Genomic DNA, 118,201 nt, shown 5'->3' with positions numbered 1-118,201 from the left:
CTGCGTGCATCAACCTGGCTTAAAGGTCCTTTTCTCCACAGAGCCTGTTGGCTGTGTGCGACCGCTCTCTGGTAGATATTGCAGGAGACTCAGGAAAAGTAAAAAAACGCCAATCTGGGAAACATGTCCTTTCAACGAGAGCTCATTTAGGATTCCCCCCCCCCCCCCTGGGCACATGCATGGTGATTGGATCTTTTTGGGTGTGCGTGGAGTCCTGCACACAGATGACACATACATAAAAACACTAATAAAACACAATCCATTGTGCCCTTTATATTCAAATACTTTATATTTACATCAGGAGCGGGTCCTCTCTACGGAGGCCGCCATGTTTTTTGTTACAGCCCAGACTGGACAAACTAAACACCTTTTGAGTTTTTATGACAACTGAAGGCTTACACAGGTTCTTTCATGTTTAGAAGTTGAGGTTGAGGTGAGGGGTGTTCAGCTGCAACATGCAACTTCTCCACTAGATGTCACTAAATTCTACACACTGAACCTTTAAGACATCGGCAATCGGACAATAAGATCACACCCATCAGCGCTCATTGACTTGTGGGTAACTAAACTATTCATGTGAACTACAAATGAGCGTGTGGAGGTGTTGCGAATGCTGAGGCAAAGATGATGATGTCGGCAGGTGCAACACACAGGTCGGCTTTAGGCCCGGTTGAACTGCGTCAGCCGACGACCCTCCCATGACAACCAGCTGCTAAGGGTCACCGAGCTGATCTCCAAGACAACGGCGAGGATGTCACCACTCCAGGTTGCTCCACAAACCAGCACATTTCGATTCAAGGAAAATCTTAAAAAAATCTCTGTTCCGTTCTCGTCCGTCCAGTTTAGTGAATTGACCGTGACACTAAAATCTTAAATGAGTTGCAGAAACTCCTCATGATACAAACGCCTCAGATGAAAGGGTCCACTAGGTCGAGCGCGGCAGAAGAGACAAAGACCACAACCAGAAAAAGACGCTCACAGATTCTAGGCAGGCAAGCGTTCATTCAACGTACAAGCATGTTACAAGCACACACGTACAGAACACACGGTCCACACGCTCGCTCACGTTCGTTTCCCTAAGAGCAGAATTATCGCTGACATACATCTGTGACTAGTTTAATTACTCACAGTAATTATCCAGAGGCAGGAGCTCCTCTCAGTCTCACCTCTCTCCTTCTCTGTCTGGATCTTCCTCTGCTCGTCTCAAGAGAGTCGTACACCGAGCACTCCTACATTCTTATTCTACCACGAGTGATTTCAAACAGCTTGAGGAGTGTATTCCTGTGACCTTTTAAACCTTGAATTTAACATTTTTAATCTCTCCAAACCCCCAAAAGACGCAATTTCGTTGTTTTTCATACATCCTCACCCACACACTGTTTTGGGGGAATGTTGTCTTTTGAAAACCGCAGCTCACATCAGTGTGAGCAAACCCCCCCTCCGTCTCCTAATTGAATTTGCAGCTGACTTTTAATTAACAGCGGATCCGATTTGCATAAAGTCGGATCATTTGCATGTGGCTGGCAGCCCCTCCCCCCCCCCCATGTCTGAGAGCCTGGCACAGAGCCAAGTGCGTGGCTGCAAACTGACAGAGGAATGAGGAAGGAGGAGAGAATGGAGGAGGAGAAGGTGAGGTGTCCGCCAACAAAGGAGAGGAGGAACAGCAGATGTGTGGGGGGGGGGGGGGGGGGGGGGGGGGGGGGGGGGGGGGGGAACGGGACAAATGGGGTGCAAACAGCTCATGCCGAGAGATGGGGGAGTAGAAAAGGTAGAAACGTACACACAGAAACAATCGAGCGCACGATACCATCACCAGAACGCACCATCACCAGAACGCACAAGGCATCACACAAAGAGAGGCACTTACTAAATAAAGTGGAAAACAACACAATGCATAGGTTTTACTCATCTTACAACCAGGTGTTAATTGGAGGCACACGACGGCCTCGATAACGAGACGTAGCTACAAGGTGAAATGCATTCATCAACCAACACCTACAGGGATTCACGTGCACGTACAATAGTGTCAAATAGTTTACATTTTACAAACCTGAAAAAAAAAAACACATCTAGATAAATGTGACGATGAGGCTGGAACCACCTCTTGCATATTCATGCAGCAACACATGAACTCGGATGAGCATCCGTCAGAATGCTTCCTGTTGAGAGGGCTCGTTCTACCCCGATAGGTCCCATCCATCACTTAGTGCCAGGTCTGACCAATGAGCATGCCCGTACCTATTAATCCCACATCCCATAATGCCTCATTTGTCTGACCTCTACAAGCAAAACTTGTTAAGGTGTGTATGCGTGAGTTTGAATTCTCGCAGGCGGATCGACACAGACTAAAATTCCACACGGCCTGTAAACAAAAACTGTGCCGACCCAACACAGGTCCTTTCTCTGGCTTTGTTGCTCGACTTCATCAGTATCCAGAAAGAGCACAAGTCATTAATGTGTGTCATAAAGGCGGGCGGAGGAGCGGCGGAGCGGAGGAGCGCTGGGTGGCTGCCAACGGGACGGCGGCTGGGCGGGGTGCGGGGAGGGGACGAGCAACGGACAGACAGAGCAGAGATGCAGCTGCTTTCTCTCTCGGTCGTTTCCTGGAGGAGATGGAGGGAGCTGCGGAGGAAGGGTAAGAGAATGTGGGGGGTCTCAACTCTCCTGAGTAAAGGGTTTGCTCCAGGGTCAGGGCCATGGGTGACACATCTGAATCCTGGGGCGTGGGAGACGCCATTTTGAGGAGGCAGCGAGATGCCATTTTGAAGTGCTCTGCATGATAATGGGAAATTATTAAAAAAATAATAGGAAGAAGTCGCAAATTACGCAAATCTCTAAATTCAAAAGGTTGATGACTCAGATCATCAGCCACCAGACAATTAGCATTTGTTTCTTTCTTTTTGTTCATGTTGCTTTACTGATTTATTTAACACAACAAAATCACAAACAAATATGTGACATTTATCTGAAAACTAAAAAAGGCACTCGTACCTCCGCCAATGCTGATGAACCACTTCATCACCTTATCGTATTGGGATCAGATTGATGCCGAAAGAAATTGTCCAGATCCACACAAAATGTCACCTTTTTCCCAAGAATGCCAAATCAAAAAGGCAGGTCAAAGAAAATTCCTGGATCCAGCCCTTGACCGGAATCAATATTTAATTGAAGTAATATTTATTACAAGTTTCATAGTAATCTGTCTAGTATTTTTTTTGCACAATCTAACTAACATCAAACTAATTTCTGCATACAAAATATTAACCCCTTTAACTTCATACTTATGTAAGATCTGCCTTTTGATAAATGTGAAATTCAGACATGAAATAAAACTGCAGCCGCTTTCCCTTGACACCAGTTGGTTTGCTTTACATTCTGCTGATTCGGCACCGAGGCCTTGACTGGAGCTCCGGACTCGTCTCCTCCCATCTCACTCACTGAGGACGAAAACAGGCACTCAGGCATTCAGGTAATTAGTGCTAATCAGCCATCCACTGACCGTGCAGGCAGCCATATTGATTTCAGAAGGTAATCAAGGGAAAGCTTAATGGCACGACACTTAACGAGCTCCACCATGTGAATTACACCTGCGATTTTAATGTGATGGGATCCAGTGTAGTAGAAAAAGATCTAAAATATTATTCTGAGCATATGAACGGTGGTTTGTTCATCTTTACCTGCTCTGCAGATTGTGCAACGTGTTCAATGTGGAAAATACATATAAAGTAGCTTTAAAAGAAAAACGATCAGAATTACAGGAAACTGAAGAAAAATCTAAGAAAGTAAATATTTACAACTTTAATCTTTATTTCTTTAAAATAAGATAAAAGGACAATTTTTGTTAATAATACAAGTAAAAAATGTATCAGAACACAGAAGAATATACAGGACAAAGCATGACAGTGACAGCTTAGAGAATTACATATGCTTCAAACAGACAAAGATCCTTGGTATATTATGGAAAACAGAAGAAGTGGGTCGGTTTCCTGCTGCATAAACGAGGGAGAAGGACTGAAAAGTGTCGACTGTAAAAGACGTTAACTTGGCACCAACAAACCTGCTCTCTTTCCAGTTTCAGCCAACATGCGAGCAAACACCCTCCAATAAATAAGGCACTAGGATGGGCCCAAACGCAGGAAAAGTATGAGTCTGTGTGTGTTTGTTTGTTTGTGTGAAGTATCTGAATAAGTGGACCACAACTCATGGCATATGTTCACATTTCATCTCGTGCATAAATACTTATTCATCTTAAATCACTCTTAAGATATTTCCATTAATAAACAAAGACAAGTATCACCGGGAATTTTAAAAGACGTCCAGGACCTGACATCCATATTTAACATGGACACACGCGTATAACAAAAACAGATAAAGCAAAACATCTTGTGACAAAAAAAAAGAAAAGAAAATCAAACATATGATGTACTATTGGGTGAGAGGTGAATGAGAGAGAGTGTGTCTGTGTGTGTGTGTGTGTGTGTGTGTGTGTGTGTGTGTGTGTGTGTCACATGTCGGCAAAGTGCTGCACAGCCACTGGCCAACATGTCAATGACACACGATGTAGAGATCAAGTGCAACAATGAAAGTCAGAACGTCCCACACACGTTTATAGAGGTGTGTGAAGAAACGACAGAAAACTTCTGTTACGGCATCAATTCTTACAAACGCTGCTAAAAACAATCAAACCTGAAAACTGGGTGAAAGTGGACAAGGTTAACGTGTTACTGATTAAGGTGATGCCGTCTGAGACATTTTGCATCGTGTCAGTCCGTCCGGTTTGGCAGAGCCTGAAACTTTGGCACCACAAGTAAAAACCACCGAGGATAACTGAAATCTGGAAGCAGGTTTAAAAAAAGAAAGAAAAGAAAATCAAGCTGCAGCGCATCATGAAGAATCAAACTTCTCTTCACTCTCTGTCAGCAATCGTGAACGGGTAGTGTTTGCTAGAGAGGCAATAAACTGACGTCAACTGTCCATTAAGCCGCCAAAAACGTTGAAAATGAAGTCCCTCTGGCGAGCTTTTAAGTTTCTGTCCCACCGGTGAGAATGGGGGGCTGGCGTGGAGAGGGGGGCTGTCGATGAAGGTAAAAGTCTCATAGCAGGTGAGTTGCACACAGCTGAGGTCAACAGCGGCGCGGCAGCTGGGGTCTACATCTCATGGGCGGCGTGATGATGCTCTGGGATACCGTTGGCGTGAGCCGCCACGGAGTTGTTCTCATTGAGGCGCCTCACGCGGTACATTTCATAGTGGATGCTGCTGGTGATGTCCTTAATGTTCTGCATATGGGTCCTGAAAAACACACAGACACACGAGGAACCAGTAGATGAGACAGGGAAATCTCCGCTTTTTACAAGATGTAAAAAAAGCCTTTCACTTAAAAAATGTGTTTCCTCATTGTTACGTCACTTTAATATTTGAGCTTCAGTTCGCACAACGATGTTTACAACTTTTTAGAGCATTAATGACTGATATGGATTATTAGGGGCCGATGCCTATACTGATAATAGAGATAATGATTTATCTGATATTGAAATAAATGTCAATGATTCCTAAGATATCGTTATCAAACCCTCGTGCAAAATAAATGTCATCGAGGCTTGATATTTTACAGTTTAACCATAAACTTTATCATAAGTAACTATGAATAAAAAGACAACACTGACACAAAAGGCAGCTTTCAAAACACAAAGTTCACTCACCTGATGAGGAGATCCCTTAAATAGGCAAACTCACAGTGGGCTATGTTCTCAACTGAGAGAGAGAGAGAGAGAGACAGAGACAGAGACAGAGAGAGACAGAGACAGAGAGAGAGAGAGAGAGGTTATGAGTTATTAAATATTCATAATCGAGTTAAACAAACAACACGAGGCTCAACTGGTTTAAAAAGGGATCAAAACAACACAGTATGACAGCTGGTAATTTGAGTTTCCTGAACAGTCCACTAGGTGGAGTCAGTGAGTTGTCCCTTTATTCCTCTGTTGATAACTTCATCTACTCTGAGTCGTTCAGCAGAGATTAGACCAAACAACTCAGATATTCCTGCGGGACATGTGTTTGTGTGTCTGCACGCTGCAGGAAATGAAACCTCCTTTATGAGACACTTGATAGAGGGGTGGGGCCGTCTGTCTGGAGTGGATAACATAATTGAATATTGAATGACGACTCCTGCAGTAAAAACGGATGTTAAAGCACACAACTGGCCAAATGATGAACTGAGTAAATGGTCAAAGAATAAAAAAAGTAAAGCACACAAACAACTATTTATTTCCTATTGTTTTTTAACTAGACGGAGCAGAATAAAGTTTCCTCTCTACAACATATTTCACTTCTGATGTGAGCATCTTCCATCTCTTTGTGTGGATCGGGGGGGGAGGAAACAAACAAATCCGGCCTCTTCAGACAGACTGGGTCTGCTGGAGGCCTGAAGCAGCCACATGGCTCACACCAGTCTGGACCCTGAATGACTTATTGACTGACGAGCTCAGTGACTTCTTTATCCATCTTGTGTCTTCTTAACGAAACCACTTCCAGCTTAGTGATGTGCATACTGACACACTCTGCCCTCAAAAAGTCTCAGAATAGATTTCAGTGGAAGAATAAAAAGAATCGGAGGAGAGATGCGTACCCGACGTGTCCCAATCCTACTTTTTACCTCCGCCAAGGAGGTTATGTTTTCATCTGGGTTTGTTTGTTAGCAGGATTACGCAAAAACTTCTCAACCGATTGACATTTTTGGACTGGTCGGACAAGACCCAGAAGAACCAATAAAATGTCTTTACCACTGCAAGGATAGAGCATTTTTCAACAAATTCATGACTCTTGATGAAAATAATCAGGCATGTTTAGAAGACTGATATTTATAAGTGTGTGCAATTTGGTGTAGATCCCAAAAATAATGGTTTCCCAAGAGAACCGCTGGGCCTTGGCTGAGGTATGCACTGCAGTGTTAGTTTATACTGCAGTAACGCCATTTCATCAAGACATAACTGATATCATATGACGACAAATGATTAGTTAATGTAAATAAGCTGTAGATTTTGTCTCTGATTTTATTGTTTGTAAAAGTTAATGCTTTACTACACCTTGACACCATTATTTGGTGAACGGGTAAAAAACTGGGTAAACAGGCAGTGAAAGAAGAGGAAAGAAGGGGAGTGAGTAGCGAGTTGTACCTTCAATGGTTCCCCACTTGGTCTTCCTCCCCAGCAGCCTCCTGCCATTGACCTGGTACTCCTGGTCACTGCCCACCACAGCAAATGGGATCATCTCCTGCTCCAAGGTTAAAAGGTAAACAGACAACTGAGTGAGATATCATTCACGTTAAGTATATCAACAGTGGCAGTTGATGGATTTAGGTTGACGGGGATGTCTGAGCATCAATAAGGGGGACTGATCCTCACCCTGATCTTCTCGTTAATCATTCTGTCCTCTGCATCCTCGTCAAATTCCTTCTGAGGGTACACGTCAATCCCGTTGGCTCGTAGCTCTTCCCTGATCTGGTGAGTGATCAGAGAACAAACCTTTAACCAACAACAGTTCAGAAAGGACTCAGATTAAGGCATTTAATTGAAAGAATAATGAGGCAGACGTGATTAAAGCAGTCTTTAGAGAATTCAAACGAATGTACCTAAAACTGGCTGATGCACAGATTGAGGCGGTATTAACACTAATCTTCTGACTAATCCAGTCCAAAAGTTTGGGCTTAGTCATTAAATCGCTGTCTGTACACAAACAAAACAGAAAGCCTAACATAATGGGTGCCTCTGCATAAACCTGTGCGCGCACGCGCACGCACACGCACACGCACACACCTAATGAGACAAAGGGAAATCGTGATACGATGCCAATAAAAACATACAAATGAAAGGCTGCAGCTTTATTAACTGTGTAGAGGAAGAGCAGAAAGGAAAGGACAAGAGTGGAAGAGAGAGAGATTCTCTTGCTGTAACGTTTCCATGTTTTCCAACTGTCCAACCACAAACATGACAAATCCAAACTTGCAGTTCGAGAATAAAAAAGGGGATTTTTCTGGATTATATATGAAAACTGAGATTAAAATACAGAAATCTATTGAAATAAAGGAAAAACAAAAGACAGACAGATGTTACCTTCTTTTTGAAGAAGTCCCTCTCCTCCAGGGTGAGTGTATCTGCCTTGGCAATGACTGGGACAATGTTGACCACTTTACTGAGACGTCTCATGAATTCTACATCCAGAGGCCGCAGACTTGAGAGAAAGAGGGAAAGCAAACTTTAGATGTAGAGACATGAATATGAAATTGTGACACAAAACGCTTCCACCAGAGGGCAGATGTTCCTAACATCTCCCAGATGGAACTGTCACATACAGTATTTATAGTTCCAACTTTTCACCTTCAATTCATGACCCAATTACACTGTACACTGTTCTTGATCAGCTCCATGACGGGACTAAAAAAACATGTGGTCGGTTTGAGGAGCACAGGACTTTTTCCACAGTTTGACAAAAGCATGGGCCTGTAGCTGGAGCAGCTGAATAACATACAGTTCGACAAAGATAGGTCATTGTCAACAAGGAGCGCCTTGTGCACTCATGCAGGAGCCATTCAAAAAGGACAAAAGTGCAACAATTGATTGCACACACCAGACACCCACATAGACTCTGTGTCTCTCTTGTCCTTCCTGCCTCTGTCCCATTAGGCTTTTTAAGGCAAACCCTGAGCAGCTGCTGGCCAGGCCATGTGACATCTGCAATGTTGGATCAACATGAAACGTGGCTGATGGGGCACAGAGACAGGGGGCCATTTCACACCAGCCCCCTGCCAGAGCAAAGACAGACCATGACACAAAAATTAAATAGAGGTGCAGCACTTGAATGGTGATTAACTTTGCGTCTGTGTGTGTGTCCCAACGAGACTGAAAATCCACAGCTGCTTTCAACATTTTCCCAAGACCTGCCGCTGCACTCCCCTAAAGTTACACAAATGCAAAAGCTATAAAATGCTCGGTGAACCTATGAAACTAAGCACCCTCCCCCTAATTTCTCCTGCTAGTATTCCCCAGCCAACCCCCCCCCCCCAGCTCAGAACAGTGCGGGCCTGAACAAGCAGAGAGAGAGGACAGTTTATTCAGTTCAATCAAACACAGATGTGTGTGTCTGTAAGAGATTCAGGGAAAGAAACTTGGGACTCGGTGCTGCTTCAGGGCCTGGCGAGAGTGGCCCGTGTGTGTGTGTGTGTTGTGGTGCACTGGTGTGGAAATGTTCGGGGACATGCATGTGTTCAATATGAGGGATAACAAAGTTTTTCCAAGCTGCTTCACATTGGAAAGCTTCAGAATAAACAGGAAATCTGTATCATTGTAAATGACCTTTTAGCACATGAACAACACACAGTAACAACAGAAGTTTCTGGTTCATGCAATTCTATTGAATTAGCACCAAATTGACCACACTGATAAATATCAGTTCCCTAAACATGCCTGACTTTTTCCATCAAGATCCATGAATTAGTCAACTAAAATGTTGAAAATCTTGCCACCTATTTTAATGTCCTAATGTTAAAGTTAATAAAGAAAGTTCCTGGATTAACCCCCAGATCTGGATCCGCACCAAAATATAAAGGGTTCTTCCTTGGGTCACGCCCCACCCCTAATCAAAGTTTAATTGAAATGGGCTCAGACAGGGGTAAGAACATAACTTACTTGGTGGAGGTAATAAGGTCATTTCAACCGTCGTTACTTAATGACAGTCAAGTTTTGCAAAATACACTTTCTCTCTCTCTCACTTTCCTGTTGAGCATCAGCCATCACCAACACGTCTGAAAGCACAACACGAATCTACAGCCAGCAGCTAACTAACGTACATTAGCACAAACACTGGACTGACTCTCCTGTTTCTGTTTCCTAATCATGATCCTAAATCCTCTCATCTACAATAACTTTCAGCAAGAAAGTGAAGAAGTTCATTTCTCAAAATGTTGAACCCCCTTGTAAAGTGTCTGACATCTTATTTCTATATCTTTTAAAGGTGTTGTTGTGTTAAGGGGCAGACAAATAAGGTAGCATTAATATTCAGGCTGTCTTATCTGTGTGTTTTCCTTTTTGCACCATATTTAACCATGTGTGCTTGTGTCCTTACCAGTGTCCGGTCGGGGGGATGAAGTATATGCAGCAGTGAACTCTGGAGTCTGGGATCCTTTTCTTCCTGTTGATGTTGATCTCCTCCTGCAGGTATGCCTCATACTGGTCGTTAATGAACTTCATGATAGGCTGCCAGCTGGAGCACAGCAGGTATGGATGGAGGGAGGTAGAGGAAGAGAATGAGAGATAAAAGGAGGAAAAATGAGGAAGCAACATTGAGGTAGAAAGACGGGAGGAAAGAGGAGCTCACAGAATGAGACAGACAGAGGTAGGAGGAAGGATACAAGGATTTAAAACAACAGAAGAGGAAAAGGAAAAGTAAGATGACAGGAAGAGAAAGGGGAAAGGGTGGGACATGTGGTGAGACACATTTCAACTCACAGGGTTCATACAGTTAATGCAGTGATGACAGAGTAGTTAGGTACCAGTTCTCATTGTTGATCTGGTCGCCGAAGCCTGGAGTGTCAATGACCGTCAACTTCATTCTCACTCCCTTCTCCTCAATGTCTGCACTCAAACAAAAACACAAGGTCAGGGAGTAGTAGAACACTGTACACCTATGCTTACATGAACACCCTGTATACTACAACTACTGATCCTGGTTTCAGAGATAATGAGTAATGGATAATTCTATAACTGCACTAATTGTAACCTGAAATGCATCCAGAAACTTATCTTGATAGATTTGTTGAAAATTAATGCGACAGTGGGAAAACGCTGCCAGCTTTAAAACTGTTGATTTTGTAAGGTTAAGAATACATTCCAACATAGTTTGAGCCTAACTAGCGAGCTGTAATTTAAGACAATTGGATTTAAATAAAAAAGTAAATACAGAAGAGAAGGGAAGAAAAACAAAGTGAGAGATTGGTATATTTTTGTTGACAGACGTTCAGACAATCAGAAAAACAGACAAAAATAAAAACAGAGAGAAGAAATGAGGGGTTGAGGAGGGACGTACCGTGACTGATGGACTTAATTTCGATTGTTTTGGGGATCTTCTCCTGGGCAGTAGCCAGCACCGACTTACGGCTGACTTTAGACTTGAACAGCGTGTTCATCAGAGTAGACTTTCCCAGGCCACTCTGTCCTGTAAACAAAAAACAACAACAACACAGACACGAGAGACAGTGAGACACACAGAAAAAGATGATGCTTGTACTGCAGGTACATCAAAGTGCAGAGAAATATACAAAATAAAATAAAACAATGACAAGCTTACACAAATAAAACCAAACCAGGATAAAAACATGAAAATGAACAGACGTTCCTGAAGTAATATTACAAATCTGATCAAATTATTTTTTATTGGGCCATTTTCAGATACTTTTCAACCAGATGATCACTGGATAAGATTATATAGAGATATAGATAATAATGGAAACTTTATGGTAGAAGCAGTCTGTGTAAATATCTGTATGAATGCAACCATCTCCTCCCACTGCCACCACCACAGGTTAATGAGGAGGAGATTGCAGAGGCCCACTGGGCAGCGACTGCACAGTTCATCTTCAGGTTGTGTCAACATCAAGAAATTAATACTGGAGAAGCACATTCAAACACAGTCAAAGTTACAGGCAGTCAGCAGCGCGCTTACATGCAAACACTGCTCTACTCTGCAAATACTGAGAGACAACAGCTGCACATTTTATTGGACGAAAATCATTCACTTCAGTTTGAGGTTAAGAAGCGATCATCACTTCATGCCAAATGTTATGTACTGTAAAGCTTCTGCCCTCTCTGTCAGCGGCATTTCTCAGAGTGTCTCGGTCCAACATTCTTTCACTAACAACCATCACAACAGATGTGGCACCAAAATCCCATACTTGCTGCCTGTATGTGGCCATCGTCGAGTAGATTTTGTTGAAAACTAACTGACAAATATAAATTAATAGAAAATACAAAACTATATTGAAGATGAATAAGAAAAAACTAAATGAAAAGATTCAACCAAATTAGAGGTTTCTTGCTACAATCAAGTTCTTCCAAGGTTCAAGTTATCTTTTTTCATCCCTGTGGGGCAATTAGTTAAACAGCTGGCACTGACCACATACGAAACTCCACCTAATAACAATAAATGCTTCAACAAATACAACAACTTCACTAAAAGTCTGATGGCAGCAGGTAGAAATGACTTGCACTTGGACCAAATTTATCTACAGCCAGATGGAAGAAACTCAATATACAGTGGGTGGTGAGAATAATCCAGGATTGTTTGGGTCATCTTTAAAATCTTGAGCTTGTACAGGTGATGAAGGGTCTTAACACTTTCATATTAACCTGCAGCCAATTCTTTACTTTATAGATTTGATAAAGCAAGGATAAAACATTTTCATAAAAGTACTGTCAAGGTTAAAACTTCAGAGCTTACAATAAAAAGTGCCAGACTGCATTTTCCCTCTTCCGTCTTTAACACCTAATTCTTTTGAATAAAACATGACAAATGGACCTTACCTGCTCTGTAGGCTTCACCGTTTAGGATCATGCCACTACAATTTACTAATACAAATCCAATATGTAAAACACTCAACTCTTGAAAATATCTTTGTAAAACAACAACAACAACAACAACTTGCACTGTTCTCAGTTTTTAAGTTGTTGAAAATAATTTCAACTGAATAGAAAATTGGCTCCACAACCCTGAGGCTGTTTCTTAAACAAACTTTTTTTATTTGAGGATGAAACGCAGACCCACAGGCATAACGTCACCAAGTGGAGACATAAGGGAGGTGTTGGTTTTATAGTGGCCTGTCAACTACGGAGGCGTGAGTGTGTCTGTGTGTAATTAGCTCCTGTTTAAAAGGTGTCTGATCACAGTGATGAGGGCTCAACCACAAAGAGTTTAATTACTGTGTTTGGCCGCTTATTAAAACGGGTTTGAGGCTTCAGTTTTCTCACAAAACTTGATTAGAGAGAAACCAGCACATATACCTGAATGACAGTCGGCCTTGAGGTCTTTTCGAGACTAACACATTTAAAATGTCGGCTGCACTTGATGACAAGGCTGAGAGAATGAGGACATGAAATTCGTCTTTATAATAAAAAATAAAAATAAAAGTTAAGAACAAGTTGTTAATTCACGACTTGAGCAATCCTAAATATTTTGGAGCTGTAACCATCCAGCAACAAGGGGCCAACTCCAGCCCCAAGGACAGAGTTTCAGTCAAGAGCAATGACAGGAATATTTCTAACACCCAACATGCATGTCTTTGGGTTTGTGTGAGGGCTAACATTTAAACTCTGTGCGTTTAATTTAAACGTAACGCATATATGCAGCAGGTCAGTAATCAGATTTCTAAACCCTTTTGAAAACATGTCACTCATTTTAACTATACTAATGAATTGATAGGAAAAAAGATGACGCTACTTAATGTTTTCTGGTGTGTTTCAGAGCAGACAGACAGACAAAGGTCTTTGTGTTCCTCGTAAATTAAAACGACTTACCCACAACCATAATGTTGAGCTCAAAACCCTGCTTCATGGCCTTCCTCCTCATCTGTTCCAGAATGGCGTCGATCCCAACGTAACTGAAGTCCACCACAGGGCCACCGACCTTCTCCCCGTACAGGCCGCCCATCGGTGGGGACACCACAGCATCGGGCATCACCGCCTCAGACATGGTCATGCCACTGTAGCTGGATATCACCTCTGGCCCTGGTTTGACAGAGGAAGAGGAGAAAATGGAGGTTTAGAGGGATGTGGCTGAGGAATAGTCATTTTCAGACATGACATGATATGGTCCGGAATCTGCTTTTTACATATGAAGAATGCAACAAGAGACTGTGCCGGTCGGACACGTTCACAACAACAGAAAAATGTCCGAGCAAGGAGTGGCGCCTGAGGAGATGACGTATAAATGCCGCTGTGGAAATCACATGTTTTTGTGACAGCACACAGACATCACCAAAAGCTCTCGAATCTCATTGTCTTAGTTGACATCTTTGTCGATGTGTTTGGCACCTTTTTTTCATCTTGAGATAACTGTATTCTTGTTTTAGTTTTGCATCTGTCGCGTGTCGCCAATGCGTCAACTTACTCTCTGTGAATTCGATTAGCGAGGGTGAGAATGTGAAAAACAAGGACTGTGGGCGAGAGAGGAGCAGAGCTGAGAGCTATATCGAAAACACTCACAGTTCCTAAGACGTCATTTCTTTAACAGGGAACAAATTATTGCAAAACTGCTAAAAAAAAACGTATCAATTACATAACAATCACAACCCGCATAATAAAAACCTTGGGAAATCCCTGCTTTTCAATCATTTGGATGTACCTGCTGGAGAACTGGCACCAAAGTGGCAGATAAATATGTCTGGTTGTTTGTCTGCTTTATAATCACCACACACGGCATGTAAAAATCACCCCCTGACTTTTAAACACAGGAGACGGCTGGTCTCATGCCAACGCAGACTCTTGACTCAACAGAAAACTCAAATTCAAAATACACTCTGTAGTATTAAAGTATTTTTCACTTGGCAGGAGGTTATCCCTACAGTTTGTTTTGCTAATGATTAGCTCAATGTCCTCCTGTGGAATTCCCACGGATGTGTGTCCAATCATAAGCTAAATATTCAACTTTTAATATGGTCGCTGTTGATTTACTATGTTCACTGTTACAGTGTGTTAAGGGAGTGCAGGTGAAGAATTTACACTGTTTATGTCTACGTCTCTATGTCCAGTGGATGAAGTAGAGTATACCCCTCAGAGGGCCCCACTTTCCCTCGCTCGCACAGAGCAGTGTTACTGTCTTGTTAATGTCAAGGGTGGAAAACAGAGCCAGAGACGGCTGAGGCTGAAACCTGATCCACTCGCACACACACGCACATGCACACGCTCATACATTCACAGTGGTCGCCATGGCCTCGCACCCACTCAGCCTTTCCTCTTTTCGATCACATAGCCGACCCGTAGGTACAAAAAGCTTGGGCAAACATGAACACACACATAACCAGCAGCTTGGACCGACTGCCAAGTGTTTAATAGCTATTGGATTCCAGCTCAGGCACAAATCTCCCTCCACAACACTTGGCCTGTCACACAGAGAAGAAGTCCAAGCAACTAGATAGTTCACTTGTATCACCCGGGGAATTAAATCATCGAGGGGAAAGGCACCACTGCTGGTAGGAGCTCCTCACACGTCAAACTGACACAGCAGTGATTAATGGGAGAAAATCAGTTTAGAATAACACGGCTGTGGAAACTCAATATTTAGCATGGAGTGTTACTTTTATAATAATGAGCTCCATTGTGTATGTATGTGTGTCAGAGACCCACCTATGGAAGCAGCTCTCCTGGTCTCCCTCCTTCACCACTTCCCCATCCTGTTCCAACAGTTAGTCAGCAAACTGGTGCAAATCACTGCCCTCCACCTCTCCTCTGCACCTCCCACATTCCCATACCTCTGCTTGTGTCAGCCTCACCCTTTCCTCCCTCCACATACTGATTCTCTCCCATCACCAGTCCCCCCCCCCCTCTTCCCTTAGTCTTCCATTGTCTCTCCCATGCGACTTTCTTTGTAATCACTCCTTTATCTTCTTCCTCCTCTCTACTGCTCCTCTGACGTTTATCTTGAAGGTTACATTGGTTTCATCCTTTTTCCAAATTCCCTCCTCCTTTGTCTCACCTCACAAAACCCTTGTTCCTTTATCCTCTGCTTGCCACTGTGCACGTCAGCTGTTCTCGCTCTGCTTGACCTTCTCTTCTGTGACAGTTATGTGCAATAAACAGATGTTGACCAGAGGCTAGCACACCTCGACAGGCAAGGCTGCAACAACGGTGCTTCACTTTCTGGACTGAGCGTTTATGTCTATCTTTATATAGTTTTTCTGACAGCATTATGTGTACAAACAATTTTAATATCTGCAGTTGATTTCAGGTCTTGTCCTGAAATAGGTGCCTTATTTCCTTCTTTGAAAACAATGCTGCCCTCATCTATTGTATTATAGTAAACACACACTAAGCTCCTTGTGTGGGTGGAAAAATACAAAAGTCACCATAAGACAGGATGAATGGTTCACAGACAAATAGAGAAAGAGCTGTTTGTATCCTGCATTTTAACTCGCAGGTTTCCTGGTAAGACGCAACAAGACTCTTCAGGGGCATCGCTATCCGTCATTCAGGAATACACACTGCCTTTTTGCCCAAGTCAGAGTAGTGTCAAACACTGTAAACTACTTGGCAAACAAACACAAAGTCCTGGACCACTACTGTGGGAAACCCAGCCCTGCCAAACAATAAAAATAAATCACTTTCTCCTGAGGTAGTAAACCGTTTCAGTCCTGTGTCATGAATTTCAGTAAACTACAGAGCCCAGGTTGAAGAGGTGTTGATACAAGATTGTCAAGCTGCAAGTGAAGTGTATTGTGTAAACTCTGTTGTTTTGACAGTGAATAAAACCAGAGCGGAGAAAGCCTCAGAAGCAGCCAGTTGCAAACATCTGTATACACTGACCATTTATCAGACAAGGGGTTTTCAGTGCCCTCACTTCTTCCATGACGTCCTTCCAAACAGATGTTTACTGGCCGGTTGGAGCACGACCCTATAAAATGTTAAGACACAATGTCTGACCCTGGTGGTTCAGCAGCTGGTAGACATTTCCCCAACAAAGGGGCTTCACAGACCTCACTCAGACAGAACATCAGGTATCTGAATGTCTCATGGCAAATGTTATTCTGTGTAAAAACTTTGGGGAAAAGGTTAAGAGAGTTTCTCTGCATCATCTATTGAAGTGTTGACCATCCCTCAAATTTGTGCAAGGATTTCCTTTGTGTCAGATCTAGTTATGGGATGGTTTGGATAATGTGAGTCTGTAGATGAGCAAAATTAATTTTAGAAATTGGAAAGCATGGAGTGAGTCATTTGACTTGCTGGGATCCTGTTTTCAATTATAGGCACAAAAGAATGTTTTTTTTTCTTGCTTCCAGCAGTGTCCGATTACTTAGCTTTTTTGTCAAACATTTCCAGCAGCCTCCAAGACCACAAAACATTTTGGAGGCTAGAAAAAATGTGAAACAAAAGAAACAGGCATCAAGTGAATTTAAAAAGAAATGTGGTGAAGAAGAGGAGGAAGAAAGCAGGGAGATAAAGACTAGAAGCAGAAAGGAAGAGGACCACTGAGGAGTTGGGATAAAAAAAAAAAAAAAAAAGATAAGGTCAGGAAGAGGAGGACAGAGGAAGGAGTGTTGAATGGAGGAGGGGAGGAAAGAAAAAAACGTACATTTTGTGATTTATTCTACTTTTGGGCCTGGGGCATTCCTCACTAACTACACACAGGCCTCCAAACAGGGATGTAAATACAGTTGAAAACCAGCAAAACATGTCCACATTTGTTAGTCTTTTTAAAAAAGGCACCAAAACTGCCAAGAACTGTGAAAAACGCTACGACTGTAGAGACGTGGTCAGAACCACTGAGCCATGCCTCTACTGCCCAGGGTGCTGATTTTGACAGCGTGGCGTGCATACAGGTCAGAGGTCGTGTTCCCAGTTTAGGTTGGAAAGGAGCCGTGCTGAGGTTATGACAAACCAGTGGTTTGACCCCGTGTAAAAAACTGACTTGAATCAGAGAGGAATCAGGAGAAAGAAAGGATTGGAAACTTGGCTCAATGGAAGTGTGTTTGGTATCTAGGAGGGTGACTCACTCACTCACCGAATCCTAAAAACTTGGATCCTAAAAATGATTTCCTTTATTTAGACACTTTTAAGACTTTGTAATACTCATGGCATTTCAGTGCATGTCTGGAGCTCCATGTCAAACACACATTAGTGGACTAATCCACTAAATGGGCTGTTTGCCTCTTTGCTCTGGTCTAAAATGTTTTTATGGGCCCTCTTTAAAAGCATTGCCTCTTTTTGTTCTTTATTTACATTCCCGCACAGGACAAAGCTGGTTCACAGTTGAGTTCTTTAGAAGACTGTGAGCTGCTTGAGAGGCTTATTCTGTGTTAAAATTAAAAAGAACAAAAGTTTCTGGGAGGTCTGGTCAATGAGTCTCACACGGTTCATTTCTCATAAGATAAGGAGATGCTGCAACGACAACTGAGAAAGCTTGTGCAGAAAGAATAAAGTCCATGTGGCCATTAAATTACTTTGAACTGGGGTTCCAGCACAGCCCTCCAGCACAGAATCAATTAAATACCATGGGCCACTTGGGCTTGCAACAGACCCAGGGGAGGGACATGTATAAACACTTGTGCACACACAGACAAACACTTTTTTCCCACCCTTTGACAGTGAATCCCTTAATAAAAGGGGGAAATTGGAGTGGTGGCAGTGCAAACATGGTCTGTTGTGTTATTAAAGTCAGAGTGTTTGTGCAGCAAGGCCCAGTTCCCAGAGTCCCCATCATTCAGCTCTCTGGAGAAATGTGCCCTTTGACCCTTGCAGAACCAACTTGCTCATCATGTCACCTGGCATTGGACAACATGTGTGTATGTGTGTTGCATATCATAAGTATGCCTTTACAGTATTGTGTATTTGTTAAGGCGTGTAGGAAACCTTATCTCTCTGGAGCTACAAACAAGTGTTACTCAATCTCTTGCATTTTTACTCCAATCTTGGACATGTAGACTCCAACCATCAAGATGCATCCATGTCGGTGCAAGCAGCTTCAGAAGCTTGTGTTACTTTGCAGACAGATGAGAAATGTTGGTAAATTACAGTAATGACAGTAGAAGCCCACAGGTTTGTCTAGACTGCCAGAGGAATTTGTTCAGTCTCCACACTGTGGTGGTGTACAACAGAGCTGTTGTCTTTCCAAGCTCCTTTTAACTCGCAGCTCACAATGAACATTTTGCAAGGTTGAATGCTTATATTACGAAAGAAGAGCATTTATGGACGGGGTGATCCGTGGCTCATTTATTTGATTTCTTGCCGAGTATCTACATAGGACAGCAATTCCACCACAATACAACGTTCCTCACATAAGTGTGCAATTGATTACATTTTAAGCTTTTCACAACAATATCCTCACCCAAAGCAACTAGTAAACATTAACCCCTTAAAGTGTTCACACAAACACTAAATTAATCAAGAAGTTGCCAATTTTCTGAGGCTCTTTGCAAAAATAATTAAGCAAGCTATTATCTGCTAGCGGCTCCCTCACAGGAGCTGTTGGTCACTGTGGTGGCGAGCCAGTGCAGTTCTTTATCTTAGTGCGCAGGTCAAACTTTATCAGTGAATCGGTTGGCTGACAGCGGGTGTGGGTCCACAGGGCCAGAGGGCTCAGGAATCTGACCTCTGTCCACACGCATACCTCACCTCAGGGACAACAGCCAGAAGCTTTCAAACTCATAAAACAAGATTTTCTTCATTTGTCTACAACTGTCAGTGGGACTCATGGCAGGCTGTGTGGCTGTGAGTAAAACATATCCCCTGACTCTAGGTGAGGCGACAAGGCCCAATGTTCATACTTAAGTCAGTGTGTTGTTAATAGCAGATATGACATTATCCAGACTGCAAAAAAAAAAAAAAACGCTTGGTTGATTTTTACCTAACTAAAGGAGCATGCTGTCTAACCAGATCAGGATGTTAATTCATATGAGGGCGACGGTGTATCAGTGTTGGGAAGTGGGCTGGACTGAGGTCCCCAAGGCCACTCATAAAATGTTTCATTGCATGTGTGAAGGTGTACAAGTACATGTCCATCATTCCATCAGTAATATAACCAGCAGTCCTTACAGAGTCTTTGACATTCCCCACAGTGTGTGTGTGTGTGTGTGTGTGTGTGTGAGAGATAAAGCCTCTCACTCTGGTCCTCTCCAGGCTTCAGCAGCAGTATTTATGGACTGTGACTGACGCACATACAAAGCTCAACCATACGATAGTAGACACTACTTTAAGTAGAATTCACCACCGACTAAGTTCATTTATTAGGTCTCAATATCAGTTGGATATAATTGTGCGCACCATTTTCCACATTTAATTCAGGTAAAATTTCAGTCCGTTATAAAAAGCCTCCTCATCACCAACGTCAGCTTTGATACTTTGAAATCTTCGATGGTCCCCTTAGATTTAATAACGCTAAACCAAACTGCACACACTCATAGATATCAGTCCCATAAATATGCATGTTTTTCTTCCCATCAAGATACATGGAAATGGAAATTTGTGAAAATGTTGAAAAAGCCTTTAACTGAAAATATGGATCTGATTCAGATACACACCAAAATTTACTTGGTCCTTAAGTTTTGAGGTAATCTCTCCAGTAGTTTTTGTGTAATCCTGCTGACTAATTAAAAAACAAATGCAGATGAAAACATATCCTCCTTGGCAGGGGTAATACACATTGTCACTTCACACTGCAGCACGTTAGCAGCTTCATACAGTGTTGTAGTTCTTGGCATATTTTACACAAAAGGACTTTATATCCAAATTCCAATACGTAATTTGACACTGCATACATTACCATCTAAAATAAGTTAAATTCCTCACACAAAGTCGTTTTAGACTGTAGTTACTACATCAGAGTATGCCCTGGAATTCAAATTTTCGAATTTTATAAAAAAAAAAATGTAAGTTCTCATGCACACAGTAAAAAACTTGTAGGGCGTGTCAAGTTACACAGCTGAAACTTTATCAATTTTACTTTACGCAGCTGTAGCATGCATGAAATAGTTTGCATTTCAAGGTTGTGATTCTGAATTCCACAATAGATACATAATCTTACTGCTGCGCCAACTCTCAAAATGCACAGACACAAGATACAGAAGGTAACGATGACCTTTTCAGCGTCCCGTCAAACACTGGTGAAAGGCCACTGTCTGTTCTCGCTTGGCATTACACAGGGGCCACAACAGAGCTCCTTTCAGCAACTCTGTGTAAGAAAGTGTGTGTGTATGTGCACATGCTTCTGAGGCAAACCAGAGGCTTGTGACTCTCTGAGAAGGTGTAGGGTGGTTGCTGTTTTCCATCAGTTGGAGATTGTCAGAGCGCTGTGCCATGTACCCCCCCACCCCCTCGACAACAAAACCTGGATGACACAATGTTCCAGTTTCAGCCATAGGTTACCCAGAATCCACCACAACCACAAAATGACAGAGAGACTAATCAGAAAGGAGACTAAAGGGAAGCTGGACGGGGTCAACAAAACATTTCCAACAACAGCCTTTGATTTTGGTCAAATTTGATCCATAATGTTTTCCACTGGAAAGGAACAAGGACAACTTTCCACTAATTACCATCAGCTACGTTGATTCCTTTAGTGCATTTTCCAAAGCAGACACAGAACTAAAAGGTAGGTAGGTAGGTAGGTAGGCACACACACACACACACACACACACACACACACACACACAACACACACACACACACACACACACACACCACACACACACCACACACACAACACACACACACACACACACACACACACACACACACACACACCTTATCTGGTGATGGATCAATATCAGAAACAGCAGAACACACAAAGTGAACTTAAACAGAGTAGGAGCTGAAACATGATGGCAGATCCCTTTGTGTATATCGATTACAAAGCTTGCCACAGGGCAGAAACACACAACATTAAGGACACGGAAAACAGAGGGAATGTAAAACCTTAAGAAGGGTAATTACACACACACACACACACACACACACATATCACATATAAATGGAAAATATGCAAATAACACAGAACTGAAAAATTCCCTTTGATACCAGAACTCAAAACATCTCCTATGTATATTAAACAAAACTGTTAAAAAATAACAGGAGCACGTAAACACTTATTAACTTATGGACTCAGTCAGGTATGAGAGGCATGCAGAAGATATTTATAAAGTAAAGTATGTGAAAACCACAGATGATCAAAGCTCTTCTTCCATTGGAAGAACAGAGACATGCAAGCAAAAAAAAGACAATGAAAGAAAAAACATTTGCTTCCTCTTGTTTTGCTTCCTTGCAAAACACACACACACGCACACACTCACGCACGCACGTCCAGAATGCCAAACACTCACCGTGTGTAAAGTATGTGTCGTCCCCTGCCGAAGTTCAGCAAGTGTGTATGCACTCACTGTGAAAGAGGCCAAACTCTGCCGTGGCTCTGGAGGCTCCCTGCCTGTCCCTCCCACCCATGCCTGTCATGTGACAGCATGCAAGGGAACAAGACACGCCCACTTCCTTCCAATATCCCCACCACCCCCTGCCTCAAAGTTAAAAACCCCAAAATGCAGAATAAATTTAAGAGGAAAAGAGAGCACATGTATTTGTCTGAGGCAGAGTTTGAAGGGAACATTTAAAAAAAAGATTGTATGTGTGTATCTGCACTGAGGCTGACTTCTAGCTTCAGGCCGGCTGAATGTCCCTCTCCTAAACTCCCAGGATTATTTACAACCCTAATCTAATTACCTGGCCTGACCTCCTCATCTCCTCTCCAGGCTCTGCATTCATCACATCCCACTCATTCCTCGCACACAGACCTGAGACACGTCACATCAAACCCTTTGTCAGTATGCTCAGAATAATTTTTCAATTCTCATGATACTAACAAATACGTTGTTTATGGAAAAGCTCATGGTATTATGCAACATCTTCGATTTCAAAATCATGCTTTGAAGGAAAGGTTTCATGTTTCAGGTATTTTCATGCACTGCAGGGTGAGCATAGGATGTGTAAGAGATTTGTTCTTTCCCAAAAGAAGAGAATGTTAAAAAGCTGGGGGGTTGAGGTATTGCATAATTCCATCACAACCTGTTTTAAAATATTTCTGGCATGATGTAAATGTATATTTACTATCACTATAAAGCCATGATCAATTACAGAGCCAGCCCGGTAACATTTGATGAGGCAGCCACAAGTAAATAAAGTCACCAGGTTTTCCAGCATCCTAGATTAGATAGAACTGTATTCATCCACACATCGGGGAATACATATAAATCTATATAAAATGTCTTCAAGGGGGGCAGCCAAATATAAGAATAACAGTTTACTCTTCAACATAAACAACTAAAACAATTAAAACTTAAGTGTCTCGTCTGATGCAGATTTTTTAGCCTTCACTTATTTTTTAAGACCTGAGAGCCAACCAATTACTTTGGCTGATTACTGTTCTTGGAGTATGTATATTTGTGTGATTAAAGAGGAGAGGAAACAGCTGTCTCCAGCCTCACAGGAAGTGTAATTATACACCAGTACAAGGCTGAAGAGCGACCTAACAGCCACGTGAACAGACACACACACACACGCACGCGCACGCACACGGCAGCACCTGCATTCCTCGAGATGAAGGGTCATATTCCTAATAAAAAGAAAACAGGCACAACGGGCTGCAAAGATGGATTTGTCTCATTTCATCTACACATAGGATTAACCCTTCTCCCAGTACACACCCTATTCTGCACTATACCAGACAGTAAATATATATATACACACACTTGAGCTAATTTATAGATATGCAACATCTGCAAAAGTTTTGTAAACATAAGTTCATTTGGATTTTCTATTTCTTTTGAGCGCATGTCTCCTCTGTTTTACGTAATACCAGAGAATGATTGGTTAGGTGTCTGTAAATTCGGGGTGTTTTGTAATCCAAGGAGGGTATGTGCCAAATGCATTGGCATGACACACAAATATATGTATGTATACAAAACACACAGTAAATGGGCTGTATTTCCCCATTTTACCCAGATTCACTCATCCGTACATCGTTCATATAAGCTGCACTTGTTGTAACAGACACTGCTCACACAGCCATCAAGTTTTTGGGGTTCAGAGCTTTTATATACAGTCTATGGTTCAGAGGAGCCGCTGATCGAACCAATGACCACCTGGTTAGGTGACAGCCCACTCTACCTCCTGAGCCACTGCCGCAACACACAAGCAGGGGGCCTCGTCAGTGTGATCGAACCAGGTTCGACCTAATATGGAGTTCAAATTAAACCTTTGTTGCACTTAGTCTTACAAAGTGGTAAATTGTACATTTCCCCTAACTAAGCCCCCCCCCCCCTTAAAACCTTTCAGTCCAAGGCAAGCCTCCTGTTTTCATCTCCCTTCTCTCTGAAATTCCACTTTGTCGCCCCAGTAAAAGCCATGGTTTAAACCAAACGTACGTATGAAGTTATAGACTGGTGCTAAAATGTAGATAAAACACAGGAGGCATCAGTGGATTTAAAGGCTGACATGTTGAGTTTGCTGTTTTTTAAAATCACCTCAGCTCCAGTTCTGTGAACTTAACACCAGGTCCCCAGTGCAGTTATTGGAGCAGAGATCATTTTTTTGTCCCATTTATAATACGGACATGAGCATAGGAGAATACACTTACTGCTACTTCTCGTCTTTACAGTCCCAGAGATAAAACAATCCACAGTGTAATGGACTGAGACAAAGAAAGGAAACTTGCCGGTTTCATTCAAGGCAAAACAATTGAGACCCAGATTTAGTCATTTTAATGCAGTGTGTGATTTTGACGATGTGTCATGAAATAGTTTCTTTCTCATTCAAAATGAGAACAGCCTTGTGCAAATTAAATCTCCTGCCAACTCTGAGCTCGAAACACAATCTTTTCCTCATGACTGCCTCTGTGCAGCCTCTCTCTCTCTCCTAATGTTTCACTAAAAAACTTTGAGTTACCCTTTACTTTGAGCTACCCACAGTGTAAAACTCACCACTGACAGCCAACATACCCAGCTTACAGCAAGCTTGAACTTCGTCCGTGTCAACTTTCAAACTAAAAGACATTTTCAGACGTGAACTCCTAGAAATGTCCAAAGAAATAGTTTGTGGACATTTTAGGGAGTTGGATATGAAGAACGCAGCAGGATGAGACTCATTTACAACAAGAAAATGTCTGGAACTTTCAAGCAAGGGGTGGCGTCTGGGTAGAGCATGCAGGAGGCAGGACATAAGGTATAAATTCCACTGCAGAAAACACAAAACTCTTTGTTTCGACACCAATGTCTGCGCTTCTCACCAAAAGCTCTGAAATCCTGTTGTCTTTACAAGATGACATTCTTCGATGTCTTCTAACGTGTATCTTTTTCATCCTGAGATATTTCATAATTGAGAGCTTCTCCGTCCGTCACATATAAGAAACGTCATCAACATGCACATTTCATTTTCTGGACATTTTCCTGCTTCAGAGTTCAGTGCATGTCTGAAAGCAGCTCATGAAAGGTGACACACAACTTTACAGATGTTATAAATAAATTAAGATAAACCGTAAGATAAAAATGATTTCCATTCCCTCACCTTCGAAGCTTCTTCCTGAAGCTACTGACTCCTGATTGAACCCGGCAGTGTGAGCCAACCATCATTTGTTTGAGCCGACATAACTTGGCTTTGTTCCTTTGTAACAGAGTTGCTGCCCTGCTGGGGACATGGCCTTTTCGGATAAAAAAGATCTTCATTTTGAGGAGACAGGGGGATGTGGTGACAGAGAGCCAATGGCAGGGGCTGATGTTTCTGGAGCCAAAATGGTGTCATATATTGGCAGGCGGAGTATAGGGCTGCCTGGCTGACCCCTGACAGTGTTCCTAACAGCTGTCCAAGGTCTTTTATAACACAGAAACATGATGGATAGCATAGTAGCCTGAGTCACTGGGTGCATTGGATTTAATGCATCAGTGGCTAGTCTTTTTCCTCAACAGAAAACGCACAGTGAAGTGAATGCTATTTCACAAAAAATATCAGTGAATCTTTGGCTGCGCTGCCTGTTGAGGATATTTTGGAGTACAACAAGAAAAAAAAAAAAAATCAAACACAGCAATGAGAGCATTGTTACACAGCATCTTGTGTGTGGATGATCTTAAGCTGCATATACAAAATATGTGGGTGGTGACCGCAAACTAACTAAATGTTTCCTTTGTGTGTTCTGACTCCCTTTCTGTCCTGACCAACACAAAAGGCTCCATTACAGGATATCAAAAGAAACCTGTGTGTGTCACATGAATCCAGTTCTCTGGGAAAATCGGAAATACTTGGTTGGTTTGGAGGATACATAGTAAACAGCTAAATGAGACACTGTCGCTGCTCTGAAAACAGCTGCTGCAGCCTGTGTGTGTACAGACAAACAGCCTGACAGCTGATCTGCTCTTCCGCATGTCTCTGAACTATAATGAGCTTTAAACGCAGCACTGACATAAAGCTTTAACAAGCCTGAGGCCAAGTAACCTTCCAGGTGAGCAAGGGCAACTACCTGGGTGACAGCATCTCCTGCTGGTTGCTGGGAGAGTTGCAGGCTGAAACAACTATTCCATGTTCCACTGCAGATCATTAGAGCCATAGAATTCAACATGCTATTGAAATCTAGTGATCAGCTTTGAAGAACCGTATCAATATTACCATTTATATAAAGATTTATCCAATTGTGAAAGTAACACTTTGTAGGAGTGTCTTAGAAAAGTTGATGCCATTCACACTGAATCTTGACTGATTAAAAATGAGGAAAAATATAATATATATATAATTCAGAAGTGATTGATGAAGGGAGTTTTTCAAGAAATGTCAAGCAGAAGCACCACACTTTTAAATTTCCGTTCCATTCACTGAATAACAGAAAAGATTTTATCTACAATTAAACAGGAAGTAATGTCTCAACTTTCTCAAACCATGATTTCTGCAACAATCTAGCTAAAACAAAAAAAGATACAATCCCACAAATAACTGTCAATACAAACAATCAGCTTTTGTATTTTTACAAGTACATTACAGATAAACCCAAACTCCGTGTAACCACGAACAGAAGTTGCTATGCTGGTTTCACTTTCAAGGAAATAGCAACTTGAGGGAGTAGCGACTCTCACACTAACACAGATCATATACCTAGTGACCGCACACTAAGGCAGGTGAGTGCTCAAATTTTCTAATCACTACTTTTTGATTTAGTTTCACTCAAGATTTGATTGAGGCATTTAATCCCAGTCTTCTTTGTGAGGAGTTCTCTTATTTTGTCTCCTTTATTAAATAGTTTTTCTCTATTGAACAACATCATTTGTTCAGGACGGTGATGCTACACTTGGTCATTCTTCTATGAAATCTTTGTTGTGTCATAGGAATACAGTCATTTACACATTACCAAAAACATTATTTCCAAATTTCAGCAAAAACAAGATACACAATCCTTAATCCACTTTATAGCCTTGAAAACATTCACCTACTTTGTTCCATTTCCTGAACTGTGATAATTTCAAAATCATACAGATGCGATTTACCAAACAAATACTATATTGTCATTATTGCTTGTTATTTCTCAAGTGATACAACACACATTATTTTATAGTTTGATCAGAGGCATTAAAATAATGATGTTTTCACCTCTCCGTCAGGACAAGTCATCCTTTTTTCTATGATTTATAACAATAGACATCCTTATGAACACTGAAACAGGTTTTACTAGTAACCGTTCCTTATCAGAGATACATCCTTGATGCAGCGGCCATTTCAGAATGGACTCCACCCTTTGTTTAACTACTCCTCTCCCATTGGAATACTTTAGAAACAAAACATAGAAGCTCATTATAGTCAGAAAAACTTTAATAGATTTTCACGTAGAATAGAGATCCTCCTAATAAAACCTAAGCCCTTTCTGCATTAGTAAATACATAAATTATCTCCATCTAGTACTTCCAGACATATGTCTCTCTCCCTGTCTTTAAGTCTGTGCCTCACATCTCGAGAAGCATTCATCTTATTGCCTTCACACATGGAATGTATATTGTTAAGAGCCCTGGGAAGTGCAGTGTTGAATTTTACGATTTGCAAAATGCATTCAATATCAATAAACTGTGAATAAAGAGACGGTCAGTGCTCTGCAGCAGCAGCGGCTGGGACTCATAAATTTAGGTCAAGGTTGTTCGTACAGAGTCGAGCTTCACCGAACTTGGAAAAAAGCAGGTAAACAGCTCTTTGTGCAACAGCAGCTGGTCTTTACTTACCGCAGCTTAATTACTGCAGGTCAATTTCAGAATGAAAGCTGCAACCAGCATCACCACAGGCTAAACAAACAACACATTCCAACCAGGCAGGTTGAGAACGGGAACTGCACTAGTAAAAATAATCTTTAGATATATCCTAGTTACAAATACATGTATGGATTGATAATATGGGGCGATATGGGAAAAAAATTGGGCCAAGGTTCTCGATAATTATCATTAAATGTCACGTTATTAATTTTAAGTGTAAAGACTGATTTTTGCTCAGTGAAGTGAAGGTTGTGGTTTCAAACTCTTTTATGAGGAGAGAATGACAAACATTTGATAAACAGCAAATAATTATCTAAATCTGAGGTAGACTAATTATGAGTTATACCGCCTTACACAATGCATAACCATTATATCAATATATATTCAACCTTTTTTGCTATTGTTTTATTGCCCACCATGCCCAGCCTTCATTGATATATTTTTCTGTATCATTACAGGATGATGAGGATGTCAGGAAGAGTCACGAGTTGCTGTGCAGCTCTGTTCCTTGCACTGGCCTCTGTGTCAGCTGTACAAAGACTCAATTCAATTAATGATTTGAAGAAAATCAACTTTGGTCAATCTGTGCCCAAACACACTCTTCTACTTCTCCACTGGTTTGCCAACATAGTTGATATCGACAGCAACAACATCATACAGTTGACCTTTGACCCAAACAATGCCGATTTTGGATCGCATCATTATGGCAACTTTGAGGGGATGCTGGAGCAAACGCCTAATGGTTACAAGTACTACACTGTTGGCAATCTACTTCTAGACAGACGTGAACAACTTCCAGATTATGTCGTCCATCCCCAGGCAGAGTATGCGGGAAGAAACTGGGACCGGATCGTGTTCAGAGTCAGGCTGCAGAGCACAGGATGGCAAACTTTGCAACAGATAGATCGAGTGTACATCACACAGCATTATGGGATCCCTGGAAATACGACATATGATCCTGAACATACCTATGAGATCACGATTAACCTCCTGAGAACAATCCGAAAGTTTTCAGTGGGAGCAAACCAGTCACTGTCCAATCTCAGAAAGCGCTATGGAAGTAACACTAGTGATTTCCAGTTATCAGAAATCAGAAACATATGGGGGAACCTTGCTTGTCTTGGACTGCTGTTGTTTATTGTGATCGAGGAAAGGTACAACTTTGACCAACAAAGGGCCAGCCTTCAGAGTGGGTCAACAGGAGGAGGAAACGAGGTTGTGACACAAACTTATATTCCTCATAACAACTTCCAAGGCCCCAGACAAAATCAGGGGAATTGTAAAACATGGTCTGTCATTTTTTGTATAATTGTCGTTGTTGTTGTTGTTGTCTACCTTTACTTTAGTATGAGGTAGGGGAATTCGACAATAAATGAGAAAGATGTTGTCCAAACCAAACATTTTTCTGTTCATTACTTTTTTTAAATTTTAAAATTTTTATTATATTTAACTTCACAAAGAAAAAAAAAAAAAAAAAAGACGAAACATACAATACACAATATTACTTTTAAGATGATTGGGAATCAAGCAGTTAGGACTGATCAATGGACCTGGATAAGGGTTAATTGTAAAAGCTGGTGTATGCTTTGTTTTGCTTTCATGTTTATTTAAATCTTACTTGCCTGGGAAAATTACAGAACAAAAGATTAAGGACATATTTTACATTTATTAGACCAAGAAGTGTGGTCCAAGGGGTTCTACTTACAAAAAATAAACCACACCTAGTTAATTACAGCACAAACTCTTCTTTAAAATAACTTTTTGTACATAGTAAGGCACTATACTGGTCTTAACGCTTCAGGCCTAATTCATATTCAATGTCATGCTCCAGCACGTCTAATCCAGTAGTGGTGACTCACTGTTCTTTCATATGTGTTTCCTAGAGATGAAGAGAAAGTAAATAGCTCTGATACATAGATGAGACCCACAAGTGAAAGGATCGATGGCGTGCTAAGCATAGCTCACATTGATAATGTATTGGTATAAAAAAAATAGATGTATATTTTACATATGGTTTTGTATTCTTGCTATAATATTGTAAATGGGGTGTTCATTGAATACACACTGCTATTTGTTTGGTGTGTAAATAAAAAGATTAAAAGACAACACATTTGTCCATCTCTTCCTTCCACTTCCTCAATTAGCCAACGTGTGGGAGAACAGTGGTCTACAGAAAGACATTTTTGTTTCTGACACAATATGAGATCACTCAGATATAGAAGACCCCCTTGTTTATTCATTGTTGATGAATTCATTTACTTATTCAACATATGGGTTAAACTCCAATCTACATAAAAACTGTAAAAACATCACATCCTCTGTTCCTTTGGTTGTGCTTAAGCCAGTTTCAAATTTAATTCAGCTGAAGTAACTGGATCAGTTTGTGTTAAGGAAATTCACCATGAACCGTTTAACTTTTCTGTTTAAAAAGACAGTCATGGTACAAATAAGACGACAGTAAATGTTTAATAGTGGCCATCAGTGAAAATCACAATGACACTTAAACATGAGTTAAGAAAAAGTATGTAGACAAAGATCAACAATGAAACTTAGTAGAGAGCGTGCCCCCACCAAGGCCCACAAGTCCCCTTAAAGTCACATAACTAAACAGATTCTTTTCAAAAGGACATTTGACCCAAGCTGCAGTACCTTCTGCAACCACCAGCAACAGATTCGTTATTGGTTTCATTTCTAAGGAAACAGGAAGGGGAGTTATAAAAGCTCAAACACAGACAGACACAGACATGATTCCCTATCAGCAGCAAACTAACAAAGGTGAGTGCTCTTATGTTCTGATCACTATTTCCTTGATTTACGTCGGATTTCTCTCAATATGATTGATGAAGCAATTTTAAGTTCTCTACCTGCAGATTTCTACACTGAAAACTTACTCAGGTGAACCATATGTAAAGGGCAGCTGAAAGTTTCTTCTGTTGGATTGAATTTGGAGAGGTTTACAATGTGCTATGTTAGTATTCTTAAAATTTGTTGTGTTATTTGTTAGCGCTTTTTATTGTATATATTATCATATTTCCTTGTTTATATTATGTTATAAGTTTACTAAGTTTATTCTATCGACTCCCTTGGTTTCTGTAATATGGCAATTCCCCCCCCCCCCCAGTGGAACAAATAAAAGGATCATCTTATCCTCTTACACATAATATTTCCAAATTAAGCAACAACACACACATCCAATTTACAGCCTTTAAAGTCCCCCCAGTGGGAATCAAGTTTTTAAATGTGTTCCCCTTTTGTCCTTTATATGTTGAAATAAGTAGTCAGCATCAGGGCTGCCTGTACTTCCACTTTAACACTGCAGTGAACAAATGCCAATCTGAAAAAAAAAATGTTTTTGATTCAGACAGGTGAACAGCTCTTTGTGCAACAGCAGCTGATCTTTACTTACCGCAGCTTAATTACTGCAGGTCAATTTTACAGTTTCAGAATGAAAGCTGCAACCAGCATCACCACAGGCTAAACAAACAACCCATTCCAAACAGGCAGGTTGAGAACGGGAACTGCACTAGTAAAAATAATCTTTAGATATATCCCTAGTTACAAATACATGTATGGATTGATAATATGGGGCGATATGGCAAACAATTTGGGCCAAGGTTATCGATAATTATTATATTAAATGTCATTTTATTAATTTTAAGTGTAAAGACTGATTTTTGCTCCCGAGTGAAGGTTGTGGTTTCAAACTCTTTTATGAGGAGAGAATGACAAACATTTGATAAACAGCAAATAATTATCTAAATCTGAGGAAGACTACTTATACGTTATACCTCCTTACACAATGCATAACCATTATATCAATATAAATTCAACCTTTATAATATTGCTATTGCTTTATTGCCCACCATGCCCAGCCTTCATTGATATATTTTTCTGTATCATTACAGGATGATGAGGATGTCAGGAAGAGTCATGAGTTGCTGTGCAGCTCTGTTCCTTGCACTGGCCTCTGTGTCAGCTGTAGAAAGACTCAATTCAATTGATGATTTGAAGAAAATCAATTTTGACCAATCTGTGCACAAACACACTCTTCTACTTCTCCACTGGTTTGCCAATGTAGTTGATATCAACAATAACCATGTCATTTGCTTGACCTTCGACCCAAACAATGAAGATTATGGCTCGCATCATTATGGCAACTATGAGCAGCTGCTGGACCCACTGCCTTGGGGTTACCAATACTACACTGTTGGCAATCTTAATGTAGACAGTCAAGAACAACTCCCAGACTACGTCGTCGATCCCCTGGCAGAGTATGAAGGAAGAAACATGGACCGCATCATATTCAGAGTCAGGCAAGAGAACACAGGAAGATCTATGCAGACAGATCAAGTGTACATCACACAGCACTATGAGACCTCTGAACAACAGGGGACAAGGTATGACCCGGAACATACATACCAGGTCAGTACCAACCTTCTAAGGCAGATCAGAGAGTTTTCTGATGGAGAACACCAGGACTCACTGTGGGATCTCAGAAATCGCTATGGCAGTAGTGCTGACGATCGCGAGTTAGGGCACATCAGAAACACGTGGGGTAACCTGGCTTGTCTTGGCCTGCTGCTGTTTATTGTAATCAAGGAAAAGCACTCCTCTTACAAACAAAACAAAAGACCTCAGCCTCCAGCAAGAAGAAACACGGAACCTGATTATGTTGTCAACATCCCAGAAAACCCATCCCAGACATATCCCAGACAAAATCATATGGAGACTGATGGTTCGTGTAATTTGAGGGTGACGACCGGCAAGGATGGAGGAGCCAGGATTCTTTGGGAGAATGTTACTGAAAATCAACTAAACAATGGAGTGATGGTAGTGCTTTTCAATAACAATAGGGACCAGGAAGCAAGCAAGACTTTTATGTGCATTGTGGACAGTTCAGGCAGTTGGAACACCTCAGTGCTGCTAAATGACGGTCTTCAGGCTCGACTACATAAGGTGAGGAGACCGTGGTACTTCTGGCAAGTGGTGGGAGAGGAGATATGCAGAGGTCCTGAGTTTAAGAATCCCAGAGCAGACAGCGCAGTCAATATAAGCGGCTACGATGCACACCTCCAGCTCTTTGTAAAAGATGGCAAGGCGTGTGCTCGCTTATTTGTCATGAAGACCTTCAGTAATTGGAAGTCTGAATTTAACAATTCTTGGGTTGGTTTCTATGCCTCTGCAGATAAAGCCACAAATCAGTATGAATGGTGGCAGTGGCAATGGGCAACTAATTTCAGACGTAGCACTGATGTTCAGAACTACCTTTATGATGTATACGATTATCACTCAGGTATGTCCATTGCCCCTGGAGTCCAAGCACGATTCATAGGCCAGCCTGAGGAAGTTAAAGCATGCACTCCAAGCTGGGGGGGATGAAGATGACTGGATATGCATTGCAGACAATGTTTAAGTGGATGGAAAATCAACCCTGCTTTAAAGTTGATTTTATTTGTTACCTGCTTCTTGCACATATTGTTAATCTCTCTTTAAAATGCTGTCCTGTTGTATTATTTGTTTTTCCTTTGTACGTTTCATTTCATTGAGTCTTGAATTTGCCAATTTCGTGAATTTTTTTTAACTGTGACATATTTGTGATGAAACAACAAATGCACTGAATAACAGAACATCTCTAGTTTGCTTGGACTGAAAAGCCTCGGTCTGCTGTGAATAGCTTTTAAAGGGATCTCACCTGTCTGAATTTTATTACACCACAAAATATTAAAACAGCAGTTTCATCAGAACAAAAAGTGAAGTCTCATTGGTTGTATTTCACCAAAACCACATCTGGACATGATTGAGCTGATTGGTTGCACTTAAAAACCTGAAATGATTTAATAATACTGCAATACTGTAATGTTGAAAATTGGGGTTTTATAAATAACACTGTATGTATCAGACCCATGTCAGTGTTTTTATTGCAAGTTAAAGAAAGAGTGTTTTTGTTGAGTGCATGTGTGGCCCATGATGCAAAACACGTACACAGATGAGCGATTTATCAGAAAGATCATTTCCAACCCTTGTGAAATTCACAAGTCCTCGTTTCTAGCCAAGTCCTGAACAGACCTATGAAAAGGCCTTTATGTTTGTGTTGAAGAGATGAGTACCGTTTTAATGTGGTGAAACTCAGCAAGACCAAGCAGGTCATAAGATGAGTCATTACTAATAACTGTTGCAGATTGAGCTTTAAGAAAATACAAATCAAAGGTTCCTCTCTGGAGTGACAGAGTCCAGAGCCAAGGACAAAAAGACAAACAGACACTGCTGTTTGTTGACACATTCATTATCTCATAATACAAGTCCAATACACTGAGTCAAAGAATCGTGATCTACAGGAAACGTCTTACTCCTGCTACAAAATAATACCAAATATTTAGAATCTCCATTTGTGGCAGGGAAATATAACAACGATCAATGATCATTGCAATATAAATTTCATTGCAGCAATAAAACTTAGTGCAACATATACCGATATATTGCTCATGCATTGTGCAAGCAGGGTGAGGAAGTAAACATACAATTGATCTACCTCAGATATGCAAAATGTTTTGCCGTTTGTCACAAAGATGTTTAAAACCAAAGCCTTCACTCAGAAGCAAAAATCAGTCTAAACATTCATCGTGAAAATGATCGATACGAACTGGCCCTGCCCTACATACCAACTAGGCTAATTGATGTTCTAATGCAGTGGTGTTACATTTCTTCATCTCGATTAAAGCACTTTGACTTGTGGTATGTGTGATAAGTGCCATGCCCACCATGATTCTCTGTGTTCAACTGATAATAAGACTGGCCTTGTCTATGTTAACATACATGTTTTAATACTGGCAAAAGAAAGTAACTGAAAATACATTATCACGATTTAAAAAAATAAAAAACACTCGAATGCCACTCAGTGTTATGGACGTTTTCTGGAAGCTGGTGAAAGGAGAACTCGGGCAGCAGCTGATGTCTTATGCAGAAGATTTTAATGTGGACTTGATGCATCAAGGAGACCAGAAGGTGGAACAATATACAAACGCTAACAGAGCAACATGAGCAATTGTCACCCCCAGGTCTGAAGATGTCTCCCACAGTTTCCCCATGCATCTTCCTTTACTTGCGTCACCCATTCTAACAGCACATCCATGAATGGCTAGAATTGCTTTCACTCGCTATGTTACATGTAGGTGTTCACATCCTAAAGTATGCATTCCTAAATCACATTGTGTCCTTACGTCTTGCCACTGGTGAAATACGCAAAAGAGTTAAAGTTGGTGAGAGTTGGTTCCTCTGTCTTGCACATCTGAGTTGGATATGAAAGCCCATCAACATAGACACTACAATGTACCATTGGTTGGTCCTTTATCTATAACCTGACCTTGGGTACTGCTTAGACGGAGAAGGGAGTATCTGTGGAATTAGACAAGACCTATTCTCCTGTATAGATATAATGTAATATACAATATACATAATATATAGTGGCATATACAGTAATGTGTGAGGATGGTCAAAAATTCCTTAACACTCCGTAAAGCGCATACCTCCACCAAGACCCAACAGTACCTTTAAATCCAAGCTGCACCAAATTACACACATGATATCACTGCCTGTTGAGGATATTTTGGAGTACAACAAGAAGAAAAAAAAAAATCTAAACACACAGCAATGAGAGCATTGTTACACAGCATCTCGTGTGTGGATGATCTTAAGCTGCATTTACAAAAGATGTAGGTGGTGACTGCAAACTAACTAAATGTTTCCTTTGTGTGTTCTGACTCCCTTTCTGTCCTGACCAACACAAAAGGCTCCATTACAGGATATCAAAAGAAACCTGTGTGTGTGTCACATGAATCCAGTTCTCTGGGAAAATCGGAAATACTTGGTTGGTTTGGAGGATACATAGTAAACAGCTAAATGAGACACTGTCGCTGCTCTGAAAACAGCTGCTGCAGCCTGTGTGTGTACAGACAAACAGCCTGACAGCTGATCTGCTCTTCCGCATGTCTCTGAACTATAATGAGCTTTAAACGCAGCACTGACATAAAGCTTTAACAAGCCTGAGGCCAAGTAACCTTCCAGGTGAGCAAGGGCAACTACCTGGGTGACAGCATCTCCTGCTGGTTGCTGGGAGAGTTGCAGGCTGAAACAACTATTCCATGTTCCACTGCAGATCATTAGAGCCATAGAATTCAACATGCTATTGAAATCTAGTGATCAGCTTTGAAGAACCGTATCAATATTACCATTTATATAAAGATTTATCCAATTGTGAAAGTAACATTTTGTAGGAGTGTCTTAGAAAAGTTGATGCCATTCACACTGAATCTTGACTGATTAAAAATAAGGAAAAATATAATATATATATATAATAATAATATAATTCAGAAGTGATTGATGAAGGGAGTTCTTCAAAAAAGGTCCAGCAGAGGCACCACACTTTTAAATTTCCGTTCCATTCACTGAATAACAGAAAAGATTTTATCTACAATTAAACAGGAAGTAATGTCTCAACTTTCTCAAACCATGATTTCTGCAACAATCTAGCTAAAACAAAAAAGATACAATCCCACAAATAACTGTCAATACAAACAATCAGCTTTTGTATTTTTACAAGTACATTACAGATAAACCCAAACTCCGTGTAACCACAAACAGAAGTTGCTATGCTGGTTTCACTTTCAAGGAAATAGCAACTTGAGGGAGTAGCGACTCTCACACTAACACAGATCATATACCTAGTGACCGCACACTAAGGCAGGTGAGTGCTCAAATTTTCTAATCACTACTTTTTGATTTAGTTTTCACGCAAGATTTGATTGAGGCATTTAATCCCAGTCTTCTTTGTGAGGGGTTCTCTATTTGTTTCTCCTTTTATTAAATAGTTTTTCTCTATTGAACAACATCATTTGTTCAGACGGTGATGCTACACTTGGTCATTCTTCTATGAAATCTTTGTTGTGTCATAGGAATACAGTCATTTACACATTACCAAAAACATTATTTCCAAATTTCAGCAAAAACAGATACACAATCCTTAATCCACTTTATAGCCTTGAAACATTCACCTACTTTGTTCCATTTCCTGAACTGTGATAATTTAAAATCATACAGGCGATTTACCAAACAAATAATATATTGTCATTATTGTTTGTTATTTCTCAAGTGATACAACACACATTATTTTATAGTTTGATCAGAGGCATTAAAATAATGATGTTTTCACCTCTCCGTCAGGACAAGTCATCCTTTTTTCTATGATTTATAACAATAGACATCCTTATGAACACTGAAACAGGTTTTACTAGTAACTGTTCCTTATCAGAGATACATCCTTGATGCAGCGGCCATTTCAGTATGGACTCCACCCTTTGTTAAACTACTCCTCTCCCATTGGAATACTTTAGAAACAAAACATAGAAGCTCATATTATAGTCAGAAAAACTTTAATAGATTTTCATGTAGAATAAAGATCCTCCTAATAAAACCTAAGCCCTTTCTGCATTAGTAAATACATAAATTATCTCCATCTAGTACTTTCAGACATATGTCTCTCTCTCCCTGTCTTTAAGTCTGTGCCTCACATCTCGAGAAGCATTCATCTCATTGCCTTCACACATAGCATATATATTGTTAAGAGCCCTGGGAAGTGCAGTGTTGAATTTTACGATTTGCAAAATGCATTCAATATCAATAAACTGTGAATAAAGAGACGGTCAGTGCTCTGCAGCAGCAGCGGCGGCTGGGACTCATAAATTTAGGTCAAGGTTGTTCGTACAGAGTCGAGCTTCACCGAACTTGGAAAAAAGCAGGTGAACAGCTCTTTGTGCAACAGCGGCTGGTCTTTACTTACCGCAGCTTAATTACTCCAGGTCAATTTTTACAGTTTCAGAATGAAAGCTGCATCCAGCATCACCACAGGCTAAACAAACAACACATTCCAAACAGGCAGGTTGAGAACGGGAACTGCACTAGAAAAAATAATCTTTAGCTATATCCTAGTTACAAATACATGTATGGATTGATAATATGGGGCGATATGGCAAAACATTTGTGCAAAGGATATCAATAATTATCATTAAATGTCATGTTATTAATTTTAAGTGTAAAGACTGATTTTTGCTCCTGAGTGAAAGTTGTGGTTTCAAACTCTTTTATGAGGAGAGAATGACAAACATTTGATAAACAGCAAATAATTATCTAAATCTGAGGTAGACTAATTATGTGTTATACCTCCTTACACAATGCATAACCGTTATATCAATATATATTCAACCTTTATTGTACTGCTATTGCTTTATTGCCCACCATGCCCAGCCTTCATTGATATATTTTTCTGTATCATTACAGGATGATGAGGATGTCAGGAAGAGTCATGAGTTGCTGTGCAGCTCTGTTCCTTGCACTGGCCTCTGTGTCAGCTGTAGAAAGACTCAATTCAATTAATGATTTGAAGAAAATCAACTTTGGTCAATCTGTGCCCAAACACACTCTTCTACTTCTCCACTGGTTTGCCAACGTAGTCGATATTGACAGCAACAACATCGTACGGTTGACCTTTGACCCAAACGATGACGATTTTGGATCGCATCATTATGGCAACTTTGAGTGGATGCTGGAGCAAACGCCTTATGGTTACAAATACTACACTGTTGGCAATCTCCTTCTAGACGAACGTGAACAACTTCCAGATTATGTCGTCCATCCCCGGGCAGAGTATGCGGGAAGAAACTGGGACCGGATCATATTCAGAGTCAGGCTGCAGAACACAGGATGGCAAACTTTGCAACAGATAGATCGAGTGTACATCACACAGCATTATGGGATCCCTGGAAATACGACATATGATCCTGAACATACCTATGAGATCACGACAAACCTCTTGAGACAGATCCGAGAGTTTTCAGTGGGAGCAAACTCACTGATGATTCTCAGAAATCGCTATGGAAGTAACGCTAGTGATTTCCAGTTATCAGAAATCAGAAACATATGGGGGAACCTTGCTTGTCTTGGACTGCTGTTGTTTATTGTGATCCAGGAAAGGTACAACTTTATCCAACAATGTGCCATCCTTCAGAGTGGGTCAACAGGAGGAAACAAGGTTGTGACACAACCTCATATTCCTCATTGTAACGTCGAAGAACCCAGACAACATCAGGAGAACGGTGACACATGGTTTTTTCTCATGTTAGTGGTTGTATTTATATATGTCTTTGCCATTCTTCGCAGTGCTTTTTAGAGGTAGGGGAAGATGACAAGATATGAGAAAGATGTAGTCCAAACCAAACGTTTTTCTGTTTACTGTTTATTTATTTATTTAGTATTATATTTAACTTCACAAAAGGAAAAAAAAAGATGAAACATACAATACATTACTTTTAAGTTGATTGACCTGGATAAGGGCTAATTCTAAAAGCTGGTGTATGCTTTGTTTTGCTTTCATGTTTATTTAAATAGGTACTACATTATTTTCTTAACACTGTTCTGGTAAATATGGAGATAGAGGTTGTGTTCATGGACCAAATACTGAAAAATCACAGAGTCTTCAGGGTGTCACTGCAGGTCAGCACTAATTTAGGCTAAAGTATCTGATCAGTACATGATCTTCACAAAGTGTCGACATCAGTTACAGACAGTGATGTTATATTAGTTCAGATTAAAACATGCATATTAAAATTTAATTTGCAAGAATCTTACTTGCCTGGGAAAATTACAGAACAAAAGATTAAGGATATATTTTACATTTATTAGACCAAGAAGTGTGGTCCAAGGGGTTCTACTTACAAAAAATAAACCACACCTAGTTAATTACAGCACAAACTCTTCTTTAAAATAACTATTTTTATACATAGTAAGGCACTATACTAGTCTTAACGTTGAATAATTCATATTCAATGTCATGCTCCAGCACGTCTAATCCAGTAGTGGTGACTCACTGTTCTTTCATATGTGTTTCCTAGAGATGAAGAGAAAGTAAATAGCTCTGCTGCATAGATGAGACCCACAAGTGAAAGGATCGATGGCGTGCTAAGCATAGCTCACATTGATAATGTATTAGCATAAACAAAATAATAGATGTATATTTTACATATGGTTTTGTATTCTTGCTATAATATTGTAAATGGGGTGTTCATTGAATACACACTGCTGTTTGTTTGGTGTGTAAATAAAAAGTTTAAAAGACAACACATTTGTCCATCTCTTCCTTCCACTTCCTCAATTAGCCAACGTGTGGGAGAACAGTGGTCTACAGAAAGACATTTTTGTTTCTGACACAATATGAGATCACTCAGATATAGAAGACCCCCTTGTTTATTCAGTGTTGATGAATTAATTTACTTATTCAACATATGGGTTAAACTCCAATCTACATAAAAACTGTAAAAACATCACATCCTCTGTTCCTTTGGTTGTGCTTAAGCCAGATTCAAATTTAATTCAGCTGAAGTAACAGAATCAGTTTGTGTTAAGGAAATTCACCATGAACCGTTTAACTTTTCTGTTTAAAAAGACAGTCATGGTACAAATAAGACAGGAAATATTGAATAGTGGCCATCAGTGAAAATCACAATGACACTTAAACTTGAGTTAAAAAAGTATGGAGACAAAGATCTAGAATGAAACTTAGTAGAGAGCGTGCCCCCACCAAGGCCCATAAGTCCCCTTAAAGTCAAATGCATCAAATTACAGAAAACTCAGATATCAGTCCTCTTAATATGCCAGATTATTTCCTTCAAGATCCATGAATTATCTGGGAAATTGGCAAAAATATTTTTAAAAAATGCCCTATTTTGCGACAGCTAAGAAAGTAGTTAAAAAAATCTTGGAACTGGCTCTTAACAAAAAGTCTCATACTTCAACCAGTTTAGCAGGTTTTGTGTAATCCTGCTGACAAAAAAAAACAGACAGGCGAAAACATAATCTCCTCAATGGAGGTAAATAAGATAATACAACAAACAAGTACTGCCATAAGAAACTAATCTGTGATAATCATACTAGCTGATTATAAGCAAGGATTGATTAGAAAGCCTTTAGTCCAAAAGGACACAGTGTCAAATACCTGCACAGACCAGTTATCTTCATCAACACAAAATCTGAAATGACTTATGGAATAATTACACTTTACAGAATCATTCCTCTGATAATTAAAAGCACAAATAATCAGCTTTTGCATGTTGGGTTCAACAACCCCGACAAAACACTGACAGACTAAACAGATTCTTTTCAAAAGGACATTTGATCCAAGCTGCAGTACCTTCTGCAACCACCAGCAACAGATTCGTTATTGGTTTCATTTCTAAGGAAACAGGAAGGGGAGTTATAAAAGCTCACACACCTACAGACACGATTCCCTATCAGCAGCAAACTAACAAAGGTGAGTGCTCTTTTTTTCTGATCACTATTTCCTTGATTTACGTCGGTTTTCTCTCAATATGATTGATGAAGTAATTTTAAGTTCTCTACCTGCAGATTTCTACACTGAAAAATTACTCAGGTGAACGATATTTAAAGGGCAGTTGAAAGTTCGTTCTGTTAGATTGAATTTGGAGAGGTTTACAATGTGCTATGTCAGTATTCTTAAAATTTGTGGTGTTCTTTAATCGCTTTTTATTGTATATATTATCATATTTCCTTGTTTATATTATGTTCTAAGTTTATTCTATCGACTCCTTTGGTTTCTGTAATATGGCAAATTCCCCCCCCCCCCAGTGGGACTAATAAAAGGATCATCTTATCCTCTTACACATAATATTTCCAAATTAAGCAACAACACACACATCCAATTTACAGCCTTTAAAGTCCCCCCAGTGAAAATCAAGTTTTTAAATGTGTTCCCCTTGTGTCCGTTATATGTTGAAATAAGTAGTCAGCATCAGGGCTGCCTGTACTTCCACTTTAACACTGCAGTGAACAAATGCCAATCTGAAAAAAAAAAAATTTGATTCAGACAGGTGAACAGCTCTTTGTGCAACAGCAGCTGATCTTTACTTACCGCAGCTTAATTACTGCAGGTCAATTTTAAAGTTACAGAATGAAAGCTGCAACCAGCATCACCACAGGCTAAACAAACAACCCATTCCAAACAGGCAGGTTGAGAACGGGAACTGCACTAGTAAAAATAATCTTTACATATATCCCTAGTTACAAATACATGTATGGATTGATAATATCGGGCGATATGGCAAACAATTTGGTCCAAGGTTATCGATAATTATCATATTAAATGTCATGTTATCAATTTTAAGTGTAAAGACTGATTTTTGCTCCCGAGTGAAGGTTGTGGTTTCAAACTCTTTTATGAGGAGAGAATGACAAACATTTGACAAACAGAAAATAATTATCTAAATCTGAGGAAGACTAATTATGTGTTATACCTCCTTACACAATGCATATCCGTTATATCAATATATATTCAACCTTTATTGTATTGCTAATGTTTTATTGCCCACCATGCCCAGCCTTCATTAATATATTTTTCTGTATCATTACAGGATGATGAGGATGTCAGGAAGAGTCATGAGTTGCTGTGCAGCTCTGTTCCTTGCACTGGCCTCTGTGTCAGCTGAAAAAAAACTCAATTCAATTAATGATTTGAAGAAAATCTACAGTGGTCAATCTGTGCCCACACACACTCTTCTACTTCTCCACTGGTTTGCCAACGTAGTCGATATCGACAACAACATCGTACGGTTGACCTTTGACCCAAACAATGACGATTATGGATCGCATCATTATGGCAACTTTGAGGGGGTGCTGGAGCAAACGCCTTATGGTTACAAGTACTACACTGTTGGCAATCTCCTTCTAGACGAACGTGAACAACTTCCAGATTATGTTGCCCATCCCCGGGCAGAGTATGCGGGAAGAAACTGGGACCGGATCGTGTTCAGAGTCAGGCTGCAGAACACAGGATGGCAAACTTTGCAACAGATAGATCGAGTGTACATCACACAGCATTATGGGATCCCTGGAAATACGACATATGATCCTGAACATACCTATGAGATCACGATTAACCTCCTGAGACAGATCCGAGAGTTTTCTGTGAGAGCAAACCAGTCACTGAGGATTCTCAGAAATCGCTATGGAAGTAACACTAGTGATTTCCAGTTATCAGAAATCAGAAACATATGGGGGAACCTTGCTTGTCTTGGACTGCTGTTGTTTATTGTGATCCATGAAAGGTACAACTTTATCCAACAATGTGCCAGCCTTCAGAGTGGGTCAACAGGAGGAAACAAGGTTGTGACACAACCTCATATTCCTCATTACAACTTCCAAGGCCCCAGACAAAATCAAGGGAATGGTGACACATTCGCCCTGGTTCTTCTCATTTTCGTGGCTTTATGTATATTTGTCTTTGCCATTCGCAGTGGTTTTTAGAGGTAGGGGAAGATGACAAGAAATGAGAAAGATGTTGTCCAAACCAAACGTTTTTCAGTTTATTACTTATTTTACTCAATTATCTTTTTTAAATTATATTTAACTTCACAAAGAAAAAAAAACAACATACAATACGCAATATTACTTTTAAGATGATTGGGAATCAAGCAGTTAGGACTGATCAATGGACCTGGATAAGGGTTAATTCTAAAAGCTGGTGTATGCTTTGTTTTGCTTTCATGTTTATGTAAATGGTTACTACATTATTTTCTTAACACTGTTCTGGTAAATATTGAGATAGAGGTTGTGTTCATGGACCAAATACTGAAAAATCCCAGAGAGTCTTCAGGGTGTCACCTCAGGTCAGCACTAATTTATGCTATAGTACCAACGTAAAAACTATCTGATCAGTACATGATCTTCACAAAGTGTCGACATCAGTTAAAGACAGTGATGTTATATTAGTTCAGATTAAAACCTGCATATTCAAATTTAATTTGCAAGAATCTTACTTGCCTGGGAAAATTACAGAACAAAGGATTAAGGACATATTTTACATTTATTAGACCAAGAAGTGTGGTCCAAGGGGTTCTACTTACAAAAAATAAACCACACCTAGTTAATTACAGCACAAACTCTTCTTTAAAATAACTATTTTTATACATAGTAAGGCACTATACTGGTCTTAACGCTTCAGGCTTAATTCATATTCAATGTCATGCTCCAGCACGTCTAATCCAATAGTGGTGACTCACTGTTCTTTCATATGTGTTTCCTAGAGATGAAGAGAAAGTAAATAGCTCTGATGCATAGATGAGACCCACAAGTGAAAGGATCGATGGCGTGCTAAGCATAGCTCACATTGATAATGTATTAGCATAAACAAAATAATAGATGTATATTTTACATATGGTTTTGTATTCTTGCTATAATATTGTAAATGGGGTGTTCATTGAATACACACTGCTGTTTGTTTGGTGTGTAAATAAAAAGTTTAAAAGACAACACATTTGTCCATCTCTTCCTTCCACTTCCTCAATTAGCCAACGTGTGGGAGAACAGTGGTCTACAGAAAGACATGTTTGTTTCTGACACAATATGAGATCACTCAGATATAGAAGACCCCCTTGTTTATTCATTGTTGATGAATTAATTTACTTATTCAACATATGGGTTAAACTCCAATCTACATAAAAACTGTAAAAACATCACATCCTCTGTTCCTTTGGTTGTGCTTAAGCCAGTTTCAAATTTAATTCAGCTGAAGTAACTGGATCAGTTTGTGTTAAGGAAATTCACCATGAACCGTTTAACTTTTCTGTTTAAAAAGACAGTCATGGTACAAATAAGACGACAGTAAATGTTTAATAGTGGCCATCAGTGAAAATCACAATGACACTTAAACTTGAGTTAAGAAAAAGTATGTAGACAAAGATCAACAATGAAACTTAGTAGAGAGCGTGCCCCCACCAAGGCCCACAAGTCCCCTTAAAGTCACATGCATCAAATTACAGAAAACTCAGATATCAGTCCTCTTAATATGCCAGATATCAGTCCTCTTAATATGCCAGATTATTTCATCCAAGATCCATGAATTATCTGGGTAGTTGGCAAAAACAGCAAAAAATGCCCTATTTTGCAACGGTAAAGAAAGTGGTTAAAAAAATCCTGGAACTGGCTCTGAACAAAAAGTCTCATACTTCAACCAGTTTAGCAGTTTTTGTGTAATCCTGCTGACAACAAAAACAGACGGGCGAAAACATAATCTCCTCAGTGGAGGTAAATAAGATAATACAACAAACAAGTACTGCCATAAGAAACTAATCTGTGATAATCATACTAGGTAATAATAAGCAAGGATTTATTAGAAAGCCTTTAGTCCAAAAGGACACAGTGTCAAATACCTGCACAGACCAGTTATCTTCATCAACACAAAATCTGAAATGATTTATGGAATAATTACACTTTACAGAATCATTCCTCTGATAATTAAAAGCACAAATAATCAGCTTTAGCATGTTGGGTTCAACAACCCCGACAAAACACTGACAGATTCTTTTCAAAAGGACATTTGATCCAAGCTGCAGTACCTTCTGCAACCACCAGCAACAGATTCGTTATTGGTTTCATTTCTAAGGAAACAGGAAGGGGAGTTATAACGGCTCAAACACAGACAGACACAGACATGATTCCCTATCAGCAGCAAACTAACAAAGGTGAGTGCTCTTTTTTTCTGATCAATATTTCCTTGATTTACGTCGGTTTTCTCTCAATATGATTGATGAAGCAATTTTAAGTTCTCTACCTGCAGGTTTCTACACTGAAAACTTACTCGGGTGAACCATATGTAAAGGGCAGCTGAAAGTTTGTTCTGTTAGATTGAATTTGGAGAGGTTTACAATGTGCTATGTCAGTATTCTTAGAATTTGTTGTGTAATTTTTTATCGCTTTTTATTGTATATATTATCATATTTCCTTGTTTATATTATGTTATAAGTTTATTCTATTGACTCCTTTGGTTTCTGTAATATGGCAAATTTCCCTCCCAGTGGGACTAATAAAAGGATCATCTTATCCTCATACACATATTTCAAAATTAAGCAACAACACACACATCCAATTTACAGCCTTTAAAGTCCCCCCTCAGTGAAAATCAAGTTTTTAAATGTGTTCCCCTTTTGTCCTTTATATGTTGAAATAAGTAGTCAGCATCAGGGCTGCCTGTACTTCCACTTTAACACTGCAGTGAACAAATGCCAATCTGAAAAAAAAAATGTTTTTGATTCAGACAGGTGAACAGCTCTTTGTGCAACAGCAGCTGATCTTTACTTACCGCAGCTTAATTACTGCAGGTCAATTTTACAGTTTCAGAATGAAAGCTGCAACCAGCATCACCACAGGCTAAACAAACAACCCATTCCAAACAGGCAGGTTGAGAACGGGAACTGCACTAGTAAAAATAATCTTTAGATATATCCCTAGTTACAAATACATGTATGGATTGATAATATGGGGCGATATGGCAAAAAATTTGGGCCAAGGTTATCGATAATTATCATATTAAATGTCATGTTATTAATTTTAAGTGTAAAGACTGATTTTTGCTCCCGAGTGAAGGTTGTGGTTTCAAACTCTTTTATGAGGAGAGAATGACAAACATTTCATAAACAGCAAATAATTATCTAAATCTGAGGAAGACTAATTATGTGTTATACCTCCTTACACAATCCATAACTGTTATATCAATATATATTCAACCTTTATTGTATTGCTATTGTTTTATTGCCCACCATGCCCAGCCTTCATTGATATATTTTTCTGTATCATTACAGGATGATGAGGATGTCAGGAAGAGTCACGAGTTGCTGTGCAGCTCTGTTCCTTGCACTGGCCTCTGTGTCAGCTGTAGAAAGACTCAATTCAATTGATGATTTGAAGAAAATCTACAGTGGTCAATCTGTGCCCAAACACACTCTTCTACTTCTCCACTGGTTTGCCAACATAGTTGATATCGACAGCAACAACATCATACAGTTGACCTTTGACCCAAACAATGACGATTTTGGATGGCATTATTATAGCAACTATGAGCAGGTGCTGGACCCACTGCCTCGGGGTTACAAGTACTACACTGTTGGCAATCTCCTTCTAGACAAACGTGAACAACTTCCAGATTATGTTGCCCATCCCCGGGCAGAGTATGCGGGAAGAAACAGGGACCGGATCGTGTTCAGAGTCAGGCTGCGGAACACAGGACGGCAAACTTGGCAACAGATAGATCGAGTGTACATCACACAGCATTATGGGCACCATCGAAATATGACATATAATCCTGAACATACCTATGAGATCACGACTAACCTCCTGAGACAGATCCGAAAGTTTTCAGTGGGAGCAAACCAGTCACTGAGGACTCTCAGAAATCGCTATGGAAGTAACACTAGTGATTTCCAGTTATCAGAAATCAGAAACATATGGGGGAACCTTGCTTGTCTTGGACTGCTGTTGTTTATTGTGATCGAGGAAAGGTACAACTTTGACCAACAAAGTGCCAGCCTTCAGAGTGGGTCAACAGGAGGAAACAAGGTTGTGACACAACCTCATATTCCTCATTACAACATCCAAGGCCCCAGACAAAATGGGTGGAATTGTGAAACATGCATTCTCATTTTAGTGCTTATATGTATATTTGTCTTTGCCATTCTTTGTTCCCTCGGGCATTCCAGCGGTAGGGGAAGATGACAAGAAATGAGAAAGATGTTGTCCAAACCAAACGTTTTTCTGTTTATTACTTATTTTACTCAATTTTTTTTAAATTATATTTAACTTCACAAAGAAAAAAAAAAGAAAAAAAAACGAAACATACAATACGCAATATTACTTTTAAGATGATTGGGAATCAAGCAGTTAGGACTGATCAATGGACCTGGATAAGGGTTAATTCTAAAAGCTGGTGTATGCTTTGTTTTGCTTTCATGTTTATGTAAATGGTTACTACATTATTTTCTTAACACTGTTCTGGTAAATATTGAGATAGAGGTTGTGTTCATGGACCAAATACTGAAAAATCCCAGAGTCTTCAGGGTGTCACCTCAGGTCAGCACTAATTTAGGCTATAGTACCAACGTAAAAACTATCTGATCAGTACAGGATCTTCACAAAATGTCGACATCAGTTAAAGACAGTGATGTTATATTAGTTCAGATTAAAACCTGCATATTCAAATTTAATTTGCAAGAATCTTACTTGGCTGGGAAAATTACAGAACAAAAGATTAAGGACATATTTTACATTTATTAGACCAAGAAGTGTGGTCCAAGGGGTTCTACTTACAAAAAATAAACCACACCTAGTTAATTACAGCACAAACTCTTCTGTAAAATAACTATTTTTATACATAGTAAGGCACTATACTGGTCTTAACGCTTCAGGCTTAATTCATATTGAATGTCATGCTCCAGCACGTCTAATCCAGTAGTGGTGACTCACTGTTCTTTCATATGTGTTTCCTAGAGATGAAGAGAAAGTAAATAGCTCTGATGCATAGATGAGACCCACAAGTGAAAGGATCGATGGCGTGCTAAGCATAGCTCACATTGATAATGTATTAGCATAAACAAAATAACAGATGTATATTTTACATATGGTTTTGTATTCTTGCTATAATATTGTAAATGGGGTGTTCATTGAATACACACTGCTGTTTGTTTGGTGTGTAAATAAAAAGTTTAAAAGACAACACATTTGTCCATCTCTTCCTTCCACTTCCTCAATTAGCCAACGTGTGGGAGAACAGTGGTCTACAGAAAGACATTTTTGTTTCTGACACAATATGAGATCACTCAGATATAGAAGACCCCCTTGTTTATTCATTGTTGATGAATTCATTTACTTATTCAACATATGGGTTAAACTCCAATCTACATAAAAACTGTAAAAACATCACATCCTCTGTTCCTTTGGTTGTGCTTAAGCCAGTTTCAAATTTAATTCAGCTGAAGTAACTGGATCAGTTTGTGTTAAGGAAATTCACCATGAACCGTTTAACTTTTCTGTTTAAAAAGACAATCATGGTACAAATAAGACAGGAAATATTGAATAGTGGCCATCAGTGAAAATCACAATGACACTTAAACTTGAGTTCAAAAAGTATGGAGACAAAGATCTAGAATGAAACTTAGTAGAGAGCGTGCCCCCACCAAGGCCCACAAGTCCCCTTAAAGTCAAATGCATCAAATTACAGAAAACTCAGATATCAGTCCTCTTAATATGCCAGATTATTTCCTTCAAGATCCATGAATTATCTGGGAAATTGGCAAAAATATTTTTAAAAATGCCCTATTTTGCGACAGCTAAGAAAGTAGTTAAAAAAATCCTGGAACTGGCTCTTAACAAAAAGTCTCATACTTCAACCAGTTTAGCAGGTTTTGTGTAATCCTGCTGACAAAAAAAAACAGACGGGCGAAAACATAATCTCCTCAGTGGAGGTAAATAAGATAATACAACAAACAAGTACTGCCATAAGAAACTAATCTGTGATAATCATACTAGGTAATAATAAGCCAGGATTGATTAGAAAGCCTTTAGTCCAAAAGGACACAGTGTCAAATACCTGCACAGACCAGTTATCTTCATCAACACAAAATCTGAAATGACTTATGGAATAATTACACTTTACAGAATCATTCCTCTGATAATTAAAAACACAAATAATCAGCTTTAGCATGTTGGGTTCAACAACCCCGACAAAACACTGACAGACTAAACAGATTCTTTTCAAAAGGACATTTGATCCAAGCTGCAGTACCTTCTGTAACCACCAGCAACAGACTTGTTATTGGTTTCATTTCTAAGGAAACAGGAAGGGGAGTTATAAAAGCTCACACACAGACAGACACAGACACGATTCCCTAACAGCAGCAAACTAACAAAAGGTGAGTGCTCTTATTTTCTGATCACCATTTCCTTGATTTACCTCGGTTTTCTCTCAATATGATTGATGAAGCAATTTTAAGTTCTCTACCTGCAGGTTTCTACACTGAAAACTTACTCAGGTGAACCTTATGTAAAGGGCAGCTGAAAGTTTGTTCTGTTAGATTGAATCTGGAGAGGTTTACAATGTGCTATGTCAGTATTCTTAGAATTTGTTGTTGTGTTGTTATTTTACATCGCTTTTCATTGTATATATCATCATATTTCCTTGTTTATATTATGTAATGTTTACTCAGTCTGTTCTATTGACTCCTTTGGTTTCTGTAATATGGCAAATTTCCCCCCCCAATGGGACTAATAAAGGATTATCTTATCCTCTTACACATAATATTTCCAAATTAAGCAACAGCACACACAAACACATCAAATTTACAGCCTGGGTGTGACTCAGTAGCTGGAATAGAATTGCTGAAATAATTATTTATTTCCAAGCTAGAAAGTGAGTTATGCATTTGTTTATTATTTGTACTTGACTGCAAGCCAAGTTTCCCCATTGTTTAAATAATGTGTAATTGTTGTTATTAATCAAGACAAAATACAAAAACTTGCTATTGTTAGTTTGCTAATGTATATTAATTTAATGTATACCTCTGTAAACTAAATTAATCATCTAGTGATCAAAACAAAAAATGGATATTAGATATCAGAATTATCAATCATGGGGATAATCAAGCATTTGGATCCATCCTTTGTTGCAAATACAAGTATGGGTTGGGAATTCTCAGTATGAATGAACAATCCAGCTAATATTTTCTAAATATCATTACAGGATGATGAGGATATCAGGAAGAGTCATGAGTTGCTGTGCAGCTCTGTTCCTTACAGTGGCATCTGTGTCAGCTGTACAAAAGCTCCAGTCAATCAATGATTTGAAGAAAATCAACTTTGACCAATCTGTGCCGAAACACACTCTTCTGTTGCTCTACTGGTTTGCCAATGTAGTTGATATCAACAATAACCATGTCATTTCCTTGACCTTCGACCCAAACAATGAAGATTATGGCTCGCATCATTATGGCAACTATGAGCAGCTGCTGGACCCACTGCCTCGGGGTTACCGGTACTACACTGTTGGCAATCTTAATGTAGACAGTCATGAACAACTCCCAGACTACGTCGTCGATCCCCTGGCAGAGTATGAAGGAAGAAACATGGACCGCATCATATTCAGAGTCAGGCAACAGAACACAGGAAGATCTATGCAGACAGATCAAGTGTACATCACACAGCACTATGAGACCTCTGAACAACAGGGGACAAGGTATAACCCGGAACATACGTACCAGGTCAGTACCAACCTTCTAAGACAGATCAGAGAGTTTTCTGATGGAGAACACCAGGACTCACTGTGGGATCTCAGAAATCGCTATGGCAGTAGTGCTAACGATCGCGAATTAGTGCACATCAGAAACACGTGGGGTAACCTGGCTTGTCTTGGCCTGCTGCTGTTTATTGTAATCAAGGAAAAGCACTCCTCTTACAAACAAAACAAAAGACCTCAGCCTCCAGCGAGAAGAAACACGCAACCTGATTTTGTTGTCAACATCCCAGAAAACCCATCACAGACATATCCCAGACAAAATCATATGGGGACTGGTTCGTTGAATTTGAGGGATGAGACTCAACTTACGGTGACGACCAGCAAGGATGGAGAAGCCAGGATTCTTTGGGAGAATGTTACTGAAAATCGCCTAAACAATGGAGTGATGGTAGTGCTTTTCAATAACAATAGGGACCAGGAAGCAAGCAAGACTTTTAAGTGCATTGGGGACAGTTCAGGCAGTTGGGACACCTCAGTGCCGCTAAATGATGGTCTTCAGGCTCGACTACATAAGGTGAGGAGACAGTGGTGCTTCTTGAAAGTGGTGGGAGAGGAGATATGCAGAGGTCCTGAGTTTAAGAATCCCAGAGCAGACAGCGCAGTCAATATAAGCGGCTACGATGCACACCTCCAGCTCTTTGTAAAAGATGGCAAGGCGTGTGCTCGCTTATTTGTCAAGAAGACCTTCAGTAATTGGAAGTCTGAATTTAACAATTCTTGGGTTGGTTTCTATGCCTCTGCAGATAAAGCCACAAATCAGTATGAATGGTGGCAGTGGCAATGGGCAACTAAATTCAGACGTAGCACTGATGTTCAGGACTACCTTTATGATGTATACGATTATCACTCAGGTATGTCCATTGCCCCTGGAGTCCAAGCACGATTCATAGGCCAGCCTGAGGAAGTTAAAGCATGCACTCCAAGCTGGGGGGGATGAAGATGACTGGATATGCATTGCAGACAATGTTTAAGTGGATGGAAAATCAACCCTGCTTTAAAGTTGATTTTATTTGTTCACCTGCTTCTTGCACATATTGTTCATCTCTCTTCAAAATGCTGTCCTGTTGTACGATTTGTTTTTCCTTTGTACGTTTCATTTCATTGAGTCTTGTATTTGCCAATTTCGTGAATTTTTTTAACATTGAGAGATATTTGTGATGAAACAACAAATGCACTGAATAACAGAACATCTCTAGTTTGCTTGGACTGAAAAGCCTCAGCCTGCTGTGAATAGCTTTTAAAGGGATCTCACCTGTCTGAATTTTATTACATCACAAAATATTAAAACAACAGTTTCATCAGAACAAGAAGTGAAGTCTCATTGGTTGTATTTCACCAAAACCACATCTGGACATTATGAGCTGATTGGTTGTACCTAAAAACCTGAAATGATTTAATAATACTGTAAAGTCTTCTCTGAAATGTCTTTTTGTAAATCCTTATAATTGCTCTGGTATGGTCATAAAGTTCCAGGCTTTATTCATGCCACAATGTCATGCTCCAGCACGTCTAATCTAATAATAGAGACTCACTGTTGCTTCATCCTGTGTCTCGTACAGATGAAAAAAAAGTACATAGCTGTGATGGATAAATGAAAGAGTGAAAGAAACTATGATCTGCTCTGATAATGTATTAGCTTTTAGAAACTGGATTGTATTCCAAGTATGGTTTTGTATTCTTCCTGTAATGTTGAAAATTGGAGTTTTATAAATCACACTGTATGTATCAGACCCATGTCAGTGTTTTTATTGCAAGTTAAAGAAAGAGTGTTTTTGTTGAGTGCAGGTGTGGCCCATGATGCAAAACACGTACACAGATGAGCGATTTATCAGAAAGATAATTTCCAACCCTTGTGAAATTCACAAGTCCTCGTTTCTAGCCAAGTCCTGAACAGACCTATGAAAAGGCCTTTATGTTTGTGTTGAAGAGATGAGTACCGTTTTAATGTGGTGAAACTCAGCAAGACCAAGCAGGTCATAAAATGAGTCATTACTAATAACTGTTGCAGATTGAGCTTCAAGAAAATACAAATCAAAAAGGTTCCTCTCTGGAGTGACAGAGTCCAGAGCCAAGTGTTAAAGACAAACAGACACTGCTGTTTGTTGACACATTCATTATCTCATAATACAAGTCCAATACACGGAGTCAAAGAATCATGATCTACAGGAAACGTCTTACTCCTGCTACAAAATAATACCAAATATTTAGAATCTCCATTTGTGGCAGAGAAATATAACAATGATCAATGATCATTGCAATATACATTTCATCACAGCAGTAAAACTTAGTGCAACACATACCGATATATTGCTCATGCATTGTGCAAGCAGGGTGAGGAAGTAAACATACAATTGATCTACCTCAGATATGCAAAATGTTTTGCCGTTTGTCACAAAGATGTTTAAAACCAAAGCCTTCACGCAGAAGCAAAAACCTGTCCAAACATTCATCGTGAAAATGATCGATACGAACTGGCCCTGCCCTACATACCAACTAGGCTAATTGATGTTCTAATGCAGTGGTGTTACATTTCTTCATCTCTATTAAAGCACTTTGACTTGTGGTATGTGTGATAAGTGCCACACCCACCATGATTCTCTGTGTTCAACTCTGATAATAAGACTGGCCTTGTCTATGCTAACATACATGTTTTAATACTGGCAATAGAAAGTAACTGAAAATACAATATCTCGATTTAAAAAATAAATAAAGAAAACACTAGAATGACACAAGCTGGTGAAAGGACAAATCTGTGGAATTAGACAGGCACTATTCTCCTGTATAGATGTAATGTAATATACAATATACATAATATATAGTGGCATATACAGTAATGTGTGAGGATGGTAAAAAAATCCTTAACACTCAGTAGAGCGCATACCTCCACCAAGACCCAACAGTACCTGTAAATTCAACCAAGCTGCACCAAATTGCACACATGATATCAGTGCCTGATCTTTTCCCCATTCCCTGGGAAAAGAGGGAAAATGTCAACAAACGCAATGTTGAAGAAAGTGGATTATTCCTGGATCCGCCCCCTGAACCAGACCAACACCAAAATTGAATGGGTTCTTCCCTGACCCACCACATCCTTCCACAAAGTTTCTTGGGAATCTGTTCAGTTATTTTTCTGTAATCTTGCTGACATACAAACAAAAGGACAATGGTGAAAACATAATCTTGGTTGAGGAAAAAAAAAAAAAAAAAAAAATCAAACTATGCCGTCACTTTTACTGGTTTATCGATGACAGTCCGTCAGGGATTTAAACTCATAAACCCAGTGCCTCTTACCAGATATTAGACTGACTCTGTAATATGTCATCACAATGACAGCAGACAAAATAAATCAAGCTTTAAGGCATGGTCAGGAAACTACGATGAGCGGTGTACAGAATGAATGAATGAGTGTGTGAGTGTGAGTGTGTGTGAACATGAGATCACATCCTGTGGAAGCGCCACAAGACTGGACACAGCTGCTCTTCGTTACAGCCGACAAATCAACTGAAGCAGAGCATGTCATTACAGCACCTTGAGTTTTACGATACAAAAAAAAACCAAAAAACTACCAGCTTATCACTTATCAGCATGTTCATGCAGTCACTCTCCCCTTGGCGAGACATTCTGAACCTCATTATCTTTTTGAAGACACATGTACTCACAAATATCTGCGAGCACAGACACACAAACACAGGCAGATCATATCACATGGGCCCTCAAACATACAGAAGTACACAACAAAGAGTGAAACAGAAAAACATCACTTTCTAATACAGTGGTCACCAGCCTTTTCGAGCCCAAGATCACTTTTTAATTCCAAACTTAAGCCGAGATCTACCATCACATTACATTTAGGTGACGCTTTTATCCAAAGCGACTCACAATAAGCGCATCAACCATGAGGGAACAAACCCAGAACAACAAGAATCAAGAAAGTACAATTTCTTCAAGAAAGCCAAACTACAAAGTGCTATAAGTAAGTGACATCTAAGTGCTACTAAATTGTTAGTTTAAACTTTTATTCAAGGTATAGTCGGAAGAGGTGTGATTTGAGTTTGCGGCGGAAGATGTGTAGACTTTCTGTCCTGATGTCAATGTGGAGCTCATTCCACCATTTAGGAGCCAGGACAGCAAACAGTCGTGATTTTGTTGATATCTTCCAAAAAACCCACTTAGGAGGGTCATGCTTATTATTTTTTGCAATTTCTGTTAAAGGCTGAATGTACAAGAAATAAATATACACAAAGAAGGGCAGTTGTGCAACTTTTTCTATTCAATGCACAATATTCAAATTAATATCAATTCATATTTACAATGCAAAATATGTAGCTTCTCAGTTCCACATCATGTTCTGCAGAGGAGCTGCTACTGCAGCACAATGTTTTTACATATCGGCTTTGATTTGAATATGGCCACAAATATGATTATTGCCTTGTATGAAAGAAGTCCCTTGTACTCAAATAAATACCAGTACTACACAGTATGAAGCCGTGCATCTTCCGCTCCAGCAAATATTTCACAATAAAAAAACCTTTTTAAACAAGGGAGTGGATTCCATCAACAGAAACGCTCGAGTGCTTTTATTTTGAAAAGGCATACAGAAAGTGTCGCAACCATTTGTTTGTGACATAAATTCATCAGATAAACATTAAAACTGTTCTAATAGAAAATCTTTATGAAAAAGTATATTTTTTAAAGAAGTTGCCTGAATCCGTTCTGTGTGTACTCGTGGAGAAAATGGAAAGTAAATTGTAGTTTTAGGAGCGTCGTCAAAATGTGGTCTGTCGGTTTAGCTTTACTCCGAAATGCTTGGAGGTTATAGTGGGCTTTTCTCATTTTGTTTTCACCCCGTTGACGGACTTTACAGGAAAGCACACTCCTCCTCGCACGCTTTATCTCTCTCACCATTTTGTCTTCCTCTTCCCTTCTGCTCTCTCTCTCTGAGCCAAATGTGGCAGAAGTTTAGACTTAATCCTCTCACTTTTCCTAGCTTATTCCCCTCCTATTAACACAAGACCACATTTAAGTTATTTAGCACATATGCTTTCTGGTTCACCAAGGGTGGTACATGCCAAACAATAAAAAAAAAAAAAGAATTAAATAAAATCATGATCTGTTTGCAGAAGAAGTACAGTGGACAGAGAGGTAACACACAAATTAAAAAGTGGAGGGTTTCTATTTTTATGTAGAATGTTTTATGACCTCCAGATTTGGAATGCATCACCTCCCAGCCGCCTACGCCTTGATACTACTCCACCAGAGAGAGCAGCCCATGAGTACAGCTGTCTCCAGATAGCGCGCGACACACACACACACACACACACACACACACACACACACACACACACACACACACACACACACACACACACACACACACACACACACACACACACACACACACACACACACACACACACACACACACACACACACACACACACACACACACACACACACACACACACACACAGAGAGAGATTGAAGTCACTGCACACACCCAGGCACAATAACAAGAACCAGTCAAAAGTGCAACCTCTACTGAAGCCTACACACCACTGACACTGGAGCATATGTACTGTAAGCTTTATAAATCCCTGCAATTCAAAGCAATACAAAACAAAAATTTTTAAAAAAGACAGCCCACCTGCAGAGCCTCTAGTGGCTGCAATTCATTATGCCCAACTGAAGCAAAGGAAGAAATCAACATAGTCTAGGTATTCACAGAAATCCAGCTAAAATAAAAAGATTGTCCTCAGGGTGGTGCTAAAACAAAGGTCATGGGGTTACCATAAATATTAGGTTTCATCCACTGAGGATGAAGAATATCCACAATGCACTTCATGGAAATGGGACAGTTAATATTTGAGATTCCTTGTCATGCACTAAAGGTGTTTTCTGTGCAAACTGCATCTCAACGGGTGACAAAATATTAGGAATCAGACACTTGGAAATACAAAAACTCAAATTTAGACTCACAAATAATTTCAGCATGTTTTAAAATCTAAACCAACAAGCTGAATGGACGAGTTGTGGAATGAGTGATTTACTGAGTCTTTCTTCCTGGTCGTCCTGACAGATTCATCCAGTGAGACAATGACTCATTGGTGAGCACTACCTTACCACAGCTATGGAGCCGCCCTTGATATTTTGCCCCAGTAAAACCAATACTTATGGTCTCTATTTGAGTTTGGCATCATCTCTGCACCACACGTCTCATGTTAGTCAGTAGAGGAAGAGTATTAAAAGCCACCTCTGCTCTGTCTGGACAATGATAGATTTTGCATTCATTTATAGCTCTGTATGTCACACAAGTAGAGCAGTCAACTGAGAAAACACACTCAAAGCCAAAAACACTAGTAAACTTGCTGTGTCACTGGCATTTCTACATTAACCAATTACACTAACTAAAAATACACCCCCACATAAACTGCAGTTTCTTAATCTCACATAATCTGAATTTACAGTGATTTTACCCTGTCTGAGTCCAGTAGTTGATCTAAGTTCATGTGAGCTGAGCTTCTCGTTTGTTGGCCTGTATGAGATATTTTCCAGCTGCTGTCCTGGGAGTAGCCCTGCGATTCTCATCATCACCCTCACTGACCTACATTCACAGACAGTCTAGACTGACAAGCTCACAAAACTCCTGCTTGAACCGTCTTTGGCTGGTGCCGTCATTTCGTAGCTGCATTGTAATGTTACGTGGAACAAAAATAGTGGATATCCTGAATAAATACAAAGCCTAGTTTAAAAAAAAAAAAAAAAAAGTGTGTTAAGATGTGACAAGACAATGGCTTCAAGATAAGGTAAAATAAAACTGTCATGAACAGAAAAGGGAAAATGAGCAACAACACGGTAAAGCAATGATCAAATGATTTCATCATAGTGCGGCTGCTGCCAAACCGTTGCAAGTTATTAGATTGAGGAAGATAGGCCATGTTGAAACTGGTTACAACCACATCTCCAAGGACAAACACAGTCAACGTGCACCTTAATAAAAAACAGTTATAGAAAACATGCTGAAGCAGGTACTCACTGTCTGTTGGTCGGGACGTGGGTGTCTCTGTGATGGGCGACCGCACCCTCTCCACCCGGGGCTCTGCCAGGGAAGGCAGGGGAGCGCTTGGGGCAGGAGGCGGGTGGTTGTTGTTGTTCTCCATTGCGCTGCCTGGCACTAAACCATCCGGCTGTCTGAAGACAGGCATCTCTGGCTTCCGGGAGACTCCATCAGCTGGGCTGAGGATGGGGGACGGGGTCTCTGCTTTTCTCTGGGGGGGGTCAGGGATCCTAGAGACTGGGGCAGAGGACAGCTGGGCATCCATCCTCCTCGGAGGGGCGGGGGGTTCACTGGACCGTGTCATGGCGAGCTCTGCACGCCTGTTTGTGGAAGTGGAGATGGAGTTGGAGGAGCTGTCGAGAGGGGTGCTCCGACTGCCCAGGCTTACCTCAGGTCGTTTGAGGCCAAAGCGGGCGATGCCGGCGCTGGGCGAGTTGTCAATTTGCTTGGAGGAGACCTCGATGGAGATTTCTGTGCGGCGGGAAGAGGCTGTGTCGGGGTTACGACCCCCTGATAACTCAATGCGCCTCATGCTGGTATTTGGGGAACGTGGATTGGAGGACTCGGAGGGGGAAGATCTGGTGGAGGAGTAGTCAGAGTTGCGGGAGCTCAGGTCGTAGCTCCGCTGGCTGGATGTGGAGGTGGTTGATGAGCGGAGAGGGTTAGTGGTCCGACGAGACAGGGGCGAGGGGTGTGTGGATGAATCCGCCTCCTCCACCTCAAACGACCGTTTCAGTGCTGAAAAAATAAAAATAAAAGAACAGTAGGTCAAACCAGTGCCGTTACAACAGGGTAGGTCTGGGTTTGCGCATACACTTTGCTATTATTTATGTGTCTGCACAATATGCACTTTGTTTATAATCACAAGACGGAATGAAGCTTTTGAAAATGGGAATGATGCGGAATGATGCGGAATCATGCGTTTCTTTGTTGGGAGAGGAGGGTGACGTTCGGCTTGGTTCAATGTACGGCCTCCTAGGTCCCTCGGAAAACCAAGAATCTCAGATGCTGGAGCGGAGAGTGAACACAGCCTAATTCCGCATTTATTTATTATGAGTACATGAGTAAAACACAGTGAAGCAGCATTATGATGTATGGTGCATGATTTGGATTTCTACAATGCTTTTCTATTCTTGATGACCGTTCAAAAAGCTTCACCCATTTCACACAAGCATTCAGCACAACCGCCAGGAGCAATTTGGGGGTTCAGCATTTTGCCCAAGGACACTTCGGGGCTCAAACCGCCAACCTTCTGTTTGGTGGATGACCCACTCTACCCCCCCATTGTCTATATGACATATTAAAAGTCAATTCATGTCATCCAGTCCGGGTGGAGGAGGAAAGTTTGTGGATGAGTGAATTGATCACCACGTCAACAGAGCTATTTCATTTAAATATGATCATATACTGTGACCATTTCTTTTTACTTACTACTTTATTTATTTCATCTTAACCTTTATTTGACCAGGAAAATTCCCCATTGAGATTAAAATGACTGATATTACAGCACATTTGGCCATTACAGCAAATCTTTAAAAGCGTGTATATGGTGCAGCAGTGGGATATGTTCGAGTTGGAGTTGGTTTTGTTATCCGGAGCTGGAAACCCTGAACTCAACGAACAAAGCCAAACTTAACTTCCACGGAGATTAAAGGTGACATTAAACCCTGCTTCTTTCTAAATAATGATAATAACACTTAATAGATCAACGTGACAGGACCGGTTCGCACCCTGGCACCGACATGGACAGTTTATTAGTTTAACCACAGTGACGCTTCACACCCGTAAATGACTTTAATGACGGCGGCAATTCTTTCCAGAGAAAGCCGCGGTTAACGTCATTCCGCACGGAGCTGCAGTTCATGACGAACCGCGGTGGAACACGCTGGTCTTACCGGATTTGACGCGCTTCACGTAGTCTGAGAGCTTCATGGCGCCTGTGATGTGTTTCCTGGGTCGAGTTTAGTTATCGTGTCGGGGTGAGGACTCGCATCTATTTAATATAACTGCGTCACCATCTTTGTCTCCTCGCGCACCTGTTCACCTGATGACGACAACCACCTGACCCCCCGCCACGGGAGCGCGCACCCGGCCCGCGCGACCCCTCAATCAATCGATCTGGGTGATGAAACGATATCAATAAATAATAATAACTCTAATAATAATGATATTAATAATGACGAAATAATAATAATGATGCGGATGATAGTAATAATAATTATTATAAGACACTTTATCTATATAGTACTTTTTAAAAACTGAGTTTACAAAGTGCTTTGACAGCAAAGCAAGAAAGGTAGAATATAAGAGTATAAAGAGTCCGGGTTCAGGTGGTCAGAAACAAGGTAGTGTTCAAATGAAATGAAGAATTATGTCACGTGAATACTTGAACACATAAAAAGCAGTAATAAAACATTAAAAACACAACCTCACGTGAGAGCAAGTCTATAAAAATGGGTTTTAAGCAGTGATATATACAATAAGTCACTGACTAGCCTTATCACCTCAGGTAGGTTTAATTGCAAGGTAAATTTCATGTGACAGAAGTCCAATACATGGTAATATAATGCTCAGTATGCAAGTACAGTGAGGAGCATAAGATTGATTTGTAAAATAGTTTCAAAGGGTTTTTTATTTCGCCCATGGAGTTTAAAACATTCACTCAGGAGCAAAATCTCTTTATAGTTTTTATACTTAGAAGAAACGAGGGTTCTCCAGTGTAGAGCTTCCTGTTTGTACCTTGAATGAGAACACGACTGGCCGCCCACATTTCACCCTTGTATACCTGCCGCCACACTGAATCTCCCACTGAACTCCCAGCACCTTTGAGCCTCACGGGTTAACATGTTCCTGCTGTAATGTACTCAAATGATTTGGATGTGGTTTATCATGCCCTCAGTACATCCTCCTGAATACAGAATACCTGAAAAACTAATTCCTGTGTTTATTGTGTGTGGCAATTTTGGGTTTTCTGCGTTACCATTGAGAAAGAGAGAGAGGAAATTTTTAAAAAGTCTTCTGACTTAGATTTAGACTTGTTACCCATGTACTATACATCTCCACCATAACAGATCGGTTTCTGACAATCAACTCTTTGTTTCATTCAAATAAAACACAGTAAATACATGTGAAAGAACTGCCCCTGAAAGACAATGTTGTCAGTGTGCTCTGCTCTTCTAGAAGTGTCAGAAATAAGCGAGGGAACGACACTCATTACTCGCATTAAGGTTACGTGTAAAATCTCTCACTGAGGACAGGGAATGAAGCACGACAGCCTGATGCTCAGCTTTCGGTGTTTAAATCTTGAGCAGTGAAACCGAAGAGGCAAAGGCACAGTCAAAGTGCCAGAGACCACTTAAGACTCTGAGATTTCAATTTAATGACCCGTTTGCATAGAACTGAGCTAACTGTGTGGCGTGCCTGCTCTGTGGTGACAGAAAGGCCCGACACATTGAGGTCCACACAGACACGCTGGAGACAGAGGCGCTGTCAGTTGTGCTTCCATACTTCCCTGTGAGCGTGTGTGTGTGTTTAAACTCAGCTGTAGGGTAAAGCAAACACAGCCTGGTCTCTGCCTCTGTAAACGTCTCTGGACACATTAGGTGTGTGTGTGTGTGTGTGTTTATGAATGAAGCAGTGATCACAGACCTTCCAACCAAGCTAAGATAATACTAACGAGCACCAATGTGAACCGAATGTGAACCTTCCCTTTACCTCTCATTTGACCTGAAACTGAAACCGAATCTGCTTTGAAGATTTTTTTTGAACCGCAGTCATCTTGGACTCCGCTCTGAATGAGACACTGTAAACTCAAGTCAGCAGACCCAACCTGCCAAATAAGGAAGACATAGCAGCCGAGCATGATGTTTTTCAACTAACACTCTGTCAGACTTGCACTGAATCCATGTAGTGCACTGAAACATGGTTAAACTGCCAGGAAAACACATGATGTTGCTACTCTGCTCTCCAGTGTAGCATGTAGTGCATGAGCAGCACATGGACATTCCCTGTGCCTCTCTGTGCATGACGGCAGATGAAGTGAACGGGTCAACGAGATGAAGTGCTGACTTTTGTCTTTAGCTGTTAAGGGAAACACAGAATCACGACAGGATTAGCGGGAAGATTGTCAAACTGTTAAACTAGAATAGCCCTCAGAAGAGCGTCCACCTCCACCAAGGCCCAATGTACACACTCATAGAAATCAGTCCCCTTCAACGTGCCTGAATTTTCTTTATCAAGATCCATAAACTATTCCATGGGGAATTGGGGAAAATATCTAAAAACGCAGTCTTAAGTTTCGTGGTTATCCGTCCTGTAGTTTTTGTGTAAAACTGCTAACAAACAGATAAACCAATAAACAAACATAACCATTGGCGAGAGTAATTCAACTTTCAGATCATGATTGCTGTCACAATCTGCCATCAAAGCAAATGATTTAACCTAAAGGTCGCATGTGAAGCTTCTGACCTCTACTCGTAATATAGATCAGTTTTTAAATTAGCTGAACAGCATTTTTTGTTTCTTTTATTTGTCTCGTGTGCACAACAGGAAGCACTTGCACAACAATGGGGAAACGAGTGACGAAACAGCAATGCACCAGATGGTGTAAGCTGGTTAACATGAATGTGACAGATGTGACAAAATGTTTTTTTTTTATATTTACAGATTAAATTAATAAAATAAAAAAATATATTCAACTTTCATTTGAGAATATACTAAATGCATTGTGGTGATAAATACTAAATGTGAGAAGACACACAACAGTTCATGCCCCCAGAAAGTTTTCAATCACCTCCCAGGTTACGTTTGGGGCATAGACTCTTCTATAAGAAGTTTGTGGAAGCATCAAGTTTGTGATGTGAATGCTTTTGTATACTTTCTGAATAACACTGAATGTAAACGTATCTATTTTTTTGTCTGTCCATGAAATAACACAGCACATGCAGTGTTCTGGAATGTTTGTGCTTAAGGGAAACGTATAATCCTTAAACTTTCAATGAAACCATATCTCTATATAATTAAGCTCTCATTGTTACTGGAGGAGTTTGCCATTCCAGAGTTAAGATGATTGTGGTGAGATCGATATCAGAGCTCTTTTGAGTGTCTGTGAATGAAAACCAAAGATTTTTTCATCATTAAAAGCACTGAACTGACAAAACACTATAGGTGGCTTTTATTAAAATGCATTGAATATGTCACCGGGTTTAGCGCTCATACAGCTGATTGTGGCTCTACACATTCAACTCCTCAGCAGGGTAAACAACAAATGTTGGCTGCACTGTAAACTGATATACAAGTTTCTCGACGAGTGCTCGCTGTAACATTAAACCACTGCTACTACAACAACCACGGGATAAAACAAGCAGAACAGAAATCCTATGAATTAAAACTTTCCATTTCTAATTGAAAGCAAAAGCGGTTTCTGCTTGATGTTTCAAAGAAAATCTCTCATCACAGCCCAGTTGTTTTTAGCCACATCAATGAGCCTGCTGATAACTCTGGGATCTTGCCTGGGGTTGGCATCGGGGCAGGTTTCGCTCCACGTGTCCAACGAGGGAGAGAAACAGCGAGGAGTAACTTTAAAGCCCAACAAAGACCCACTGTGTTCGCTCTACCTCAGAATGACCCTTTGGTGCTTCTCAGCAGCACGAAAGCTATTGGCGTCATTAGCAGGAAACCTGTCCGACCTGGTGAGCATAGAGCCTGATAGTGCTGATAAGGATGCAGACGCCTGAGCCCGGTTATCATCAGCTTCTGTCAGAGGACGCTTCCTCCCTCTAGCTCTGTCAGCGAGGCTCCTCGTGGTGTTTTGTCACAAGACTCAGACTTAATGGTTGAAATCAATACAGCACATTGACTCCAATACTTCTGTTCTTTGACAACGAAAGGTTTCGGTGCAATCCAAAGCCACAGCTAGGTGGCAGTTGGCTTATAAAAGCAGATCCTACTGTGATTGTCACTATTAAGATTCGTGAGTTTCATCCAACAAAATTAATATTGTACGAAGCGCTCTGCCCAACGTTTAAAGAGCAGGAAGTATGGCAGCAACCTGCAATGACTAATTCTATATGTGATTCAGGGTGAAAAGTTCCACGTGGTCTTTTGATAAATTGGAGTGATTAAAAAGCACTTGTGGAAAATGAGTACAAACCAATAGAAGCTCTGCACTGCAGGGATCAGGAAGGTGCTCTAAGTTTTTTTTCTTTCCATTCCCGGTGATTAAATTTAACTTGATCTCATTTCCGACTGTAAACTTTTACAACAGTGATTGGTTGGCGAGTGCAGGTCATGCAGGACGGGCCCCATTCAGCTCTGTAAAAAAAAAAAAGAGGGCGGGCTGTGCTCGGTTCCACTCCTCCACTGCCTAACCCCGACATTTTCACCCACCACAGAAATCTGCTTCTGTGGAATTTCCTCTCACTGGTCCAGCAATTGCCCTTCACATGCAGAGAGAGAGGGGGAAAAGGAAGGAGATCAGCTGGGACAGAGGAGACTACTCGCACTCACAACTCGCTGGTTGGTACTCTTGTTTCAACAGGAATACAAGCTTCACCTCACCATGCATACTGTCTGCAGTCTGTCATTACACACAGAGGGTTGTTTGCAAGAGGAAAGAGAGAACAGATCTCTTTCAAGGAGCAGGACAAAATGAAGCTGTATGAAACTGTGTGGGTGTGTGTGTGTGTTCTGCTCAGCGGAAGGTCCAGTGTCTTCGGTCAATGATCTGTGTGTTTGCGAAGCTGAGGTCACAGCTGAGGTCATCGGCCTCAGGCAACAGAATCCTGTCTTCTGTGTCTCTCAGCTTCTCACCGGCGTCATCAGAGCAAAGCATGACACAGTGAATCACAGTGAATCAGTGTCCGGCAGTGGTGACATGGCAAATACACTCACTGCTACATGGAAAACTCTTCCTCTTCTCCCTTCCACTCACAAAGTCACTGTACAGACTACAGCGGCATGCTGCACAAATTAGTGTCACATTCAATACTAAAATGATGCATCATTCCCACTGTGCTTTTATTTCAGAGCTCTAATCATTTCACAAACTCAAGGTGTGACTATATTTGTTAATAACTTTCTATGTGTGAACCATGTGTATTTTCAGGGTGTTGATCAAGATACTGATAGTATGAAAGATCCATGGTCAAGTGTAAATGCCAATTATACAGCTTCATGTGTAACAGAGTCCAATATGCATCTGTGATAACAACAAGTAATCGGTGTCAATATGTATTACCTGACAAGTTTAGGCTTTCATTGTCAATGTGGAATGTTTGATAAAGTTTCTGTACCCGTTCCTCCAGTTTTATAAGGGTGTCTCCCGCTCCCCCATCTATTGTTGTACTGCATGGGACAGCTACGTAACATTTTGGTCATTGAAATATCCATTTGTTAGCCTCTCTCTCATTAATGTTTTCTCGCTGGTTTAAAGTTATAGTGTAATTTGCTGGCTCATTTGTGTGGTTTAACTTGTGTAAGGGCTCCACATATATGCACAAAATTGACTGGAGCTCATTTTGTCAGAATAAACAGAGACCTCCTCCGAAGACATTCACAGTCCGGCCCTTACCATTAAATAAATCACAACGCAGCCATTCAGCCGTAGAAAATAAGCCTTCTTCTGAGGTACAAAATAAACAAGTTTGAACTATTGAACACTATTGGTGTGGTCTTTCACATATGAAGTCGAAAGACTACAAAATCTTCCCAATTTAACCTGATTTAAATATTTGTCTAACTAGAATTAAAGCTAGGGTCGGTATGCCTGGAAAAGCTTTGCGAGAGCAGGCTACACTTGCAACCGATACATTTGCCAAAGCTCCACCCACGAAAATACACAAACGTGACTTTTCCCTGACTCACTCGCCAACTCCTGGTTATCGCCTCTGCCTCAGTGGTGTACAGGTCGTGCGCAGTGTGAGCACAGCAGGGCGCGTGCTGGCAGGCAGGCTGGTTAGTGACAGACAAGTAAAATGTTTGGTTGTGTTTATTGCAGTCCTGCGAGGGCCTAAGATTTTATCTATTTATAGCCACGACTTGCAATTAAGATCAAAAGTGTTTCAGAAACAACTTACCAACTCTACCTTTAAACCCAGACTGTACATTTTGCTGATTGGCAGCCACTGTGGTAACAATGGGGTTCCTGGTAAATGCTGAGACATAGTGTGACAGTATAGCTCCAGCAGAGAAGAGTCACTCAGCTCGGTGCCGTGACTCAGTATCATCCACTACAAAACAATGTCCATCTAAAGTTTGCTAACATAAGCCACCGGTCATACCAGACCAAGTAAGGCTGCAGCAGAGAAACCCCTGAGTGTACTGTGTTGGTTCTTTCTAGACATGTGTTCCTTTGTAAGAGGAAGAATTATTTATGCTTCATTTCAGAAAATTACAAGCGTTTTCATATTAACTGTCATGATCAACTAAAGGGTAAACATGAAGTAGGCCACAAACAGATGTTTTGGGATGTAACATTTACTCGGTTGTGATAAGGCCCATTGAAAAAACCCAGCGACGTACAAGGTGTTGTTCTTCTTTTCATTGAAAGAATGCTTCTTTTTGAAGCAAATTTGATCTGGAAGGCTTCATTCTCTTTAAATATCAAGAGGGGAATTCGTATTTGAAGTCAAACAAAAAGCTCACGGCAAACCAACTCAGCTACAGTAACATGAGTACGTGTAATTATTGACTTTCCAACCCTAAAATCCTGGCTCCTGTTGCCCGGGCTCTCACAGCACTGCTGCATCTCTGCCAGGCAGGGCCATAGATCACAGGGGGGCTGTCACAAAGGTATTACCACACACACTCAGCCCAACACATACCCCCTGACAATCACAACAGTCGCCCATTATGCTGGTGTTACACATGAGGAGGGACGGGCAGAGCGCACTTCTTCGCCCCCTTTTCTGTTGCCTCTCTTCTCTGAATGCCACTTATCTTTCTGCTCCGTTTCATTGCGTAAGCGGGCGGTTTAAAAACTGTAAGACAAGAGGAGAGAGGGAGGCAGAGAGGGGATTCACCACGCATACATACCACAGACAAACTGGTGTTGACGGAGGAGCAGCTCCGGACAAGTGTGGATGCGTTCCTAATGGCTATGTGTTTGTGAGAGGCAGGAGACAGCGAATCAGATGGACAGACAGGTTTGCGGGGAGAGGTGTCAGCCTGTCAACCTCCCCACCGCGCCCCACCCACCCTCCTCCTCCACCACCAGCAGGGAGGCCGAGGGAGGAGAGGCCGAGGATGGACGAGCTGCTGAGAGAGGAAAGGGGGAAGCACGGCCAGAGGACGAGGACTTGGGAGGAGGAGGAGGAAGAGGAGTGGGAGGAGAGGGATGACAGGGGGAATCTGTGGGCCAGGGGCAGAGAGATGAATAGGAAGAGGAGAAGAGGGAACGGAGGGGGGAGGTGGGAGGTGGGCCAGGTGTTCCCCTCACAGCTGTATTGCAGTCTCCTGAGTGCCCAGCACACAAACAAACTATGTGATGCAGGCTGCTGTGAGGAGAGGCCAAATCAGTTGCACATTTCCCTCTGAAAGCAGTTTTCCCTTTTTGGCACATGCAGCCAAAACTTAAACTCAAACTACATACATGACAACAATAACAGACACACACACCCATGCGTCGCCAACAAAAGTTAAAGAGCCATAAAAAGCAACACTTGGAGCGCCATTTCCCTTTCAAAACACCACAGCTCACCACAGACGTCAACGAAAACCTTCTCCCTCTCCGTTTTCTTTTTTTCCAGATCAACTCGGCTCCAATAAAACATGTGGAAACCATCTATAGTGTCCTCACGGCGGGGTTAAAGAGTGCCTCACACCACGGAGCGAGGAGAAGAAGAGGAAAAGCAGCACGAGAAACTGACCTTCAAAGTCTGATATGATCCCTTCCAAGTGAGCGTTGACAGTGGAATCAGACATTTTGGGGAGAAGGTGTGTGTGTGTGTGTGTGTGTAATGCAAGAGAAGAGGGAGCAGGGTTCCCTTTCCCCAGCAAGGAAAAGTCTTCCTCAGGCGCAGTCCCGCTTTTTAAACAAATCCCAAATTAGGAGACCCGTGAAAGAGAGAGGAGGGGAGGGAAGTAAAAAAGGATTGAGCAGCTCACTGATCCAAACCCTCTCCCTTTCTCTCCTGTCTCTGAACGCTGAAACTTATTTTTTCTCTTCTCCTCCTTCTCAACTTCCAGAGCTTGGAATGAGCCAGCGATGACAACCCCCCACCCGCCCTCCTCTTTCCTCCCTCTCTCCCTTCAGCTCACTGTCCCCCAACCCTCCCCCACTCCGCCCTTCCCTCCCTCCCTCCCTCCTCTTCTGTAGCCGTCCTCTCAGACTGGCTCCTTTCTATGAAAGCTCTCTCTTTTTTTGCCATGGGTCAGTCAAATTATACGCATGCTAACATTTGAACACACTTCCTGTAAGCTCAGTCACATGACTCACACACACACACTCACACACACACACACACTAAAGAAACACAGAAACTAATGAAACACAGATCGCCTATTACTAAGATGTTTCAGGCCTTACTTTGTTGAACAAGTCGACATCAGCATCCTATGAGCACATACATCAATGCACAGACTAGAAAACAAGGCATGTCGCCATATGGTCTTATCTTAAAGTAGATGGAGGGAACAGTTACAGCGAATAGCAAAATAAATCCGGAGTGGAAACAGAATCGTTCTATGGACTAATATGGTCAGGACAAGCTCATGCAGGCGTTTAGTAGATGGTCTGACATGCTCAGTCGCTCTGGAGGCAGACATCAATAAATAAGTAGCCTAATGACTTAATGACCATGTGAATGAGCCCCTGTGTGTGGGGGCGGAGGAACATGGCGATGGTCAGTGTGTGTGGTTTGTTTGTGTGTGGTGTGTGTGCTTGAGTGAAAAAAGTAAGAAGGATGTGGCAGCTGGGAAATATCTGTGAGTTTGTGACTCGTTGCTTCTTGAATCTTCTGACCAAAACACTCATGTGTGTGACCCGCGCTGTGAAGCCACTTTCATTCTCAATCTGTGCGAGAACTGGAATTACCCAATGAGAAGTTACCTTGAGGCAACGAAGCCATATTCAGACTTTATCAGCCACAGGCCAAAGGCAACAAGAAGAAGAAAAAAAACCTGCTGCTATTGGCCGCTGCACCAAAATGACCCATTTATCAGCAGCTCACAAGGCTCGTAACAGCGAAGATACGTGAGAAAACAACACATGAGGAAGAAAATTAGAAGACACATGAAATAAAATTATCTTTAATAGCTGTTGTCCAATGTGTCATTTATCTTGCATGTCTTGAGAGCTCACCGCCAATTTGATGCTTACATTGGAATCAGATCGTGTGTTTTCCGTTCATTTAGGTGTGCTCAGCGATCATAAACACAGATGTGCTGCAGAGTGCAAACACACACTCTACAACACACACTTTTCAAAGTAAATATGAGGTTTTACTGTACCAAGCCCTGGTCCAAAATATGTAACCCACGATATGTGTGAGCAAGCACTTTAATCATCGATAAATATTCTGTGTTTACATGAAGACTGGGCCTGTGCCTGGACATTTTAAACACCGGGGCAGGTGGCTATGAGGCCATAATTAAGTACATGTAACTTGTATAACTTATTTGTTTGTTGTTTATCTGAGGGCAAGGTGTTCTTTTTGTTGTCACCTATGTCAGAACATTACGTTGCAGGGCGACTGCGTAGTTCAGTGTTCATGACGACAGCAGATTGTTTATCCCTCACTCAAAAGACCAACCTGCATACAACCCACCATATCTGACACTGTGCCACTTCCTCCAGCAGAGGTCAGCATTGCACGTATAGATAAAACACGTCGCTACGGGCAACAGTGGGCTACAGTAATGTGATCTGGAAACAGATAAAGATGGAGACATGGGGAGAATCCTGCCCCAGACACACCCTGATCCCACACAGCGCGTCCTGCCCAACACATGTGTGTCAGATTCCTCCGCTCCCTGGCACATAGTCATTTTCAAACCAACACGCACACGCACACACGCACGCACACACACACACACACACACACACACACACACACACACACACACACACACACACACACACACACACACACACACACAAATTTGTACTTCTATCTTAGTGAGGACACTCATTGGCACAATGTATTCCCTGTATCCCCTTACCCTAACCTTAACCATCCAAACTAAATGCCTCAACCTAACCCTAACCTAAACCTAATTCTAACCCTATAACCATATAAGTCCTACAGCCCTTTGAAGAAGTGAGGACCGGCCAAAATGTCCTCACTTTCCAAAAATGTCCTCAATCTGTAGGGACTATGCTTAAAATGGTCCTGACAAAGGTATAAGTAGAGGAACACACACACACAGACAACAAGTATGTGTGCAGCAGATGCCTACACTGAGGCAAGCAACACATGCATTCAGGGCAGCACCCAACAATTTGAACCGAACATCACACACCCAGACACACACGTACACACACACACACACACACACACACACACACACACACGCACACACACAACACAAACACACAGAGCGAGAGAGAGGGAGAGAGAGAGGGAGAAGCTCACTTCCTTCCACTGCATATCCTCGCAAGCCCCAGCAAGCCCAGACAGTGCTAATCCAATCTACTGTAACAACTGTCACACTGGGAAAAGACTGCATGGGATATTTTTCTTTGCCCCGCTCTGTGAAGAATTTTATTCATATCATGGTGATCATGCACTGCACTCACATTCAGGACATTAGCACAACACAGGCCTTGGATATGATATGTAAAGGTTGAAATGTGTGACTGTTGCATATATTAGTATCTAAATGTTTAGCTTCTCGTTGTGTTTATTCCACTTCACCAGCTTTTCTTTTGAGTAAACTTTATTGCTGTGGCATTGTTATCTGCAATCTGGCAGAACGGGAGGAGGAATTCACTAATAATAAATCAAACTCTTCCCCTTTGTACGTATTTAAATATAAAGGGGCCATTCTATGATAAACAAAACAACAATTTGTACAATTTAGATGAGTCACACTAGTGAAAACATCATTGGGATTATTTTTTAGTTAATTTCTGCAAATAGATCCCTTTCACCAAAATCGTACACACTGGACCTTTAAGCGAGTTGTTTAAGTACTTCCTCCACCACTGTTCATCATAATTTAATTAATTATGAGGATATTTTAACATCATTCTAAATATTAGCTGACAAAATCGTCAATAACTGTTCTTGTGTCCAATCCAGATCATAAATCTGTTGGTGCCCCACATTTCCTGCGAGTGAGTGTATTGTAATGTATTTGAATAGGCAGCTGCTGGTGTTAGGTTGCACTGCAGTGTGCATGATGAGAGACAGAGACAGCCGCCTACTGCTTAAAGAAACCCAGACCACCACCACCACTCAAATGTGGGTGCTGCACTGCTGAGACCTAAAACATGAGAGGAGCAGTGTGCTACTTATATAAATGGATGCAAGGCCAGCGTAGCAGTTGCTAGGGCAGTGCCAGGGCAACAAGGGCCAGGGCGGCAAATGTCAGCAGTCGATCACCACGTGCACAAATATGTGCACACACACACACACACACACACACACACACACACACACACACACACAAAGTCATCCACATACGAAGGCGCCAGTTGGCCCCCTCCCATTTAGTCTGGCCTATGTGCCAGTGGACAAATATCCTGAAATGTCTGGAATATGAGATGCAGCTCCAAGAAAGGTTTCACCGGGCTATGAGATGCATGGATTCACCTGAACTCTTTTATTCACGATTACAGCACGTGATAATGAAAACTCCGCCATTAAGTAATGATGTTATAGTGAGGTAATCATGGTTGATTTTCCACTTAAAGCTGTTAGCCTGGAATGTCCCTGAAGATTTAATTCCGTTTTTAACACCAGATACGATGCAGATGGCCAAAATAAAGAAAATAATGAATAAAACCTATTGAGTTATATAATCTAAGCACCAGTTTATAAAAATAGGTTTTCAGAGGGTGATTATAAAAAATTGTAAAGAAGTTCAGCATCTTAGTGACATTTTATTGAACAGAATGTGGCAGATTTGTATCATGAATGATGACCAGTGTTTCATTTCATTGTTATTTAATGATGATCGGTCCCAGCAGCAGAGGAATCTCCAGCTTCCTGCTGGATTCATCCTTAAACAACAAAAGCTTTGTTGGCCGTGATGCAACTCACCCACGAGTCAGGCTGTATCAAAGAAGACATCTGGAAGAGGTCAAAATCCGTGTGCGTTTTGCTCTGGCAAGTATGTGCAACGCTTACGTCGATCGCGTGCGTTCATCTGTTCACGTGTATATATTTTGGATGTGACTGGCTGGTTACCGCAGCTCTGTTTACATGGCAACCCCCACAATAAGCTGCTTTACCTGACTCAGGAGACGGACAAGACAAGAAAAAGAGGGGAAAGACCAGGGGACGTGTGACAGCTCTCTGCAGGAAAGAGGAGAGAGTGAAAAAGAGAAAGAGAGAAAGAGAGAAAGTGACACTGAGCCCCTCGTGGAAACAAGGAAACTTTCTCCGTACTGTGCGGAGGAGAAAGAGACAGAGAGTGCAGCGTTAGCATGACTAATGGAGTCAGCAGCACTGGTAATGTAAACAGCACCTGAAAAGAGTCTGACTTTCACTACGGCACAGTACTTTACTTTTAGCTTAATGGGGGAATGAATGAAGTCTCTGACAGTCCAATATGTAATGAGATGTTTGACAAAAGAGAAGTGAACACTTGCACATGAAGGTGGCGAGGGTATGAGTTCACGTATATAACACGGCCCTAATGTAAGAGTGAATGTGAAAGAGTGTTAGAAAAGGTCAGACAGTTTCACAATATGACACACACACACACACACACACACACACACACACACACACACACACACACACACACACACACACACACACACACACACGAAATCCCCCTCATGTGGCCCCAGAGCGCACTTGGTGAAGTCGCTTCCTCTAAAGTATATGCACAGCTGTAGTGACAGCAGCTGCCCTCAACCACCAAACAGCGGCACTCAGCCAGGCTGTGCTAACTTTAATCAAATACAGCACCTGTCGGAAATATGGCTCCACTGAAGTGCACGCACACACACACACACACACACACACACACACACTGGCATACCCCCTCAATTACTTTTGCTTAGTTCTTTGCAGCGAGCGAGGTCTGTATGTGTGAGCAAGTATCTCGACCATCTGCACAACGTGTGTGTGTTTTCCCTCATGCATGTGGTTGAATGGCTGAGTCAATAGAGAGAGCAGCTGCCCTTCATCAGAGATGATTCTCATAAGGCCTCTCTCTCTCTCTCTCTCTCTCCATCCCCATCCCGCCTCCACTCCCTCTCTCCGCTGGGTCATAATCCCGTGTAGTGCGTCAACAAGCCAGCATTGTGATCGCCATCCTCGTCGTTCCCCCTTGCACATGCACATTGTTCTGCTCAGCACACTGCCATGGCAACTGACCCCACAACACCAATGGCGTTTCACCAGGAAGGAACATGGCCACCGTATCCTTCAATAAATTTCCTCTTTTTGAAATCCATACAGGTCGATATTCATGACAAGTAGGGTGTGACGAAGACAATAACAGGAGAAACAGCACAATAACACTTGCTGCCTTGACTGAGGTTTCTCAACTGTGAGAAAAGGGATTTACTCAACTCAGCAGCCCCACCTGCTGGGGGAAGTATATGCTACATATCAAACTTTTTTTGCACAAACTCAACACGACTTTCACTGAATTTATTAAAAGGTTGGTTTGAGGTAGTTTGTTGAGGCTACGCTACAAGTCATGAGCTTGACATTTCAACGGGGGCTGACTGTGGCTGTGTCTCACAGACCTTCATCAAACATCATCAGCTGACCTCCCTATGACTGGACAGAATGGGACACGTCAGCCCCTTTAGTCACAGTCTCTGTGTGGATGATGGACATAATTATTTCCATTGTCAGCATCGTCTCTGTTGATTCATGTGGGAAGGACGAGGAGAGTCTCGCAAATCAGCATCAACAAGAGGAACATCAGCGAGAAGTGAAGTGAATCGATTTGGACAACGAAGACGGGAGGTGCTCACGTCCAGATGACACGGAAATATTACGACATGTGAGTCAGTAGAAGCCAATAAATGCAACTGAGTAATGAGGAGGATTCCTTAGCTTGGCCTTCAGGGACAACACTCAAGCTTCATTACAGTAGGTAAACCTTGAAGTAAGTGCTTAGTTCTAAACCCTATTCAAAACGTGTGGGAGATCAGGGGGACACCTGCGAGCTCTCCTGGTCGAGCCGCCGTCCAGCATACGAAGGCTTGAGCTCTCCTGCTCTGACCCGGCCCTTTGCTATGTGTCTTCCCCCACTTTCTCTCCCCATGTCATGCTTACTGTCCTGTCAGTTCTTTTGAATTTTTTGATCTTATTTTTATTTATTCATCTATTTATTTTGTACTGTCCTTTCAATAAAAAATAATACATCAAAGGTGCAGAGTAAGTTCCCGTTAGTCATGTTAGAGTGATACATGTGTGAGGAGAAGAGGGGCTCCTGGAAGAGTTGAGTTGTTAAGAGATTGTTGACGATGGAAAAGGATGACCCTGCTGTCAGTCTGGCCTGTGATTAGCTGGTGTGCATGGATGCTACGGCAGACGGTGACTCCTGGACGAACCCGCTGGCCGAGAAGGACCATATGCACACAGAGACACGTTCAACACACTACACCACACACTACAACGTGCTAAGTACCCCAGTGAAAATTCGCACAAAACTGAAACATACACAAAGTATGTCCTGCTGAAGCGGTTACTGCTCCCTGGAGGAAGCACCTGGAGACAAGGGGCCACAATATGAACGCGCGCGCGAGAGAGAGTGGGTGAGACACACACACACACTAAAGAGTTCACATCCAGATCTCACGCAACATGTGGGTCCAACAACCTACAACCACATATACAGGTACACACATGCACAGACACACACATGCACATGCTGCTGCAGCCACTTCGCCATTTTCACGCCAACAAAGTTTTTTTTTTCATGCCAATGAGCTTTTTTACAAGTCACACTAACACCCATAAAAATACCACTAAGAAGCAGACTGCATCGCCTCACTGATGACTTTAGCATGATGTGCAACACACACACACACACACACAAACTCTTATCAGCTCTATATGCATGCAGTTGTGGTAAATTGTAAAAATGAAAAAAGGAAGGATATTATATTGAAAAGTTTGCTCAGCTTTGTTATAGGGGACTGAGGCAGGGCTCGGTCTGTCCTGTTGGCTAAAGGAGGGAGTGACTGATGGCCGAAGAGGGATCAGAGCCACAAGGGACAAGAGTAGTACTGTTCAAACAGAGCTCTTTCCTGTTTCCACACCACAGAAGAATGGGAGAATGCAGACTGAGAAAAGGGCAAGAGAGAAATGTCTCCGAAATAAGATCTGTTTCTCTCTCCAGAAAGCTTTTGTCTTCCTAAAACACACATTATGTTGCAGCGAATATTGAAATGCAAGTTGGGAGAGACAGGCAGACAGGCGGGGCGACTGATCAACCACCACGCATTTAACAGGAAAACGATGGGATGGAAGGGGTGGAGATGGTGGGCACAAACTGGAGAAACAGGAAAAAAGAACTGGCAAACACCACGGGCAGATAAACCAAAACAAGTCCGCTAAGCTGCCGTACAAGCCCCGCAGAGCTCCCAGCTCCAGAACCCCAAAGAAAACATGCAGTCAGCAAACAGGACAGAATGAGAGAGTGGAAAATACCATGGAGGGGAAAACAGAGGCAGGCTCTCATAGAAAAAGTCACTCGATCACAGTGAGGAACCTAGAAAACTACGCTGTTGTTTTCCATTCAGCAGAGAAGCTCGTCCTCATCTGGGCTGACAGTTGGTCTTACCTGAGAATTTGTCCCCCTCCATAACCAGAGCACTCCCTCCACAGCCACATGTAGTGTCTGCTCTTTGACTCTCTCTTTCTGTCTCTCTCTCTCTCTCTCTCTCTCTCTCTCTCTCTCTTTTTCTCTCTCTCCCTCTCTCTCTCTCTGTCTTTTTTTGGACTTCCCTTTCTCTCGTCCCTCTCTCCCTCTCCCTCTTTTCCTCTTCTTACTCTCTCTTTCCTCTCTGGCTCTCCTTCCCTCCCTCCCTCTTGATTCCTTCAGTGTGCCTTGCTAATGAATTCAGAATTACGACATCCCCCATGTGCCGATCATATGTTGCGTTTGCCGCTTCTCTCCCTCTTTCTTTATTTCTCCCTCTTTCTTCAGATGGGACCAAGAGACTGAAGCAGCATTGTATCTTGAAAATAGAAACCATTAGCTCCACCATGTGACATGCACGGACCAAAATAGCCCGCTGTACTTGCAAAACCTTCTGCCAGCTTACTCGCACTGGTGCTTGAGTGTGTGCGCTGCGGCCTTGATTCATTCGATACCCACCGATACTTGTCAAGCTGGTGCGAGAGACATTCCCAAAACTGTGGCCTTAGACGTCCTCACCGTACACAGCTCACAGACACAGCTCACAGACACAGCTCACAAACACAGCTCTGCCTTTGTACACGTGTGAAAGGATGATAGTCCTGACAATGCAAAAACCATGTGGGACGCAAGAAAGGGAGAACTTCTACTAACACACACTTCCCAGAAATGTCCTCACAGGCCAGTCACGAATAACTGGAAGACAAAAAGAGAAAGACAAAAGAAAACTGCTCTCGAAAGGTTAGTGAACCCCCCCCTCCCCGTCCTCGCTCTAAATCATGCTTGGTCTGGAGCAGTCTCTGAGTTCAGGAAATTCAGATGACCTCCAACGCCTGGCGCTTCCCTCGCGCCGCGCCAGGGCTCAGAGGTCGCGCGGCGAGCGTCTCAGCTACGATAGAGAGATCAAACACACTCGGACATGTCAAGTCTGCTCTCGTGTTCAACCCACCGCTGCTCCACTGACCTGTCGCACGTTGACCTGTATTTGTGTAGTCATCTAAGTGTTTAGTGTCTGTTTTAAATGTGCTTGTTTTCCATTTATATACAATGTTGTCTAAATGTTCACTGTAATAACCTCGGCTAAGGAGGTTATGTGTTTGTCTGCGTTTGTTTGTCTGTTAGCAGGATTTCTCAACCAATTTCCATGGAATCTTGTGGAGGGGCGGGATATGATCCATGGAAGAACCCATTGACGTTTGGTGCGGATCTGGATCAAGAAATGTTTCTTCACTTTCTTCAACATTGTGATATAGGGCATTTTGCAAGATTTTCATTGATTTCTGTACAATTTGGTGCAGGTTCCAATTAAAACCTGGATCTAGTGAATTTAAATATGGTTTCATGAGGGGACTGTTTGGCCTTGGTGGATGTATGTGCTCTCTGAGGGCCATTCTAGATATATCTCCATTAATGCTGTAATTAAAACCATCAGATGCACTGGGTGATGAAATCAGGGAAGTTCACACTTTGGCGGCCCCCTATGGCCGAAATATGTAAAACTGATGGTGAGATGATGAAGAGTGTGTGTGTGTGTGTGTATGTGTGTGTGTGTGTGTGTGTTTGTGACAGCAGGATCTGCTGACTCCCAGATAGGAATTAACCACACACAAATTAACAATAGACACAGTGTGGGTATCTGTGTGTGTTTGTGTGTGCATGAGTTGAGGTTACAGTAAAGCATCCTCCCAAACACCCGCCAGACTCGTAAATCTGCCCTGTTGGCAGATGTTTTGTATGGGCATCTCCCGCACGCACACACGCACACACACACACACACACACATGGACACACATGCCCTGTGGCGACTGAATCAATGTCAGGGAGGTCTGCTGACAAGCAGGGCCTCATCCTCAGCCCTAAGCACTTCCCCCAAGACCTGTGTGTCTGTGTGTGTGTGTGTGTGTGTGTGTGTGTGTGTGTGTGTGTGTGTGTGTGTGTGTGTGTGTGTGTGTGTGTGTGCAGTAATACATTTCTGTATCTATGTGTGTTTTCTGTCTGTTGGCATTCTTTTGTTTGCATGTGAATGTTTGTCTTCACAAAGCTTTTGCCTGTATCTCATTCCAGTTTAGAAGACATTCTACAGTTTTACACACAAACACACACATAAGTAGAAATGATATAAGAGGAAAATAATGTAGAGTCACAGTGATGACAAGTTTTTGAAAGCGTGCAGGGACAGATTTGTACGAACAACAAAAGAGCATTTCTGCTTCACTCGTCTTTCTCCAGATGCTTTGGTAGATTCAGAACATGTTTCACTTAGAATCAAATGAGTTTGCTTCACAAGTTTTAGTTTGAGCAAAAAGATAAACACCCAAAACTGAGAGGGCACATATGAAACTATTTTGCAAAGGAGGTCCTGTACTGACTACACTCGTGTTGCTGTCAGAATGTGTTTTCTGTCTCATGGGCTGTCAGCTCTCTGAGGGACAAATACAAGGACTAATGCCCAACTTTGCAAGGACTAATAATACATAAATGGAACCAGTATCCTGTTTCACAAGAGATTATCATCTCACAATCAGAGATACATTTGCTTATCTTCCTCGGATGCTCGTGCATTTTGGTTGAAGGTGTCAAAGTAAACACAAAAGGAAACAAGCTCATATTGCCAGTCACAGCTTTTAAATACTTCGAGAAATGGGCCACGGCACGACACAAAGACACACTCATTGTGTGTTTGTGCCCTCAACTATGCAAAGACTATTGTGTGTGCGTGTATGTGTTTCAGTGTGCATCCTCTCTCCCTCCCCTCTTTATGCTGATGCTGCAGACAGTGTTGGCTCTTCTCACTGCAAGATGCTTCAGTGGTGAACCTCAGCCACAGCTTCAGCCTATTTGCCAACACACACACACACACACACACACACACACACACACACACACACACACACACACACACACACACACACGCATGCACACACACATGCAAACACACGTTCAGATGTGCATTCGCAAAACACAGAACTGCACATGTTTCCAGCCACTTGTTTTTTTATGTATGTTGTGAAATTACAAATTAAACAAAACCTGATGGGATCAGGAAAATGTGATGATAGAAAAATTTGCAAATATTGCAAAAAAATGTCATTGTAGGACGGTCTCTGAAACTCGTTATCACTGCATCGCTTATCTGCTGTTTACCTGCCATCACTTATTATATGGACAGGAAACGGTGCCAGCTCTGCCTTCAGAGTAACCTCTTCTCTCTGCTGAAGGTCAATCTCTCTGATTTACATAACGCTTAACAGGGTTGGAGAGTGATAACATGGAAGCTGGACAAGGCAGTGTATGTATCCCTGAATTTAAAAGGCTGATGATGTGCTGTATGTGGGGAGGGAGGGATGAATGGATAGATGAAAATACCAGTGGACTCACTGGGACTGGTGATGCCAGATCCCTCTCTGTCTGTTCTTCTTGCTCGAGCGCTGGCGGATCTCACTGTAAATGGAGAAAAGAAGAACAAATGAGTAAAGTCTCCTCTAACGTCAAGAGAAACTGACATCAACAGATGTAGCACCACCCATTCAAAAGTCTTAAAGGTTCAGTGTGTAGAATTTAGTGACATCTAGTGGTGACGTTGCATGTTGCAGCCGAACACCCCTCACCTCACCCTCCCCTTCCAAAAACATGAAAGAGAACCTGTGGTAGCCTTCAGTTGTCAGAGAAACTCAAAAGGAGTTTAGTTTGTCCAGTTTGGGCTACTGTAAAAACACGAGGGCCTCTGTAGAGAGGACCCGCTCTTAATGTAAATACAAAGTATTTAAACATATAGGGGTTCGAGGGTAAAGAAAACCACAATTTGTACGATTTAGATGATTATGAACTAGTGAAAACATTATTTTATATAAAATTTCTTACACACTGGACCTTTAACTCACACAGTAATAATGCAGATCAGCATTAAGAAAGAAATATTGCATAGATCATTACAGTTCTGTGCCCTAGTGGCAGGTTTGCATTAGCCTGATAGCAAGAGTTACATGACGCACTGTTCCAAAATAGCTAATTGAGGATAACACATCCAAGTGCATTCAAATTGCCCTTGAGCAACTCCTGAGGTAAATTTTCCCTTTTGTAGAAGCACAAGCAACAGATGCTGTGGCATTGGGTGGAAAACGGTCACTTTACATTCTCCTCAAAGCCAAATAATCTACGGTTGTCATCTGGAAAAACAAGATCAATCTTATGAAAGATTGTTATTACTGCCGGCCACAGAGAAAATGACTGTGACAGAAACAAGACATCTTTTAGATCCCATTTGTGGTTTGTTTCTATTTTTGCGAGTGTATGAGGTGGAAAAAATGCTAGTCAAACGTTGTTGTAGCACACAACTCTCAAAGTAGCACAGCAATAAAACTGCAGGGCATGAGGCAACATTTTGATTATTATTTAAAAATGTTAAGTAATAACGATTTAGTCCAAGCTGAAAGCCAGAGAGTAAGTTACAAACACCAGCAGGTAAACTATATACAACAGCACAAAACTATACAAGCACACAAACACAGCGTTATGTTGAGCTCAGTTACCTGATACTTTTATAGTTACACAAGGTTTCTCATCCTCATTCAAGCTCATCTAACAGCTCCCAGTGTGACCAGCTGAGTCCTACATGATGCTAGCTGGTTTAGGAATCAGAGGAATGCCTCTTCCTCTCTGCTGATCGTCTACCCCGTGACACCGGAATGCTACAGATAATTCCCCACTGACTGGCACTGGTGAGTGTGTGTGTGTGTGTGTGTGTGTGTGTGTGTGTGTTATTTATGTTGCAGAGAACCTAAACACAGTCACATTATGAGGACTTATGGGGACAAAAGGCAAGTTGCCATGATGTATAACGTTAACTTTAACATGTTTAAGGTTGGAGTAAGGTCAGGTTTATGTTCAGGTTTAGGTTTAGGATAGGGTAAGGGTAAGGGTAAGGGTAAGGTTAGGTTAGAGTAAGGTTAGGTTAAGGTTAAGGTTAAGGTTAAGGTTAAGGTTGAGGTTAAGGTTAAGGTTAGGTTTAGGTTTAGGTTTAGGTTTAGGTTTAGGTTAATAATCAAACCCGCATTTATTTAAACATGTTTCATGTGGATGCAGAGTGAATAAAAACTATGCCCCTACTTTAGACTTCTAATTTAATGATACACAATGTATTTATGGTAAATGGTGCTTGCTGCTGTGATCAGACAGAGAAGAGTACAGCTCAGCATTTCCTGGCAGAGACGATGGCACCAAAACAACAAGCTACAGTTCTCTGAAATCATCTCTTCTCTTTCTTATCTCCCCTCCCCCCCCCGTCATCTGTTCTTCTCTCACATCCACACAGTGTATAGGTGCTGTTCAGACGAGATAAGTTCGTCCGGTGGCTGGTGAGTCAGTCGGCCCGTCCTGTTTTTAAGTTCTTAGAAATACTTTTCACCGCAAATCAGTGCACGAACCCTAACCCTAACCCTAACCCATTCATCTTCTGCCAATAATGCCTCAAACATAGTGGTTTTCCACCTGTGTTGTCACTGTGTTCAGCAAAAAGACAGCTAGTCTGAGGGAGAGGGGGTGACTGTGTTTGACTGAAGAGGATGTGAGTAAAGCGTTTGTCATCTGTTTTCAGTGGGGTGAATAGAAACAGGTTATAGAAACAGTAAACACTGATCCATAGTTGATGTGTGTGTCAGTGGACACAGAGGAAGTCCTGCCTCTTTAAATCCCCAGAGGCGTGTCAAGGCTGTCAAAGATGCAATAGTGAAAGAGTCAGACCCTTTTTCTTGCTTCAGGCGCAAACCATTAATCTGCCACGGGCCATGTGATGACGTCATCACACTATTATGTGAGTGTGTGCACAGCGACGTGTGTTCCAGAGCTTTCAGTGTGTGGAAAATGACAGAACAAATAGGAGCTAGCTCAGTCTCTGCAGGCCTCGCAGCCAAAATGCATGTCTGTGCCTATTTTCTCTTCTAGCAAGGAAGGTTAGCTGAACACACCCACACACACACACACACACACACACACACACACACACACACACACACACACACACACACACACACACACACACACACACACATATGCCCTTGCAACAGAAAGTGCTTCAATCAGACCAAGCAGTGTGTCCCATTATATAATTTGACACTGAGGGGAGTCGTGAAGTTTAAAGTGAGGACAAACGACTGATATGAAGCAAATATGTATCAACCAATCACAGTGGGCTGGAATACACAGTAAAGGAGGGACGACTGCAAAGTGAAACTGTATGTTGACACAAAAGTGTGTGTGTGTGTGTGTGTGTGTGTGTGCAAAGGTCGTGGCTGTGCTTACCTGCTCAGTCTTGTCCGGAGCCACATAAACACACTCACAAACACACGCACACACACATGATTTTGCATCAACACACAGTTTAACTTTCCTAACCTAACCATCCCTAACCTTAACCTGGACTTCAGAAATGACGTTTTGCCTCAATAGGACTGGGAAAGGTCAGTGTTTATAATGGAAAAGGTCCTAAAGAGGAAACAAAACACACATACACACACACACACAGACACACACAGACACTGCATCAACAGGTTTCATAAAAAATCTCCGACACTATGGTCCATGTCTTTTTTTCCACCTCGAGGGGATTGGTAATCTTCTGAGGACATATTTGCCTCATGACACTGTTATGTACAGCACAGATCATTACACACACATGACACATGACACATGACTGAATCCAGTGTTTATGGAAAGAAATCCTAGAGCTGGAAGTCATATGTGGAGCAGAGTGAATGAACGGCTGGCCATGTATTTGCTATAGGCCTCAACTGATTGATGTCAATTGCAGTGCTAGGCCAAGCTGTGTATTTGTGTGTGTGTGTGTGTGTGTGTGTATGTGTGTGTCATGACCGGTCAAGTGCACAGCTCTGCATGGACAAACATGTCACCTTATTAGTTAATGGTCTCGGACAACTGGAGAAGGTAAACAGAGGGGAGAGGCTGCAGCACTTTAACCCACTTGAGACCCAAGAGCAATTTCATGCACTCACACATAAACGAAGGCCTGCAAACAGATACGCATCCACCGGTTGAGTGATTTGCAAAACCTACACCATAGGGCATGCTCTGTCTCTTTCGAGCACACAACTAGCTGAGGTTTTTGTTTGCAAAAGGAGGTCACGCCGGTCGTATTTGAGCAGCAGGGCAGAGGAGGTGAAGGACCCCCCCCCTCCTCCCCCCTGTCTTCTTTTACTTCCGACCTCTCCTTTGTGGATAGGTGCTACTTTCATCAAAACATGAATCAGTTGAGTGGCAGGTATTGTTGAAGACCAACTACAACAGTGTGAATCAAGAGGGTTACAGCTGCTGATTAACACTTTTCCTGCTGGTTCTCACTTTTACATGGTTTTTAACTATTGCATTTTAAACCTTTCTATACTTGATATACTTTGTACCTACTTAAGATGCCTAACTGGATTAAATATCAACTCCTGCTCAACATAAAGCTCCAGTGTATGCATTATGCAGACATTACTACTTTTTATTTTTATTTATCTATTTACTTTTGATCCAACTCTGCTCTTACTGACTGTTTTGATAATTTTATAATGTTTTACTTTATTTTGTTTGTTTCACTCTTTTATCATCTCTAACATTTCTTATTCTTATATTTGTGCTACTATTGTTGTCTAATGCTGTCGAAGATTTTAACTGTATTGTTTGCCCTCAATTCTTCAGTTTTAATATGTAAAGCACATTGAAACTGTGTTTTGACAGGTGCTCTATCATAATATTGACAATAATAATCATAAAAATGATGATTATTATTTCTATTATGTCTGAGCCTGTCATAATTTAATTTGTCCCACCACATAATTAACTAAAACTCATAATAACATAAAAGTCACCCCCAAGGCTGCAATGGCCACTAATTCTGTGAAATTCTATGCTCTAGATTCAAATTCAAAAGTGAAGTGTTATAATAAAATGTAGTTTTAAATTACATTGAAAATAATAACAACAAAAAATAGTTCTCAGTATGTTTTCCTTTGTCTAATCTTTCATTGTTAATTTACCTCTTATAATATGTTCATTTTTATGTCGAAACAGATCTCTTGTACAATGCTGAAATATATGACATTATGTATATATCAATAAATATATATTATACTCAAAAGTCAAAATCAAGACGTGAGAACGGTTCACATCACTAACCCTCCCTCCTCTGTCTCACCTATCTGTCCCTTTGTGTTTGTATGTCCCTCATTACACATGTTAAGGAAATGCGTTTCACAACTCTGCCTGTGAAAGAGCAGAGATCCGATGGACTGGTGAAGAGAGTGAAAGAGAGACAGAGCTCCAGAAAGACTGAATGACAAGGGAGCCATTTATCAAGATTGTTTTTACAGACCGGATAAAGCTTTTTACCTCTTTACCTGGCTGCATTCTAAATGAGTCAGAACCACACTGAACACACACACACACGCACACGCACACACACACACACACACACACACACACACACACACACACACACACACACACACACACGTTCTCAAACCACCCCTACATCCTCTCCCTGCCCACTTCCACACTGTTTGCTGTGTTGATAGGGAGGGGCCGCCACATAAAGTGTAATCCTAAACCCGATCAGCTGGGAGTGGAAGTAGGTTATTAAACCGTCAAACAGCATCATATCCTTCTCTGGTCTACATAAAGGTCTGGTCTCCACTTCCTCCCACTATCCAGAAATGATGTCCAAAAAATCCCAATGTGAACGCTGCCATCTTGCACATTTGGAGCAAGAGTCTGCGCAGTAGTGATCGGGGGGGTGGAGCTGTGGTAGCGAGGTCCTACCGACACACACGCTCAACCAATCACAAGTCAGTCAGTCAGCAGTCCAACTGTGAAGTGTCACGCCATTGTTTACCGCATGAAATAAGAAATTAAAACAAACTTGCCAGTAGAAATAAACATAACAGCAAACATCAGTGTGACAGGAACAACCTAGAATGATAGAAACCATGTTTGAGGAAAAAAACATTTTGACGTTAACATGGACTTTTTAGATTGGCCCGTGTCCCATCTTCTAACATGGAGGAGGATTTATGATTTATACTACAGCCAGTCACCAGGTGGCAATCGAGACACTTTGCCTTCTCTTTTCAGGAGCCATCATGTCGTCCATCTTGATATTCAGTCTATTGTGAAAATATAAGTGTAAGAAATTAGATGTTAGATGCTTATAAAAGAGAAAATGCCACCAAAAAAGGTTTGGGGGTAATCATGGTTAAAAAACAGTTCCTTGTCTGCTGTATTTACACCCTACACCTTTAAGAAGGTTGCTCCATCTCCATGAGTGCAACGACAAACAGAGTGACACTGTGACAAAGTGGGGGTGGGGAGGGGGCTGTTTGAGGAAGGCCCATATAGTCGAGGAAAGACATTGACCATGACCCTGAACCGCACTGCGCCCAAATGAATAGCACTTGTTTCGGCGCCAAAAGGTATAAACCAGCTACGCCTTTTCCTACCTCTGTACTTTCAACATCTTTTCCTTACTCTTCCCAATGCAAACATACGCCCAAGTGATATCATATAAAAGTGCTTCAAAAGGACAGGTTTCGATATCGGCCTATAAAACAATACTGGTGTGGCAGATAAGACGCCGCCTCTCTTCTTGTGAGTGTGTTAAAACCCACAGGGTCAGTGAAATAGTCCATAGAGCTTCATGGGATGAAACCTCCCCCAGCAAACATGTTCTTACTGTAAGTCACAGGTGAGAACTCACGATTCTCGGCTCAGAGGCGTTCACAGCAGACGTGACGTTTTAATTCCGCTGCTGAGATCACGTGTTTTCGCTTACATCACATCAACACCGGCGTCTGTGCTTATCACCAAAAGCTCTCTTGACATCTTCGTCAGTGCCTACTTCGTGTGCCGCACCACTTTTTCATCCGGGTATCGCGTTATCGCGTGTTAGTAACGTCATCAACACACCCTCTCGCTCGCGGTTTGTCCTGCAGGGAATCTCCTGCTGTGTTCTCACATCGGCTCATTCGGACGTTATTCAGACTGTTTACTTGGAGGCTGGCAGGAGAAACTCCAGAGGAAGTCCGAAGCCTCTCACTCGAACATTTTCATTCTCACATACAACCCCTCTGGATAATTTCAGGAGATTATCCAAAGTTCAGTGCATGTCTGAGAGCAGCTTTATGTATGTTTATCTTCAGAAAGGGGGGAGCTGGAGCCAATCTGACTTTGGGTGACAGGTACACCCTGGGGTGGGGGTACACCCTGGACAGATCGCCAGCGTCTCACAGTTCAGACAAACAACCATTCACTCACACTCACACCTACAGTCCAGAGGACCTCCAATCAACCTAACCCCAATCTGTGGGAGGGGACCAGAGAAAACCCATGCAGACACGGGGGGAACATGCAAACTCCACACAGAAAGGCCCCGCCTCGAACCGGGATTCAAACCCTCTTGCTGTGAGCCGACAGTGCTAACCACTGTAACACTGTGCCGCCCTACACGAAAAATCATTATATAAATTGTTATAATACCATCTTTAAATTACTATGACTTAAGACTCTCATCAAAATGAAACTGAAACTGAAGCAGGCCCTTGACAGCTCAGTTCACCCTCTGCAGATAATGTTTATTTAACTCCATGGTGCTTATAATATTATAACGAGTGGTTGTCTTTAATACCTCTTTGCAATAAATGACACTATCGCGCTAATTCCAGAGCTCTATCGCTGCTCCACTAGGTTCTCGGAACAGATATGAATCACTGACACTAAAAGTGATTGCTTGTTGCAATAAAAATATTTATTCATGTCATGACAGGACAAGGTTGCTCCTGCCACACAGCGGAGTTGCTACCTCTTTTGTACGGGCTGTGTCTTACACACACAATCAAAACTTTCAAGTTTAGTGTTAAAATTCTTCGAATCAAGTCAAGAAATGAATCAGATGATGAGGAACTTGATTGTAATGTCCCTGATAAGCTTGGTGAGCTGCAAACAGTCCACCATTTGAAACGGTGATACAAACGTATGAGTCCATGCTCTTTATCTTTCCCATCTAGATGTCGGCGCACATGTTCTACCACACATCAGAACATCCCCGAGCCTGCTATTATCTTTTTACAGGCTCTCTCCTGGCCCCGGGCCGACAGTACAGGCAGCCTGCTGTATCAGTAGCAGCAGCAGCAGCATCACAGAGCTGCATTCTTGGCTGCAGATAATAAACACGGAGCAGAGTGGACACTTCAGAGCCGGCTCCACAAGGCTGAGGGGGGAGGATCACACACAGCAGAGTAAAGATAGACACGTTTCCCACAATCAGGGGAACTCCACATTGCTAAGTTTGCCCTAAAAAATATTGTTACCAAGCCGTTTACATGGCTAATCAAAATGCATATTCCACTAATATTTATGTAGCCATGAAGACACCAATCAACTGAAAATGCAAGCTGTTGATGTTTAGAAACTGTTTATTTTTTCCTCTTCCATTCAAAAAAGACCGCAAACGTCCACAGAACCCTGAAGCCTCGCCAGCGCTGCTGCACAGAGAGACATTCACCTGTTGATTCAAAATGGAATGAAGGTCGACTCAGTACAAAGAAACCAGGACTGGATGATTAGTTGTCGTTGCTGTTGTCATGAACACGCATGTTGTCTTGGACAGGCTGTTGTTGTGATTGATGATTTCCAGCTATTAATATTGAACGCATATAACGAGTCTAAATCGACACTGCACTTCCTTGGGCTCCTAACAATGCACATGCAAAGTGTGAAGCCGATAAGATGAACGTTTTTGGGGATCACTGGAATTACTATGTTTGAAAGTGTTTGCCATTTACTGACCATAAAGAACAATCTTTCACTCTGGAGCAAAAAAGAAATTAATAAATAATAATGTGACATTTATCGTGATAATAACTGATATTGACCAAAATGAAAAGTTCCCTGTTATCCAGCCAACAGATGTATCCTGCTTCCTTTACTCACTGGCCTCTGACGCTGCGTTTGAAGTTATGCCCTAAACTCAGACCTGTATCTCCAAGACACCGTTTGAGATCCTACCGCGCAGAGCACTGTACATGCATGTCCACATGAGCCGAGCACTTATTAGTATTATTATTCACAGGCTTCTAGGAAGCCAAATTGAGGGTTAGACCATCCTCGGCATGTTCTTCTAGATGACAGGGCAAATATGTCTCAACACAGTTTATAGCTCGACTTTCAAGTTACCATCTAACAATAGCTCCAGGCCCCGAATCAAAGCCTTGCTGACTCTCCAGTATAAACAAGCTAAAAGCCATAATGCAGCACAGAATGAGGCATTTGTCACACAGGTACAAGTAGTGGAATTGTGTGTGTGTGTGTGTGTGTGTGTGTGTGTGTGTTGAGGACATAAAGGCACATACCAGTAGGAGAGTACTTTGAAAATAATGACTCTGTATGTGTGTTGGAGAGGGCTGTTATTCATACAGGTTACTCATTGATTCAGACAACTGGAGGGAGTGGTGTGCAAGGCAGGGATCGGCTCCACGAGCAGGGTTCATGTGCGAGGGGCTGCATGAGTGAACGCAGGCTCACACACACCTATTCAAACACACAACCACCTGACAGATACACACATTTCTGTACGTGAGTGTTAAAACTGAAAGTTCAGATGTGCCAGGGAGCATAATCAGTCAGTGTGTGTGTGTGTGCGTGTGTGCGTGTGTGCGTGTGTGTGTGTGTGTGTGTGTGCGTGTGTGTGTGTGTGTGTGTGCGTGTGTGTTAAAAGGCTTTTGCGTACAAAACAGACACATACACATACATACACATACACAGAAACACTGCCCTTCCTCTCTCAAAGTCACCCCTCCACAGCTCTGATGCCTGTCTAAACACCCCTACGCACTGGAGAAGAGGGCCTTTGACAACACACACACACACACACACACACATGCTTTGTTATTAGACTATTCCCAGAGTGTAGCCCTGACAAAGAATGTGACAGCTCCACACACGTCGCACGGCGAAGGGGTAACATGAACACACGCAGGAGGAGGAGGAGAGGCAGCATGACCCAACATGCACTTGGCTCCGACAGAAAACCGCCCGACGCTCCATCGTACAAAGACTCAGAGGGAAGAGGAGCCGGGAAAGCCGGCATTCCGGGGGTTAGGGTTGTGTACACTGGACTGAGCCCGAGCTTAGAGGGGGAGAGAGGGAGAGAGAGATGGGGGGGGGGGGGGGGGGGGGGGGGGGGGGGGATGGAGAGTGATAGTAAGCAGCGCTGAAGAAAAGGACAAAGGAAGAGGGGAGAAGAGGGATGTGACGTGTTTCTATGAGGATGTACACAGAGTAATAAACTGTTTGTACGTGACGAGGTTCAAACCTCAAGGCAGCAAACACCTCTGGAGTGTCTTTGAGCAAGGCAGCAACAGAAGACTTTACCTGCACAAATCAGTCGCATCACCATTCAGGCCACAAGGCCCCCAGTGTGTCTCATGGGATGGTTAAACTTAAATCGGAAACCAGAAGACTTCTGGCCCCAAGCCTATACACATGCAGAATCTGTCTATTATCCCTGAATAAACGTACGCATTTGTAGATTTGATGTAGATACATGAATCAAGTCATGCTTCAGGGAATAAGTGAGGGAGGAGTGAAGGAGCTGGACCATAAAACTGTCAATCCAAGAAGATTAACGAGCAAACTGTCTTGTAAAGGGAATTAATATTGTTATATTTAAATTTTTGCCTCCTACAAATTTGAAATCCTGCAAAGCAAATGACCAAAGTGTCCAAAAAACAAACAGCCACAATTGGCCAAAAGTGACACATTAAACTTTCGTCTTTTGTATGTTCGTCCAAAATAAAGCTGCATTAGGCCCGGGAATCTCTGTCCTGATGCCCTGCGTGTGGCTACAGTCAGAGATCATCTGACCTTTGGAGTCCAAACCTGCAAGAAAAGCTCAATAACCACACCCACAGGTGCATGTGTGGAGCCCTTTGTAGAAACAAAACAGGAAATTAAAAAAAGGAGTTTGAAATGTTCCTCATCAGTGGGAGTGTAAACGAAAACAGGTTTCATATTCAGTGTTAATGCTATTAACCATTTGCCTGAAGTTATGACAGTCTCCCTCTCTGTTGTCACATCAAATACAACTTAAACCGTTTTCTATCACCAGGCTGCCACTAAGGTTTGATTTTCTAAGTTACCACAGGATCTGCACACACTCACCTGGATATAAACCTTTCTTCATGGTTGTCCTCTGTCTGTTCACTTGTATTTCAGCTCTTAAAAAATCTTCACAGCCGAAGTCCGGTTTCTCAGTGTTTTATCAGAGGAGGCACGTTTGCATCCGTAACGTTTCCAGGTTGTTTCTCCTCTTTTTTTGTGCGCTCCCCTCTTTCTCTCTCTCTCTCTCTCCTTCTCTTTCTGTCTCTCTCCTTCTCTTTCTGTCTCTCCTCAGCTGTCCAAACGCACCTGATGCGTGAGAGGTAAGAATTCAAAAAGTCAAAAACTCGCCTCTGGCTGAACTTCCTAAACTGATTCCCCGTCTTGAACTCGTTCCTTGAGGAGAGAGAGAGGCGGCGGACTGAGGGAGTCACACCTGCGCTCCTGACGCGCACGCGCTGCGCAGGAGCGGGAGTGGTTTACTGTCACTGTGGGACTTTCACGTGGTGCAGCTCGGGAAGTGGGAAGAAGGAGGATCTATATACATGTGTCTGTGTGAATGATGATCTGTCATGGGCTTGTGATTGATTCATGAACTGCACAGCTCAGCCCTCACAGAATGTAAAATATGACTTATATGGCCCGATATCAAGAGTATGTTATATGGTGATATATCATTTTTACATACATCCCTTTTAGATATATGACATAATACATATGTTAATAACAAATGTGAAATTCCCATGTATGTACATATAGAAAAATATATCTATTAAGTTAATTAAAACAACATAAATACGAAACTACAAGATGCTTATTTACGTTCATAATTTTTAACATACATGTCTATCTTATATATAGGCAAGTTTATTGAAAAAAACATATATACAAAAATTCTACATGTACAATATACAATATTACATGTCACATATATGTAAATATGTTCCGTGTATGTGTGTGTGTGTGTGTGTGTGTGTGTGTGTGTGTGTGTGTGAGTGCGTGTGCGTGTGCGTGTGCGTGTATGTGTGTGTGTGTGTGTGTGTGTGTGTGTGTGTGTGTGTGTGTGTGTGTGTGTGTATGTGTGTGTGTGGGAGACAGCCTGTTGATAGTATAACCCTTGTGGGTGGCTGGGGCCACATGTGGAGTTAGCCCACATCTAATCAAATATCTATTCACAGCCTTTGACCTCAGATTCCACATGTCTAACTTTGGCGATCATGTACTTATTTCATATCCTGGTTCAAAGCAGCTCTGAGCTGCAGAGACCTCTTGTGGCCGCCACCTGGTTTCAACCTCTATGCTCAACAGCTCAACAACACGCAGCAGATATCTACTGTATGTTATCTGGCATGTTGATGGGCCCTTGTCAAGCTCTGACTCAATATATATGTTTTCTGTAATTAATCATGTTGTGGTGCAAGTCAAAACATTTCTATCATTAGCCTCCATCCCCGGGGTCAAAGTACTAGATGTAGTAGTAGATGCTAGATGGTTGGATATGTATCAAAAGGGAACAATTTAATTTTCCTTTGTGTGGGATGCTTTAGATCATGTCATCAGAAGACATGACGCTGTGTGGGATCTGGATGATCCTGTGACTGCTGATTCAGAGGTTCCGCGGCTCTGAGCTGCACATGTATCACACAGGAGGACCTCAGGTTCCCAACTCAATGTTCATCTGAGGATTAATGAGTAAAATCTGAAGTATGCTGAAGGAAAGCGTTTTTTTATCCAATCCAATTGTCTCCAAATCTGTAATGAGTCAGTCTAACTGTGGCTTGACCATCTTAAGAGGAAATGAGTTCGAACAAATACTTTTTATCAGTTAAAAAACATTGTCAGTTAAAAAACATTGTCAGCCCTGTAAGTTGGATGTGCTCTCTACTGGTTTATCAATGAAAAATCTACTCGTTCCAAGTTCTGTGGCCAGATTCTTGACCAAAGCAGAAAAGGAGAATTAGTCGAAAATTGATTTCCTGCTGAAACTGCAGTGTGAGTAAAGATGATAATGTATGAAGTCTTTGCTGAATTTGTCGGAAAAATACTGAAGACAAATGAGTATGAGTTGAGTCAGTTGAATAGATTGAAAAGCCTTGTTGAAACGAAAAACCTGCGCAACAGGGGAAGAGTTGGAAGTTGTACTTATACTTAGCTTTGGAAACTTTTATGTGTATGTATGAGGATAGATAGATAGATAGATAGATAGATAGATAGGTAGATAGATAGATAGATAGATAGATAGATAGATAGATAGATAGATAGATAGATAGATAGATAGATAGATAGATAGATAGATAGATAGATAGATAGATAGATAGATAGATAGATAGATATACAATAGTGTTAACTGGTCACCCATGTTATGATTCTATTAGTGCAAAACGTACATGACCCAAGAGCCCTTCAACTTTTAAACATCACATTTTCTTTCTCTGTCAGATGGTTTCAGAGTTTGTAAGCAGACGCTTTGACTCCGAATCCCTTTTCACCCAACACCTACCTACACTTCGAAAAGCACCTTGAGAACGTCACTGTTTCCGCTCATGCATAGAAAACAAGTACAACAACAGGAGAACTGAGTCATTTAGCCACTGATTCATTACTGTCGCAGTCCTCAGCAGCACCTCTGAACTGATAGACTCTGGACTATCAGCCTTCAAAGCCTCATTGAAACCACAGTAAACCAGATCATCTGTGCATGTGGCTTCCAAGTAAAAACTGCATATTCTTTTTTTTTGTAAACACTCATCTAAGCATTTGCCGATTGGCTGTGTAAAACGATGTCTGATCGTTATCTCTGTGACATACTGTGTTCTTGTGCTCTGGCGTACCTTGTCACTTGGTGTTTCCTTCTAGAAAGTGCTGCAGTTGCGAAATCAACATTATCATTATAAAAGGACATGAAATGTATGTACCAAGTAAAAGCTTCAGAGTTTCTGTGACCTTGTGGTGCGGATGCTCTTTTTGCAAATGTTGTTCTTGTAAGAGGGGGTCTCAGCTTCCGCACTAGCACTCACCTCAAAGCAGTTTCCATTCCCCGCTTAACTGTTTACAGGTTGCTCTTAGTGGTCCCCCTTCACACGTGCAGCCACAGCACACACGCAGCAGTGTACGCTGCCACTTTCCACCACAAACGAGCGCAAACCCTCAAATAACACTTCAATGTTTTTTGGATGATATTTGCTGCTTTGTCATGGAAAAAAATAAGTCACAGCTTGTGACCACAAAGACACCGCACCAGTAAACATTCGCCGCTTTTGCACGCTTTGCTGCAGCCACTTTTTTCCTGTCTGCCATTTCGATGTTGACTCGTGCAGTGTCTCTCAGGCCTGAGTTCAGATGCAGTTTGTCTTGACTTATGTTATTTGAACTGGTGCTTGATTAACAGTGTTTGAAGATGCAGTGTTTGCATTAGTGAACATGTGCTCTGGGCTCCACTTGGCAATGGTAATAAATTATCTTACTGTTTTGGTTTGGGGTTTTTTTTTGGTTTGGTTTGGGTTTTTTTTTTTTTCAGCAAGTTTCCTCTCGTGTGGTTAACATTGACAACTATTTTTTTTTTACAGATTTTACATGTTGATGTTGTGTGTTCCGTTGACCCATGGATATTACTTTTCCTGTTTCTCAGCATGTGTGACGTCAAAGCTCAGAGATAATTATAAAGAGTTTTCTTACTGAGAGTGAGAAGCATCCTCCATTTTAATCTGGTGCCCGCTGGTTTTAAATATTTGAATAAGATCACTCAGACTTTCAGATATAAACTCTTCTCTTATGGTAAACAGCATAAAAAATCACACTGTCACTGTCTCAATTACTCTCAAGATTTATCACAAAAGAATAATATCTGGTTAATGTGTCATTTGGCGATCTGAACTGATTTCAGACAAATATTGCCTCGAATTTGAAAGTTCAACAATAGAAGATACATTATCCTCCATTCTGTGTGCAAATTAAGGCTGTGTGTGTAGTTTTGGCTGCAAAACCTGTCATGTCTGTGGTACAAAGACAGAAAACTGTAAAAATGTGTTTTACCACGATCAACTTTGTGTCACGGCTCCATTTTTTATTTGTTGTAATTGTATTTGTTAATGTCATCCCAATGCAGCTTATTGAATTGAATGTCCTGGATATCAGAATATACTCTACACAGATTAGCATGTTCATGAAAAATAGTTTCAGACTCAGATCCCCTGAACTTTCAGACCCTTCATTCGGGACACTTTCTGGTTCTGAAACAGAGGTGGGACATAAAGCTGCTGCAGGCCCTTTTGGCAGCAAATAAAAAATCCATCACAAGAAATTGGCTAAATCCAGGTCCACCGAAGATTGGATAAATGGATTGAATTTAAACCCCCAATGCGAGCAGACTTTGTATTACTCCTCTGTTTTCATTTTTCTTTCTCCTTCCTAAAGCGAATAAGTAGAAATGTAAGCTCCCTTTGGTTGTTGTTCTTTTTGTTTTCTTTTTGTTTTTGGTTTCAAATTGAGTCTTTAACAATGGGTGTGACGGGAATAATCAATAAGGTGAAAAGTAAAAGCTGTATACTGATTGGAGTAGTGATACATACAAGTAATTAAGATAAATAATGATTTAACATGTACTCCGCTAAGTGAAGATTGTAGACTGAAAGAATGTCTGAGACTCAGGTATGACTACTCCACGCTGCATAAGCTTATATACATGTAAGTGGAGAAAATGGTCATTTGAAAGACATTGAAAAGATCTGTGTACAATATGTTATATTGCCTTTCCCTAATAAAAAAAATTGAAAAATAGAAAAGGTTTATTGATTACATAGCAAATTGCAGTTATTATCACAATACATAGCATCTATCTTATATGGCATTCAAATGAAAATGAATGTATTTTGTTAAAACAATAAATCCTCTGTCATCATGGTATAAACTTTACAAAACTATTAAAAAGAAAAAGTACTGACATTAAAGAAGATGTATTTACATTAAAAATAGAAAAGTATTCAAATTGTGATGTTTGTGCTTCACAGCTGAACAGGAACAACCTGTTCTGCTGCCTTGCACCTTCTTCCAATTTATCACTGTCTCTGCAGCTTCTCACTGACACACTGACATCCTGAAGAGACGTGTGAGAAAACATGCTGAGTTGCTACACTGCCTCGCATGCATCACTTCAGATGCACCCCAGTGGAACGAAGGTTGAAGGGTTTCAGGTTCCAGACATCCTCAGCGTCTGATGGTGCTGCGCATGTCCTCGTAAACCTCATTGTTGGGGACACGTCTCGGTTTCACTGACAGGCGATAAGTCTTGGTCTGGTAACAACAGATATTGTTGGGTAATTAAACAATATGTGGTGTTGTATTTCAGCGTTTCAGAGTTTTTTCGCAACCTCCTCTGAGGCTTCAGTTTGTTGTGGAATTTCTCTTCGGTCATAGTTTATCTTTGTAATATAACTTTTTTATTGAAATGTAAAATTCCCTCTCTGCAGGTATCTCTGACTCAGGTATTATTATTATTATTATTATTATTAACTGGTGCTGCTATCATTACTAGCATCATTGCATCTATAAGTATCACTCTTATTATTAGAACATACAGTATATGTTATTGTTAACAAACCATCCTTGTGCAATCAATGTCCACAATCGAATTGAGTAAATCCAGTGTGTTCATTGTTTGAGTGTAGATACCTTGAGGATGATCCAGATGCAGGCGCCCAGGATGAAGCCAAACAGCACAACACCAGCGATCACAACAGCCACCAGCAGCAGCTTCTGATGATCTGTTTCACATGCTTGGTTTCCATTGGCAGACCCACCCCCATCTTCTGGAAATCAAATTCTTATATTACAAATCTGTTTTCCTGATTACAATATGATGTCGAACATGTACTCGCCGTCTGTTTGGAGTCTTTATGAGCTGTGAGAGCCTCAACATAACCAAGTTTGATAATGCTGCTATCATTACAAATGCATATTACGCTCAGAGAAATTAAAAACACGAGTGAAGATTTGAATAAAAATTATGCTAAAGCAGAAGTTTACTTTCTGTGACTGAATAAATGCTTGAATTATTGTATAAATGTCACATTTTGAATCACTTCTGTCACAGTGTTACATTTATGCTCAGAAGAAATTTTGAGCCAAAAGATTCAGTATCAAATTTGCAGAAAAATAAATGAAGCCCACCTGTCACCACCAGGACCACAGATCCTCCGGACGTCTTAATTACGCTGCCGGTCACCTCGTCAAATTTCTTGTACACACACCAGTACAGCGCTGTGTCAGCAGAAGTCAAGTTTACTATTGAAATGTCCACGTTGGGATATGTTCCATTGGTGTGAACCCTGCCTCTGAATGCTGGCACAATGTCAACTTTTTCTGACTCCGCGTAAATGACTTTATCGTCCTCACAGACACCCCTACACAGATCCAAGTACCCATCAGTCCTGTCAGACATCCTGCACTCGATGGTGGTGGTTTCTCCAGCTTTTTTCCACACCACTTGGCACCTTTCTACACATATAAAACAGAAACATGTTCACTCCAGGCATGAATTCAACCTGCCTTACATGACTGAAATTACTTACTTGGTCGCTTCACATGTAATTTGTCTTACCTGGGACACTCAGGGCCGTACAGGAGAAGCAGAGGAGGGTTACGAGCTTCAGGCCGACAGCAGACATGCTGACAATGACTGAGACTGACACACAAAACTCCTGAGCAGGAAACGTCTGTGTTTTCACCTACTCTGACAGATGTTGTCATAGATAGAATGGCAGATTCATATAAACAACCTCTGTGGTTGAGCCACTTCCGGACCTATACTTATATAACTTGAATTGAAAGGGTCAGAACAACCCATCAGAACCAGAATGGATGGATTGACTTCACATCAGGACTTTTTTTTATCCTCAATAATGAAGATTGCGAAAATCCATTTAATTGCATTATGAGCCTGATATTTCTACTCCGGATTAAATAAATGATGTAATGAGGCTGAATATAGCTTGAAATAATTTATGCAAAAAAAAAAAAAAAAACTTAACTAAACTTAACTTTCTCAAATACTTTTCTCAGAGGTCTCACAACTCACACTGCAAATAAACATCAACATCTTCATGAGACTAAATCCTCAGGTACAGCACTACCATCATTTCCAGTGAGTACAGCGCCATCAAGGGGCTGAATAACAAACTAACAGTTACAGTAGATGAGAAATAGTTCCACCATTTCAACAAGAACAATATTTATAAAGAAATGGAATGTAATTTTTTTTCCTTTAAGCATCTCCATAGCACAACATAACATCAAACAGGTGGTTAACAACACACTACAATGTAGTTATATGCAGATGAAAGTGTTTATGAATGTATTTGTGAGTAAAGATATCTCTGAGGAAACGAATAATGACTTAGTAAAGCACAGTAGAGTAATGTCCATCAATACAATTATTCTTGTATAATTTTGTGTCATGTGCATATAGTCCTATAACTACAAGAGGTTGAAAAACGTCTTATGTGCAGTGGTGGAGGAAGTACTCAAACATTTCACTTAAGTACAAGTACTAGTAAATAGACAAATGTGTATTGATGTAAAACTACCAATTTTCTAGTAAAAAGTAACAGATATGTTTTAAATATGAGTGCATCCTATTCCTGATATTTTAGTCTTCATCATTATGAGTCTTCACCAGTGATGCTGCCTGTCCTGATTGGATCAGTGGATAAATTCTACTGTCGTTCTCGATTACTTAAACAAAATATAAAAAAAACAATGTGAAGATATATTACACAAACTAAACAGAAAATGTTTGAAAGAGTAGAGAATACAAATATTTGCTGATATATGTAGTGAGGTAAAAGTGAAAAGTATCCAAAAATGAATCTACTTAAGTTAAGTATTGATTCATGATAAATGTACTTAAGAACAGTAATGAAGTAAATGTATTTTGTTACATCGCATTACTGCTTATATGTGATATAACAGGATACATGAATAAACTAAAATAGAGACAGCAACAGATAAAATGCCAGACAATGCTATATTGATGATTTATATGAGGATAAATAAAACAGTAATATAACAGACTGTTTACCATACATGACACACCAACATCCATTAAACCAAAATACAATATATGTTGATCAAATCATCTAAACCTTGAATCTTTAATCTCTCTAAAGCCACAAACGTTGACATTAATAAAGCAAATTCAGTTTTACTTTATAAAACTCTGAGAGGTGCACATGTATGAGATGAGGACCAAAGTAGTTTGAAGCTGAAATGACCTCAAAAATCCCCATTAAGTGGTCGCTGTAGAATTGTAAACTCGACATCAATAAAATCAATACAGGCTTTCACAGTCTTTGGGGATAAATTTAGAAGAAAAAAACACATCCCCCAACCCCCTCGGCTCTCTGCGCCTCCCTCTGGGACAGAATTTTTAAAAAGGTCCCTGTCCATCCCACTCTGTCCTCCATTAGTTCCCCTCCTCCAGTCTCATCCAGTTAAGGAGCAGGAGGGCATTTACACTCCCTTTTGTCGCTATAGAAACAACCCTGTCCATTTGCCGACCAGTGCTTCCTGTTCGGTGCTCCTGGTGGGAGGGAGGATAATCAGCAGGATCTGTCTCCACAACAAAAAAATAGAACCAAAGATTATTAAATTGTTTAATTCTTCGCTTAATACATAAAGTACGGCCTATTTCAGTGCTTGATGTTTGCATACTCATCAACAAATTTAACTGTGTTTCCCCCTCCTTCTCCTTTTAGCTGCACAGATGCTGAGTCAGAGCAGCATGACGGAGTGAATGGGGTTATTGATTGACTGATTGCTCGCCCTGACGCTCAGAGATGACTCACACCATTTCCTCGCACATCCTGTTCCTCTCCACGGATCCCTGGGGACACGCGGCCTCATCTGGAGGAACACGTCCATAATGACCAAGTCAATTCTCTCTGAAGTTGCAAATGAGCGAGGATTCATCCCAGACAGATGAGTTAAATAACTCAGCATATGGCCGTGGGGGAGGAAAATGCTAATCTCCCGTCTTTCTAGAAAGATTAGTAGGATGATCAAGGGGGATAGACATGAGAGTCTGGTTCTAATGTGCTTTTACTGATTAGTTGTTGACCTGGACTAAAGAGCAAACTGCAGCGTCGCATTTGTTTGCCACAGCAAAAAATAGTGCAGTTGTCCACTCAACATTTTGAACTCGAAATGAAAATCAAGTAATCACAACTGACTCATGTCTCATGAGGTAGAAGACGTATGCACTTATTTTACTAAAGTAGTGCAGCAATACCACAAACAGCAGAGTGCTCCCCCAAGACCAACACATCCTTCAACACGATCGTTCTCTTGGTAGAAATATGTCACAAAACAAGGTCTTTAACAGTAGAAACTCAAGATCTGTGCATTATTCCTTAAAAAGTTAACAAAAATGTTGAAAATCTATGTATTTATTTTGTTAATTGAGGCTGTAATCCGATCATAAATGTCACCAGTACCAGATTATAGCTTCATGCTCATTATCTCCACCAAGGAGATGATGTTTTCATCTGAATTGGTTTATTTGTTAGTTAGCAGCATTACACAAAAATTCCTGGATGGATTATCACGAAACCTAGTGGAAGGTTCCAGATGTGGATCTGGATCAGGGGCTGGATCCAGGAATTTTACCTTCACTGTCTTAAACATTGTGATATTGTTATATTCGTTGATTTCTCTGGGGATAATTCATGGATCTTCATGAAACAAATGAAGCATGTTTAGGGGAGTGATAGATATTGTGAGTTTGTGCAATTTGCTGTCTATTGAATTTAAACGTGGTTTCATAGAGGGACTGTTGGGCCTTGGCTGGTGTATGTGCTCTACTGAGGGCAATTGTAGCTGTAGTAGGGATTGCCTTATTATTAGTCAGCTTTGGTTGGACGAATTATACTACTGTAAATATTCATCTGTATCCTAACTGGTACCTACAGCTGTGAAGCATGACATTAAAACACTAAAGTATGTGCTTTTGTAAATACTCCAGTAAATATACTTTATTACTACTCACCACTGTGCTTATGTGCAGCAGGAGCAGAGTGAGGAAGGCAGCAGAGATCCCGGCTGACTCTGTGCACTAAGGTAGTAATGAAAGGCACAGGACCTTCCCCTGAGGGTACAGCACTAACAGAGAACAAGCATTCATTGACTGCACTCCAACGTCCTGGCGTTTCTCCAGGGCAGGAAGTTCTGTTCCTGATCTCGAGTGACCTCTGCATGCCTTTCACGGCAGATGAGGGCTGAGACGCACCGCTGTGCCACACTGCTCTTCACAGGCTGCTCGGGGGTTGGCTCTGAAGCAGCTTGAGCTACAGCTCAGCAGACAAAGAGAAAAACCACTGAAACTAGTCAGACAGGAACTGTTATTCAGGTCTGACTATATGGCGTTCTTTGTAGCTGTTATACTGTCCTGCTTGCAAAATATATTCTTAGGGATAAAAGTGGGTTAAAAGCAGTGTGAGCACAACATGAAAACTGGCAGAACTGGAATGGCACTCTGTAGAGCACATACCTCCACCAAGGCCCAACAGTCTCCTGACAGCCAATGAGCTGCACCTAACTGTGTACACATAAATACCATCCCCCTAACATGCCTGTTTTTTTTTTGTCCATCAAGATCTATGAAATATTATCTGAGAAATAAACACAAATAAAAATCCAGATCTGCACCACAATTTAATGGATTCCTCCTTGGGCCACGCCCCACCCCTTCTCAAAATGTCATGGAAATCCACTGCATGGTTTTTGCATAATCCTGCAAACACACATACAAACGACATCGTTACCTCCTTGCGTAGAGGAAAGATACAAAACCAGCAGGAACTGGTTAAGAACTATTGAAGCACTACAGCAGCCCCCGTCTGTTCCTCAGATTAAGACAAGCACTCCCAAATAAAGCAATCTGCTGGAGCGCTTTTGAAGTTAATATCTTGCATGAATCCTTTTTCACCTTTTGAACCAGACTTTTGTCTAAAAGAAAATCCTGACTTTGAGTTTGAACAAACTGCATCACGCACATTAAATCACAAACGGTGTAAAAAGAGCCAAATAACCATCGCATGATGTCATGAAACGATTGGGCAGTTTCTCTTTTAGCAGAATTGGCAGCGGCGTTCGTGATTACTTTGGCCGGGCAGATTTCCAGTCAAAGAGCCTGTGTCTGCTCTCAGCCGCCGCAGTCTTCAGACTCCATCTCAGGGCACATAAATAATGTCCAGCATAATGTGAGGAGCCATTTAGGCGCAAGGAAAAGAAGATTTTCCTGCATCTACATTTCTTTTGCTTTTTATATTAAACACTTCTACATGAAAAAGAAGAAAAATCAGTCACAGCAAATTCATATCAATCTTTATTGTATTTAGAAATCCACGCATCAAATCTTTTTTATCATTTTTTTGCCTTTACCATTTACAACAGGGAAGAATGAGAGACAAGCTAAAAGTCATGCCTTTCCCAGCAGGCGCGATGCACTACAGGATGGGCTGAAATGGAAGGAGAGAGGGAATACATAAAGTGCTTTTGTCAACATTTTTCTTCTTTTATTGAAAAAAGGATCAAAACAAAAGGTTTGAGGGTGGAAGGTGAGGACAGCGTGGGGTGGGGGAGGGGGGAGGGGGGTCTGGGGATGTGACAGCATGAGTGCAAGTGAAGAGGGAAAGAAGGTGACATGTTGATGAGGAGGAAGAAAGTGGTAGGGGGGGTTTCATCTTTAAAAAAAGTGTTTGAATGAAACAAAACAAAACAAACAAATGAGTGGTCTCAACCCAGGATGAGGCTGGACTTGCCACCAGGTGGGTTTCTTCGGCCACCGGCGATGGCGTTGCCCCCTCCCGACGGGGCAGAGGGCTGTGGCGCGTCCTGCTGCTGCTCCTGCTGCTGCTCGTTTGGCTCCACGTCGTTAGGACAATCTACAGATGCAGCAAAAAGAGGATTTAATAACAGCTAATATTCCACTTAATGGAAAAACAGATGGTGTCTGGATGACAGGACATGTGATCAGGTTTGAAAATATTGAATGCATTGTGACCGAGCCACAGTAAAACGACATGGTATCTGGTGAAACTGCTGCCCTACAAAGGCTGATCTAATCTGGTAAACTGTATAACAGATGGGTATGAGGTAATGCCTTCATTTTATGTCTTTTTAGATTCTCTGACGACACAAACAGTGACTCAACTCGAAAAAACGAAGTAGTACGAGGGGGGAAGACAGTGTCAAGTGTTCTTTCAGCTTTCCATCAACCAATTGTTAATAATTACCCTGAAAAGCAATATAATACATTCATTTTTATTCTTTAATACATTTAAATGACTTAAATGTCACAAATAAGGAAAATGCTTTATCTTTTCCACTGATTTAAAATCTTTTTTTTTTTTTTTTTTTTTTTTTTTTTTTTAAAATGGTGGGAAGGACACTCAACTCCCAAATATTCTCTGCTTGACACCAGGGGGAGTTCAGGCACTTTGGTGACAACGGCATTACTCACAGGTTTATGTTACTGGTGCCACAGATGTTAGGACTACACAGCCTGGTGAAGCTCGCATTTAAATTCTGTATCTTGGTAGGACAACTCGATACTGTTTACTCAAAACTACCCACTCCCTGCTGCAAGTTCAGTCATGAACTCTGGAAAATATCCCAAAAAACTGGGTCCAGACATATTCTGGAGTTCGCCTCCCACATGTGAAGAATGTAGCAGGAGATTGTCTGGATCAGACGCTTTTACAAAAACAGGAACCTTTCTGGAACATTCAGACGAGGAGTGGCGCCGGTGTAGAGCATAAAGGAGGCAGAACATGACATATACATTTTGCTGCATTTGTGTTGAGACACCAGCATCAGCCCTTATCGTCGAAACCTATCGAATCTCATCGTCTTTTCAGGTTGATATACAATTCACTGCGTCTTCTACGTGCATGGCTCCTGTTTTTCATCTTGACACATTGGTATTCTTCCATTTTCACGTCAGAGTTCATGTTAGTGTCATCAACATGCCCACTCGCTGGCTGTCAATTTGAAAGGAGCTCAAGAGATATGTGCAGAAACAAACCACAGATCACACTGTGCTCAAGAAGTTTTTGATAATGTACAATTATTAAAACACATAATCCCATCATATTTGAAAGCAGCGCAAACAATAAAATTCATAGAGATGTATGGTCGAACCCTCCATTATCTACGGAGCCAGCCACTCTCTTACCAACATGCACCTGGAGGTTAATAAAAAAGCTTTTCATGCTAAGTGAGGCCTGCCATCAAAGAACAGCTGCCTGACTACAGACCACCACGCCATCATGACAGGGGGAAAACCACATAAAAGATATCATGTGATGTTGACTTTGAAAGCGAGAACATGTACTGTATCTTAAAAAAAAAAGAAAAAAAGTCAAGGAATGCCAACAACATATGGGGCAGAACCAGTAACCACAATCGGATCTTTCAGTGGCGAGGGAGAGTGGAAGTACCTGATCTGTTATACTGTCCCATGCAGCTATTCACTGGATAATCTAAGTCATGCACTGCTGGTTAGACATCGTCAGGGTGTGACAGGCTTTTTATAAACGGTCCAAGACTGCAGGATACTTACCATCATTTACTTGTTCTTGGCCATTCTCACCCTACGAGGAAAACACGAGACAAGAATATCAGATATCCTTATTAAACAAAATGACGTTTTCATCTGCACATACAAGAAAAAATAGCCTTCTTGTATTTGCTCTATATAAATCCCACTGCATCTACTTTAAGACGACACAGTGGCAGGCAGATTCTGGACAATGTTAATAAAACTGCCACAGCTGCCAGATATAACAGATCCTCTGCTAAATTGTCTTGGTGTACGAGGAAGTGCTGTTACTCATGCCGCTAAGCCAAGAGAAGAGGATCATTCTTACAGAACACCATCCAGAAGTCCATTAATCAAATAAAAACTTCTTGGGACAGCCAGTGAATTACTTCTCAACTTTCTGATTCTTGAGATGTGATATATTTTTAAAAGATAAGGAGAGTCTTTGTTTGACTAACATCCTGTTTCATTCTTCCGTCAAATTTCTCAACATGACCATTTAGCCCGTGTCTTCAAGCGAGGACTGGCTCATTACCAGAATAAAAATTAAACCTCAACTGGGATTACAAATGTCAGTGGAGAATATCTATCAAAATAACATCCTGGGTCGGTTTCAACTGGATGGATAAAGCCCCCACATCCACCCAGTTGAATTTTCCACTGAACTGTTCAGAATTATACTTAATCTATGACCATGTGCTTCTCAGCCCTAAACTAGGCCACGGCTCTGCTGTGGAAAAAGGGTCAGCCTGAATGAGAGGTACCTCTCGGTTCTGGTTCCACACCAAGGCTGCACCAGAGTTGTGGATGGTGGTCAGTTCCGGTTGAGGGTTCTTAGGGAACAAGAGAGGCTGCTGGCACCGCCTCAATGGAGCCGAGGGCTCCCCGCACAGGGTCCCTGCTGCTGCCCCAGCTGGTAAAAGAAGAGACAGAGGAATTGAGCATGCACTTTATTACAAGACTGACAAGAAATGGCACTAAAACATCAGCTGTCACTTTATATTTTAGTTTTTAGTCAACAGATTATAATGAAGCCAGACAGGAAACACAAGAGACAGATGATAAAACATGAGTCAGGTTTCAGAGCAGCAGAGACAAACCATTAGGACACTAATCCAATTATTCACAAAACCACCCCAGTCTCAGATTTTTCTAACCCATGCTCACCACAAGATTCATTTTCTTAGATTGGACTAAACATCAGCTTTAATGGGGAATTTTACTGAAATAACATGAGACAAAATCACAGAGCATCAACAGGAAACATCACCAAATCCGCTCGGGCGTCTGCAACAGACCCAGAAACTCAGTGGAATACTTCCAGGCAGACAACCTGAATGCCAAATCTCTCATAACCCTGCAACGCACGCAGTCTCCTCTAGCAGAAAGAGCATTAAAACCCTGCGTTTGGCCCATTGTGGGGAGGCAGGCTGTGAAAACCAGAGCCACATAAGGTAACAACCCAGCTCTAGCCCCAGAGGGCCAGGGAGGGGACAGACCGTCTTTGTCATGAGGGAGAACAACGACTGCTGAAGAAGCAGAGGAGTGGCCATTGTTGTTAATGGAGTGAAGTGAATCAGAGAGCAAACAAGAGCTCCTTCACTGCAGGCTGCACATTTCTGAATCTCATCAATGGACAGTGAACGACACTGCAAATGGAAGGAGATAAAACTAGATTGATGGGCTGGACAGTGATGCATTATGTTATCATCACTATAACACATAGCCGTCTAGTTAATCTTATAGATCTCCTAGGTGCATCGTATAAATGTAAGAAATCACTGCTGCACAAGCTTTGAGACAGGAACAGCCGTCATGCTGCTGCTGGTTGTTCTGGCCTCCTCTTGTATGGCTCTGCTCATCATGGGGCCAGAGTCTGAGGGAGGTTCAACAAATCCAACAGCTCTGGTATCTTAAAATCCTAAAATCCAGACCAGCAACCTGCCAGAGACTCTGGCAGAATAACAATATGCTTATGTGTATTCATAAGCAGAATATCAGCACATTCCTACAGTCAAACTGCTTTTTAAACATTTACCTAAACCATTAGTTTATTTATATATATATATATATATACACACACATTATTAAAAATGTTCTCCATTACTCATGCTTTACTCATTAAATTTTAAGTGTATTTACTCAGATTGTGAGATTTCTTTTCCCCAGTACAGTTAAGGTGAATAAAATTTGATTTGATCCAAACAAAAGCATTAAAAGATGACACCTGAAAAACAAAATGTTGTCCTGGTCGCTCTTGGATGATCCACAGACCTTGCTTTTATTGCAAGTACTTATAAAGCAGAAATAGGGCCTAAGAAAATGTAGTTTATCCAGACTTAACAGGACATTGTCTGAAGCTGTCAGGAGAAGAATTTTGTCATTCTGAAAAGCCGAAAGCGAAGACTAAAGTTGTGCTTACAGGTTGACCTAATTCATTTCCCCCTCAGACCTATGGTGAACGTGAACACCAGGGCTGTCTGGTGCCATACTATGTACAAAACATGTAGTTTGAACCCCTCCTCTCTGCACTTCCTGTGACTTTAAAACCAGGAAAAAAAACAAAGTGCAAAGGAGTGTTTTCCAGACTGTTGACAAACCTGTGCAACACTAATAGCTATTCCAAAGGGTAAAGCATGAGACCGTACTATAAATAAGGATTCACTGGTCATTTACAAATGATCTAGACAGGACAGCATGCCAAAGCAGACAAACCTGTCCATCTGCACGAGGAGTTCATACGCAGGCCAGAGGGATCGCACAATGCATTTAAAACCTGCTAATGCAATAGAGTATTGCTCATTCAGGCAAACATCCTCATCCAGCTGCATTTGTTAAAGTGGGACAACTGAAATCGACCTAGACCCAACTGAGACAATGCAAGCAGGAAAAGACTTTACTGTGAGCAGCTGCTGGCTGCAGTGGTCAGAGGCTTAAGTGATGATTTTAGGGTCAATTCCTCATTGTCCACACACACACAGAAAGTTTAATTCACCATGTGATCAGTTTTCTACTGAAGTGGCAACTGTGAAAACACCAGCTCCAACACGGCTTCACTGGCAGCTTCACAATCCTGAGCTGAAAATGAATCCTACTTCAGTTAAGCCTTGAATTTTCCCTCTTTATGCACTTTATCGAATCTGTGAGCTCACACCGACTGACTAGCTGTGTAAAAATTTCAATTAATTAATTACAACAAATAAAAATAATACAAACCAAATGGTGAATTATAATATGCTAAAGATTTATCTGGATCATTAAAAAGATAGTGGCAGGGATAATAATGTCAGCCTATATTAATTTTTCATTTAAGCCTCTTGTGGCTGTATGCTCGCTGTGACCTTGACAACTCAAAGCCATTTGCAGATCTCATATCCCCGCTGCTGCATTCTTATACCTCTCCTCATGTCTTCAAAATAAAACTTCCCGTGTGTCTATAGATAGCCACACATTTAACCAATAGACAAATTTTTATCTGACCTATTTCTTTCCATTGAGGGTTGATCCTCCTCCTATGTAACAAAGCCTAGCTTCAAATTACCCGTATGCTGCTGCTCCAAGGCTTTTTGGCCTTTACACTTGTGGGATGTTCTTTCTGACAGCCTAAATGGAAAAATACTAAATAACACTTCAGCTTGTGTGTTTTCCTAGCTCTAGTTAAAGGAATTAATTCCATGGGACTTTTTGCTTACTTAAGACTTCTGGTGGTTCTGCCTACTTTTGCAAGAATGAACTTGCAAGTACTTAGACACCCTCCTCGTTGTAGAACTTAAACCAAGACAAATGTTGCCTTGTAAGTCAAAACTCTGTTCTTTTCATTCATTTGTCTCTAATGTTATCACATGGAAAATGAAATAAGCTAAGTTAGAGATATATTAGACTGAATTACTTGGTGGGTTGTTCCTCCGATGAGCATGGGGGTCCTCAGGTTCTCCAAAGATGCTAGAGGCCATCTTGTTCTTGCGCTGGGGGGTCGTGTTTTCATCAGTGCCGAAGACGAAGCTCGTTTCCCCACCTGGCGGTCGTAGTACCCTGTGGAGCAAGAAATTATAAAAATATAATGTCCATTGGCAACCATGCTCCCATCCCCCCACTCTTTGGACCAATTTAAAATTCAAGGCCTTCATGTCACACACCATCGATCAGCTTCACAGTGCACACATAAAATAAAAATCTATAAAGCAAAACAAAAGATGGGGTCGCCTAAAGCTACTTACAGCAGTCTCCCTACTCCACCCGTACCCTTTCAAACAAAGTCCACATACATGAAAAACACACAGGCCACCAGCAAGGTCTACGCTCTCTAAGCGCCGGCTGTCAGCCTGTCAGACAGACAGTCACAATCTCTGCCCTGCAGCTGACTCCAGTCGCATATAATCAGAGTTAGCTGGCTAGCTGCTGCCTCTCCTCAGCACAAATTCCTTTGCAGTGACACACTAGGGGTTGGTGTCAGTTCTTGGTAGTATTGTTATCAAATTATTTGTTGAGTAAATACAATTTAATGTCACTTTTGGGTCAGTGCTAGACAATAGAGGTGAAAAGTCCGAGGTCCACAGTTAATGTAGGTCACCCAATAAACAGAGTAGAACAATATTAGAGAGGCTGCATGCAGGCCAGTGCGTGGTTAACAATGACCACTACCCATCAACATTCCTTCCACCAGAAACTCGACAAAAGGAAAACCATAATGAGGAGGGAAACCCGTTTTTCCCTGTGCTGTGCTGAAGGACAGTCGGGTGGACGAGGGAGACTGATTTGTTTGCTGAGCCCCTGCTGGACCCCTCCCTCTTTTTTCCAGAACACTCTCCTCAGAGTCCCTGAAGCCACCAGCTGACACCCGAGCAGCTGTCCGAGGGCCAGGCGGACATATGGAGTCCAAAAAAACAACTCGTCTTCGGAGGCACCACCACAAAGAAGGCAACTACAGGAGGAAGATCCACACCACGTGGACTGCTCCAAATTTTCTCGATCAATCCCTGTACACACACACACACACACACACACACACACACACACACACACACACACACGCACCCACGCACACACTAGTTTATGTGACACTTGTGATGCGACAGTAAAGCCTAAACCAGACTTCACCTCCCGGCCAGAGGGGATGAGCTCATGCTTTCCACCCGGATTGCGACAGGGGGAAAAGCTCTTAGCTGCCTGGCAGGAGACCCCACCCTAGAATGACACAGCAAGTAATAGCAATGAAATGGCCTGGATGTTTACAGGCGGAGGAGGCCGCTTCAGGCAGGTGGAGCCAGGGCAGATAAAGCTGAGCTCCAGAGCCAAAGATGGCATGTCTGATAAGGGTGGGAAGGCTTTTGATGGCCTACAAAGATTTCAGCCTGATTCTGCTCCAAGCTGCTGCTGCTGCTGCTGCTGTTGCTGCGGCTGCTGCATTGATCCCTTTGGTCAGCCAGCAGCAGAAATGACCAGCAGCTCGTATGGGGGGGGGGGGGGTTAAGGAGCAAAATCAAAAGAGCTAAGGGAAGATTTATGGGCTTAGCTTGCTCAAAGCCCCCACCCAAGCTCCCATCATCATCATCCGCAAACAGCAAGCGACTTCAAAACGCTTGATGACTGACCGACATTTGACATGCTCACTCAGCAAAGGCTCCGAGGACCCGTCCTCCCTTATAGTCGGATTCAGAAACACTAACGCTGACATCATCTAAAGCCATTTTCTCTCCTTTCGCATTGTTTTCAATGCACAGGGGGAGGAATACATCCAGACGAGACGCATCACTTACTGGAAAGCTATGACTGCATGCCTGCAGGATGACTGGGCTTCTCAATGCGCCCCCCCCCCCCCACTAATATAAAGCTTTAACAGACACTGTGCATGCATCAGATTCATCTATTAAAAATGGACTTAATCCAAGATCCTTCAGATTTTTCTCCAGCCATAAAGGAAATCAGACATAATGACATATGCAGACCCTCAGTCTGGTCTGAGATTCTTCCTGTAATCAATCACATATTCGGACTCTGGCTCATGAGCACTTTCTTTGTTTAAAGAATATACAAGTATAACGTTTTTTTTTTGTTGTTTTTTTTCTTCCAACGACACCCTGAATCGCAGTTAGAGTCACAACAGGAAGTGAGCTGTGACTGGAGCTATAATAAAAAAATAAAAAAAGTTATAATGCACTGGGCCCCAAGTCAGAGTCGAGCTAACGTTACTCAGCTTTTTAACCAATAAACAGCCACAAACCACATCTTCGGCCGCTTGTGCGATTCTAATCATTTCATTTCTTTCTTTAAAAACTCGCGTGTCCGCTCGCGCTGCGGAGCTCGCGCAGGTTAACGAAACTAACTTGGCGAAGCTAATGGCTGTGGCGCATCGGTCTCCCAATAAGATTAACTTAATTAGCAAGACTATGTGACAGTTTAGCTAAATCCACAAAGATCCCCTCTCCAGCCACCGGCGGGCTAGTGTTAGTTAGCTGCCTCTGAATCCGAACCAGGGAGGGGGAAAGAGGCGTTTTGCTAGCGGCTAAGCGGCTCCTCCGCATCCCACTTCTTTTGTTCCTCCGTCAAACAGCTCCATTTCTTATAGCTTGTTTTTTTGTTTTTTTCTTTACCTGGAGCTGCTCTTAGCGCCAGCCTCCATTCCTTTGTAGGTGGTTGTCGTCGTCATCTTCAGGGAGAAACCTCGGTGTCTCGGTCGGGCGACAAACGGTCAGTGGCGGGGCAAGTAACGGTGGTGATAAAGGGGAAATGTCCTCCTCCGTTCCCGCAGAGATGCGACGAGATGTCGGCTCCACCCGTCAGTGAAAAACATAACGACTCCCAGATCCGCTGGTTCTGCGGTGCCAGCCCACCAGGCCCAGCCCACCGGCGGCCGGCCCGCGCTGATTGGACGGGACGCCGCAGAACTCAGCTCTCATTGGACAGAACCCCCTGCGATCGGCCCTCGCTTGTTGGTGGCTGAGTCCAGATCCCTCGGGGGGCCTCGTGTCCAATCAGCCCCAATATCTGATTATTGATTATGACAATGTTCGGATCGGATCAGAGGAAGAGGACAAACACGTGTAAACAGCTGGTGAAGATATTGGGACTTAAAGGTCCAGTGTGTAAGATTTAAGTGAAGGGATCTATTGGCAGAAATTGAATATAAAATATTCCTAATGATGTTTTCACTGGTGTGTTTCATCTAAACTGTACGAATTATTGTTTTCTTTACCCCAGAAGGGGCCCTTTATATTGAAATACTTTATATTTACATCGGGAGGCCGCCATGTTGTTTACAGTCGTCCAAACTGGACCAAACTAAACACATTTGGAGTTTTTATGACAAATGAAGGCTACCACCAGTTCTCTATCATTTTTGGAAGGGAGGGTGAGGTGAGGGGTGTTCAGCTGATGCCACAAAAAATCTACACACTGAACCTTTAATCTTCAGTGGATTATATTATATGGAGGATATATAAAAGTATACGTATGTTGATGGAACCCAGGTGGTAACAACATTGTGTCTTTTGGCTATTGAGTCATATCATGAGTTAAAACATAACCTGTACATTCCAGCCATTAAATTCTTTATTGGGACAAACATGTTTTTACTGATGGTATGATCCAATAGCTATGGGGCATTATAAGGGCTTTTTAACGTACCGCCTTCTTGATCACCTCAGATTCATTCAATAAGTCTAATCTTTTTGGATCACCAAACTGAAGAGCAACAGAGGGACATGACTCATCACACCTAGTTTTTTTTGGTCTGATGAATAAAAGTACATTGGATAATAATTTGGGTCAAGTTCAATAACGTGACTACGAATTCTTAAAAATCACATCGACACTTCATAAAGGCCAAACATCTAAGATGAATAACAATAACCAAAGCACATTTTTGTGCTCTTGCAGTTCTTTGGATGTCTTCATTTGGTTGCATTTCTGCCCAGAAGAGAGTCAGACAATTACACTGCAGAGCCAGAGAGAAGAAAATAGTGAAAGTTTGGAAAAAGACAAAAGCTTTATTTTAACAGGCATCTGAACAGACAAGACAGATGTTTATGAACTGAAACATCTCTTCAGACTTCCCAGGACTTGAAGCTTAGCCAAGTCAAATGATTAATCAAAACTTTTCTCTACACATCAGCTACTATATAAAAATGTATAAAATCAAATGTTTTTTTTCTGAAGAGGACAGAAACCAAATGACAATCCAGCCCCATTCCCAAACTGGACATTAATGTTCACTAAGTGATAGCCGGTGCCCAAATAGAACACTGTAAGAACAGATTTGCTGGACCCTGACCTAGCATAGCCCATCCACATTTGAACAGTAAAGTTAGTTTAATTAATCCTCACTCCATCACCAGTCCCATCTGTCTGCAAACCTGGAATCAAGCCGTTCAAACTGGGAGAGGATGTCATTGACATTTACCACGATACAGCATGAACAAACAAAACCTGAACTCAGCGCGATCTGGATGTGGTTTATGTACAAAACAGAAATGGAACGGAAGTAAGAATTATAATTCTATACAGCAGTTATGTGTGGCAGAGAAATGACAAGTTCATCTGAGTGGAATTCTGACACGACAACGGGACATGTTGCGAAGAAGCAGCCGCTGCGTATCACAGGCCGAGAGAGTTGGTTGTGTCGAGGAGGGAAATGGTGCAGAATGTGGTCCATTAAATCAGGCCTCCCGTCTGTTGTTGAAACACGTCAATTGTATCTTCGTCTTCCATTTCCAACTGTTGAGATAAAAAACTGTTATTCAAACATGTGAAACGCTAAAGCTAAAAGTTTTAAGTGACAGGAAATCTATAGTAGAGCGACAGAAGGGGATAGAGCATGTGTCTACAATATATTGTGTTGTTTATTGAATTGTTTTGTCCAATGCAGCCACAATCAAAACACATCTTTGACATTCGCCACCTGCATGGAAAGGCGTGCACAGCATTTCAGTAATGTGCAAGTTGTGTAATCTCCAACTTTGAATTGCAGCGAGCGCATTGGCCTCAACCTACAGTGTCATATTCCACACAGGTTTGTGAAAGCACCCAGTAAAATTGAGTTTGGTGTTCACTGAGACATCTACATGCTCCCCATGGTAACATGTCCTAAACCTCAGCCAATATTTTCTATCACACAAACTAGGGATGTCACGAGTACTGATACTTTGAGTATATATGTGTTTGTGTATATGTTAGTACATTGCGTGTGCAGCCTCAGCAGTTTTCTTACAGTCATTGAGCTATACCTGAAATCTCAAAATGTTCCTTTATGCTACTGTTCTGTTTTATAATGTTAATAGTCTTTTCTTTCTATTTATTACTTGAAGGCTACATACCCACTGTAGTTTTTTGTATGTTAAAATGTTCATATCAAAGGTAATTGGGATTTATTGTTTTGTTTCTTCCCTTGGTATCGAGAATAGTGGAAATTTCATGGTATCAGTATCGACTACTAAATCACAAATGACTAACTAACATGAGCATCCCCATGAAAGGGGACAGAAAATATTGCATGGAATATGCAGGCCTTACTGATTAAGTATGACACAAACACATCAGCATGAGTCATGACATGTGGAACTGCATGAAATATGTTTGAGGTTAACATTGTGTCCTGTGAATGTACATTTTGTAAGCACACTCCTCTTTTCAGTAGCTAAACTCATTGTGTCACTAGTTCCAACTCACCTGTGATGGTGTGTCCGTCTCATTTATTGGTTGTCCATCGAATCTGAACCTGATTTGCCTCATCGACACTCCCTGGAGAGACAAAGACATGCAAACCTTTTAGCGAAGTAGAGGAAGAAACCATTTCCTTCACCCCTTCCCATGAATTATATCACAGGAAGAACTAACCAGGTGACTTTTACAAGTAATGTGAACATTTAACAGCCCAACAAAATTTCACACAGTGAAATCATATGTAGAATGTCAGGGGAAGGCTTCCAGATTCTCATATGGAGAATTCACTGTGAGGACCACACATGTTGTTTTTAGTTTTTGGTTGGACCAAAGAATGGATGTGTCTCAAAGAGGTGAGCACTAATGTTAAAGCTACAATTAATACAAATACTTTAATAAAGTAAAAAAAAATACAAGAGTGTATACAGATGCCAGAGGAGTAAATAAAAGTTATGTTTTGGGAAATAAAAAAAAGAAAAGAAAATTGATTTATATCTTTACAGATTAAAACACCTTAAATGCACATTACAAATCTAGTAAAATTAGTATTAGTATGAATCTATTCCTCTCAATTATCTGTTGCACACAGCACCAGCAGAGCTTTTCAGTAAAGAGCAGTACTGAAGAATATTTTGAAGCACATCTTGCCTTGTTTAAGGTGTGTCCTCTGAAATTTGAGGTTCAAAGAAACACAAGTTATTCCGTCTCCTGCGGTGAAACACAAACGATGAAAAACATCTGGTTTTCACTGTAGTTTAAAAAATGAGCTGCTTGACAAACATGACTCTTTTGACCTCCTTGCATTCAATGGAGTAGACAATATTGGGATTAGATTCCAGAGAGTTGAACATTCATTTGACTTTCAAAGGTTGTCAGAGGTTGTGTTTGATTACATATTTTTCTCTAACATATACCTCTTTAAACCAAAATTAACAGGTATGCATAGTGGTACGCAGATAAACCCACTAAAAAGGTGATCGGATCCTCCCCATTGCCAGTAGAGGAGTTGGCCTTTCTGTCCCCCCCCCCGGTGAGTCATGTTTGACATCACGGACACGTCAGGAAGTCTTTCTACCTTGCCAGCATTGCATCTTGCATGATACAAAGGCTATTTACTCGCCAACGCCCAGATGTTCATACAGGTTGCGCAGAAAAAGTGCAGCATCAGTGTGTACACTGCCAAAATAAAGAAGAAATGAGCACGTCCATGCCTTTATGAAAGTGATCACTTATCATAGCTTATCATCATGTCTTTGAACAACATTAAACATGCATCATTTTAATGTCCTGCTATGAACCATCAGGTAATGCAAATAATTATTTCCATATAATGTAAATGTATCATAACTTGGCCACAAGCAACTTGGTCTTGCTTTTCAGGTTGAAGGGCCTACCTGAGTAAATGTTGTTCTTTGATAAATAGAGTCCTACGAGGTCTCTGCTGTACTAAAAATAATCCAATCTAACAGGCCTTTCTTTCAGCAGACATTTTAACATGTAATAGTAGGAAAACCTCAAGTGTAACTGATAACTTTAATAATAGCTGGATTACATTCAGATGTACCAGTTCCAGGGCCTCAGAAATGAGCATGTTGGTTCACTTAAATGTTGAATGTTATTAGTTAAACCTATGTTTTGCTCTAAATTGACTGTGAGGGACTTTCAATGCATCTTACTCAACATATTGCTTTTAAAATCAAATGTCCGAGATGATGTATTATGTGATGTCGATGTTATAGTGGAGGTGCTTGTAGCCGACTTGAAGCAAGGTGACAAAATTCCTTTTGAAGAAAATGAACAAACCATAAATGGACATATGGGACTGCTTATAAACAAACTGGACCTTCCTTAATATTAACACTCAAGGAAAAACTATTTTCTTGGTGCCAGCTGTTGCAGCAGTTCTATAAACTGTCTGACGGACGTCCTAAATCCGTCCTGAAACAGCTGTAGCACAATTTAAGCTTCTCCAGCTTGTGGAATAGCTCTCTGCTCCCCCTCGTATGAGAAATCCTAAACCAGTGGTCCCCAGAAAGGAAACAACTAAACCATCATCCTGAGAAAGAACAATCATCATGAATGTTCTAGTTGCTTCTCACTGATACTGAGCCGTGCCCACCTGCCTCTCGCAGTAGGCCTTCATGAGTTTGATGAGCGGCGTGTGTCGTTTGATCTTGAACTGCACTACGGATCCATCCTGACCCGCCACCTTCAGGTTTATGTGTTCATTGTTTTCCGTCTTGACGGCTTCCTGAGGGACAGAGGCAGAGAGAACATCACGGTTAATGTGGACATGAAAAGAAGCAGAGCTGGAATATGTTTGCATTGCTTAGTTGATCCACCAAACAAAAACAAAACAAATATCTCTGATCTCTCAGAATACCACGTAGGTTACACCTTTACAAAAACAAAGAGCTGCATTGATCTATCTTTCATTATCAACAAAATACTTGTGATCAATTTGTGCTCTCGTAACTCATGATAGGCAGCTATTATTATTGTTTGCATCTTACAGACTAAACAATTCATTGATTAATAAGATAAAAGAGCAATCAGTTGGTTGGAAAAAGAGCTACAGGTGCTTGCATCTGTTTGGGTGAGCATCTCCTCCAACACATCATCAAGGTAAGTAGGGTAGTATGACATATACACAGTTGTCAGTTTATTAGGTACACCTCGCTAAAACCAATGCAGTCTAATACAACATTCCCTCTTCGTGAGGGTTATAAAGGTTTTTGTTGAAACTTGAATGGTGCAGTTCCGGAAGTTGTTGAACTGTTGAACTTGTTACTATGCCAACCCCACACATTGTAAATAAAGATGGACAAAAATTCTCCTCTTCCTCACTCTATCACCATGAAGTTAAAAGTTTGCAGGTACAGACGCTGCCATCTTGAGTCTGCACAGAAACAAATGTTCGACCAATCACAAGTCAGGACATACATTAGTGATAAGAACTACCTAAAATTATAGAAACCATCTTGACATGTACTACTTTATAGGTTGGTCCATGTCTCATCCGTTTACATGGAGGAAGATGAATTTTTGACCTATATTGTAGCCAGCCACCAGGTGGCGATTGAGATGCTTTGGCTTCACTTTAGGGGAGCTGTCAAGTCGTCCATCTTCACATACCAACACTGATTTGAATGGGGTAGGCAGAATAATAGGAACACCGGTGAATATGACACAGTACAACAGATGACTGATCTTCGTACTCAGACCAACACAAATATCCCTGTATTGCCTCTGGTTGACTTATAAGCAATGTTGCAGAGAAATCTGTTTTTTGCAACATGATGCAAATGTGAATTACGAAATGAAGTTTCTGCATTTGGCAAAAAAAACTGACATCCCTAAGTGTTTATAGATTGATTCATTGAGCTTAACTATAAAAACCTTCCTGGAGCATAGCTCCTTTTGTTTACACTCGGTTTCAGGGGCATATATGATCAAAACAAGCCACAGCTTGACGTCAGCAAACAGAGGAAACAGATGACAAGAAAATACCACAAACTTCCTTCCACTCACCAAAATTACCACACACACACACACACGTTTGTACTTCTATCTTAGTGAGGACACTGATTGACACGATACATTCCCTAGCCCTTCACCTTAATCATCCAAACTAAATGCCTAAACCTAACTCTAAAAACTAAAACCAAGTCTTAACCCTCAAACAGCCCATTAAAAAAGTGAGGACTGGTCAAAATGTCCTCACTCTGTATGGTGTTGAATGGTCCTCACAAAGATACAAGTACAGGAACACACACCCACACACAGGTTGTTGGACCGGGGCACGCGCTGAGGCTGTGCGATCAACCAAAACGCGATGTGCGCGCCTGCGGATGCGCGTTCACAAACCTTCCGGTCTACCAAAGCGGGGATGGCTGCTAGTTGAATTCCGGCTCCTAACTTTAAGCAGGTGAAATAGAAGAGGCGGAAATGTGGGTTTTTACACGAGCCCCGGTGCCACAGACCCGCTGGAGCACTGCGGCTCTCCTCAAACAAAGCGGAAACACTCACCTTTGGTTTCTCATCAGCCATGGTCACTCTTTTGGCGCTTCTCTATGCTGCCACACAAAGAATACGGGTGCGCGCACGTACTCGTCCCCGATTAAAATTTCCAATCGAACGTGCGCGGCCCCGTGCCGTTGCGCGCCCACAGCGCCGGGCCCCGAGTGGCTGCTGGTGGTCACGTGGCTCAAAGCGCGGTTTGTGCGCGGGCGGGAGAGCCTCGATGCGCGTTAAAGAAGCACTCAGCATCACATGCACGCGCACAGCGATGTTTCACGTCTAGTTAGGTTAATGGCGGCGCTCATCCCATAATTCTCTCTGCACTACAGCGCTGAGCCTTCATTAAAGCTGCTTGGACATTATCAGCACATAGAGCAACACACACAGGACAGGTCCCATTTTCACTCCATGTTTCTCTTCTTGTCCAAACCTCAAATCCAAGCAGCCATCTTGTTTTTCTGTCTGACGATGAACAAGAACTGAACCTCCATTAAAGGAACAGTTTTACACGAGGAGAGCGTGTATTTGCACAGAAACAAGTTTTGAAC

The 118,201-nt window shown here is 41.4% G+C and overlaps 6 protein-coding genes and 1 long non-coding RNA gene across 16 annotated transcripts; 2 read left to right on the top strand and 5 right to left on the bottom strand.

Moving 5' to 3' along the window:
- Positions 1–3,783: 3,783 nt before the first annotated feature.
- On the bottom strand, positions 3,784–90,778 carry LOC117766980 (septin-9-like). 6 transcript variants are annotated; one of them, XM_034594456.1, is made up of 12 exons: positions 90,446–90,778; positions 79,604–79,678; positions 58,220–58,978; positions 13,561–13,770; positions 11,078–11,206; positions 10,545–10,626; positions 10,118–10,255; positions 8,110–8,227; positions 7,402–7,497; positions 7,174–7,270; positions 5,701–5,752; positions 3,784–5,290 (listed from the first exon to the last, which is right to left on the bottom strand). In XM_034594456.1, exons 1-12 carry the CDS (start codon positions 90,465–90,467, stop codon positions 5,149–5,151), a joined length of 1,920 nt encoding a protein of 639 aa, XP_034450347.1. In that variant the 5' UTR covers positions 90,468–90,778; the 3' UTR covers positions 3,784–5,148. The 6 variants fall into 6 exon arrangements, with proteins under 6 accessions (XP_034450347.1, XP_034450348.1, XP_034450352.1 ...); XM_034594457.1 differs by having other exon boundaries at positions 79,616–79,678; XM_034594461.1 differs by lacking the exons at positions 79,604–79,678; positions 90,446–90,778 and adding an exon at positions 76,160–76,341.
- On the bottom strand, positions 29,443–39,859 carry LOC117766989. Its single transcript, XR_004614803.1, has 2 exons — positions 39,382–39,859; positions 29,443–29,560 (listed from the first exon to the last, which is right to left on the bottom strand). It is a non-coding gene; the product is annotated as an uncharacterized LOC117766989 (long non-coding RNA).
- On the top strand, positions 30,712–52,911 carry LOC117766981. 4 transcript variants are annotated; one of them, XM_034594463.1, is made up of 3 exons: positions 30,712–30,785; positions 31,916–32,752; positions 51,469–52,911. In XM_034594463.1, exons 2-3 carry the CDS (start codon positions 31,917–31,919, stop codon positions 52,121–52,123), a joined length of 1,491 nt encoding a protein of 496 aa, XP_034450354.1. In that variant the 5' UTR covers positions 30,712–30,785; position 31,916; the 3' UTR covers positions 52,124–52,911. The 4 variants fall into 4 exon arrangements, with proteins under 4 accessions (XP_034450354.1, XP_034450355.1, XP_034450356.1 ...); XM_034594464.1 differs by lacking the exons at positions 30,712–30,785; positions 31,916–32,752 and adding an exon at positions 45,546–45,589 and having other exon boundaries at positions 50,635–52,911; XM_034594465.1 differs by lacking the exons at positions 30,712–30,785; positions 31,916–32,752 and adding an exon at positions 49,716–49,805 and having other exon boundaries at positions 50,634–52,911.
- On the top strand, positions 41,018–48,612 carry LOC117766982. 2 transcript variants are annotated; one of them, XR_004614802.1, is made up of 2 exons: positions 41,018–41,364; positions 42,482–42,649. XR_004614802.1 is itself a non-coding variant. In XM_034594467.1 (2 exons), exon 2 carries the CDS (start codon positions 46,707–46,709, stop codon positions 47,613–47,615), a length of 909 nt encoding a protein of 302 aa, XP_034450358.1. In that variant the 5' UTR covers positions 41,030–41,364; position 46,706; the 3' UTR covers positions 47,616–48,612. The 2 variants fall into 2 exon arrangements, 1 of the variants encoding a protein (XP_034450358.1); XM_034594467.1 differs by lacking the exon at positions 42,482–42,649 and adding an exon at positions 46,706–48,612 and having other exon boundaries at positions 41,030–41,364.
- A 4,374-nt stretch (positions 90,779–95,152) lies between the features above and the next one.
- On the bottom strand, positions 95,153–97,228 carry LOC117766986. Its single transcript, XM_034594470.1, has 4 exons — positions 96,978–97,228; positions 96,548–96,874; positions 96,050–96,186; positions 95,153–95,671 (listed from the first exon to the last, which is right to left on the bottom strand). The coding sequence occupies exons 1-4, from the start codon at positions 97,042–97,044 to the stop codon at positions 95,585–95,587; spliced, it is 618 nt and encodes a 205-aa protein (XP_034450361.1). The 5' UTR covers positions 97,045–97,228; the 3' UTR covers positions 95,153–95,584.
- A 4,515-nt stretch (positions 97,229–101,743) lies between these two features.
- Positions 101,744–110,779, bottom strand: jpt1b (Jupiter microtubule associated homolog 1b). Its single transcript, XM_034594472.1, has 5 exons — positions 110,567–110,779; positions 107,866–108,008; positions 104,741–104,889; positions 103,998–104,028; positions 101,744–102,318 (listed from the first exon to the last, which is right to left on the bottom strand). The coding sequence occupies exons 1-5, from the start codon at positions 110,620–110,622 to the stop codon at positions 102,170–102,172; spliced, it is 528 nt and encodes a 175-aa protein (XP_034450363.1). The 5' UTR covers positions 110,623–110,779; the 3' UTR covers positions 101,744–102,169.
- Positions 110,780–111,937: 1,158 nt separating this feature from the next.
- LOC117766988 (small ubiquitin-related modifier 2-like) lies at positions 111,938–117,819 on the bottom strand. Its single transcript, XM_034594473.1, has 4 exons — positions 117,663–117,819; positions 115,753–115,884; positions 113,640–113,711; positions 111,938–112,688 (listed from the first exon to the last, which is right to left on the bottom strand). The coding sequence occupies exons 1-4, from the start codon at positions 117,681–117,683 to the stop codon at positions 112,626–112,628; spliced, it is 288 nt and encodes a 95-aa protein (XP_034450364.1). The 5' UTR covers positions 117,684–117,819; the 3' UTR covers positions 111,938–112,625.
- Positions 117,820–118,201: the final 382 nt, after the last annotated feature.

Source organism: Hippoglossus hippoglossus, chromosome 8 (assembly GCF_009819705.1).
Source record: "Hippoglossus hippoglossus isolate fHipHip1 chromosome 8, fHipHip1.pri, whole genome shotgun sequence".
In the NCBI taxonomy this organism is placed as follows: Eukaryota; Metazoa; Chordata; class Actinopteri; order Pleuronectiformes; family Pleuronectidae; genus Hippoglossus; species Hippoglossus hippoglossus.
The sequence above is the reverse complement of the archived record's forward strand: the minus strand, read 5'-3'. Positions and strand labels throughout refer to the sequence as shown.

Bases quoted from the DNA above. Each gene is read 5' to 3' on its own strand.
- jpt1b (XM_034594472.1), bottom strand. From the start codon at position 110,622: ATGACGACGACAACCACCTACAAAGGAATGGAGGCTGGCGCTAAGAGC. The intron at 104,890-107,865 runs GTAATTCAGTCT...TTCTTTTACCAG, and splicing joins TCGGAGGAACAACCCACCAA to CTGGGGCAGCAGCAGGGACC. The intron at 102,319-103,997 runs GTAAGTATCCTG...CTGCATCTGTAG, and splicing joins CCAAGAACAAGTAAATGATG to ATTGTCCTAACGACGTGGAG.
- LOC117766981 (XM_034594463.1), top strand. From the start codon at position 31,917: ATGATGAGGATGTCAGGAAGAGTCATGAGTTGCTGTGCAGCTCTGTTC. The intron at 32,753-51,468 runs TAATTTGAGGGT...GACTGGTTCGTT, and splicing joins ATGGAGACTGATGGTTCGTG to GAATTTGAGGGATGAGACTC.
- LOC117766982 (XM_034594467.1), top strand. From the start codon at position 46,707: ATGATGAGGATGTCAGGAAGAGTCACGAGTTGCTGTGCAGCTCTGTTC.
- LOC117766980 (XM_034594456.1), bottom strand. From the start codon at position 90,467: ATGAAGAAAGGTTTATATCCAG. The intron at 58,979-79,603 runs GTATTTTCATCT...TTATTTTTTCAG, and splicing joins CAGTCCCAGTGAGTCCACTG to CACTGAAACGGTCGTTTGAG. The intron at 7,271-7,401 runs GTGAGGATCAGT...ACCTTGGAGCAG, and splicing joins TGATTAACGAGAAGATCAGG to GAGATGATCCCATTTGCTGT.
- LOC117766986 (XM_034594470.1), bottom strand. From the start codon at position 97,044: ATGTCTGCTGTCGGCCTGAAGCTCGTAACCCTCCTCTGCTTCTCCTGT. The intron at 96,875-96,977 runs GTAAGACAAATT...TTATATGTGTAG, and splicing joins TACGGCCCTGAGTGTCCCAG to AAAGGTGCCAAGTGGTGTGG. The intron at 96,187-96,547 runs GTGGGCTTCATT...TTTGATTTCCAG, and splicing joins TGTGGTCCTGGTGGTGACAG to AAGATGGGGGTGGGTCTGCC.
- LOC117766988 (XM_034594473.1), bottom strand. From the start codon at position 117,683: ATGGCTGATGAGAAACCAAAG. The intron at 113,712-115,752 runs GTGGGCACGGCT...TTGTCTCTCCAG, and splicing joins AGGCCTACTGCGAGAGGCAG to GGAGTGTCGATGAGGCAAAT. The intron at 112,689-113,639 runs GTGAGTTGGAAC...TTATCTCAACAG, and splicing joins AGACGGACACACCATCACAG to TTGGAAATGGAAGACGAAGA.